A 120,652-nucleotide genomic window follows, 5' to 3' on the forward strand; every position below is an offset into this window, starting at 1 on the left:
TACACAACCACAAACACAGTGATAACAACCATTATACCCAACTATGAAAAGCTGCAACATACAATGACAAACCACCACAATTTATGAACCATCACACAGAATGACGGAACCACACTGATAACACACCACTAAAAAATAGGAATAAAAGCAAAATGAAACCACATTGATATGAAATTGCACAAAAGGATCCAAATAAACAACGCACAACAGTATCTGCAATGAAAAAATAATTAAAACAGCTAGAACGCTGCCCAATGGCACATGACCACAAAAGGCAATGGTTTTGAAAAAAAGCTGGACGTGTTGTAGGCTTTCCATAATTGTTTGGATTACTATGATCGATGCTGCTCCTGGGCTGTAGTGAGGAACCAGCATTTCCATAAACACACTCATATCCCTTCCTCTAGTGGCTGGGTCAAGCCCCAGGACCCATCCCACATCCCCTGGGAGGTCCCAGAGACTGTGCCCCACCTCAGCTCCAGAAGGAAACATGGAGAGAGCTGGAACACCATGGAGGGGCTATAGGGGCACTGGCAGTGCTGTGCATTCTGTGACTAGATTGTGCTGCCCAGCCCTGCTGAGCTAGAAATACGTGTGCCAAGATAACCCCAGCTCATGGTCACATCTCCCCAGGTCCCTTCTGCGTCCTAGTTTATTTCTGTCCCTCGACTCAACAGCGTGAGGCTGTGATTCTGGTGGAGTCTGTCAGACCCAATCTGCTCAGTTGCCCAGCATGACTCATCCTCCCTAAGGGCTGTGCAAGGCAGTGGTCCTGTTCCTCAGCACTGTCTCTTGTCCTTTTAATTTCTTCCTACATCCCTGAGGTCTGAGGGAAGGCACCCAACACCTCTTTTCATTTCTCTTTGTCTCACAGAGAAAATGTAATGTTTCCAGCTGTTGCTTTCCACTTTACTGGCTCATCAGCCAAGTTCAGCAGTGACAGAGGAGCAGCCTGCTGCTGCCCAGCTCTGGCCTCCACAGTAGTAGTGGGCACCATGAGACGGGAGCTCTGCACTGGCTATTTTCTTAAGGTTTACACCTATCATGGTGAATGTCTGCAAATGGGAATTTGCTAGGAAAAACCCCAGGTTGTACATGTGCTTGCATCCAACCCTCTCCCCATGATTATGGGAATCTGGAACAGCTGGGCTCCTCCACACAGTTTTCCATTGTCTGCTCCAGTACCTCTGCTCCCTTGGTGTGTTAGCATCGCCCAAACAGAGGGAGGGGAACAGGGCTCCCCAAAGCTTTGCAATTATCATTAGTGATGTTTCTTCTCTGGAACTCTAAGCCCCTCTCTAGAGGGGTGTAGGAGCCTGCCATTCTGAGTACCCCTAAATCCCCTTTGCGTATATTTTTCAAGGAATCTCTGCTCCAGAGCTCTCAGCCCTTCTCTATAGGATTGCCAGCTCTTCTGTAGATATGCCCCAGAGAGGCCTCTCTCTAGAGCATTCCGCTCACTCTTTTCTTGCTGTTCCTCTTCTTCACCATGAGGAAGTGCTCTGCTTTAAATCCCAGGGCAAGGGCTGGGCCTTGGATTGGAACAAATTTCTCAGTCATGACTGTTAACTTTGTACAAGCTCAGCTGAGCCTAGAGGCACTGAGTTCCAGAGATCCTCAAGATACGGGGGACAAGAGAACTGGGAGGGTAAGGTCTGGTGGCAGAGGTAGAGCTTGCCTCAGCAGTAAATCAAGAGGGGAAAGAGGAGGAATATCAGCTCCCTTACTCATCACCCATTGACCGACTGGTCTCCAATTTTCTTTGCGCTGGGGTCATGAGGTCCCTTCTCTGACCCCCACTTGTTAGAGGCCATGTTTAGATTGGGAGGATCCATTTTGTTCCTGTGCCCTAGTTTCACAGTCTACGGTGACCCTTGAAAGGCTGGCAAGGAACTGAATCATTCTCTGGCCAAGCCTGGGACACTCAGGGTGGGAACTCTTTGTGGCCTCAGAAGTGAATAAGAGTCGTGCGTGCATGGTGAGGGCTATGCCACTGAGGGGGTCTCTGCACTAAGTAGAATTGTGATGGGGGAAGGCCAGGACCAGAGTCCAGCCCTGGCTGGGATGGGTTTAGAGAACAGAGAGGAGTTGAGGGACCTTCACCCCTGCGGCAGGTTCTTTAGCGGGACAAAGGGCAAAGCTGTTGTCCTGGCAAAGGAGAAGGAAGGAGAATGGAGAGAGCAGGTTGTTCCCTGACATCTGCAGCTCCTGCTCCACTAGGAAAACACAAAAGAGCTTCATGAATTACTGAGCAATCTCAGTCTTGGGCCTTGCCTGTTCATTTACACCTGTGTAAAGTGGAGATAAAACACTACCCCATCAGAACACTCCACATGCTCATACCACCAACTTTGCATGTGCCAGAATGTCGTAAGCAGTGTTCCCAAAAGCTGAGTCACTTGAAACCTCCATCTCCCCCTCCCACCCACGGTGTTGCCGCTAGGACAACATAAGGCAGGTAGATTTCTGGACTGACAAATACAAGGATGCACATTGCAAGGAATAATCTGAACTCCCCCTACACCTTACTGGGTGCTACACTAACTGTAACCAATCAGGGAAAAGACCTCATTCAGTATAGAGGAGATGGATGCTAAATAATGGATAGCAAGAGAAGGTAAATCAAGGGCTCCTATTTACTCTTTTTCCTAATACAAGAACAAGAGGCTGTTCAATGAAATTGGAAGCAGAACACATTGAAAATTGCTAAAAGAAAATATTCTTTAACCATTACCTGACTTGTGGAACTCACTGCTCCAGGATATCATGGGGTCAAGAGCTACTAGATTTCAAAAAAGAATGAGAACATCCCTATCATTACATTAGACCAGGAGAAAAGCAGGAGGGAAGTACAGATCTGCCACATGTCATGTACACTCACGCATTTGGCAGGAATGTCGTACATTCCCCTATCTCAAGGAAAATGTCACACACATAATATGAGAAAAAGAGAGAGAAAGAGAAAATCTTTCTTTCCTAAGGTACCCAGTCGCCTAAGAAAATGTGTATTAGCCTATAACCAAGCATATGCAAGTTTTAATCCTAACTCTTCCACTACCTGCTGTTAGTATTTCTGTGCGGGTCATAATAACCCATATTAATCAAGGCCTTGTGTCCTCTTACCTTATGCAACTATCATTCATCCATTTTTTCAGATAAGAGAAATGAGTGGCTTCACTCAATCACTTCAGACAGAGCTGGGAATAGACTCTCAATCTTTAATACGACAGGCCCAAATTGTGTGCTTGTCTGTGCTATCTCTAACCATTACCCCACATTCTGCTCACAGAGGTAGAAAGAGAACCCAGGAATCCTGATATTCAGCATCCTAGTGCTGTCTCACAATAGTTGTGTAATCCATTGGCAGAGTGTATGTTGTAGGGAACTTCTGTGACCTGCTCCACAAAGAAGTTAATAGCTGCTTCTATTAGCAGTTGTTCAAATAGCTGGTAGCTGTGCTGCGGAGTGAAGAGTCATGGCTTCAAGGCCTATTGATGACTTTGGGCTATAGCTATACCTATGACCCTCTTTGAGTTAGTGTGGGAGCCCTGGATAATTATTAAAATTATTTTATTTAGCAAAAGATTATATTGAGAGGCGAATTTGGACGTTACATCAATATTTGTTGTATTTTTAATGTTTGTATAATTGTTAATAGGAGTTGTCCCTTTAAGAACAAGGTGGGGCATTTCATAGTAGCATGTGTTTGAAGGAGAATGAGAGCAGTGTGTGGAAGACTTTGCCTGTGGGTACACCTACACTGTGATACAAGACCTGTGGCACAGCCACAATTGGCCAGGTCACCTGACTCAGGCACACATGGCTCAAGTTGCAGGGCTCTAAAACTGCAGTGTAGATATTTGGGCTCTGTCTGCAGCCCAGGCTCTGAGATCCCACAAGGGGGAAGGGTTTCAGAACTTGGGCTCCAGCCTGAATCCAAACATCAACATTGCAATTTTTAGCCCTGAGCACCAGCCCTCCAAGCCTGAATCAGCTGACCTGGGCACTGAGACCCTCAGGTTTTTTATTACAGTGCAGACATACCCTGTGTGTCCCTGCGTGTGTCAGTTCCCAAAAAGTCAGAACTGAGACACTTCTTTTTCCAGAAAGCAAGCTTTATCCCTGAAAGCGTAACATGAACACTTACTGAGGGACTGGATGTCTCTAGGCATTCCTAATGAGCTACAGAGCCTTTGAATCTAAATCATCAACTTGAACCCAGCCCAGATCAGTAGGGATTAAGTTGTTCCTAACTAACAGATGTTTGGTGGCCCCTCTAGGAGATGAGTTTGCGGGAGCTGACTTCCAGCTCTCCTGTTACAAACTCAACTGGAGCTGCTTGGAAAAATGCAGATGAAATATTTTTTGTCAGAATTTGCCAATTCATTGAAATCAAAACATTTTGTGGAGATGATTCAATTTTGGCCATGTTCCTCTGGAATCCAGGCAGGGTTCCGGCCTGCCAGCCAGGTCCCATTAGAAACCTGCCTATTTCCTGCCAGCTCACCTGCCTAGCTCCTTGGCAGCTCAGCCATCAGGCTGCTATAGAGCTCAGGGTTCCAGGGCAGCCTGCCAGGCACACTGCCTTGGAGCTGGAACTCCCTTCCCTTTCACAGAGATTTTGAAATTGTGCAGATCCATTCCAAATGGGAACAAAATCGTACTTGGAAATATCAGAATCCTCCATGACCTTTCTCTGCCCAGTTCTCCTTACCACTACACTTTGCATTGATTAGCAGGCACAGCAGCAAGGCCAAAAGCTGCATGGACCATGAAATACTCATTACCCCTAGAGGATGTTACCCCAGATGAGAGTTGAGGTAGGCTGGCAAGGCAGTGTGGGTGGGAAGCTTCCCCTGCTGATATCCTGTAGATAAACAGGCTTTCATTCCACAGAACAGTCAAGCCAACACCTTTCACCAGCACTAAGCACACACATATTTTTTAAGATGAAGTATATGGTTATATGCAAATTATTTGAAATTATGCAAATTGTCTCATTAAAGAATGTTTTTAAATGTTACAAATAGATCTGTACACAAGTTGGCATCTATGGATACAGATCCTCCTAATACAAGGCATAAACCAACCACTAAGTGACAGCAACTGGGAAAAATTAATCCCAGGGGCAGGTTATTCCATAAAATTGTCCCCAGGGGGTTTCTTGACCCTTCCTTTGAAGCATCTGCTACAGAACATTGTCAGAGACAAGATACTGGACTAGATGGACCACTCTGGGCTAATCCAGTCTGGCAATTCCTATGTCCCTAGAAATAACCAGAGCACAGTGGCCTTGTGGTCACTCTCACCTTTTGGGAATGCCCCTAGCACATCCCTTTTGCCAATGCCAACCAAGAAAACCTGGTATCAAGCCAGGACCCAGAACCCTTTAGAGTAAAGGGTAGGAATGAAATGGGCCCTCTATCCCTGCTCACCTCACTCTGTCTATGTCTCTCTGCCTGACAAGAAGCCATTTTTACCTTGATACTGTCCTATATCTGCTCACGTCCTCTGAAATAGGCCACATTCCCAGGCGCTAATGAGATGCAAAAATGCCTTGATTGAGAGCGGATCTCTTTGGTTCTTATGAAATTACCAGCCCCACCTCCCCTCACTTGCTGTTTCATCACTCTACACCAGCAAGAGCCACAAGGTTCCACAGCACAGCAGATGGCTATGTCTGGGACCCAACCCTTCCCCACCCAGTCGAGCTCAGATGAAATTCCTTGGTGCCCTGGTCTCTTGTCAGGCATGAGCACTGCATTTTGAGTTAGCACAGCAAAGCTGGGAGGACCACAGGATCTCTATGTATCTTGAACTCTTGAGTCCCATCCCATCCTTAGCCCAGGTGGAGGAAGTATGTAGGCATATAGGCCCTCATTAGATATGGATGAATTATAGTTTTAAATTTAGTTGCAATATTAGCATGAGCATATAGACTTAAAGCATGGAACCAAAAAGAATGAGATCACGAGAAAGAAGAGTTGTGGGGACCTTTCAAAATACCAGTGTTATCTTTTTACGGTCAGGTCTAAAGTAACAGAAATAAAACATGGTTAACTGGGTACCAAGTGACAGCTTTCAGTGGTAGCCGTGTTAGTCTGTATCAGCAACAAAAAAAACTGAGGAGTCCTTGTGGCACCTTAGAGACCAACAAATTTATTTGGGCATAAGCTTTCATGGGCTAAAACCCACTTCATCAGATGTATGAAGTAAAAGATACAGGAGCAGGTATAAATACATGAAAGGATGTGGGGTGCTATACCAAGTGTTAAATCAGTCTAACAAGATAAATCAATTAACAGCAGGATACCAAAGGAAGATAAATAACTTTTGAAGTGGTAAGAGAGTGGCCCATTACAGACAGTTGACAAGATGTGAATAATAGTAGGGAGAAATTAATATTGGGAAAATTAAGTTTAGGTTTTTGTAATGACCCAACCACTCCCAGGTTTTATTTGGGCCTAATCTGATGGTATCTAGTTTGCAAATTAATTCCAGTTCTTCAGCTTTGCATTGGAGTCTGTTTTTGAAGTTTTTTTGTTGAAGAATTGCCACTTCTGGGTCTGTTATTGAGTGACCAGTGAGACTGAAGTGTTCTCCTGGTTTTTTAATATCATTTTTATTGGGGGAGGGATAGCTCAGTGGTTTGAGCATTGGCCTGTTAAACCCAAGGTTGTGAATTCAATCCTTGAGGAGGCCACTTAGGGATCTGGGGCAAAAATTGGTCCTACTAGTGAAGGCAGGGGGCTGGACTTGATGACCTTTCAAGGTCCCTTCCAGTTCTAGGAGATTGGTATATCTCCAATTATTACCTTTAATGTCATGATTCCTGATGTCAGATTTTTGTCCATTTATTCTTTTGCATAGAGACTGTCCAGTTTAGCCAATGTACATGGCAGAGGGGCATTGCTGGCACATGATGGCATATATCACATTGGTAGATGTGCAGGTGAATGAGCCCTGTATGGTGTGGCTGATGTGGTTGGGTCCTATGATGGTGTCCCTTAAATAGATATGTGGACAGAGTTAGCACTGGGGTTTGTAGCAGGGTTTGGTCCCTGGGTTGGTGTTTTTGTTGTGTGGTGTGTAGTTGCTGGTGAGTATTTGCTTTAGGTTGGGGGGCTGTCTGTAAGCGAAGACTGGGCTGTCTCCCAAGGTCTGTGAGAGTGAGGTATCGTCCTTCAGGATAGGTTGTAGATCCTTGATGATGCGCTGGAGAGGTTTTAGTTGGGGGCTGTAGGTGATGCTAGTGGTGTTCTGTTACTTTCTTTGTTGGGCCTTGTAGTAGGTGACTTCTGGGTACCCTTCTGGCTCTGTCAATCTGTTTCTTCACTTCACTAAGGTGGGTATTGCAGTTTTAAGAACGCTTGATAGAGATTCTGTAGGTGTTTGTCTCTGTCTGGTATTTGTAGGAGATTCTGTAGGTGTTTGTTTCTGTCTATCTACCAGGTGCAGTAAATAACTGGCTATATAAGACACTTCTTCATCTGGCCTTAGTTAAGGTCTGATAATTGGCAATGATTTCACTTGCTTGATAAAGGGTATAAAAAAGTAAACTCTTAAAAGGTTCATTGGTAATAGCTGCCTGGCCAAGTTGGAGCCGACCAATATGGGTCTAAACACCACTTGCTTTAGCCCATTTTTAAATACACCTCTGCCCTGATATAACGCGACCTGATATAACACGAATTCGGATATAACGCGGTAAAGCACAAAACTAAGTGATTTTCTCACAAAACTAAGTGATTGGGCAACAAAATGGCAAATGAAATTTAATGTGGATAAATGTAAAGTAATGCACATTGGAAAAAATAACCCCAACTATACATACAACATGATGGGGGCTAATTTAGCTACAACGAGTCAGGAAAAAGATCTTGGAGTTATCGTGGATAGTTCTCTGAAGATGTCCACACAGTGTGCAGAGGCGGTCAAAAAAGCAAACAGGATGTTAGGAATCATTAAAAAGGGGATAGAGAATAAGACTGAGAATATATTATTGCCCTTATATAAATCCATGGTACGCCCACATCTCGAATACTGTGTACAGATGTGGTCTCCTCACCTCAAAAAAGATATTCTAGCACTAGAAAAGGTTCAGAAAAGAGCAACTAAAATGATTAGGAGTTTAGAGAGGGTCCCATATGAGGAAAGATTAAAGAGGCTAGGACTCTTCAGTTTGGAAAAGAGAAGACTAAGGGGGGACATGATAGAGGTATATAAAATCATGAGTGATGTTGAGAAAGTGGATAAGGAAAAGTTATTTACTTATTCCCATAATACAAGTACTAGGGGTCACCAAATGAAATTAATAGGCAGCAGGTTTAAAACAAATAAAAGGAAGTTCTTCTTCACGCAGCGCACAGTCAACTTATGGAACTCCTTACCTGAGGAGGTTGTGAAGGCTAGGACTATAACAATGTTTAAAAGGGGACTGGATAAATTCATGGTGGCTAAGTCCATAAATGGCTATTAGCCAGGATGGGTAAGAATGGTGTCCCTAGCCTCTGTTTGTCAGAGGATGGAGATGGATGGCAGGAGAGAGTCACTTGATCATTGCCTGTTAGGTTCACTCCCTCAGGGGCACCTGGCATTGGCCACTGTCGGTAGACAGATACTGGGCTAGATGGACCTTGGTCTGACCCGGTACGGCCGTTCTTATGTTCTTATGGGGCCTGGAGCTTCGCACTTCTGGTCTGAGAGGTGATGTTGATTGGGCATTGCCCCAGTCCCCCTCTATCCCAGCCTTCCCCATCCCCCTGACCTGGGACCAGGCTGCTGAATGATGGTGGGGGAAAGCCCTAGACCAGATGACTGACCCCACCATCCAGACTGGGATGCTTTGGCTACACCTGGGAAATTACCTGCTGCTGACAGTGGGTGTCAGCAGTATTTGCAGCTGAATGAGTGCTGAACCCAGCCTGTCCTCAGCTACCCTTACAGCTGAACTGTGCCCAGAACCAGCTCAGAAACCAGGGCTGGACCCTGCTCTGTAGCTGTAACACATATACCCCAGCCTATACACACCCCAGCTTGCCCTCTCCTGCCCACATGCCCCACTCACACCCAGGATACCCTCTGCCTCACACACACACACCTGTCACCCACACAGGCCAGTCTTCTCTCTCCCTTACACACATGCACAGATCTCCCACCTGTAATACACACCCGCCTACTCTCTCCAAGTACACACGCAACTGCCACTTGTACCACATCAGCCGGTCTGCTCCGTAACCGAGCCATGCCCTCACACCTGCTGGGCACCCAGAGACCAGCCTGGCCTCTCCCAGGCTAACGCACACACACACAGCACCCTACACACACACTCCTCCTACTCCCAACAGGAAACAAATCGCTCGGAAGCCCAGCAGAACAACACCCGCCTGGGGGAGTGCGGAGGGGAGGGACACACACACACACACACACACACACACACACACACACACACACACACACACACACACTAATAGACGATCGATTCAGCCATTAAGCCTGAGCCCTTTATCTCCTCGCCCCGCCACCCGCCCCCTCCCCGCCGAGCACAGGAGATCCCAGCGCCATCGATCCGGAGCCCGCGCTCCGGGCTGCTCCCGGCTCGCTCCCCCCATCTGGCGCTCGCTTACCGTCACTCCGGCTGGCGGGGCCGATCCCGCTGCCTGCGGCGCCCTGTGGCTGGGGCATGTGGGCCGAGGCAGCGAGGCGGGCGGGCGGGCGGGCGGCGGCAGAGCCGCACGCACACACAAGGAGAGATGCTCCGGTCGCCATGGCAGCGCCAGCACCAGCGAGAGGTAAGATGGGTCCCTTCAGCTCCAGACGCCCGTGTGCGGCCGGGGGGGGGGGGGGCTGCCCCTTCGCTGCACTTCGCCTTGCCCCGGGGTTCGCCCCCCCCCCCCCCGCTTCTCTAGCGAGCACTAAGTGTCGCCCCCCCTCCCCCCGTCTGCTCTCAGCCCAGCGGGCTGCATCCCCTGCCCTGGAGGTGACTGTCACCTCCACACTCAGAGGCTCGTGCTCTAAGGCCTTATCACTCTTTCGCTCAGCATTCAGCTGGCCGTGGGGCCCTCTGCCCCTAGTCCCTGCCCCCTCTCTAGCCTTCTCTCCCTCGCTCTTATTCCATTCAGCCACCACTTTCGCCTTCTTTTCCTTAGTGCTCCCCCCTGCATCCCCCTGCCTGCGGCTTTGCCCCCTGCCCACACAGCAAGGTGAGGGGAAAGGGAAACCAGCTTGCCCTGGCCCCACACTGCTCCCTTCATCCCTTGCCCCCAGGACCCCTCCACTGCTTAGCAATAACCATTGCAACTTCTTTGGAACCCTTTCCAGTTTCTGTGCCTCGGACAGGAGACAAAAGAACAAGGTGGGTGGAAGAGGCCCTGCAGCTCTGGCCCCCACACCTTTGCTCCCCTAGCCCAGGCAGATACTCCCCCTTGCGCCATCTCTGTTAGGGTTTAGGGCTCTCTCACTCGCTCTCTCTCCTTTTGGGTCATCTTCATCTCAGACCTTTTCCTCTTCTGCCTTTCCCTGAGTCACGAGTCCATGAGCTGAACTTCCCAGCTGGCAGGATGGATGGTGGGAGGGTGGCCTTTTGACAGGAACCCCGGGTGGGCGAAGGGACAGGGGCAGGGATCTGCCAGCAGAAAGCTTCTGAGACCCAGACACAATGGATTCAGCGGCGTTTGTGCAGGAGGTCCGCCAGTGCTGCCAAAGGCTGCCTGACTGCTGCCCTCTCAGCGACCGGCAGGCCACCCCCCGCGGCTTGCCGCCCCAGGCATGCGCTTGCCGCGCTGGTGCCTGGAGCCGCCCCTGACTATGAGCCACTCACCCACTGCCTGGGAGCAGATTTGGACCCCACAGAAAACAGGAAGGGTCCTGGCTGGTTTAGTGACAGGTGTGAGTCGGCACATGAGACAGTAGGAGCTGGGAATTCCCCCTCAAATACAATACCGCCTCCTGGGATTACTAGGGGGTCTTTAGTTTCATAACTGTCTCCAAAGGCCACAGGCCTAACTGCAAGGGTGATGGTATGTTAAAAAAGCCCACAAAGTGGGGCAGAGCTGGGGCTCTTCAAATCCAGTCATGGAGGACAGGCGGTCCAGTTACATGCCTCAGCACCTTGGCAGCGTGAAAGGAGCTACAGAGCCTCAGATTGCAAGAGTGGAGGGTGAAACATGAGGCTGAGGATAAAAAGAGAGGCTGCAGGTCAGGAATTGAGGAGCATCAGCAGAACTAAGAACTGGAAAAGCAGATCTGAATAGGTCAGGATTGAGAGGCATTGGCAGAGCTGCGTGGGGAATCCAGCATTGCAATACCAGGGGGGTTGCAGGGCAGGACTGAGGGGCATTGGCAGGGCAATGTGAGAGGTCAGGCCTGGAATGGCATGGCAGGCTTTTGTGTGGGTCAGAATTGAGGGGCAGCGGCAGAGATGTGCAGATAATCCAAGATTGATAAAGCTGTGGGTGCTGCAGGTCAGGATTGTGGTGCATCAGTAGAGCTGTGTATCAGGAGTCTAGGACTCGCATAGCAAGTGGATGCAGGTCAGGATTGAGGTGCACTAGCTGAGCTGTGTATATTGTCTTAGGACTTGAATTTAAGATGTGTGGGTCAAGATTTAAATGCATCATCAGAACTCTGTTAGGTCACCAGAGATGGTACAGTGGACTGTGTATTAAGATTTGGGGATATTGGCAGAGAAATAATGCGACCTAAGGACTGAAATAACAGGGGGGTTGCAGGGCAGGACAGAGAGGCATTGGCAGGGCTTTGTGGGGAGCTCAGGGCTGGAATAGTATGAGGCTACTGCAGAGCAGGACCGGGGGCCACCATAAGAGATATGCAGGGAACTAAGGATAGGAATAGCGGTGGGTCCTCCAGGTCAGGATTGAGGGGCATGAGTAGAGCTTTGTGTGAGGGTCCAGGCCTGGAATAGCTAGTAATCAAAATTGAGGTGCCATGGCAGAAATGTGTTGGGCTAAGACTTGAACAGCAGGATGTCGGTGGGTCAGGAGGGCACTGGCATAGCTGGACCCAGAACTGGAATATTAGGGGTATGGGAGGATACATCTCAAATGAGGGGCATTAGCAAAGCTTTGGGTGGAGAACCCAAGTCTGAAATAGCATAGGTCCTGTGGATCACAACAGAAGTGCACCTGCAGAGATGTGAGGATCTGAGGCCTGAAATCCAGGAGGCAGAGGGTTTTTAAGACAGACTTGAGGTGCTTTACAGCTTTGTACAAAAGAGTTCACAACTGGAAGCACAGGGCAGGGGCTTAGGGATCAGGACTGAGGTGTGTCAGCAGAAGTGTTGTGTGTGGGGATCCCAGGACCAGGATGGCAGGGGCTGTGGGAGGCAGCAGGTCAGGAGTCAGCAGAACTGAGAGCGGGTGCAGGGGAGCCAAACCTGGATCTGCGGGGGCTGCAGGTCAGGACAGGCATGCATCTGGATAGTCTATTATCTAAAGTCACTGGGGAGAACCCTGCGTAGCCTAGATCAGAATGCTCTATTTGTGTGTGTGAGTGTTGAGAGAGTTGGAGAGATGGATATATATTACATTGGCTTTTCTCTTTTCTCCCCCTTCTGCAGTGAATCTTGATCCCTGAATCTCCAAGGGAGCCTGGGAAAAGGATCTTCCCTTCTCACTGTCCCCCAGTTGTTCACCGGTTGAGCCCTGCACCTCGTCCAGAGGAGGGGGACTTGTAGGAACAGCACAAGCTCCGGGGGTGGCAGAAAGGACACTGTGCAGGCCCGGTGGTTGGGGCATCCTGGACATATTAGATCATTGCCTCTCCTTCCCCTAACCCTCCATTGCCCCTCCTTCCCCTCACTCTTTTACAGCTTCAGCAGGGCTGGGGGGCAGAAATCATTAGCTCCCTGAGGCTGTGGTGTTTGGTGACTGGGGGATTGTGCACTGTGCATGTGCCAACCCCACCATTACACCCACAGGCTTTCTGAACCCCTCTGTTAGCCCCCTCACCAACCCTTAAGACACCAGAACTGAGATGCCAAGATCTGGCATATAGTTGCATCCAACTGAAATATCTGGACAGGTCTGAGCCCCAGAGACACCTGTTTGCCTGGGTGTAGCCCTCACAGGCCCCAGGAAAAAGCAGGTCTCACTCAGAGACGGGGCATATATGGATGGAGCATGAGGCAGGGGATCCATCTCAGAGGGAGTAAAGGGGGAGAGAGGATGAAACAGGGAGAAGAGATAAAAGAAAGCATGTGTGGGAGAGAGAGGGGAAGCTCTAACAAGTGGTAGTGAGAAAGACAGAGAAAAGGAGGGAGACAAAGAAAAGAAAGAGAAGGGAAAGAGAACAAGGGAGCAAATAAGAATTGGAAGTGATCAAAAGAGTAAAAGAAACATAACAAGAGCACAAAAGAGGGAAGGAGCGACGGATTGAAAGGGTTGCACAAAGAAAGGGATAGAGAAAAAGAGGGAGCTCTTCCCATATGCCCTGTAGCAATGTTTCTTGGTGACCCCTTCTGTGCATGCCATTCGCTTCCTATCCAGAGCAGATGAGGCGAGAGTTGTCTGCCCCTGTACGGGGTCCCTGTGCTTGATCCTCCTACCCTGTCTCCAGCTCCCAAGGTGGGAGGAATGATGCATCGTGGCGGGGGCAGCAGCGTGGGTGACCTGTCAGAGTCAACCCTGCACAACAATTCATTGTGGTGGCTGGCATGCGGGCTGCTAGCCCTGCTGGCCAACTCCTGGATTATCCTGAGCATCACAGCCAAGCAGCAGAAGCACAAACCCCTGGAGCTGCTGCTGTGCTTCCTAGCTGGGACCCACATCCTCATGGCGGCTGTACCTCTCACCACCTATGCCGTGGTGCAGCTGCGGCGCGAGTCCTCCGATTACGATTGGAATGAGAGCATCTGCAAGGTCTTTGTCTCCACATACTATACCCTCGCCCTTGCCACCTGCTTCACAGTGGCTTCCTTGTCCTATCACCGTATGTGGATGGTGAGGTGGCCAGTAAACTACCGGCTGAGTAATGCCAAGAAGCAGGCTCTGCACGCAGTGATGGGCATCTGGATGGTGTCATTCATCCTCTCCACTCTGCCCTCCATTGGTTGGCACAACAATGGTGAGCGCTATTATGCCCGTGGCTGCCAGTTCATCGTCAGCAAGATTGGGTTGGGATTTGGTGTCTGCTTCAGCCTCCTGCTCCTGGGAGGAATCGTCATGGGCTTGGTGTGTGTGGGGATCACCTTCTACCAGACCCTGTGGGCGCACCAAAGGCACCAGAGATGTCGTCACCGGCAGACAGAGGAAGCTTCCTCCTCCTTCCCTGCCTCAACACACAATACCTTCAATGTGCCGGCCATCGTTGTAGAGGATGTCAGGGGCAAGAGGAGGTCATCGCTGGATGGCTCGGAGTCAGCCAAGACCTCCATGCAGATGACCAACCTCATCAGCGCCATTGTCTTCCTGTATGACACACTCACCGGGGTGCCCATCTTGGTAAGGAGCAGGCTGCCCCTTCTCCACCCCAGTAGGCCACCAACTCACTCCCTAATCCCCTTCTCAAGGGATTGGCAGGTGTGGCCAAGAGAGGGTGGAGAATGTGGTAAAGAGGTCTCCAGCTCAGTGCAGTGCTCAGCTAGCCCCTTCAGTCTGCCCCACTGCAGGCTGCATTCTTTGGAGGGATTTAGCCCTAGCCTGAGTGCCACTGGAGAAGGGATGTGGAAGCCCCTTTCTGTGTCCCTTTAGCTCCACACTGAGATCAGTGTACAATTAATCCAGCTTCCTTATTGCTTGAGACTTTAGATAAGAGACTCTCTCACCTGCCTTCCCTCCCCAAACAAGAGGTCTCTATATTTGGTCCTGTGTAGTTTCTCAAGGCATTCAGGGTGCAGGAATTTGCTTCTTCTGCAGCAGGAATATGTTTGCCTTATTCTCAAAATGGTCAAGCTATTTTTGCTCAAACTTTTTTTAAAAAGTGCTAACCCCACAGCTGAAAGGCTTGCAAAGCTCTGAATTACCAAGAGCAGGGGGCTGGAATAGAAACTGTGCTGCAAACTTAAAGGTGACCTGCACAGGAATAAATACCAGGGTTTGTGTCCATTGTTTGCTCATGTATAGATGATACAAAAGGTCTGAAAGTTGCTAGGGGGGGTTGAAGGTTTGTTTTTGGGTTGGGTTGGTTTCTTCCATCTGAATGTATTTTCTTATTAGAAATTCAGTTCTGGTCTATCCTGGCAGATTCTATGGACAGGTGACAAACTGCTGAAATTCACAAAATTGAAAGGGAGCAATTAAGAGAGGGGAGAGTTTCAAATTCTGTGTTCTTTGTATTTAACTCCAGTGCATAATGAGCGCTGTTGAGAAAGGATGGCTGTTGTAGGTCTCACACCTTCAGTTAACATGTGAGAGTGCAGAATAGGTGCTCTCAGAGCCCCCATGTCCTCCTGCAAACCCAGGGCAGCCCAACCTTCACATTCATGATATCTGTAAGGGACAAAACAAGGAGACTTTGAAAAAACAAAAACCCCAAACCAATTATTTTAAGAACCCTTTGCCAATCAGTCATTTGATTGCACAGTTCACTCTCATGCCGTCTGTCTCTTCCCCCTCTCTCTTTCTGTGACCATGTACGTCTCTCTCCCACTCACTGTCTGTTTCCTTCCTACCCCCAAGGTGGTGAGCTTTTTCAGCCTGCGCTATGATACCGCCCCCACCTGGATGGTGCTGGCAGTGCTCTGGTGCTCCATGGTGCAGACCTTGCTGCTCCCCTCCTTCATCTGGTCCTGCGAGCGCTACCGAGCTGATGTCCGCACTGTGTGGGAGCAGTGTGTGGCCATCATGACAGAGGAAGAAGGGGATGATGGTGAGCTCCCCCCCCCCAATATTCCCACCATCTCCCTAATCACAAACCCTGCCCCTGGGACAGAGAGCAAAGTGGGGAGCCTGGCAACACTGGGTGTCGGGCCAGAGTACTTTTGGCAGGGCTAGGAAGCATTCAGGGTTGGAGCCGGGGTTCTACAACTGGGAAAGGGACAACACCTTTTGTGGGGGCTGGAGCAATACATGCACCCTCCCACACTTACCAAAGGATGAACAGAATTACTCAGACACCCAAATTCTGATGGTGGGGCAAGACACGGGATGTAAACCTCCAAACCACAGTGGGACCCTGTAGCAGGGTGGTTCCCCCACTCCTGCCCAGAAGGGCTTAAAACAGCCCTGGGAGAGGGCTGTGGCAGGGGAAAAGCTGAGCTGATTGGGAAAGCAGCCACAGCTGTAGCCAGTGCAATCAGGGCCCACCTGGCCCTTATAAGAGGGCGGTGGGCCAGAAGGAAAAACATTCTCTCTCTAGCTTTCAGAGAGAGAAGGACCTGGCTGCCTGGGGAGCTGAGCAGAGTACCTAGGGTGGAGCAGTGCTCAGGAAGGGCAGATGGAGCTGGGGAGCTCCAGCCTAGAAAAACCCCAGGCTGCAGGCCAAGTTAAGGGCCTATGAGAGGGTACTAGGGCTGCAGAGGGGCAGCCTGGAGATAGGCAAAGGCAGGTGGTCCAACCCCCCTTGCCGATGATAAGTGGTTAACAGACCAGGGCCGGCTCTACAGTTTTCGCTGCCCCAAGCAGTGCACCGAATTTCCGCCGCGGACGGCGGGGGTAGTCCCTGTGCCCTTAGGGCAGCAGGCACATTTCCGCAGTGGCGGCAATTCGGCAGCAGCTTCTATGTTTAGCTGTCCGCAGTGGCTTCAGCTAAACATAGAAGCTGCTGCTGCTGAATTGCCGCCACCGCGGAAACGCGCCTGCCACCCTAAGGGCACACGCACTGCCCCCACTGTCCGCGGCGGCAATTCGGCCCGCTGCTTGGGGGCAAAACAACAGTGACTGCCGCCCCTTGCAGATTGCTGCCCCAAGCACCAGCTTGGAATGCTGGTGCCTGGAGCTGGCCCTGAAACAGACAGCCATCTGCCCCAGTGAGTGGGGGCTAAATGGAGACTGGCAGTAGCCACTGAGGCAAGATGGGGATAGGGGATTGGAGGTTCCCTGGGGTGGGGAGACCCAGATTGTGGGTTGCTGCATTGGGCAGAACCCCTGGGCAAAGGGCACCGGCGTCTGGGAGGGACACGGGGGCCAGCGGCAGGTGAGACACCAGTCTGCAGAGGGTGCTCTGGGCTGGAAAAGAGCTAATTCCCTGGACAACCAGCAGGAGGTGCCATGCCAGTGAGTCTCTGCCCTGCCACGGACCCCTCTCCCCAACATTGTGATCCAAGCATCCATATTTCTCTCCGTTTTGGTTTGGTGGCAAGACATTTGGGGATGTGAGCTGGGACAGGGTAAACTCAATACTCCCTAGACCAACGAGGAGGGGGATAACTGGAAAGAGGGGTCTCTCATGTGGGAAGAGGGCAGACAGCAGGAGCTATGGGACACATTGAAAACAAGGGCATGTGAAAGGAGGGTATGCAGGCTCCCTGAACATGCGGTGACGAGATTCCCAGCTGACAGTGTTGTGAACCATTTCTCCCCATCACCACTAGATGGGGCCTGTGAGGATTACGGCGATGGGCGGATCTGTAAGGTGCGATTCGATGCCAATGGCGCTGCGGCTGTGAAACGGGATCCCAGGGACGTCAAGCTGCTGCCCATGAATCACATGCTGCTGCCCCACGACAGGGTGCACTATCTGCAGGTGAGTTGTAGAGACTGCAAGGGGCACCATACCCTCCAGTCCCATCTCCCTTGTGTGTGCACCCAGATATTCCCCTCCCTGGAACTCTATTGGAGTCTTAAGGGGTCACTAGCCTCTCATATGTGTATAACCCATGGATTCCCCTCTCTGAAACTCTTTCCTTCTTTCACTCTATCTCTGAGGCTTTCCCGAAGCCTTGCAGTATCTCCCTTCCCCCTACCTTCATCTCCTCTTACCTTCTTTCAGGTCCCCATCTCCCGGAGAATGTCCCATGATGAAACTAACATCTTCTCCTCCCACCGTTCCACTCCATCCTTTCTTCACAAGTGGTCATCATCTGATGACATCCGAGTTGCCACTCCCCGCAAGCCTGGGGGCCCTGGCTTCCTTCCTCCTGAACTGCGTGACTACCACCACCGCCGGCGGCCCCCTGAAAATGAGCTAACCACTCTCCGGCAGTTTCTCGAGGGGGGGCTGCTCCCCAGAGGATCCAGCTCCAGCGCCTGCTTCTTCAGGGATGAGATCACCACATTCATAGATGAGACACCTCTACCCTCCCCAGCCTGCAGTCCACGCCACTCCCGCCTCCCTCTCACATTGCGCCGGGACCGCCGCCTCTCCCTGGGGGGTGCTGAGGAGGAGGAAGAGGGCCCTGATCGGGCACGACGCTGCTCACTGTCTGGCAATGAAGACTGGCATCTGCAGGACAGACAGCAGGCACATGAAAGGACCCTTGAAGCCTGTGAAGCACATACCTTCAGGGAGCTCAACCTATGAGATTGCATCAAAGACATACACTGCCATTGGGATTCTTAAATAAAACTTTCAATGTCCCCCTGCTCCTGGGACCCAATGGATAATTTATGTTCTCATATTTCTCAACAGCTGGTAGAAACAAGGCACCCTCCATGTATGCTGCGGTGGTTGGGGGACAAGTGCAACAGGTCTGCACGAAGGAACCAGGAACATGAGCAGCCTGTGCCTACTCACAGGTTATAAATATGACTTGGAGGTTGCCCTCTGTTAGCTCCACCCCTTGTTAGGTCCATGCTCTCATTAGCTCCACCCATCACTGAAAATGCCCCTGAGAGCAGAGGTGGGGACAATAGTATTAAAATTCTATATTTGGAGTGTCAAATGTTTGTTTTTAAAATGCTGTATTAATAATAACCTCACTTCCATGGCAACAAAGTGATTGACAAAATGTTTAATGAAGTTTCCCAGGCTTCCGGGAAGGGACATAAGGAACAGGCAAAACTCCTACTGCCACCCATCTTAACAGTGCAGCAGATTAGAGTGGGAGGCAGCAGATATTTAACAGCAACAGTGCAGGGCAGGAAGTGAAGGAAAGTCCTGTACCAGGGAGGATTTTCAGGACAGAGGGTGGATAGTTCTGTTGTCAGTCTCAGGAGTGACTTGGACTGTACCTACACTAGACTTTGTTCCTAAAATTTCCACCCTTTCTACCACTGGTTCAGTTTCACTAGGGTACCAAGAATGGGAGTGTTCGTGTAAAAAGGCACTGGTGGCTGCTTGTGTTTTTACATCTCCAACTAGAATAAAAACCACCACCTGTACCAGCCCTGGTCCAGAGAGTGGTTAAATCTGCTGGAGATGATGAGAATGAAGACAAGGGAAAAAACGTTTTGCTTATGGAGCAGTGTTTCCTTGTTTACAGGCATTAGGATTAATCTTGGCTGCCTGGACTCACAGCCCCCGGGAATGAGTAAAGATACTGTCATGGCAGCATTAGGCGACATTAGGGAAGAAGGCCAGACAGATAAAGAGGTTCAAAGATGGGGGTTAACAACAGGAGCTGTCCTAGGTGTATAATGCAACCTGGCTTTATAATTGAACCCTGACACCAAAAGCCTGTCCATCCAGCTGACCCTCACCCACCGCCTGTAGAGCACCTGCTGCAGACCTTCCTGCTTCACAGAGTTGCCAATGCTTTTCTCCCAAATTCAGGAACAGAACCAGGGTATCCTGGAGAGGAGCACAAAGAAGCCTCTACTGTATGCAGACCCCAGGGACAGCACTTGCTGAGCTTCATCCATGATGGAAACCATAACACACCATGGCTGGTTTCCCCTTCATACTAAACTCTGAAAGGTGGACTAGTGTGTCTGTCAGTGGATCAAAGGGAATGAGTGACGGGATGGATCACTTGATGATTACCTGTTCTGTTCATTCCCTCTGAAGCACCTGGCATCGGCCACTGTCAGAAGACAGGATACGGGGCTAGATGGACTGTTGGTCTGCCCCAGTATGGCCGTGCTTAAGTTCATGGAGCCTTTCACCTGTAGGACACCATTCCAATTCTGCCCCAGGTTGAAGAGACTCGCTGGCCCAGGGGGACTGGGGAATAGGATACAGGGCCCTTTATCCCTGGGGCACTGCTTCCAGGGGTGGAATCCAAACAGTATGTTAACCAGTAACAGCTTAGACGGTCTCTCAGGTTTATTCTGAGAGAATGAGCATGGGGCATCAGCCTGAGAAGAGGTTGCATTACAGATCTGGTCTAGTTTATTCATGGGAAGTGGGTAGCATAGGCAGGGGAAGGCTGTGCCTCCCCAAACAGTCTTGCGTGGCCCCACCTACACTCTGCCCCCAGACCCACTCCTGTTTGCTTCCAATTCCCTTCCCATTTTTCTGTGGCCAAGAGGATGGGGCAGGTTCGCTGGAGCCAGTGCACAAAAAGCCTGGTGTTGGGGCCATGCCATGCTGCCCGCCCATCTGCCTGCCTGGCATTGAACCACTCTGCCCACCCAGGGCTCTGGAGCAGGGTGTGCTCTGGCCACACCGCCTGCCTGGGGCTGAGAGTGTGCGGAGGGGCTGGTGGCCATGGGAGTGTGTGCGCTCTGGGCTCCAGTGCGGGAGGGGTGCAGAAGTGGAGGGGCAAGGCCATGGGCAAATGGGGAGGGGCTAGGGGCCAGCCTCCCCCAAATGCTCATTCACCAGCTGCCCATGAGTTTATAGCTGCTAAGCCAAGCTGCACCATGGTAAATACAATATTGGGATGTGATCACGAGACACAATCAAGTTGGGGAAGGAGGGAGTGTTTTAGGTCTGTTGGTCCATGCAGAGTGGGGATTGGGTTGGCCTGAGCATCCACAAGAGCATCAGGTCATAGCAGATTGCTAACCCCAAGCATTAAAAAATCATGTTAGGACTCCAAAATATGAGTGTTTAAACAAATAATAAATGTCGGGGTTTGAGGCTTCAGGGTCATATTTTCAAGCTTTTCTCCATGCCTATGAAGGCTAGAAATTTACACATTTTTTAAAATGAAAGTTGTCTCCTGTTGTCACATGACTCAAGGAGATGGGGATTTGAGAAACGCCCCAAGCATCCCAAACTTAGAATAAAATTGAAGGGTGGCAACAGTATGGAGCCTGATTTTCAGAGGTGCTGAGCCAACCTTTACTGCAGTCAATGGTGCTGCAGACACTTGGTACCTTTGCAAACCAAGACATCAGTGTCCACCGTAATTGCTTGGCTGCCAGCCTTTTAACCACTGCTCCAGGCAGGGGATTTGCGAGTGGGGGGTTCGGGGGAGAGAGGGGCGGTGGTTTACACACTACAGTAGGTTGGGTGCGAACGCTAAAATGCCCCCTCTGCTTGACCCCGCTCGATCCCGATTTGCTTCCTGCCGGCCGGGTGTAAGGGACCAGCAGGGAGGGGACCCCTGACAGCAGCCGCGTTCACTGGGGTGTCTGGCTTTGTGCGTGTCTGGCTGCCTCCTCCTTCCAGCTGCCCCTGGCTACAGACTTCTTCCCCCCCAACCCGCCACGCACGCGGCCCAGGCCCGGCTCCGCTGCCTCGGCTCGCCACTGGGCAAGAATTTCTATCCCTTGGCGCCTCCCTGGTCTCCGCATCCAACTTCCCCTCTCCCATCCCAGCCAAACAGCATCGAGAGCCGCGCCTCCGCCTCCTTCTTCCCGCGAGCCCCGCGGCGGGGTCCCTCTGCCCCGAGCCCTTCCCGCTAGGTGCGGCTGCTCTCTCCGCGGCCCCCCGCCAGCCCTTGCAGCCCCCTCCCGCTGCTGTCATGGCCTCCCTCCTCCTCCTCCTCGCGCTCTCTGCCCCGGGCACGTCCCTCTTCCCCCCAGGCTCGGGGCGGCTGGTCCCCTACGATCTGCTCTACGCGGATGGGGTCCGGGCCTATTTCGCGCGGGACTGGCCGCGGGCGGCCGAGCTGCTGCAGCGCGCCCTGCACAGCTACTCGCAGCTGCTGGCGGCGCGGCGCGGCTGCCAGGGCAGATGCAGGGACGAGGCCGGCTTCGCGGGCCCGCCGGCCGCTCCCTCCTGGGAGACCCGCTTCTTCGACAGGGTCCTGCAGCGCGCCGAGTGCCTGGGGGAGTGCCTGGGGCGCCGGCTGGGCGCGGAGCCCTCCCTTCACAGGGCCAGCAGGGAGATCCAGGAGGACTTCGAGCAGAGGGAGCCCTACAACTACCTCCAGGTGGCCTTATTCCAGGTGAGGGGAGGGAGCGAGGTCTAGCCCCGCTGCTGATGTGGCTACACGACATCCTTCTGTCTCCCAGCTTCCTTCCCCCGCCTGCACCCCTCTGCTGGGGAGGGGCCCAGTGGGAGGGCTGCCGCTGTGGCAGGAAGGCTTGGGGAACGTCCCTGGGAGGAACCAGAGTCCCCATGCCTCCCAGATACAGTCAGGGTCTTGCAGGGATTTCCCTAGACACACACACTGAATTTCCCCAACACCCCCATCTCCCCCCCAGTTTGGGGAATTAGTTACATGCAGTGTTGCCAATTTAGGGATTGTTTGGAAACTGAATGGAAATTGAAACATTAGTACACACTTTAAAAGCACATAAAGTGTATGATAAAATATGTGGATCTGAAAAAGTGTAATAGATCTGAAAAGTATGAACATAGACTAGCTTCCATATATAGCTTTTGTTTTTATGACAATGTCAGTGCATTCATTTTGATGATGTTGGCCAAATTATGATTTTTAAGCAAAGTCTAAATGAGCTCTCCCCGACAGCTAGTAATGAGCTGGGGGTTGGGGGGAAAGGCTTCAGGACCAGATTGTATTTACAGTCACACCTAATCTACCTAGGTATCCAGCAAACAGAGCTGTGTTGCCCAAGTGATAGATTTTGGCTGGGGGTGGGTTACAAATCACTTGAATGTGGGGTATCAGAGGGGTAGCCGTGTTAGTCTGGATCTGTAAAAGCAACAAAGAATCCTGTGGCACCTTATAGACTAACAGACGTTTTGCAGCATGAGCTTTCATGGGTGAATACCCACTTCTTCGGATGCAAGTCATGTGGGGGGGAATGAAATGTTGTTATTCTTATTGTATGAGTAAAGGACAGTAGAACTGTACTTCACCTGTGCTGATTGAGGGCATCAAGGGGCGGGGGCAGGTGTTTTGTTTGATGGTTTGCCCAAGTCACAAGTACTGTTTGATCTGCCCCTCTCCACTGTTTAAAGACAGAGCTGATTAGGCTCCATAGATACTTTTGTTAAGTGACCATTACAGCTGAAATCACTGATAATCAGATCTAAGTGGAAGAGAGGGCCCAGTCTGCGCTAGCAGCAAGGTTCCCTCACTGAGAGCTCAGCTTAAATCACTGTGAGCTGGGTGAAACCTCAAGAGACATGTGAACAAACATGGGTGTGGCATCATACTTTCTATTTAAGCAAGAGATACCACACATTACAAACTGGAGGCCAACGTTTAGTGCATTGTCACTTGTTCATCCTGAAGTTGAACACTGGTTCTGAACAAGACCAGCAAATGTTTTCTTTCTGCAAGAAACTCAACTGACTGGCTAGAAACATATGGTGCAACAGTGAAAGACTCAACAGTTGAAAAACTAAAGACCTCGCTTACCACATTCAAAAAATTTGCATACATGGCTGATGAATGCACCGATGCAAATAGGCATCCAGTAGTAAGTCATTGTGTACGTTATCTTGATGTCAGGGATAGGCCAGTAGATGCATTTCTAGATGTTCAAGTTATAGAAGACACATCGGCTGCATCTATGACAACCCACATCTTAGAAGAGTTAAATGCTTGTCAATTGGACCCAAACAGATGGTTGCTTGTGCATTTGATGGAGCTGCAAACTTCTCTGGAAGACATGGTGCAGTACAAACTTTGCTCAGAGAAAAGTGTAACCCTAATCTCTCCTATACACAATGCAGAGGCCATCTACTCCAACTAGCGCTAGTTCGAGATGCAGACTCTTCAAAAGACATTTTAAAAGCTATAAATTTAATGTCTTCATTATATTATTTTTTCAGCAAGAGTCCAAAAAGACTGAATATCTTGGAAAATATAGAAGATACACTGGGACTGAAGTTCAAATTAGTTCAACCTGGGAAAACCCTCTGGCTTTCTCATGAGTGATCCTTGGCTGTTGTCTTAAAATTCTATTTTAAGTGCCATTAAAATGGTACTCCAGCCATTATTAGTGACTTTGAAAAGTATCTACCAAGATGGAATGGACCTAAGTAGTGAGGCTGGTGGATTACTTTTACTACTACATTCAGAGAAGACTATTGCCACTCTCTCTCTTGTAAGTCTACTGTTGAAACCACTTGGGTCATTAAACAATGCCATCCAGGCATCTGCTACAACAGTAGTAGATCTTTGTCCAGCAATAGAAGCTACATTTGGATCAAATGATCCAGTACTTGATAAAGTACTGGAAGAAGCAAAGACTTCAGTCCAGAAGTTGACTAATGAAGGCATTTATATTGAATCCTTAAGTGAAGAGGACAAGAAGTGTTTAAGACAACTGAAAAAGTACACAGACTTCATTCTTAAAAATCTACAACAGTGACTTTTAGAGTCTACTCAACCTCTACGTAGCTTTTACAGATCCCTGTCCTATAAAACACTGACAGTTGAGTGGAGTGAGGCACTACCAGCAATGGGGCTGCCATATGCTCATGACACAATAGAAAATTTGAACACAGAGTGGAATATCATACAACGAATGAATGAAGATTTGACTTCAACTTCTTTTTTATCATCACTAGTGGCTCGACCCGATCTTTATGCTATGTTTCTTGGGATGAAAGAAGTAGGAATTCATCTTTTGCTACTCCCAGTCACAACAACTACAGCTGAGTGTTCTTCTTCGTCATTGAATAGAATTTTGTGTTCTGAAAGAAGTCACCTTCTGCCTGATCATGTGAATGAACTAATGAACATATCAATTGAAGGAATGGAAGTACCGGACACACGAGAAGCCACCAAAGATGAACGTGTTGCATTCAAGAAGTTCATTAACAGAGTAGTGCAAAATTATAACAGGAAACCAGAAAAGATGTAGATATAGTGCTTCATAGAATACTTGAGTAGCCAACTTTAATTTGTGTGATGATTTCAAAACATGAGTTAAATCTAACAAAATGGTCATGAAACAGTTTTCAGTTTTTATTATGGTGCCATGCAGCCCACCTTCACCCTCATGGTCTCACCCCTCATCGGCCCTGACCTCCTCCCTGTAAATTCGAACACCCTCTCTAATTTCAATTCCTGGGGAAAACACTGGAGTCTTGGCTCTACTTCTCCAACTTCCAGACCTAGTGCCACTGTCAAGCTAGGGTTATGCATATGCACCGGTGTTAGTGACTCTTGTATTCTCGCACCTGCCACCTGTGATTTTTAGGCTACCCAGCAAAGAGACACCAATCTGATAATGGGAACAGCCTGTGTCTGGCCCACCACCACTCACCCAGCAAGCAGGATAGTGTATTGTTTGTGTGTTGATCCTCCAGAATTAGGCAATGAGCTGGGGAAGGGTGAAACAAAATCAGGAATGGGTGGGAACACCAGAGTAGAGGTTTCATCCCATCACTTCTAGCAAGGGACAGCATGACACTGTTTATAATTAGGTCCTACAATAATAACTACAATGCAAGACAGGGGAGATGGATGGGGCACAAAATAGGGTGGGAGGCTCAGGCAGGCAGATGGGGAAATGAGGGAAGCGTGTGGATGAGTTCGCATCTCATCATATCCAAAGGGTTCAGCATGGCACATTGATTTTAGGCCTATTCTACAAAAACAGTTCCAATGCAAGGACAGCTAAAGGCATGTGGGAAGGGGTTGGTGGGGTGGGTTTTTTAGACATGAGAAGCGTCTGCCCAGGATATGCCAATTGCTCTGTCTGGACTGTCTTGTCTTTGCAGCTGAAGAAGCTGGATGAAGCAGTGTCAGCAGCTCACACGTTTTTCGTGGCCAATCCCCAGCACCTACAGATGCGTGAGGACATGGAGAAATATCAGCGCATGGCAGGGGTGAAGCTAGAGAGTTTCCGAGACCTGCAGGCCACACTGTACTGGGTGAGATCCCCATGGAGATCTGTACACCTGGGAAACACCTCAGCAAAGCCTACCAACTTACTCCTAGTGGTCAGGGCCCAAGATAAAGCCTGGCTTCCCCACTCCTGCTCTATCTCCCCACAAGGGTCACAGCCTGAGACCTGGGGGTTTCCATAGCCAATACAAACAGCGCTGCCCTCTGAGTGATCCAAAGTCCTGGGTAACCCATTACCAACTGAGCAAGAAGGGTGGAGCCCAGACATTAACCAGGGGACACGGCACTGTTCCTTGCAGGAGGCATATGAGACTGGGGTGCAGCACTACAATGTGGACGAGTACCTGCAGGCTGCTGTGAAGCTGGAGGAGTCACTCGAAGAGGTACTATTGGCACTGGAGGATTGTCGAGCTCTGTGTGAGGGGCCCCAGGAGGATGGCACAGAGGAGGAGATGCAACCTGGCCTTTATGAAGCCATCGCAGGTAATGTAGAGGCACTGAGGGGTGCTGTGTTGCTGGACATGTCATTCTTCCTACTCTGGATGCATGCCATCTCCCAGCATCCTGGCCTGGCAGAAGGGGGAACTATTATACTGCTGGAGGTGCTGCCCTTCATTCCCTCTCTTTCCCTTTCAGCCCATTATATTCAGGTCCTGAAGTGCAGGCAGCACTGTGTCCTTGAAGTTGCCACCAAGCCCGGACGGGTTTCAGCCACCGACGATTTCATACCATCCCATTTGGATTTATTGCAGTTTGCTTATGATCAAGGTAAGCAGAGACGCAGGCCAGCAGGTGGTGCTGTGACATTAGCGAGTAGAGAGAGAGAACCCTGCAGCTGCCCAGTTCTGCTGTACCCAGCTGGGGCAGTGTGATACCAGGTGGATGGAGCAAGCCTAACTCAGCTCTTATTCTTCTCCTCCAAGGCCATCCCCATTGCTCCTTTTCTCCATCACCATGGACAGCCTCACCAGTCTCCCAGTCATTGAGGCCCATAAGCCAGGGTCCATCTTTGAATTACTGCTCTCACTGGACTCACATGTTCAGGTCATTTTTAATCTGGCCCCCTTTCTCTAAAATCTGGGCTTTCCTCTCTGTCCCCATGGCCAAAACTCTCGCCCCACCCCCCTCATTTCACATCCTGACTATGGTGACCTGTTCTCCAGCCCTTCCTCCTTTCAAGTCTGTTTAGAACGCTGCTGTTAAAATCACCTTCTCGGGGCTTTGACCATGTCAGCCTCCCCTGGGCATCCCTCTGCTGGCTCCCCCTGCATCTCCCCATCAGACACAAACCCCTTGGCTTTCCCAGTAAGGCCCTTTGTGAGTTAACTCTTCCCTGCCTGGCTGATCTAGAGAGACTGATCCCCACGGTCACTTTGCCAGTATTCCACGACCACCAGTCAGTTTCTCCCTTCAGCCCTGCATGCTCCCTCCCACACTGCCCCCTGTGCATGGAGAAAATACCTGGGTAAGATCCAAACAGCCACTGCCTCATCCTCCTCCAGTCCCCTCACCCCTGCCATGAGGCCTCCCGAACCCAGATTGCTGATCACGGCCATGCAGGTGACAAGCTGTGGCAGTCTCTTTTCCCATCCTTCCCTTCTCCTGTCCTCCCCCTCACCCCACAACCTTGTAGCCCCACTGAGAAAGCTCCTTGGAGCTAGCAAACTGAGCCAGTTCTTCCTCAGGCTCACTGCTGGTCTGTTGTATCCCCATCGCCCACCCTTCATCGGTTTCTGCCTTTAGATCATAAGCCTGTCAGGGCAGGGAGTGTCTTTCTGTGCATCTGCAGTGGCTGCCTCTGGATGCTGCCATTGTATAAAATATTTACTAATAATAGGGTCACCAGATGTCATGATTTTATAGGGACAGTCCTGATTTTTGGGTCTTTTTTCTTATATAGGCTCCTGTTACCTCCCACCCCCATCCTGATTTTTCACACTTGCTGTCTGGTCACCCTAACTAATAACAATAGCTTCATAGTCCCAGATCTTCAGAGATATGTAGGTACCTAATAGCCATTGATCTCAGTAGGAGTTAAATGCCTAAATACCTTTGAGGATCTGAGCCATAGTTGTAGAGCCTTACTATGCCCATCTCCTTCTCTGCCTCTGCCCCAGTTGGGAACCACACACTGGCTGCTGAATGTGCTGCTTCTTACTTGCTCTTTTATCCTTCGGATGAACTGATGCTGGAGAAGATGAAACGGTATCAGGCGGAGCTGGGAGAGGGAGCATCAATCACAGCCAGAGAGGTACCAGCAACACTCCTCCAATTCTGCCTTCTCTGGATTTCCTCTCACCCCCTATGGCTGGGCCATCATTGCGGTCATATTGGGGAGAGATGCCTCTATGTGTGGGTGTGCAGAGCCCAGGGCTGAATGAAGATGGAGAGTGACTCCCCCACATACAGATCATCAGGCCGGGGTCTCCCCAGGGCAAAATCCCCAGGGTAGGGTTGGATCCCCTTTGTGGGACAGTTGTTTGACAGTTGTGTGTATCTCCAGAATATTCAGCGCTATGTGCAGAGGTCTCTGATGGAGAAGAAATTGATTTACTATGCAGTGGAGCATCTGGGAGGAACTTTTGATGACCCTGTAAGTAGCTGCATCTTCTTTCAGAGGGCTGAGTTCTCCCTTACCTAGTCTCATGAGGGCAATTTATTGCTCATTAATCCATGGAACTCATTACAGCAGGATATTGTCCTGGCACTGTAAGGGTTAGACACTGATGTGAGTGAGAATGACCTCTGAGGTGAAAAGAAAACCCTCAAAGCCCTCCTTTCTCCTGCTCCTGGGACCCAAGATAAGCCCCAGCTGTGGGTGAAGGAGGAGAAAGGAATTCTCATGTGGGGCGTTATCGGGACTTTATGCATCCCTTTGAGCAGCATCAGAGCCAGGGACACAGATTAGACAGGCCCAGTGGTCTGATCTGTCCTGGGCAGAAATGGGGCACTGAACTGATCCAGCATGGGAGTGGTTTGCTGGGTGACTGAGCCCCTGGTTTTGTTTCTTTAGGACCCTTGGACCCCTGATGAGCTGATTCCTGAAAGTCTGAAGCAGAAACACAGGTAAGAGCCAAACCAGCCTATTGGGACTGAGTTGGAGGCGTGCTGAGTATGGGAGTGATGATGCCTGGAAGGGAAAGGGGTGAACTAGCAGAGATGGGGGTGTATTACTTGGGTTCTACAGGAGGTCTGACTAAACAATCACAATGGTCCCTTCTGGCCTTGGAATCTATGACCCTGTGACTCTAACTTATTGCTGAGTGTCTGACTGAGGAGGGAGCCAGGGACTATATCTCTGGATACTGACAGCCCCTGTCTGTGTCTCTCCTTTGCTCCCAAGGGAGAATCAGAAGAAGCAGAGGCTGGAGAATCTGGATGTGGGAGAGCAGGAGCAGAGGGGTGAGTAAAAGAGCCTGGAATGGGAGACAGAGACCACTGAAAGGCAGGGCTAAATACTGCTCCAGCCTCTACTGTTCCAGGCTCAGTGATTTTAATGCCAATGGGGATGCAGACTAACCGCCTCCCATCACTACCCACCAGTGCACAGGTTGCCAATCTCCAAGTATACACTCCTTCTGGGAACTGGGGGGTAGGAGCCCGGGGGGCATTGCAGCTGGAACAACTTAGCACAGTGTGAATGTAGCTGTAGAGCAAACCTGCCATGATTCAGCACAGCTAGTGTGGACCTGTTGAATCGTTTGGGCTTAAGCCACGTCAGTCCAACAGGCTCAGTCACAGATGGATCAGTTCTGCAGGGGGAGAGAAGAGGAGATAGAGGCTTTGCTAAGCTTGGAAATACATTATTACATTACTACAGCTGTAAGCTGCCCAGCACAGACTCCTGTATTCCCAGCTCCTACAGGGCTCAGTCTGGGCCAGGCCTGGCTACCGAGGATGCTCTGTGGTAACATACAGGAGATCTTGCCCAGGCCTGGGCATGTTTATAATTTCTTCTGTCCGGAGATCAGATATGGGGCGTGAAGGGGGCTGATAACTCTGAGCCCCCTCCCCCCCCGACCCTGCAGATTACTAACCGCAATCAGTAACACAGTGTTTCTAGGAGTAAGAGGTGGGGGCAAGGTCTGAGGGTGATTTAAGTGTTTTCTAGATTTTGTTCCTTGCGGTGTAGTCTAGGGACCTTATTGGATTTTCAGCTGCTTCTGCAGATCCAGGCAGAACCCACAAGAAGGCTGAGCCCATTCTCCCTCCCCCCTGCCCAGGTCCATTCACTTTTGAGGGCATCAGCGTCGCCATGGATTCTCATCAGCTGAATGGATCCCAGCGGGTCGTCTTTGACAGAGTCCTGACTGATTCTGAATGTAAGGACATTCTCCGGCTGGCAAAGGTGAGGACAGGAGCCTACAAGGGGCGGCAGGTTTGTATAATTTTTGGTGGTGCCCAGAACAAGACCAAGTCCCGCCCCCCAACCCTGCCTTGTAAGCAGATATATATATTTTTAAAATAATGTAAAAATGTGAGAGTTCTGGGGTGGGGATGGTGATGAGGCTTTTGGGGTGTGGGAGGAGGCTCAGGGCTAGGCCAGAGGGTTGGGGTGAGGGGGTGAGGGCTGTGAGGTGGAGCCGGGGATGAGGGGTTCACAGTGCAGGAGGGGGCACAGGGCTAGGGCAGAGGTTTGGGGTGTGGGGGCATGAGGATTCTGGCTGGGGGTGCGGGCTCTGGGGTGAGGAAGGGCTGGCGATGAGGCATTTGGGGTGCAGGCAGGCCAGAGAGGAGGACTCCCCCCAGCCCTCTCCCCGCCGGCAGCAGCAGGCTCCAGGGGAGGGCCCCCCTCTTCCTCCCGGCAGCACACTCACCTCGCACCACTGTCACTGCATGTGCTCCTAGGGCCCCTCTCAGGTCCAGGAAGCCCCCTCGCCTCCCCTGTGGTGGGTGTTGCAGGGGGCTGTCATCACATACACCTCCTCCCCTGCTGCTGCCCCTCACTGTAGCCTCACTGGGGGTGGGGCTGCCTCTTGCCCAGTGTGGGGCAGGAGCGGTGACTGCGGGCGGTGGGGCCCCCTGTGCAGGTGGAGGGTCCCAGGCGGAAAAGGGAAGAGTCTCAGGGAGAAGGACAGGGTTAGGATCAGCCTGCCCTGGCACTAGTGGATGGGGGGCACTAGGACCCTGCAGTGGCAGTTGATGCCGGGAGCTGCAGGGGGCAGCCACTGGCTTGAGGCAGGGACACCCTGGGACCGGGGGAGGTGTGTGGGGGCAGCAAGTGTGGGATGGGGGACACTTGGGGGAGGTGCGCAGGGGCGGCAGACGGGGCCGGATCTGGGCCCCAAACATTGGTGGAGCTGGGCCCCCAGGCTCTGAATATTGTTGGAGCCTGGGCACCACGGGCTCATATAACTCACCGCCCCTGGAGCCTACGGGGGCACTTTGACATGGGGGGAGCCTTCACTAGCCCAGTGCCTCCATCCTCAGCAGAGATGCTACAACATCAGGGTGGAGGGGAGAAGGGGGGGCACCAGGTGTGAAACTACCTTCCAATCTATTTCAGGCAGCTGGCGGCACGGGAGATGGTTACCGGGGCAGACAGTCCCCTCATACCCCCCATGAGAGATTTGAAGGGTTAACAGTGTTAAAGGCTTTGCAGGTAAACGGCTTAGTGCCTCTGCATGTGTTAGGGTCCCATCCCATGGGCTTGGCTTGTCTCAGGGAGTTCCTTGGGCTCCAGCGGCTTACTCGCTTGCCTGTTGGTGGGTGAGATTTCACAGGAGTGTTCTCCTCATTCTGGCACATGCCATGTGCTGTCTCACAGGCCTGCTCTCTTACACGTGGGGGTGAGGGGTTCCCAGGGCACATTTCTCTCACATGTACGCTCCCCTCCCACTGGTCCGTTTGGGGCCTCTCTCTCAGTCTCCTTACCCTCCCACAGCACAGTCAGGCTGTTTCTGTGGAGGCACTGTTTCACACAGGCACAGGTTGTGTGTATCTATCATGCTTCTGCAGGTGGCTGTCTCAGGGGCTTTGTTTCCTCTGTTTTCCAGAGTGCTTCTTTCCCTCTGGCAAACAGGAGGGTGTTTTTCATGGCCCTGTTTCTCCATTGTATACACCTGCATGGAGGTGATATTTCTCATGGCTTTTTTCCTCTCCTGCAAGTACACAGTCACAGGAGTTTTGCACCCATACCCTTGCTTATGCATGTGTATGAACACAGGATTTCTCACAGGCATGCTGCTCCCTTGCACACACATGTTGTTTCTCACAGATGTGTTCTTTACACTTGAGGTTTCTCACAAGCTTGTTTTTATCTTCCAGCTGGCACAGGATGGGACCGTGAACTGGAGAGATGCCACACTGCTCCTGCATGCCAGCGAGAAATCCCGGAAAATAGTAGAATCCTATTTCACCCCTGGGAAAAGGCTCCATTTCTCATTCACACACCTCGTGTGCCGCACGGCTGTAGAGGGTAAAGAAAGCCCAATCCCAGCCATATTCCCCCTAGAGAATCCCCTCCCCTCACATTCAGGGTCCCCCTGTCCCTGCTCACCCCTAATCCCAGCTGTGTCCCTTCCCCTCACACTCAGTCTCTGTGCTCCTGCTCACCCCTAATCCCAGCGGTGTCCCCTCCCCTCACGCTCAGGGTGCACTTTGCCTACTGTATCCTCCTAAGGTGCGAATGTTCCCCTGCAATGTCCTGTTTTAGGGGACCAGGATGGTCGCATGGATCTCAGTCACCCAGTTCATGCTGATAACTGTCTCTTGGATCCTGAGGGGAAAGAATGCTGGAGAGAACCACCTGCCTACATGTACAGGGACTACAGGTAAGACTAGAGGGGAACCCAGAGCTGAGAATGTGAGAATATCTCCCCAGCTCCAGAGAGCACTGCCACTGCAGGTTGAGAGGGACCCCAGAGTTACATAGGAACAGAGGGATTGCCAGACTGGAGCAGACCTGACGTCTGGTCCCTTCTGGCCTTGGAATCTATGAATCTGTCTAGTCCAGCATCCTGTCTGTGACCGTAGCCAGGACCAACTTCTTCAGAGGAAAGAGCGGAACACCCCATAGGCAGATGTGGGATAATCTGCCCCCCATGTTAGATCTCACCCTGGTCTCTAATTGTTAGGTATTGTTGTAAGCCCTGAAGCATGAGGTTTAACATCCCTTCCAAAATGTTTGTGGTCATTAACTATGACAACTCTGGGTAGCCTTGTTATCCATAGGAATATCCAGTCTCTTTCTGAATCTTGCTAAGTGCATGGCCTCACCAACTTCCTGGGGCAGTGATTTCCACGGTGTAATCCCAAATTGGGGAGGAAAGCATTTCCTCTTGTAGTTCTGAATTTCCCACCTTTCAGTGTCATTGAGTGTCCCTGTGACGGACAGTGCTTGTTGGAAGCATTGCCTAATGGTTACTGGGTCATGCTCTTCTTACTGTGGAGAGGGGTTGGTAGGGGAGCCCTGGCCTTCCACTCCATCGGGATCCAACCCAGAACCAGGAAAGGTTACCACAAACCCACCACCTTAAGGCTGCCCTCCCTGGGCCACTTCCTACCATCCACTATCTAGTCCGAGTTTTGCAGTCTGCTGTGAGCAGGTAACAGAGAAAGGTACTAACAGCACCTTCAGTCTGTCTGGGCCAAGCAGTTAGGCTCCTCTTTTCCAGTGAAAGGTGTGACGGGATACCCGGGGTGCAGCCTGGGACTGTGGGACCGCTGTGCCCCCTTAACTGTCTCCAGCCTGGGCTGTCTCTCACAATGCCTTGCTAGTGACCAGCAGCAAGTCCCTCCAGGTGCTGTGATCACTCAGCACAACCGCATATGAAGCCCCACACCCAGCTATATTGCATGAGTGCTCCCAGAGCCACTCATGAATCTCACAGAGAAAGGCACCAGAGTCAAATCCCCCCAGCTCCCAGCACTGTACCCTGGGAATATACCATCTTGCACTGCTCAAGATGGGCAGTGCACATTTATTAATTGGTTCACCACTTCAACAATGGAAAGTGGATATACACCAGCCTTTGCAAACCTGAGCAGCTTTGCCCCACACTTCAGGCAAACTCACAGGAAAAGATAAACAAACAAATTTATTGACTATAAAAGGTAGATTTTAAGTGATATTAAGTGATAGGCAAAAAGTCGAGAGTTAGTTACCAAAAGAAATAAAATATAAGCACGCAGTCTGAACTCTCAACCCTATTAGACTGGGCAGCAACTAGATTAAGCAGTTTTTCTCAGTCCCCCGCCCCCCCCCCCCGATATTGCAGTCCTTTATATACAAGTTTTTTCCTTAAACCTGGGCCAATCTCCTGTACTGGAGTCTTGCCTTCTTCTCAGTGTTTTGGTTGCTTGCAGCATAGGTGGGGGCAGGAGGCGGGCCCAGTATGTGTCCACTCTGTCTGTTTTATACCCTCAGTCCATGTGCTTGGGGAGCATAAGTCCAGGCATGTTTGGGGGCATTGCTGAATCTCTCCAAGCGGTTGAGCAATTCCCCTGGCGTGGCCTCATGCAGGTGAGTCATTGCATTGTAGCTCCCTTGCTGGACAATGGCCGTTGATGGGTTGTTTGACACCCCGCCTGGGCGTTGGTTACTTTCCTTGCTGTTGCCTCTGGGAAGCTAATATCTGGCTGATTCCCCCAACTTACAGCATGTTTTAGTGACCACCATACAACACAAATCTCATAACTTCATATGCATTAATGATACACATATATGGATAGAGAAATGACTTTCAGCAGATCATAACCTTTCCCCTGATACCTTACATGGCATGCTTTATATGCAAGATTGCGATTATATGAAAATGAGAAATATGGGGGTTGCAGGATGCTCCCCCAAGGTATAGAATGTCACAGAAGGCTTCTGTAGCACCCCTTCTCAGGGGTTCCCAAGGCAGGTCCTTCCCCCTGCCTGGTCAGCCCCCTTCTAAGCTGTCTGGCTTCCTTTTAAGCTCCCTCCTCCAACTGGAGCATGCTCTGCAGGTGTGCCAGCGTGGGGTCATTTGGGCTCTTGAAACTGAAGGAGTTATACATCCCATCACACACCTTCCCCGTCAAGTTTGGTGCTGGGGTACTCCCCAGTGGTTCTCATTCTCCCCGTGCCCATGAAAAAAAATCTTCATTCTTATGGACCCTCCCTCTCAGTGAAGTACTTGAAAACGATAGGGCTGAAAGCAAAGGTACAACCACATGATCATTTGGTTGATATCCTGCACTGAGTTCAGCCAGAGACGGGGAGCATGATCTGTCACTAAAAGGATTCCCCAACAAATAATATCATAATGTGTCTACAGCCCGTTTCATAGCCAGGGCTTCCTTCTCGATGATGAAGGTTTGAGCACTGGCCTGCTAAACCCAGGGTTGTAAATTCAATCCTTGAGGGGGCCATTTGGGGATTGGTCCTGCTTTGAGCAGGGGGTTGGACTAGATGATCTCTTGAGGTCCCTTCCAACCCTAATAATCTATGATTCTATGAAGTAGGATATTTTTCAATGAAATAGCTTCTGGCTGAGGTATAGGATGGGTTGTTCTCCTCCATCAATGCCTATGAAAATACTGCCCCAAGACCTACATCTGAGGCATCTGTCTGCAAAGTGAATCATCTGGAAAAGTCCAGGAGTGAGAGCACTGGTTCTCAGCTTAGCTGTTCTTTCATCTTAAATGCCTTGTCACAGGCTTCAGACCATCAAATTTTCGTAGGGCTCGTGTACTTTATCAGATCTATCCGGTGGTCTGCAATGGTGGCAAACCCTGGTACAAAGCATCTGTAGTACCCAGCAAGGCCCAGGAAGTGATGCACCTGCTTTTTTGTATGGGGCATTGCTCCAAGGCTTGTACTTTACCCACTAGCAGCTTCAGACGCCTGCCCCAGATAGCTGTGGAAGGTCACCTCTTGGCTGGCAGTCTGCACTTGGCTGGGTTGGTCATCAGCCCTGACTCTTTAAGGGATTGCAGTATCGTGGTGAGGTGTCTTCAGTGATCATTCCAGTCATATCTATAAATGACAATGTCGTTGATGTACGTCAAGCCACACTGCCTGTGTGGTCAAATATCAGAGGGGTAGCCGTGTTAGTCTGGTTCTGTAGAAGCAGCAAAGAGTCCTGTGGCACCTTATAGATTAACAGACGTTTTGCAGCTTGAGCTTTCATGGGTGAATACCCACTTCTTCGGATGCAAGACTTGCATCCGAAGAAGTGGGTATTCACCCACGAAAGCTCATGCTGCAAAACGTCTGTTAGTCTATAAGGTGCCACAGGACTCTTTGCTGCTTCTGTGTGGTCAAAGTACATGGTCCATCAGGTGTTGGAAGGTGGCCATGGCTCTATGAAGGATGAAGGGCATGATCTGAAATTGGTAGAGACCAAACGGTGTATAGAATGCTGTCTTCTCTTGTGCAATGGTTGTCAGAAGTATCTGCCAGTAACCCTTCATAAGGTCAAGAGTGGATATGTACTTGGCAGCCCCAGGCCTGTCTAGCAACTTATCTACTCTAGGCATAGGGTACACATTGAACATCGATATAGCATTTACCCTCTGGAAATTGATGCAGAATCAGGTTGACAAGTCAGATTTCAGCACCAACATGAGGGGGCTCCACCACTCTCTATGGGACTCCTCAACCACCCCTAAGTCTAACATGGCCTGTAGTTCTTTGGGAACCATCTCTCACATCTTCTGTGGCAGGGATTGGAGGCTCTCTCAGAACTTTTTTCCTTGTTGAGTGTCCATGTGATGTGTAGTCCCGGTGGGTGCATCCTGGCAGTGCTGAGAAGACTGGGGGAAAGCGTCCATCAGCCATAGTAACTGTTATTTTTGTTCAGACTGTAGTTCTTCACCATGGATACCAATCCAGCATCGTGGCCCAAGGATGCCTGTGGGCTGAACTCGGGCATAGGCGCCGACTCCATGGGTGCTCCGGGGTTGGAGCACCCACGGGGAAAAATTGATGGGTACTCTGCACCCACCGGCAGCTCCCTGCCCCAGCTCACCTCAGCCTCCACTCCGCCTCCTCCCCTGAGCACGCCACTTCTCCCCCTAGCTCCCAGTGCTTCCCACTGCAAAACAGCTGTTTCGCAGCGGCAAGCACTGGGGCAGGGGCGAAATGTGGTACACTCAGGGAAGAGGTGGGGCCGGGGCAGGGATTTGGGGAAGGAGTCCAACAAGGGCACAGAGGGGATGGAGTTGGGGTGGGTACTTTAGGGAAAGGGGTTGAAATGGAGGTGGGGCAGGGGTGGAGTTGGGGGGGGGGTGGCTCGAGCACCCATCATTGCTGGGAAAAGTTGTCGCCTATGAACTCGGGTGGAGCTGGTGCTATGAGAAGGCCGGCCTTCCTGTTCCTGCCAGGCCATTAGCAGGTTCACATGATAAATCTGCATTTCTTTTCTCTTCCCTGGCTGATGAATTTCAGAATTGACCATCCCTGCCTTCCTTAGCACTTCAAATGGATCTTGCCGCCTGGCCAGCAGCTTTGATTCCAAGGGTGATAGCAATAACAAGGCCCTATTTCCAGTTCCAGATTCTCGCACCCTGGCCCCTCAGCTGTAAGCTCACTGCTGGTTCTGCTGGGACTTAAAACAGGTTTTCTTTAGAGCAAAAGCAGTGTCACCAGCTTCTCCCTCAGGCAGTTCACATACTGCACCACACTGGTTTTTCAGGGGCTCTTCTCCTCCCATGTCTCGCAAAGGAGGTCTAGGATCCCATTTGATTGCCTCCCATGTAATAGTTCGAATGGGGAGAACCCAGCTGATGCTTGGGGCTCCTCACAGATGGCAAAAGGAGGGCTGGGAGTAGCTGAACCCAATGACAGGTGTCTGAGACCACAAATTTTCTAAACATCTCTTTCAATGTTTTATTGAAGCACTCCACCAGCCCATCAGTCTGAGAGTGATAGACAGACATCTTTAAGGCCTTGATCTTCAAAAGGTTGCATAATTCCCCCATTAGTCTTGACATAAAGTTAGCCCTCTGGTCAGTCAGTGTCTCTTTTGGTATCCCTACCTTTGCAAAAACCTTCATCAGTTTGGTAGCAATGTTACTGCAGTGGTTGAACAAAGGGGGATGGCCTCTGGATATCACATGGCATAGTCCATTATCACCAGAATGTACTGGTACTGGATACATCCTTTTCCAGGGATCCCAACAGGTCCATACCAATCTTCTCGACGGGTACTCCAGCCACCAGGAGGAGGACTAACGGAGCCTTTGAGGTCTTTTGGGATTTGGCATTCTGGGCACAATGTGCAGTAGTCCTTGACCTCACTATGTACTCCCAGTCAGTCAAATCTGAGGGTTACTCTTTCAAGGTTTTTTTTTACCTAAGTGTCTCCAACAACGTCCCGCATATGCCTGCTGTAATACGGTCCCTTGGATTTTCTTTGGGACTAAAAGTTGTACTCTTACTTCTCTGGTTTGATAATCTTTCGCCAGCCTGTGCAGTCTCTCTTCCATGAGATCAGACTGGGACTGTTGCAGATCTACCACCTCTCCATTGATGTTGGCAAGTTGACCATATGCCCTGCTCAGGGTCAGGTCATCTTTTTATTCATCTATGAAATCTACATCAGCCGTTAATAAGTCTGGAGATGGTGAAGTTGTCTTTTTCCCCTCTTTTTGCGCGGGGCATTGTTCCTGTCAGGAGGTCCATCCAAGAATATTAAAGGAACTGGCACAGGAAATTGCAACCCCAATAGCAAGGATTTTTAACAAATCTGTAAACTCAGGAGTCGTACCCTATGACTGGAGAATTGCTAATATAGTTCCTATTTTTAAGAAGGAGAAAAAGGTGATTCAGGAAACTACAGGCCTTTTAGTTTAACCTCTTTTGTATGCAAGATCTTGGAACAAATTTCGAAAGGGAAAGTAGTTAGGGACATAGAGATGAATTGGGATAAAATACAACATGGTTTTACAAAAGGTAGATCATGCCAGACCAACCTGTTCTCCTTCTTTGAGAACATAACTGATTTTTTTAGACAAAGGAAATACAGTAGATCTAATCTACCTGGATTTCAGTAAGACATTTGATTCAGTTCCACATGGGAAATTATTAGTTAAATTGGAGAAGATGGGGATTAATATGAGAATTGAAAGGTGGATAAGGAACTGGTTAAAGGAGGGACTACAATGGGTCATACTGAAAGGTGAACAGTCAAACTGGAGGGAGGTTACTAGTGGAGTTCCACAGGGATCAGTCTTTGACATTTTTATTACTGACCTTGGCACAAAAAGTGGGATAATAAATATCCCAGATAAAATTTGCAGACGATACAAAGTTGGGAGGTATTACCAGTATGGAGGAGAACCAGAATACCATATAAAATCTGGATGACCTTGTAAACTGGAGTAATAGAAATGGGATGAAATTTAATTGTGTGAAGTGCAAGGTTATTCCAGATGTGGCCTCACCAGTGCAAAATAGACGGGAATAATCACTTCCCTCGCTCTGCTGGCAGTGCTCCTACTCATGCAGCCCAATATGCTGTTAGCCTTCTTGGCAACAAGGGCATACTGTTGACTCATATCCAGCTTCTCATCTACTGTAATCCCCAGGTCTTTTTCTGCAGAACTGCTGCTTAGCCAGTCAGTCCCCACCCTGTAGCGGTGCATGGGATTTTTCTGTCCTAAGTGCAGGACTCTGCACTTGTCCGTGTTGAACCTCATCAGATTTCTTTTAGCCCAATCCTCCAATTTTTCTAGGTCACTCTGGACCCTATCCCTATCCTCCAGCATATCTACCTCTCCCCCCAGTGTAGTGTCATCTGTGAACTTGCTGAGGGTGCAATCCATCCCATCATCCAGATCATTAATGAAGATGTTGAACCAAACTGGCCCCAGGACAGACCCCTGGGTCACTCTGCTTGATATCGGCTGCTAACTAGACATCGAGCCATTGATCACTACCCATTGAGCCTGACAATCTAGCCAGCTTTCTATCCACCTTATAGTCCATTCATCCAATCCATACTTTTTAACTTGCTGGCAAGAATACTGTGGGAGACTGTATCAGAAGCTTTGCTAAAGTCAACATATATCACATCCACCACTTTCCCCATATCCACAGAGCCAGTTATCTCATCATAGAAGGCAATCAGGTCGGTCAAGCGTTACTTGCCCTTGGTGAATCCATGTTGACTGTTCCTGATCACCATCCTCCCCTTCAAGTGCTTCAGAATGGATTCCTTGAGGATTTGCTCCATGATTTTTTCCGGGGACTGAGGTGAGGCTGACCGGTCTTTTGTTCCCTGGATTCTCTTTCCCATTTTTAAAGATGGGCACTATATTTGCCTTTTTCCAATCGTCCAAGACCTCCCCCAATTGCCACGAGTTTTCAAAGATAATAGCCAGTTGCTCTGCAATCACATCAGCCAACTCCCTCAGCACTCTCGGATGCATTAGATTCGGCCCCATAGATTTGTGCATGTCCAGCTTTTCTAAATAGTCTGTAACCCTTTTTTTCACCACTGAGGGCTGCTCACCTCTTCCCCATACTGTGCTGCCCGGTGCAGCAGTCTGGGACCTAACCGTGTCTGTGAAGACTGAAGCAAAAAAAGCATTGAATACTTCAGCTTTTTCCACATCATCTGTTACTAGGTTGCCTCCCCCATTCAGTAAGAATCCCACACTTTCCCTGACCTTTTTCTTGTTGCTAACATACCTGTAGAAACCCTTCTTGTTACCCTTCACATCCCTTGCTAGCTGCAACTTCAGTTGTGCTTTGGCCTTCCTGATTACACCCCTGTCTGCTCGAGCAATAATTGTATACTCTTCCCTAGTCATCTGTCCAAATTTCCACTTCTTGTAAGCTTCCTTTTTGTGTTTAAGCTCTTCGAAGATTTCTCTGTTAAGCCAAGCTGGTTGCCTGCCATATTTGCTATTCTTTCTGCACTTTGGGATGGTTTGTTCCTGTGCCATCAATAAGGCTTCTTTAAAATACAGCCATTTCGCCTGGACTTCTTTCCCCCTCATATTAGCTTCCCAGGAGATCCTGCCCATCAGTTCCCTGAGGGAGTCAAAGTCTGCTTTTTGAAGTCCAGCATCTGTATGCTGCTGCTCTCCTTTCTTCCTTTTGTTAGGATCCTGAACTCGACCATCTCATGGTCATTGCTGTCCAGGTTGCCACCCACTTGCCCAGTGGGGTTGTAAAATGGCTGCCACCTGTTGAACCAAATGTTGTTGCTGTTCCTGATGTTATGCCACCAGCTCCCAGATGAGCTGATGTTGCTGGTGGTGGTGTTGGGCTCATAGGTGCCAACTCCATGGATGCTCCCATGATAAAAAATTAGTGGGAGCTTAGCATCCATGGATAGTCAAGTGTCCCTCTCCCTGCCCAGCTCCTCCCTCCTGCCTGCGGCTCCGCCAATTAGCACCTCCCCCTCCCTCCCATAGCCTGCTGCCCGCTGCGATCAGCTGTTTTGCGACATGCAGGAGGCTCTGCGAGGGAGGGGAAGGAGTGGGGATGAAGCATGCTTGGGGGAGGGGGCAGAACTGGACGGGAAGAAGTCAGGGTTTGGGGGAAGGGCTTGGGTGGGGGTGAGGCCTGGGGTGGAGCAGGGGATTGAGCATCCTCTGGGCCCAGAGGAAGCCGGCACCTATGCTTGGGTTGCCTGCTCTTGTTGTTGGGCAGCCGTTTGCTGGAACAGCTAGTTCTACTGCTGCTTTTGTTTGGCCACCCACTGTTGCTGGCTGTCCATCAGCACAACAATTTGTTGATGTCCGTTTTTTTTCCCCGAGGTCTTACAGCAGACCCAGAACAAATGCCTGCATTTTCCACCAAGTTTATATACACCGTCACAGTCCCCTTGTTCTTGTGTTCCGAGACAGGGAGAACAGGAGTTCTCAATCTCTCTTCACTAGACCAGTCACTATTGAATTGACTTTCATAATGTTCCTGTGAGGGGGTGAACTAGGCCCTGAGGCCCCCTGCTGGAGGCCTCGCAGCCCTGCCACACCTCGCCCTAAAAAAGAGCAATAGAAAGGACCTCCAAACTGACTAGTGTGGCTACTTCCACGCAGGAAAGGGGCTGCAGGGAGCTGCCAATGAGGGCCCCGCAGATACGTATAAAAGGAGCTGCAGGGCCATAATGAGTTCAGTCTGATTACAGGGACTGGGGGAGCATGAGGTGCTCCTGGCTGGCTGCAGAAGCCAAAGCAGGTAGTTACTGTCAGGAACCAGGATGGTGAGGCAGGAGCTTCTGGTTGGATGGTGGAACTCAACTAAGATGGGCTACAGGGAAGTGGCCCAGGGAAACAGAGCAGCAATTAGCAGCACAGGGCTGATATACTTAAAGGGTCCTTGGGTTGGGATCCAGAGCAGTGAGTAGGACTGGGTCCCCCCAACAGCCACTTGGGAGAAGTGGCTATGCCCCAAGGAAGGGAATTAGAACTATGGCACCCCAGGGAAGGGGGGATGCACTACTGGGACAGACTCAGCTGGGAGCTGTGGTCAGCGAACTGAGTCCAAGAGAGCTGGCTCAGCAGGAAGGCTGGGGTCACTGAAGACTCAAGTAGAGGCAAGGAGTCCCCAGGGAAGAAGCCCTCAGGATGCTGTTCTGTTCCAGAGTAGGAGCCTTTCAACCTGGCTGGACTGACCTAAGGTACCATGATGGACCCTGTTGGACTGGTTAAAGACTGAGCCCAGGAAGGGCTGCAGAGAAGGACACACCCAACTGAGGATACTGTTGATGGGCGATTCTGCCCAACTGAGAGTGCCCCCAATCAACCAGGCTGCTCAAACAGCACAGGCTGCCAGCCCCAGGCTGACCAAACCACCAAAAAACCAAACCACCAGGGACAAGGGTCTTTGTCACCACTCACACACACCACCACAACAAGTCTCCACAAGACACTCCAGTCTCCACTTATCACCACAGTCACACCATTTGGGGAAATAAACATGGAAAAAAAAAAACCCAATAAAAAAAAAAAAAAGAGTTCTCTCAATCCCCCCCCCCCAGACCCCAGACCCAGTCCACATCACACATCCATACCACACAACACACTGTTAAAAAATAATTTAGAATCTAAAAAAAAAGGTTTATTTACAAAAAAAAAAAGAGAGGAGGTAGAAGTGGTTAAATGGAAAATGGAATCAATTACAATGGCAAGTTCTTTAGTTCAGGCTTTGCAGTGTGCAGCAGCTAAAGCAGGTCTGCAGGTTTACATCCCAGTCCCTGGAACATCCCCGTCCCCAGTGTCCTCAGTCCCAGTGTAGAAGTCTTTTCAGGCAAAGTCAGAGCAGCAGGAGAGAGAGAGAGAGATTGAAGAGAAGATGGAGATATATAGATAGCTTATCCAGGTGTTCAGGTGTTTCCTTGTCTTGAAATTGGAAATGAAAAATGGAGCCTGGAGTCACATGGGCAGTCCCTGTCCCTGCTGCTGAGTGAGTAGGTCTGCGTGTCTGCCTTCTCTCCATGGGTCAGTGTGTAGCTGTGGCCTTGGCATGGGCCATCAAGCCAGCTAGGCAGGCTGACATCCAGCTGTCTGGGACACTCAGGCAGACAGAGCATAATACAGAAATCTAGACATTACAGAGCCAATACTATAAACTTAACTACAAAAAATGACACACAGACACAACAGCATAATATCATAAACAGCAACAGAACCTGGTCTTAGACACCTTATATGACCCCCTTTACTTAGGATTTGGTGCCACTACAGGACCTTGGTTGCAACCCATGTTCTATATGGTCCCCATTTATATCAATAACGTCACAACTGTGATGGGCCCTGTGGGACTGTTTTAGAAAACTGATCCCAGAGAGGGCTGCAGGACACTGGGGACATTTGGATTGTGTACCCCAGAAGGGGTTGGTTTGTTTCACACATGGACAGAGTGTGACTTGGCCAGAGGGCTGAGTCACCGAAGAACCGGCTGACAAGTGCAGTGGCTGACAGGGGACACTGTGAGCACAGGAAATTGAGAAGGAAGTGCAGGCACGCACACGCTCGACCAGGGGGCGCTCGCAATAGGTCAATGCACCCCATTCCCGTCCCCTTTTATTCTCCTCCTTTTCTAAGGCAACTCTCCCAAGTGATTCCAGTCTGTTCAGTCTCTCTTCATGCAATGGTTTTTCCAAGCCCTTGATCATTCTCATTGCTCTTCTCTGAACTACTTTAGTTCTGTAGTATCCTTTGGTGATGGGGTGATCAGTGCTGAGTATCCAGGTGAGGACGCACTAGTGGTGTATATAAAGGCATTATGGTATTCTCCATGTCATTACCCATCCCATTCCTTATGCATCCTAGCATCTTGGTTGCTTTTTTGACCACAGCTCCTCATTGAGGAAAGGTTGTCACTCAGCTGTGTAGTGACATCCTGACTTTCCTGAGCTGTGTTGCTTTGCATTCATCAATACTGAATTTCATTTGCCACCATGTTGCTCATTCCCCTAGCGTGTTTAGGTGTCTCTGACATTTCTCCCAGTCCCCTCTAGTACTCACTGGCCCAAATAACGCTGTGTCATCTGCAGATTTTGCTTCCTCATTGCTTACCCAGGGCCCTTTCCAGATCATTAATAAATATATTAAACCTAGTACAGACCCTTGAGGTCCCTGCTCTTAATCCTTAGACAGGATGAAAACTGACCATTTATTTCTACTCTTTATTTTCTATACTGGAGCCAATTTTTGCTCCATGATAACACTGCCTCTCATCCTGTGACTTCACTTCTTCAGTAGCTTCTTATGTAGAACTTTATCAACGTTTTTTGAAAGTCTAAATAAATTATGTCCATTGATTCTCCCTTATGTTTTAGTGACACATTCAAAGAGATCAGTGAGATAAAATTTTCCTGTGTAGAATCCATGCAAGTTGCACCCCATCAGATCATGAATTTCAAGGAGTTTTCTTATTGTTTTTAATTATTGTTTAAACCAGTTTTCCTTGGCAGAGCCATAAAGCTCACTGGGCTGTAATTCCACAATCACCCCAAGAGCCTTTTTGGAGAGTGGGAGGTTTGAGCCCAGCAGGGAGACCCTTGCCAGGTCAGGAGATTTGGGGAATGAGGACTCCACACTATCCAGCCGCTGTCTCCTCCTTTCCACAGTGGGATCCTCTACCTCAATGATGACTTCCACGGTGGGGACCTGTTCTTCACTGAACTGGATGCAGTGACTGTTACGGTAAGTCTGAGCCTGGCCCAGAGTAGGAGAGTGGCTGAAGGGATGCGAGTTGGCCCTGAAGGCAGACACTGGGGAGGGGGAGCCAGTTGTGTGCTAGGCCCCTCCACTCCAAAATAATCCCTATAAAGCCCTAGCAACTCTGCAGATTCAAATTGGGGCAGCCAAAGGCAAATTTAGGAAAATCTCAGGACACGGGAGAAGTTAACACCTTCCTGGCTGCCATGTCCCATTCTCTGCCAGCCTCTGTGTGTCTGTCTTTCTCTTTCTGTCCCAAACACTCTTTTCTTTCTTCCTTTTCCTCTTTCTCTCCCTTTCTACTCCTCCCTGCTACTCATCTTGTCCATGGGCAGCTTCTGGTTGAAGTTAGAGTCCCTGTCAAAGCCCACTTCCTTAATGCTACAGGAGCCATACCCCAGTTCAGCCTCCCAGGTGAATTGCTGATGGGGGGAGGGTCATTCACAGGACTAGGGAGGTAGCCTATCAGACCCCTGGATTTATCACTTCCTCCTCTCTGTGGCAGGCTCAGGTGCGCCCCAAATGTGGGAAGCTGGTGGCCTTCAGCTCTGGAGGGGAGAATCCCCATGGTGTATGGGCAGTGACCCGTGGGCGGCGCTGTGCCATTGCTCTCTGGTACACCCTTTCTCCGGAACATGCAGAGCAGGTAATGCTGCCCCTTGGGTAGTCAGGGGCCCATGGAGGGAGAAGCCTGGGGGGATTGCACCAGGACAGGGTCAGGTCCCATGGTGGAGAACGGCTTGTGAGTGCACCCCTCCTCCCGAGCAGGGCCTAGTGCTGGGAGCAGTGTGTGAGGGCTCCCACCAGGGCTGGGTGAGGTTCCACTGGGGAGAGCAGTAGAGAAGGTTTGCTCTGTCAAGCCCGGCTCAATCCCAGGGAAGGGAGCAGCAGGACAGGCCGGTGCCTCTCCCCCAACCCCCAAATAACCAGCCTTGGAAGGTGTAAGGGGGGTTGAAGAGCCTCCCCCCCCAGCCTGGGAAGGGGGAGGGGGACCCTGCTGCAGCCCCAGGCCTGGAAGGGGAAGTGAAGAACCCCAGGAGGAGCACAGGTGAGGCTGCGGGGACTGAACTGATGAGGACTAAGGAGACTAAACCGAGTGCGGTGGGGGACAGTGTTAATTGCTGAGAGGGGATGGGCCGATGTGTGGGTGAGAGCTCTTGCAGCAGGGGATAAAACCCAATCCGTGTAGGGAAGTGAGCAGCACGACTTGTGACACACGCACACAGAAATGGGCAAGCAGAGAACAAAAAGACCGAAAAAACACAATATAATAAATATTTTTAAAATATTATGATTTGGGTTTTTGTGAGGTTGGGTTTTTGTGTGTGTGCAAATCTCATGATTTTTAAGGGTCTGACTCATGATTTTTGATCTCTTGAGGGTGGCAATATGTGAGTCCCGCAGGATAGGGCTGGGGTCCTACTGGGGAGAACAGTGTACCTGGTCCCACTGCAGGGATGTGTGCTGAGGTGCGGGGTGGAGACCCCAACTGGAAAGGGGCTGTACCAAATCCCTCTCACTCTCTGGTTGCAGGAGCGGATGGAGGCTGAGGACTTGATGAGACAGAGAGACGTGGAGCAGGAACTGTCACACACAGATGTTGAGAAGCATATGGGCACTGACCACAGTGGTGGGGCCTCACCAGAGCCCCCCGTGCCCAAGGGAAGAGCCAGAGCCTCAAGCCAGAGACGTACGTCAAGCTCAGAGTCTGGGCAGCAACCCCAGAAGCTGCGAGCCAGGGATGAGTTCTGAGCCAGGTGTGACAGCAGGGCCACACACACCGGCCTGGTAGCTTCGGAACATGGGGTGGAGGTCTTTAGGGCAATTTATTAGTGCACTTGCCCCAAAAACAGGGGGAGGAGGCAACTTGCTTCTCAATGACGTGTCCAACGAAACGATGGCATCATGAGCAGAACAGGAAGGGCCCTGGCGCCCAGCTCCGTATTCACTCCCTTGACCTGAGAATTATTTAGTCACTCAGAAGTAACAAGCCAGGCTCCCCCCATGTCCTCTCTTTCAGTGGGACCATCCATATTCCTATAGGAGCAAAGCAGCAGAAGGAGGGTTCTTGGGACCTTTTTAGGTGGGGGATTTTCTTACTCCTCAGAGATCGGGTGAGAATGAGAGAAGCATCTGGAATTCCCAGGCCAAGCACCTGCCATCCCCCTCCCCCAGACCAGAGAGCCCTGAGATCAAGATGGGGAGAAGGAGGGTCAGGGGTGTGACTGCAGGAAATAAAGGATGAATGAACAACCAGAGACTGACAGGAGTTGTGAGCCTATTTGGAGAGAGAGAGAGAAGAGTCATCTGCCTGGTGGATGGGAAAGGAATGGAGATTTAATTAACAAATGATGGAGAGAGTCTGAGCCCTGGAAGAGGGAAAACAAACCAGGCTCCAAAGACTCACTCCCCTCCCAACAGTTGGGGAGGGGAGGGGAGGGGAAGGAGAGCCATGCTCTGCTTGGCCTGGGCCTGACCCTTGCGAGGTTGAGGATCTCCTCTAGGGAACTCGCTGCCCTGAAACAAGGTCTCCACCATCTCTCTCACATACACACAAATACTTATGGGAGGAGCAGGGCTGTTGTATCGTTTAGCATTGTCCAGACTGGGATAAGAACAATCTGCTGTCACTGCCCAAGGTATTAGCATTCAGAGATGGGATTATATGGAGCTGAGAGAGCGGGGGTCTTGAAAAGAGCAATAACCCCATTTCTGGGAGGGATTAGAACCAGAGAACAATCCAGGCTACATGAAATGCACAGGCCTAAGCCAGAGACAGCCTAATAGCAGGGGGCTGCAGGGCAGGACTGAGGGACATTGGCAGAGCTGTGTGGGGAGCCCAGGACAGAAATACAAGTGTAATGATTGGGTCATTGTTCCATACACACCCATTGGTTCCCAGATGCTGTTCAGTCAGAGCTGCTGTGTATGGTTAATCTCATCCCAGTGAGCTTTGGAGGATGAGAAGGTTGAGCAGATGCTACCACACCTTTTACACTCTAATGACGTTGAGGAATTGCTCTGATGCATATCTACTGAAACCAGTTGTTCATTCCCCACCACGCCTGGCAACATCCCATCTTGTTTTATCCATTACTCTCACTTGATGGCCAGGAGCTGAGAGAAAAAAAATCACTGTGTGTTTCAGGTTCCCGCTCCCCATCCATTGGCAGTGTCACATCTCTCCTCCTATATAATTTCTTCCCTGTATTCGGAGAGGACTTGGAAATTGATTATGAGATAGATTGTTCTCACCAGCCTCATAGTCCTGTCTGGGGTGACCAGGCACTGCAATGCTGTGGTGCCTAGCTCTGGCCCAGAGGTGGCCTGGGTAATTAGATTGATGCTTCCTGACGTCAGATGAGATCCATTAAAAGGTATTTATCTCAGGATTGGGCCAAAGCTGCAGGAGAGATTAAAAGCGATTGAGGCCAAGATAATCCCCCACAGCAGCATCCCGCAAAAGCAGCTGCCAAAAGGCCTTCAAGCAAATGCTTTTGCCAGCCCACCCAATACCATTCCCCATCCCACCTCTGCATCCCCCTGGGGCCAGATCCCAGCCCTGCCCCCATACACGAGGGTTTCTATCTGGGGGTGGCCAGGATACCACAAGGGGCACAGGCCTTTCTTCCCCTGCCTGTCGGGTTACGACCTGAGCCCTATCCCAATGAGGGGCTCTTTCTCAGGAGAGCGTGGGGATTCAGTGTCTGGCACAGCCCCCCACCCCCCATTTTATGATCCTAGCTCTTTCTGCCTAATCTTCCTCTGATTAGTTTGTTACTAACAAACAAAGGGAGTCAAATCTTTGTGTGGTGTTTTTCCCTTCAGAAGCAGCACACTCTCTCCTGTCCCTCCATCTCCTCCCATACCACCTGCTTTGCATTAAGTCCCAATCCGATTTCCCCAACTCTCTGGTGTCTGATTTAATTTGCCTGACGCTGCTCCTAGAATCAGCCCTCCCCAACCCACCTCTCCCCCCACCCCCACACACACAGCCTCCCAGCTCCCCATGGGGAGATCAGTCCTGGGAGAGGCTGACACACCAAGAGTGAGAGAGGGACACAGTGTGTGGATAGCTGGCGCCAGGACGGGAAGGATTGAGGGGGACCACAGCGTGACCAGGGGCTCCCATCCTGACGGGGGACTAAATCCCCAGGGGACCAAGGGAGTGCCAAACAGGAGGGGACAGCTGCCACCTCTCCCCACAGACCAGGTAAGGACATTCCTTTGCTGCTGCTTGCCCTGAGCCTACCTCCCTCTCCTTGGCATTTGGGGGGTTCTGTATGCCCAAGTGGGTCCTAGATGCCTTATGTGACCCTCTCTGCAGATCTGGGGGGGCCCTGGGTGTGGGTCTCACTTTGTACATAGATGTGTAGACTGTGGAAGGGGATATTTCTGTAGGAGGAAGGTTGGGGTTAAAATCCACTCGTCTCTATTGCACATGGGTCGCAGACATCCCTTCCCAGCAGTTTCCAGCATGTCACAGGGGTGTATAACCCCACTTGTAGGGAACTGGAAGTCAGACTTTCCAATAGGACCCCACACACTCATTGTGCTCCCCGCCCGGCTCTTTGCAACAAGCTCCTATCCCATTTGGAGAAAAAGAGCGAGATCAGGGTAATTTTATCCTTGCCCTTTGATCTCCGTAGCAGAGGAAGAGGATCATCTCTCTATCCAGCTCTGAAGATGCTCAGGGTTACCGGGGCAAGTACACAGCACCTGCCTAGGGATTACACAGGGACCATGACATCCCCTGTTAAGCCTAAACCCTTCTGTGCCTTTCGCTTTTCTATTTAAGGCTCCCCAGCCTCAGCTGAGCTGCAGCCCCCTTTCCAAGATGGGTGATGCCACATGGGCTGATATAAACCAGAGGGTTCAACCCCCACCCAACGATTTTCTCCATTTCTCATTCAAACAGGATGAGGTGATGTAGGTGACTCCCTAGGTGTTCTTACCGCCCCACTGTCCCAATGTGGTGCTGGGGGGCCGTGCTGCAGGGCTGGGGGGTGCTCTCCACTCAGCCATTACAGTTGGGTTATGAGATGTTTAATACGCCTGTTCCAGTGGCACCCAGATGCCCAGTCAGTGGTGCTAAGTGCTGTACTAACGCATACAAAGACACGGGCCCTGGCCGAAGAGCTTACAGGCCAGGAACATGAGTGATTCATGAAGGGGGCAGGGCATGAAGATAATTGAATAGACCCATTTTTTATAGACAAAGATACATTTGCTTAGTTTATTATAAATAGAGCAAATGGCTGCTGGGATTTGACTGTTTGCTTATAGGCAACACCGCAGAGGAAGATCAGTTGGAGGCAAAGGTGCTAGAACGGGGAGCGCTGCCGCAGCCCCGGGCTTGAAGTGGTTCCCATCACGTACAGGGGCTACAGTTGGTTCAAGGGCTCTCAGCTCCCCCACTATGCAAATTGTTCCAGCACCCATGGCTGGAGGCTTTTCATGGCTAAGGGGCAGCCTGGAAAGAGGCAAAGGAAAGTTAGTTGATTTCATTGGAGCCGCAGGGGTGAGGAGGGGAAACATGGTAGACAACAAGAGCTGTTAAACCAGAAGAGCAGAGCTATGGCAAAGATAAGAAACTTGAATATAATGAGGGAAGCCAATGGAGGGATTCAGCAAAGAGGGCAGACTAGCTCCAATACCCCAGCATGCTGCTAAGGGAGCTGTGCTGCAGTGGCCTGGGTGACTCAGTAGGGGGCATCTTCTCACCCAAGTCACTCCTGATCCCGATGCCCTAACACAGTGGTAGGGGTTGCTGTGCTGTTCGAGGTATCAGCTTCCAGCTGAGTCATTAATCAATAAGCTGACCTATATTGTCAAAAGGTACTAGTGGTTTGGGGTTCCTCAGTTTTTGGGAACCCAACTTGAGACACCATAAAGGGGCTTGATTTTTGGAAAGTGATGAGCACCTGCCCTCTGAAAACTAGGTCCCTTTAAGGTATCTGAGGTTGGGCACCCAAAAACGGAGGCACCCAGAATCACTAGCTGCTTCTGAGAATATAGGCCCTTCATCTATGCTAGGTTCGATAGATCCATGGGTATTTCCCCCAAAGTCAGGGTGTTAACTCCAATGTCCTGGGCCAATCTTCAGCTTGGGCAGGGGTTCTCAAACTGGAGAGGTTATTACGTAGGGATCACGAGCTGTCAGCCTCCATCCCAAACCCTGCTTCACCTCCAGCATTTATAATAGTGTTAAATATAAAAAAAGTTTTTAATTTATAAGGGGGGGTCGCACTCAGAGGCTTGCTATGTGAAAGGGAGTCACCAGTACAAAAGTTTGAGAACCACTGAGCTTGGAATAGTTCCATTCTGATTCCTTTAGTTTTCTTTGCTGATTCAATTCTGAGACTGGATTCTCCTCCACTTCCTGTCCTAAATTTTCATGCAGTATCACTCTTAAGCACCTGCCATGCCCTTCCCCAGAGGCAGCTGCATTTTAGAGCTGGGAGGTGACTCACTCTCTGCAAATCACTTTGGGATGAGGTGCAGTGGAGGCTACGGGGAAGGTAAAGTTATTCTTATCTCTCAGCTGTGGCTCTTTGTCCTTCTGAGGCTGGAAACAATTCCCAAACTTCATTTAGATTGTTTCCTCAAAGGGATTTAAGGGTTCTGATGAAGACCTGAGGCTGAGCCATAGCTTCTCTCACTCCCTCTATATTTAGCTTTTCTATCCCTCCTTAACAGTGTGCCTCTGTCCTTTTGATCCTCCTACCAGCTCTGTAAATCCCTCAACTTCTGCAGCTTCATTCCATGTAGCAGCTTCCTACAACTCTGGCCCCCCAAACCAATTCCAGAGTTTAAAAACTCAGCCAAGGAGAGAGAGAAAGAACTGAATAGGCTAAGGGAGGAAAGGCATGTGTGGGTGAGGCTGGAAATGGGATGGATAGTGGGTAAGGTGGAGCATCCAAGGAGGCTGCTCCAAATGTGGCAGGAGCTGGAGAGTAGCAGGACGTTCTCAGCTCCACATGGTGGAAAGGGAGGAGAGAGAAGTCCGTGAAGTCAACTTAAGCAAGCTTCTGGAGGGGTGTCGCAGCCAAACAGCTGTAGGGAGGCTGGATGCGAGGAAGCTTCAATTGTCCGGGCCAGAGGAGATGGAGCCTGAGATGAGGATTTCAGAAGAGGGGCCTGGATTTCAGGAGCAGAGGCTGGAGGAGATGAGCCAGAGAGAAACGCACTGCAAGATGGTAGGTGCAGCTTGAGGACTACCCAGAGGTGACAGTGAGGAGGTACAGAGAACTGATGGCAGGATTGTAGCACAGGGTCCATGCAAGGTGAGAGGGAAATTATCTGGTTTGATGAGAGCGGAGGCAGCTGAACAGAGCTGGGCACAAGTCTCCAGGACATTGCTGATGCACGGGAGGGTGGAAGCGGGGTGAAGGACAGAGTCCAGAAAGATTACCTCCCAGGCCTGAAAGGTAACTGATTCCTGATTATGGGGGACTCTTGTTCTTCAGCAGTCTGGCCTTAGGATTTGCAGGGCTGGGGATGGCTGTATGGAATACACCCTGAACTTAAGTTTCAGGAGGTAGCCATGTTAGTCTGTATCCACAAAAACAACAAGGAGTCCGGTGGCACCTTAAAGACTAACAGATTTATTTGGGCATAAGTTTTTGTGGGTAAAAAAACCCACTTCTTCAGAACTTAATGGACTATAAAAAGTGTGTCTGGTAGTATTGCCAACTCATGATTTTATCACATCTCATGATATTTGATGCTTTTCCTAAAGCCCCTGCTCCTGATTCTGTAACTACCTGAGAATCTCAGCTTTCATTTAAAAAAATACAGTTCTAGCCCTTGCTGCTGGGAAGAAGAGCTGGGAAATGGGACCTCAGTGCATCCAGAAGGCCCAGAAACCAGACAGCAAAGAAACAAGGAGGCACATATATTTTTGGTTTAAATATCATGATCTTGGGGCCTGACTCATGATTTTTGAACTAGTGGGGCTGGTGCTGGGAGGGATCTTTAGGTCCTGTCTCCACTCAGACAGCTGCTGCAGGAGAACAGGGAACATGTTGCCAACTTTTACTACAGGAACAATTCTCCAAGCAGGCTGGGAGCTGGGGGGAAGCAGCCAGTCCTCCCTGTGAATTCTGGGGGATTTTTGTGCCTCACCTTCCAAACATCAGCTGGTTGTCTCAGCCCCACCACATGGTGGGTCATGCTTATTAACCCCATTTCATAACAGGGGGACCTGGGGTACAGCCACAGAGGAAGCTGGGATCAGTGATGAGATTATTGATTTGCTGGCCATACTCCACTTAGTCCACTAGAATATGCTGCCTCTAATGCTACTGAGCTGCCCCTCTGGGTGGCCACAGGTGACCCTGACCACTCAGCCACAGGCAACTAGCAGAGAGGAGCCTTGGCTCACCCTACAAGCATCAGGGCCAGCCCAAGGGTCACTGACTCTCACAAATGCAGCCATGGGCCATCCCAAAAATCCAAGGGCTTGTGACCTTGGCTTTCCTGGACTCCTTGCATTGCATTTGTAAGGCTCTTTGCAAGAAAAAGAGCAAGAAACCAACCTGTGTGTAATGAAAGCTGAGATTCTGCATTGCCTCTCAAGGGGCCCCCGAACAGGGCTTTGAGAACCTTGAAGTGTGGCTCGGGTTGGGGGGACTCAAGGAAGAGCCACAGAAAGGCTCACGGGGTGGTGGAGTTGAGTTCTGGGGAGAGAGTCGAAGAGCTAAATCCAGCTGGCTTGGCAAAGCCAGGAATAAAAGGAGAGATTTGAGAATTGTCTGCATGTGCCTGAGGAGGGCCCCAGCAGGAGCAACCACAAGGAAGGGGCTGAGACTGAGCCAAGGGAAAGGAGCTCAGGAGCTATCCCCCCAGTGCTGAGGGGTCCGTGAGCCCAGGGAGCTGTCTCCCCAAGGGCAGGGAAACTGGAAGCTAGAGCTCAGACTGTGGCAAGAAAGGATTCCCTCAAACAGGGCTAAGGCAACCCCTGCCTACCTGGTGGGAATGGCCAAAGTAACCCCTCGGGGCTGGAAGGAGAAATCCTGCATGTACAGCCCATCGTGTTTCCTCACCTGGGAAGCTGTGGTCCTGGCGAAGGGTCTGTCACTAACCTCGGGGCTGGCTGGGCCTAAGGAAACTTCCAAACCTGGGAGCTGATCTCTGCCGACAAACAGGTGAGATGCAAATCACATGAGGCCCATCCGGGAATCTGACACCATCACCGGGGAAATGTTGAACTAACAAAGTGCAGGTGTGTGGGACAGGATGGGGACTGCAGGCTGGGGGAGGAGCTAGAATCACTGGGGAAAACTGGACATTTTAAGTAGATTTCAGAAAGCTGTGTAGCTGACTCACTCTCCGCTCCGAGTTAGCCCAGGTCCCAGAGTTGTGTGATGCTAGAGATGTTTTTAGAGAAAATATGAAACTAGAGTCCTGATTGCCTGAGATCTGTCACTCTCCCCATGAGTTGCGCAATGAACTGCATTTTCTTGGCCAAACCTCAACTGAGATGAGTCCATTCCTCCTCCCTACAGTCCTCACACAGGTTCAACCAGATACAGCACTCCACTTCCTGTCCCAAAATGCCCTGTAATGCAGCTGTTAAATGGCTGCCAAGTCCCACCCCAGAGATTGCTGCATCTCAGCAGTGGGTAAAGTGTTCCATGTGCACATGGAGTGTGTAAAGCCCTTTGGGATGCTGAGCAATGGGAGGTGTGAGGGAAAGGTGAGACCTTCTAACTAGTGGCCTCTGACAGCCCCCCCTTCCCCCTCATTTTGGTCTCTCCAGGACTCAGGCTATCCCGAGTGGAGGACCCATTACTAGCCGATCGAGATGGGGGAAATGGAACAGATGAGGCAGGAGGCCGAGCAGCTGAAGAAACAGATTGCGGTAACACTGGAGATGGAACCAGTCCATGCACCCCACTTTCTCCCTCCTCCCATCTGCTCAGGGGAATCCCAGCCCAAGGGAGCTGCTCCACTCTGCCCAAAATAACCCTATCCTGAAGGAGCCCCTCCCTCCACAGCAGGGAATTCCCAACCAGGGAGACCTCCGCTCTCTCCTGCCTTAATCCCAAGAGCCCCTACTAAGAAGGCAACTACTAAACCCCCCTCCCCGCCCACAATAAGAAATGTGTATGGCATGTGCTAGAGATGAGTGGCAGGTGGTGGGTGGTCTGTGAGACCAGGGAAGGAGTGTCACATCATAGAATTTGATTCCTTCCTCTCCTCCCCAGGATTTAATCTCCCTGTCCTTTGGGGTGTGCGTGGGGTGCACCCCAGTGGAGGGGCTTAGTGTGGAGAAAAGTAGCTGTATAGCCTGAGGCATAGGCGCCAACTGCATGGATGCTCCAGGGCTGGAGCACCCACGGGGAAAAAATTAGCGGGTGCTCAATACCCACCAGCAGCCAAGCTCCCCCTGCCTCTTCCCCACCTCCTCCCTTGAGCACGCCATGTTCCTGCTCCTCCCTCTCCCTCCCAGCACTTCTGCCCACTGCCAAAGAGCTGTTTGGTAGTGCTCAGGATGCTCTGGGAGGGAGGGGGAGGAGTGGGGACACAGCGCGCTTCGGGGGGAAGAGGTGGGGCGGGAACTTAGGGAAGGGGGTAGAATGGGGGCAGGGTGGAGGCGGAGCAGGGGTGAGAAGAGGCAGGGTGGGGTTGGGAACTTGGGGGAAGGTGTGGAGTGGGGGCAGTGCTGGGGGCAGAGGGGGGTCGAGCACTCACCAGTGGGAGCAGAAGTCGGCGCCTATGGCCTGGGGTGGGGGAAAGGTGGGAGTTGTGCCCCAACTTATTCTTTATAATTATTTGTGTTATTACCATAGTGCCCAGGAGCCCTAGCCCTGACCCAGGAGTCTGTTGCACTGGGTGCTGTACAAACAGAACAAAATGACGGTCCCTGGCCCAAGTTGCTTACAATGGAAGTAAATCTAAAGAGGTTTTCAAATCTTGTACCTGAGTCTCTCTTGCCCTTGCCTCCTGTCTCTCATGCTCGCTCTGTCTCTTGCTATTCCCTCTCTCCCTGCAGGATGCACGGAAAGCCTGTGCTGACACTACACTTGCTCAGGTAGGAGATGGTGTTAGCCAACCTCAACCAGGTGTGGCTGTGCAAATCAGCCACAACCCCCAGGCTGCGCTTCCCAGAACAGCCTGGAGAGGGAATGAGGGATGGAGCCATGTGGCAATGTGGGGGGTTGGAGAACCCCCTTCCCTGCTGGCTGAGGTTTAACTCTCTCTCTCCTTGGGGGAATCTCCCACCCCCCTAGATTGTGTCCGGGGTGGAGGTAGTTGGACGCATTCAGATGCGTACGCGGAGGACTCTGCGTGGGCACCTGGCCAAGATCTATGCAATGCACTGGTGCACGGACTCCAAGTGAGTGAAACGCTGGCTGCCCCTGCTTAGAGTGACCAGACAGCAAGTGTGAAAAATCGGGACGGGGGTAGAGGGTAATAGGAGCCTATATAAGAAAAAGACCCAAAAATCGGGACTGTCCCTATAAAATCGGGACATCTGGTCACCCTATCCCTGCTGCTTATTTAGGGAATGTGAGCTGGTGCAGTGAGAGGGAGGGGAGGGGGATGCTGGTGGGAGTGGCCCAGTGGGAGAGGTGACACTAACAGGGCCTGCTTCCTCTCTCGTAGACTCTTGGTCAGTGCCTCGCAAGATGGGAAACTGATCGTGTGGGACACTTACACAACCAATAAGGTAAGAGTTGGGAGCACACACCTGTAGCCAGAATCACCTGCTAGGGGAGGCCTGGAGTGGAATAACTGGGAGCATAGGCGGCGAGTTATACGGGCCTGTGGTGCCCGTGCTCAACCAATTTTTAGGAACGTGGGCCCGGCTACACCAATGTTTGGGGTCACCGTGCTTTGGGGGCCCCCGTACTTCAGGGGGACATGGGGTCCAGGGCATCCTGGGCGGGTTAGCAAGGGGCCTGGTGCAGACAGCAGCGAGCAACCTAGCCCACCCCACTCTGCTCCACCCCACCGGCTCCTGACATCGCTTGCGAGAGGAGGAGGAAGCCAGAAAGAGGCGGGGCTTGGAGGAAGGGGTGGAATGGGGACAGGGAGGGGACTGGGTCACTCACTGCTGCCAGCGTCAGGCCCCCAGCTAACCCTCCAGGCCACCCTGGACCCCACATCACCCAGAAGTGCAGGGCACCCCATAGCACGGGGCCAAGGGCGGTTGCCCCGGTCTGTCCTATGGACGGGACAGCTCTGGGTCCAGGACAGCTAGCGGGGGGGCCAGGCACCGGCAGGAGCAAGCGACCCGGTCCCAACCTTGTCCTGCTCTGCCCCCTCCCCACCCCCATTACACCCCTTCTCCCAAGCCCCCGCCCCGCCTCTTTCTGGCTTCCGCCCCTTCCCCCAAGCAATGCTGGGAGCCAGCAGGGCGGAGCAGAGCGGAGTGGGCTGGGGCCAGGTCGCTCGCTGCTGCTGGCGCCAGGCTCCCCGTTAACCAGCCCAGGCTACCCTGGGCCCCGTGTCCCCCTGAACCATGGTGGCCCCCAAAGTGTGGGGTCCAGGAAAGTTTCCCCGGTCCATCTTAAGACTGGGACAGCTCTGCCTGCACCCCACATCCCCCTGAAGCTCAGGGCCCCCCAAAGCATGGGGCCTGGGGTGGTTGCCCCAATCCGTCCCATGGACAGGACGGCTCTGCTTGGAGCCATTCTGTGCACAACCAAAAATTATATAAACCTGGCGCCCATGGCTGGGAGCTCCCCCTCAGCCAAACTTCGGCCATGCTCCCTGCCATACTGTGGTGTTCAGTGATCTGCTTCATTCAGTGGTTCAGTTCCCGCTGCCTCTGCATTACATAACATGAGCCTCTTAAAGGTACAGTTCCCACGTCTCCCTTTCCCAACCAGATTTAAAGATAACAATTTACAATCAATATTTACATAACATACAATTCCAAATACTTCCAGTCCATCTACTGACTGTATTTACTAACACTGTGCAAATAATCTCTGAGATAGAATCATAGAATATCAGGGTTGGAAGGGACCTCAGGAGGTCATCTAGTCCAACCCCCTGCTCAAAGCAGTACTAATCCCCAAATGGCCCCCTCAAGGATCGAACTCACAATCCTCGGCACCATTGTTTGGACTTGCAGGTCTACCTTGAAATATCAGTACTGCTATTGTCAGGAGGCTGCGTCCATTTATTCTGTCAGTGCTAAGTGCTCGGGCTCATCTGTCTTAACCTGCTGTGCTTGTTGCCTGTCTGAGACCTCCTTGGGCAACATGGCAAACTCAGTGCCCCTTATCTCCCTCTCTTGTGGAAGTTGGAGAAGGTGTTGCCTATTCCTCTTCAGTAAGTGTCTGTCTGGGGAGGCAACCTCAGGTGAAACCACTGCTATTTGCAGCTGTTGTTTCCCAGATAGATGTGCATGGTGTCATTTTCTTGAAGTGTTGGCAGCTCCTGGGACCCTAGATCATAATGATTTTTTTTTTTTGGTTTGGCCTTTTCTGTCTCTTTATACATCTGCAAGTCCCCGGTTTCTCTGACATCAGCTTCTATCATTACAGGCATTCTGGTTCTGTTTTCTGTGAAATAAATGTCAACAGGTAACAACTTGTGCTTCATTGGTGGCATTCTATAATTTAATAGTGTTAAATATGGATCAGAATCTGACTCCTCGGCGTTTTTCAGTAGATACTTTATTATTTTGACTGTTTCCCACCCACCCATTGGAATGAGGATGATGGGTACTAGCAGTTATGTCTAAATAAATACTTCACTGAAACTGCTTACTCTTATGCCCACTAATCTGTGGCCCATTGTCAGATATCAGGAGGTTAGGCACACCATGTGATTTAAGAATAGATTTGATATACTCAATCTAGTAAAACTATTTCAGGGAAGTGAGAATAACAGTCCTCTTTGCTACCTCCTGTCTTGATGGCTCTGGACAATACCACCATCCTGCCTGTCACTGAGGCCCGTAACCCAGGTGTCATCTCTGATTTGGAGCTTGTGACAGAGGGGGAATTTTTCATAATATTTTGGATAACTATTGTGTGTGCCTCAATTTCCCCTGTGTGGTGCATAGTTAACTAGGGGAAAGGTCCTTTACTCTTTGGAGTGACTCAGAGATACAGGTGAGTCCGACGCTTAGCTGCCTGGGGCTCGTGCCCGTGGAGAGTCCCAGAAGACAATGGTCACTCCAATTGCCTGGACATTTGACACCTAGCAACAAATGACCATGGATGGCCCATCCTCCTTAGGAAGCCAGAACAAAGGACTGGGGAGTGGGGAGCGGCAGGGCGGGGGTATTGTACTGTGTGGGCTGCTGGAAGCAGAGGAAAGCTTCTAGTCCGGGACTAAAGAGGAGGTCAGAGGGTCTTAGGACTGATCCAGGTGGACTTTGCTGTAACTTTCCTATGTTAACTAAGGACTTTCTATACTGCGTTCCAGACAGCTATTAAACCCTTCTGCTTTTACAACGTTGGCTGAGAGTCACTGCAGATCAGGAAGTCAAGGATGCATTGCTCCTTTTGGGTGTGCGAGTCTTCCTCAGCTGTCCAGTTCAGGTGGACTGACTGAGGGGCGCTCACGGTGAGAAGCAGGGGTGCTGAAGGCTCTGAGGTTGGGTCCCTGGAGGCAGTGAAGCTAAGAGGCCTACCGTAGTGACAGTGTGACCCTAAGGGGGCTGACACACAGACGGGGTCCTCGAAAGGACTGTTCCAGAGCCATTCAAGAGCATCGGACCTGTGGATTCATGACAGGTGGTAGCAGAGGATGGTTGGCGAATGCACCCAGTAGACAGTTGGCTGCTGAAGGCACCAGAAGTGCTGGCAGCAGTAAAACAAGAGAAGTTAAAGAAAACAGGGAGGAAATGGTGCATAACCATCTCCCTAAGAAGAATATTGCAAACCTGTGCAGGGAGAGCGGGCTAAGCGTTGGGAAGCTCAACAAGGCACAGCTGATTGCACGGCTGGAGAAGGATGACCAGTCTAAGAAGCAGGTTCCAGGCCCAAGTGGGGCTTCAGGAGGGTCTGGGAGCAGCAGCGGCAGCAGCAGGGTGCCCACCAGACCCAGTTCCCCATCCAGCAGGGGGGTCTTCACGACCTGGTTTCCCATCAGTAGATTTGAAGTAGTTGGAGCTGAGAGCAAAAGAGCTGCAGCTGGAGCAACAAAAGCTAGAGGACCGGGAGAAGCAGCAGAAGCATGAGGAAGAATAGCGCCACTGCCCAAATTACAGCCCTTCATGAAAGAGAGCTGGGAGAGGACTCAGACTTGGGTTGACCCTGGGATGGGAGATGAGCTCCTTGTATTTATACAGCGCTGGGGTTGGGACACAACTCCAGAGGGGACCTGCCAATGTGCAGAAGCATCCTGCATCCCTCACCAGACGCTGGTATACCAGAGCCGCAGAGTTGTGACTGGGTTAATAACCAATGTAAACAGGTTCCAACCAAGGGTAAGGACACCCCAGGCTGCGGCCAAGACAGCTGGCACACAGAGGAATGTGGGATCACCGCGATCCTCACTCCCTGGCAGATGAAGCGGGGGAGGCAGTGGCAGGATCCCAGCCCAGTTTCAAACCAAAAGGTTTTGGGGTGGCAAAAGGGCTGGGGGCTGCATGAGAGCTTCTCCCCCCACCCCGAGGAGGCCTGGGCCATGGGGAAGAGGGGGAGCAGGTGCTAGAGCAGCACGCAGCTGCGCGGGGCACCAGGAAATGTGGTGCCCCAAATCTCTAAGGCTGACTATACTACTGCGGTAAGTCAACCTACGTTACACGACTCCAGCTATGTGAATAACGTAGCTGGAGTCGACGTACCTTACATCGAGTTACCGCGGGGTCTCCACCGCAGGGGGTCGTCAACTTACCTTACTCCTCTCGTCAGGGGTAGAGTACAGGGGTCGACTGGAGAGCAATCTGCAGTCAATTTGGCAGGTCTTTACTAGACCCGCGACCGCTGGTGGAGCGATCTCATAGCGTCGATCCCCGCTGTAGTGTAGCCATGCCCTAAGATACAGCTTTTCCTATCCATCCACCCAACTCTCATAATCTTGTGCCTTGATTATTGCAACATCCTTCTCTCTGGCCTTGACAAATGCAATCTTGTCCCACCCACATCCAGCCAGAATGCTGCTGCATTGCTCATTTTCCTAACCCATCACTCTGATGTTACTCCTCTCTTTGAATCCCTCCACTTGCTCCCTCGTTCTTTAGCACATCAAACATAAGCTGCTTTCAAGGCCCTTCACCATCAATCCCCACCCTACCTATCACCTCTCATTCAGTGTCACTATGCCAACACTTGCCCATGATGCCAGCCTCCAGTGCCCACTTATTCAATGTTTACATTTTAAAATTGATAATAGGGGATCTGGGCATATGCTATCCCAGGCACCCTGTGCTAATAGCCTTAATCCCCTTCTGCAGGGGCTACATTTCATCCAGGCAAGTTTCTTTTTAATCAGTCATGCTCAAAATCTAGCTCCAGTTTAGCCAAATGTTCTAGAAAGTGTTTGCAAGCACCAAATCTCTCCCAAGTTTGTATTCCATTTGCAAATCAATTTGAAAAAATAATCTCTGTATTCTTGGAGGTCGGGCGAGAGGGTTGCCAGGCCCTTTTCACAATGTCAATAAATGGTTTAAGGTCAGTTTCAGCTAAAACTGGCCTCCCATAAATAGAGACATGAAACGTTTTACCCCCATAGACTCACGCCAAAGCCACCTCCTCTATCTGAGTGTACTGATAATAAGAGTGTCGGGCGGTCTGACTGCAGCACGTGTGTGCCTGAGCTAGCTTTGATCTCGTTTCTGACTTGGACTGTGGGTTCTGCATGCCTCTAGGCCTCAGGTATTTTTTCTTGCAGTATTTTGGATTCTCTATCATGTCTACAGTGTCAGAGCTTCAATCTGGACTGGGTGACATTTGTTGCTTGGCAAATTCTAATTGCTCAGTCTCCTAATAGTCTCTGTCTGTAAGTGTTTTGTTCCAGATCCCAAACACGACCTGGTCTCTTACAAGGGACTCAGGTAAGCTCCCAAAACTGCATGATTGACTCTAGCCTTAGATCAGACACAAAATCTTCTATAGCTTCACTTTCCTTTTGTTCCCATCTCTCTGATTAAAAACATCTCTCATGTGTCTCATTTTTAGGTGGAGTGCAGTACTCAAATACCACTGCCCGTACTATGATTTCATAGTTAGCCTCCTCTGCCTGAGTTAACTAAAAACTATTCAACACATCCAGTACTTCAGAACCAGCTATTGTCAGAAATGAGGTTTCTTTCTGATTGTTTCCCTTTCTACTGGCACCCATGGCTTGTAGATGTGGAGTGAAGGGCTGTGTGAACCTTCTCCAGCCGTCTTCCAAATTCCAGAGCATTTCAGCTCTGGTGGGGGCTTTTAACCACTCCATTCTTCCACTCAGGGTATTGTCTAAGTGCGTTTTCACTCCTAGTACCACGTGGTGTTCAGCGATCACTCAGACAAAGTGCTTTACAGAGATCTGCTTCATTCGCTATCTCAGTTCCAACTGCCTCCGAGTTACATAACATGAGCCTTTTAAAGGTACAATTAAAACTGGGAGCTTCCCCTACAGCCAGCTTACTCACCCTGACTCCTACAGTGCCTCCTGCTGGGACAGGTGTGACTGGAGTGGCTCCCCTAACAGGCAGCACTCTTGCCCTCTGCCCTTCAGTTTCTCTTGCTGGGAGAGTCCAGGACTGTTTCATTTCTCCCCAGGTTCATGCCATCCCTCTCCGCTCATCCTGGGTCATGACCTGTGCCTATGCGCCCTCAGGGAATTTTGTGGCCTGTGGGGGTCTCGACAACATGTGCTCTATCTACAATCTCAAGACTCGTGAAGGCAACGTCAAAGTGAGCAGGGAGCTCTCGGCCCACACAGGTGAGTACCTTCCCCACCTCTGCAGCCCAGGGCATCCCTACCCCTGAGCCTCACTCTCCTGCCCCCGCCATTATTCTCATCACCCATTATTCTTGCCCCTCAGGTTACCTCTCCTGCTGCCGATTCCTGGATGACAATAATATCGTGACAAGCTCCGGAGACACCACGTGGTGAGTGATTCCCTTCATCCTCTCACCAGACTTTGGTGTTACCAACTAATGATTTTATTGCAAGTCCCCAATATGCGGCATTTATCTTAAAGCTCCAACCCCAGGAATCATGGGATTAGGGCAGAATCTCAGTTTTTAGCCCTGATGGTTGCAGAGAAAACTGGAAAATGTGACCCCCCCCAAGTGCATCTTAAAGGCTCAAAAAGAAGATAACAAAAATAAACCCAACGTTTTTTACATTTGAAACTCGTGACTCATGGTTTTTGAATGTTTGGTGTGGCAATTCTGAGGCATAGAGAATTATGGGAGGGCTACAAAGAGAAGGCTGATTCCTCTCTCCTTCTGTATAATAAACTTGGTATTTTTCTTTCCAGCTGAGGCCAGGTCTACACTAGAAAGTTTGCTAGTATAGCTGGTACAGTTTACAGCACTTTAGTGAGCAAAATAAGCTACACAGCCCAACAGCACTTTTATGCCAGTAAAATTACAATAATCACCCCCTAGGCAACATTGCTGTGCTACCAAAAGTTTCTAACATAGACCTGGCCAGAGTTAGCTCAAGCCCTTAGTCCTAGGCTACAACACAACCAGTAGCCCGGTTGTATAGGCATTCAGCTGTATTGACACAATGTGATAAGAAGGCTCCAGTTGCGTTAAGCTGACTTGATTGGTAAAAACATCTTTTTTCGTCAGGTAGCCTGGGCCGTAGTTTCCACCCCTTCTTTTAAAATAGGGTAAACTTCCCAATGTAGCCTTAAGGCTGGTCCGTCTCCCGTGGCCACAAGACTCTAGCACTTCTGTTGCTGTAGCCCTGAGGACTCTTCTCTCCTCCCCTTACAGCGCACTCTGGGATATTGAAACGGGACAGCAGAAGACTGTGTTTATGGGTCACACTGGAGACTGCATGAGCCTGGCCGTCTCCCCAGACTTCAAACTCTTTATCTCCGGGGCCTGTGATGCCACTGCCAAGCTGTGGGACGTACGGGAGGGAACCTGCCGTCAGACATTCACAGGGCATGAGTCGGACATCAATGCCATCTGTGTACGTATCCTGTCCAGCCTGGGGGAGCAGCAAATGTGTTTTAGGCCCAGGACTGAAACAATCATAGGGGCACTGTCATAGTTGTGTGTGGGGAGCCACCCATCTGAGGAAGGGTGCTCACGTCATTTGATTGCTAATGTGGGACTTGGAAGATCTGGGTTTTGTTCCCTGCCCTAGGGCAAGCTCCTCAGTCTCTCTGTACCTCAGTCCACAACTGCAAAGGGGACAGTAGCATTTCCCTACCTTGCTGGGGTGTAGAACCACTCACATTTACAAGATGCTCAGACTCTATGGTAACTGGACCAGATAAGTACCTTATCTAGGGCCTGGGCTGGAATGGCAGGGGCGTTGACAGAGCTGGGGTGGGGGGTAGGCTGGTGTAGTAGGTGCTGTGGGGCAGGATTATGGTCCCTTGCATGAATGGTGCCGTCTCCCTCTTCAGTTCTTCCCCAACGGTGAGGCCATCTGCACCGGTTCAGATGATGCCACCTGCCGCCTCTTTGATCTGCGGGCGGACCAGGAGCTCATCGTCTATTCCCACGAGAGCATCATCTGCGGAATCACCTCAGTCGCCTTCTCCCGCAGTGGGCGTCTCATGCTGGCTGGATATGATGACTTCAACTGCAACATCTGGGACTCCCTGAAGGGGGAGCGTGTGGGTGAGTGGGCCCTGAAGTTGCCAGTTAAGACTGCGTACTGCAATGGAGGCCTGGGAACCCCAGCAAGTCACTCCATAGGAGACAAAGCTCCCTTTTCTAGGAGGGACAGGTTAGTAGCTGGGGAGTCAGTTCTCCCCGAGGCTCTCCGTTGTGGAACGTAAGTCACTCTTTTCCTAGGAAGGGCAGGTTACAGTCCTGCTGAGGGAAATGCCTTCTCTTGGCATTAAGGTATGCAGAAGATGCCTGCTAAGATGACGTGCACAGCTGGCGTGGTGCATAGTGGTGTACGGGCATGTAGGCCACATTCCCACAGACACTGTAGCATGTCTCCCCCAGCCCTTCTCTTTTGATGATGTCTGTTCTCTCTCCCCTTCAGGGATCCTCTCCGGTCATGACAACAGGGTGAGCTGCCTGGGGGTGACAGCAGATGGCATGGCTGTGGCTACTGGCTCCTGGGACAGCTTCCTCAAGATTTGGAACTGAAGAGGGTGATTGGGAGAGGGAGATTATTGGGAGGAGGGTGTCCACACCAAACATATTGTCAGTTGAACACAATTGGTATTTCTATCTGATAGTCACAGGCATGTCTCTCTCTGAGTCTCTTTTTGGGGCTCCCTAGTCTGCAAGAGGGGTCTAGGGGAAAGGAGCCCTCCATTAGCTGTTCCCCCCAACCCACTTCCTAAATATGCCATAAGGCTTTCAGCCTGGGACAGGTTGTAGGACCCCACATAAGCAAGACTGTTTCACAAGCTTTAGGATCTTGCACTGCACACCCAGTGACACCCATTCCTCCCACCTGACTCCACACCAGTTTATCCCTACGTTGTCCCCCCACCCCAATCACCCACCAGAAAGACAAACACCATTCCCTGAAAAAGGCCTCTACCTTGAGGCAGGGACACCCCCCCCCCCCATAACTACAACCATTTCTCCAGACACACCTCCCCTAATCCTCCCAAAGAGAGAGACCCTCCTCCTGGCACATGGAGGTAGAGAGAAGAGATTTTAGCCAGCTAGGACTCTGCATTGAGCTTTGCTAAGAGGGGCTAATTTCTGTGGGACTCCATCCTCACTGCCATTAGCCCAATTTTATCTATGCATCAAATGGGGGAGGGAAGTTCACTGCCCCATCTAGGGCATCAAGGACAAGGAAATGTTAATTTATTTTTATTTATATTCCTGTAGCTGTCCCCTTCCCCTCATCCACATGTGCTGTGTATTCCTCTTGCATTAGCTTGTAGACCACCTCAGCCCCTGCTTTCAAGATGTAACTATCATACAGGAGTTTCAGGCAAAATAAAAAGATCAAGTGAGATGCATGTGCTGCATCATTTGAGACAGACACTGGACTAGGCTACTGCAAATGATGCTTGGAACACAGGGGATAATCATCTGGGAACTCCTGTGTGTTTACTGCACTCAGCTCTAGCCCCTCACTCCCAGAAGCAGGCCCCAGAGGAGGGAGAAGTCATGGGCCTCCCCGTCTCTTGGTGCCCTGGGAGGACTATGCAGTCTCCCACCTACTTCCACCCGATACCAAACACTTGGCTGCCCCCTCTGGAGTACACAAGGGGTCAAGTTGGGAGCAGGAGATTGAGATTTGCTGTAGTCAGCCACTGAAAGCCTCTCAGGGAGCTGAGGATGTGGGAAGGCCCCTCCATCAAGCTCAGGAAATTCTGAGCCAGCAGACACCTTCCTGGGGTCCCAGTTTGTTGTAGCTAAGAAAGGGCCTAACCACATGAGATGCTAGAGGCAGCAACAAAGAGAACACTTACAACAGAAACTAGCATACTACAGAGACAACACCGAGCATGCAATGCTCAGGAGTGGCGGGGTACAACTCCCAGCATGCCATATTCTCATCCCAGAGTGAGGTACCCCCCAGCCCCAGAATAGCTCTTAACCTTTGACGACAGCTCCTCATATGCAATATTTCTTCTCACTTCAAAGTAGGTGCAGCTCCCACTAGTGACTTAGCACGTCACAGACCCTGGCTCAAATGGCATATGCCATTGAATGCTGGAGATCAGTCTCTGCTTCCCTTCAGGGTTGGTGGGAGATTCCTCCCATAAGAACCAAATTGAATCTTGGGCCCAAGATTCAGCAACAGCTGAACTGGACAGGCACCGGGCAAGGAGGCGACTGCTAGCACTGGCAGGATGCAGCAAGACACTGGTGCAGCCAGATGGTCTTTAAAATGTGTTTATTTACCACATGCATGGGCTTATAAATTGAGGCAGTGCAAGTGAGGTTTCAGAGACCAACAGCCACATAGCACAGAAGCCTGTACATGAAAAGTGATATGCATAAAATTAGGGGAGAGAAAAGGAAGTATGTTCATCCTCTCCCCCTGAAAAGATTGGGTGAGAAGAGACTACAGGCCCCGGGTGCCCCTACCCAAAAGAGCAGGATCCTTTGTCCTTAGAAAACTCCATTCTAGAAGCACAGATAGAAGAAAGGGTTATTGTCAGGAGTCCAAGGGAAAGGGGACCCCCCAAACCCTTTAATTCTCCACCAAACGACAGTGTTGATTCTCTTTGTTCAAGTCATTCCAGGCACGGCCCCCTGATTTGAGGCTGCACCCTGGATCTGCTGCCACCTCCTTCCACTCCCCCAGGTTCTCTGCCAGTGATGGGTGCCTCTTACCCTGGAGAGGAGAGAAAATTACTGAGTGCAAAGGCAAGTTAGTCTGAAGTGTTCCTCTCTGGGGCTCTGGTGAGACCCTACATGAGATACTGCAACCAGCTCTAGGCCCCCTCAGTCCTTTAAAGGTAGGCAGAGCTCAGAAATACACAGGGGTCATGCGGTAAACAAACATTTTAAAAAAACCCTGGCTGCACCTGCATCTTGATACATCCCACAGGGGCTAGCAATCACCTCCTTGCCAGGGTCTGGGGAGAGATTCAAAGAGGAAGGTATACCCAGCATGGTAAAGCCATGATATGGCGAGGGGATCATCTGCAAGTGTCCGAGGAGGCTCAAACCTGGGGGGTGAGGGATGGGGGCACAGCAGGTTATTTAGTGGGAGGTTAAGAGGATAAGACCGAAAAGGGGAAAGGAACTTAGAAACCAACCCTCAGCACTGAGGGGTTTGTGAGCCCGAGTCATCTCTCCAAAGGGCCTGAAGCCCCATTGTTTGGGAAAACAATTCTGAACTGAGCTCATGAGGTGTTTAGAACCTGAAGGGGCTCCACCCCCACTCTGCCCCTTATGGGGTCCTAATGCCTCATCCCGCAAGACTCCCACTAAGCGTCACCTGGCGAGGAGTGAGAGTACTCGGGGAATTGTCGTCCTGTAGGATGCTGAGGGGAGAGCGCCCGCTACCACCAGAGGCTGCCAAGACTTTACTGCTGGCCTTGCGTCTTGTGGGTTTGCCCCCTGGAGAGAGAGAGAGAGATGCAATCAAAAGCAGCTGCAATTCAGTTAGAGGGTCAGCAATTTTATAGTCCTTTCTGCCCTTTATGATAATCTAGTCTGACCTCCAGCATAGCACAGGCCAGAGAATTTCAGCTAGTGACTCCTGCACCACCCAATGACTTGTGAGTGAACTAGAGCATCTTATTTAGAAAGAGCTCAATCCTGTTTGAAAAGACTCAAATCCACCCCACACATCGGTAAATTGGTCCAAAGGTTAAATAATCTCTCACTGTCATCTCCCACATGTGCCAATCCTTTGCTACTCTCCCCTCCCTCTGCTCTGTCATTGCCACCTGCTAGAGCTTCTCCCCATGCTCAGAAACAAGGACACAGGTCCTGCCTCACATAGGAGAAACATCCTCTCCAAACTGCGCTCCCATATTACAGCCCCTTCACCTCTCACCCCATAAGCATTCCCTTGGGCAAACTGCCTTCTCTGGCTGAGGCACCCCACAAACTATGCCTCTCAGCCCAGTAGCAGTTGGTCAACCTTACCAGTTAAATGCCCTCCACTTAAACAAGCAATGCTTTTTATCATGCATCTTTCCCCTTTTCTCCAACATAACAGCCATACTGGGTCAGACCAAAGGCCCATCTAGCCCAGTGTTCTGCCTTCCAACAGTGGCCAATGCCAGATGCCACAGAGGAAATGAACAGAACAGATAATCATTGAGTGATCCATTCTCTGTTGCCCATTCCCAGCTTCTGGAAAACAGAGGCTAGGACCATCCTTGTCCATCCTCACTGGTAGCTACTGATGGACCTATCCTCCATGAACTTATCTAGTTCTTTTTTGAACCCTGTTATAGTCTTGGTCTTCACAACATCCTCTAGCAAAGGTAACAGCTAATTTAGACCCCATCACAATCCCAACTATACATATACAGTGTTTTCCAATGTCCATTACATTGCATTTATCAACATTGAATTTAATCTTCCATTTTGTTGCCCAGTCGCCCAGTTTTGTGAGTTCCCTTTGTAGCATTTCACAGTCTGCTTTGGACAGAAGTCTAGTATCTTGAGTAGTTTTGTATTGTCTGCAAATTTTGCCACCTCTCTGTTTACCCCTTTTCCCAGATTATTTATGAATATACTGAATAGTACTAATCCCAGTACAGATCTCTGGGGGACACCACTATTTACCTCTCTCCATTCTGAGAACTGACCATTTATTTCTACCCTTTGTTTCCTATCTTTTAACCAGTTACTAATCCATGAGAGACCCTTCCCTCTTATGTCATGACATCTTACTCTGCTTAAGAGCCTTTGGTGAGGGACCTTATCAAAGGCTTTCTGAAAATTTAAGAACACTATATCCACTGGATCCCCCTTGTCCACATGCTTGTTGATCCCCTCAAATAATTCTAGTAGATTGTTGACTCTTCCCCAACAAATTATGTTCATCTCTGTGTCTGACAATTTTGTTCTTTACTATAGTTTCAGCCAGTTTACCCGGCACTGAAGCCAGAGTTACTCCCCTGTAATTTCCAGGATCACCTCTGGAGCCCTTTTTAAAAATTGGCGTTATGTTAGCTATCCTCAAGTCATTTGGTACAAAAGCTGATTTAAATGATCGGTTACAAACCACAATTAGTAGTTCTGCAATTTCACATTTGAGTTCCCTTGGAACTCTTGGGTGAATACCATCTGGTCCTGGTGACTTAACAGCCAATTAAAACACAACAGAGAGGAGGGAGGCAGGGAATTAACAGCAGGGAGCTGGTGACAGGGAAATGAGACAGTGGGTGTGCTTCATCCGGAATATAAAGGGGTGGAAGGAAGCAGGGGTAGGGTGACGAAGACAGCAACTGGTGTCTGTAGGGCAGGGTGAGATGCACAAAACTGTTACGGAGAAGCAAGACAGAAAGGTTCTGGGGAGGTGGCTGGTGTGGGTGGGGGAGTTGGGTCCAGGACTAATCTGTCTGTCCACATGTTCTCCCCTTTCAGAACTAGACTAAGACCCTGGGGTTTTCCACTCTTACATTTCTGCAAGACTCCACTATTCAAGCTGAACCTTAAGCTCATTTCATTGCCCACATACTCCCTGTGCCCCTCACAGCCTGAAAGAGGGGACCAATGCTGCTTCTTTCTAAGATTAACTCACTTTTCCTGAGGACACATGCAAGCACACTCCTCTTTATGACCTTTGAGGGAGATCCCTCTCACTTGCTCTAGACCAGGGGTCGGCAACCTTTGGCACGCAAGCTGATTTTGCCTGGCACGCAGCTGCCAGCTGGGGTCCCGACCGCCGGCCCACTCAACCCACTGCTGGCTGAGTGAACAGAACCTCAGGCTGACAGAGGCTGAGCGAGGCCGGTGGCCGGGACCCCAGACCAGCAGCAGGCGCACCCCCCAGCTCCCCCCTCCCCGCACTGGGGTTCTGCGGCTCGCGGGACTGTGAGCCGCCAGGGCGCAGGGCCCTGAGCCTGCTGCAGGAGGGGCAGCAGCTCACACTCCCGGGAGCTGCAGAGCCCGAGCACAGCGAGGGAGGAGCCAGGGGGAGGGGCACGGGGACCACTGCCCGCATGCATCTGCTGCAGGCGCTCCCCCGTGTCTCCCATCACCGAGCTCAGGTTCTGCAGCTCCTGGAAGTGTGAGCCGCCGCTGCCCCTCCCGCAGCTCCCCCCTCCCGCTGCCTCAGCGCTCCACATGGACTTTTGCCTCCACGTGGCACCAGCGTCTGACTGGCATTGGCATGGTAAGGGGAGTCCCGGGGCGCAGTCAGGGAGCAGGGGGAGGGTTGGATGGGTCAGGAGTTCTAGGGGGTCCTGTCAAGGGGCAGGGAGTGGTTGGATGGGGCATAGGAGTCCCGGGGGTCTGTCTGGGGGCAGGGGTATGAATAATGGTTGGGGCAGTCAGGGGACAAGCAGCAGGAAGGCTTAGGTAGGGGGCAGTCAGGGAACAAGGAGCCGGGGAAGGTTGGGGGTTCTGACCAGGGCAATCGGGGTGGGAAGTGGGAGGGAGTGGACGGGGGCAGGGCTCTCCCCTCTTTTTTGATTGTTGAAATATAGTAACCCTAGGTGAGGGGGGAGCCACGGGGCACATGGGGGCTGGCGCCCGCATACATCCACTGCAGCCTGCAGGAGCCTCCGGGGGGTGCCAAGCCGCAGCCTGGGCAGGAGGGGCAGGGGGTGCAGCTGCTCCCCGCTAGCGGCGCCACCGCCTTTGCAGGGCTGCTGCCCCCCCTGCACCGCGCCGGCTCCTCCATGGCTGGGGCTTGCTGCAAAGCCAGTGAGTGGACTCGGGGCGGGGGCCACCTGGGTGGGGTGGGGAGGGCTCGTGGGGGGGCTGTGCACCCTCCAGGGGAGGTCAGGGTGCAGGGAGGGGGGAACCTGGTCTGGGGAGCAGCCCCTGGGCATGGCTGGCCCCTGGGCAGTCTGGCCCCTGGGGTCTATAAAATCTCATTGGGATTTGCCCCTCAGTGAACCGATGTGCAAGGGGGTGGAGGTGGAAGTTTTGCCTAGGGCGCAAAATATCCTTGCCCCGGCCCTGCCCCAGGGGGTGCGTGCACCCCAGGTTAAGAACCACTGCACTAAACTGATAAGATCTGCATTTTAATTTAATTTTAAAATGAAGCTTCTTAAAATTTTTAAAAAACTTGTTTACTTTATATACAACAATAGTTTATAGACTTATAGAGAGAGACCTTCTAAAAACGTTAAAATGTATTACCAGCACACGAAGACTTAAATTAGAGTGAATAAATGAAGACTCGGCACACCACTTCTGAAAGGTTGCTGACCCCTGCTCTAGACCGCCCTCACCCCACACTGAGCCCCTCTTCACATCCAGGCCCCTCTCACCTCCTTAATCATATTCCCTCATTGGGTGACCACAACAGAGGCCTCTGTCAGTTCCCCAGAACCTCCAATCCCCACACCAGGGGAGGCCCCAAACCCATACACTTACCGGAGGTGCGAGGTGGGTCAGTGAAGCGAGCTGGTCTCATTACAGGCTGAGCACAAGTGTTGGAAGGTGGCTGCTTCTCCTCATCCCGCATTGGGATCTTTTCCTGAGACGCATCCCTGGCAGAGCCTTCCCCCTGAGGGTTCTTTCCATTTGTCTCCTCCCCTGGAACGCAGGCAGCTCCAAGATTTGGCCCCTGGTCTAATGACTTTTCCAGCAGCGACTCCTGCTCCATGGTCTCTGCCCCAAAGGCCTCGCTGAGCTGCTTCACCAAACAATTTATGGTGTCTAGGGAGAAGGTGAGGATAAGACACTTTATCAGACCCTGGGGAGAGGGCGAGACTCCACCTGAGATACTGTACTCAGGTCTGGACCCTACAATGTCAGAAAGATAGTGACAAACTGAAGCGTGCTCAGAGAAGAATTAAGAAATGCTCAGGGAACCAGAGTGGTGAGATTCTGGCGAGAGACTTCAAGAGCTAAGTTCACCCAGCTCACCAGAGCCAAGAATAAAGAAGATAAAACAAGAATCATCTGTAAATATCTGAAGGACACAAAACCTGAGGGAATTGTGGTGGTTAGGCATCAGGGTGTGAACAGGGTACACTGAACCAGGGAAAGGAGCTCAGGAACCATCCCCAGTCCTGAGAGATCTGGGAGTCTGAGGAGTGGTTTCTATAAGGGAAAGGTCCAGATCCCCCCAAGAAATGGACTGACGAGTATGATTCTGCCCCAAAAACCCTGATCTGTCCATACAACAAGCCACATTCCAAGAGAAGACATCTACTTACCAGCCATCACAGCCTTCATAGGGGTGCGTGAGATGCCAAGGGTTGGCGAGCGAGGGTCCCAACTCTGGATCTGTTCAGTTGCCCTCACTGCTTCCTTGGGCTCAGCCAAGGGGCTTCTCTGAGGGGAGCTCTCCACCTGTGAGAGAGACGGAGCCAGGCACAAATGGACATCGCTCACAAACTGTGACCGGAGCAGGGAGACAGATGCACAGTGGGCAAAGCCAAAGCAGAACTGTGATGTTCGGACGAAGAGCAGAGGACTAGACAGGCCCACGGGTCTGGGTGAGACACACTGAGCGAGAGGGGCAGGGAGGGGACGGACACCACGCTGGACACTCCTGTTTCGGGTCTGACTGGGGCTGGGGGAGGCGGGATGAACCTGATCGCCTCTCACCTCAATGGGGGTCCTCAGGATCCCGGGTGTGGGGGAGCGGGGGTCGCTGACGTGTGCCAGGTGCTTGTTGAGGAAGGGTTTCGAAGTGGGTGTCGCAGGGAAGCTCTCAGCAGCCCCCATGGCTGCGGGCACCAGGAGTGGCGAGTCCTCCGCGCCCGGGTCCGCCTCCAGCAGGGAGCCCTGCGGGAAATGGAAACGCTGCGGAGTTACCCGCGGGCGCCCAGCCCCGCCGCTGCTGCTGCTGAGCAGGGAGCTGGAGGCGGCCCCGCGCCCGCTCGGCTGCCGGGCAGGGGCCGGGCCGGCTTCCCGCATCTCCCCTCCCGCCGCTGCCGGACCGCGCTCCGCCGGCAGCGCCCGCCCAGCCTCACCTGGGCCCAGTCTCCGCCGCGATTCAAATCTGCCGCGCCCGGCTCCGCGCCCCCATTGGCCCCAGCGGCTGCCGCTCGCTCCCGCCCCCAATATACAACAGGCTTCCTGTGACGCAGGCTCATTGGCCAATCGTAGTGCCAATCACTCCGTAATCCCACCTCTTAACCTCCCATTGGTGAGACAGCTAAAACCTTAGCGCAACATCATTCATAAAACGATACCTCCCCCCTCTCTGTTTCCTATTCGCTGGAATTTATTTGTTTTCCAATCTGATTGGCTATGTCCTGGCCTAGTACTTTATCATCTTCTATTGGTGGGGTCGTTAGGCTTCCGGGGCTCATTGGCTTTCCCTCCGTCAATCTCAAAGCGACTCCGCCCCAAGTGATTCTTGCGCTTGCATTGGCTGGAGGTTTAGACGTCTCTACCTAGATTGTCCCAGGTGGCTGTCCGTATACAAAGGGCAATTTTGATAGGGTGAGCGGGGTGGCCTTAGAACGAAGGGGGCGGAGCGGTTAACGGTAGCCCCACCTCTCTGCTTGTGCGCCTGCGTGGAATGGGATTGGCCCGCTAGTCTCTGACAACGAAGGTCTGTGATTGGTCAGGGTGGGGCTGCGGGCGGTGCTGCAGGGAGCCGCTGTCATGGCGGAGCTGAGTGAGGCGTTGCTGTCGGTGCTGCCGGCCATCCGCGTGCCCAAGGCCGGGGACCGGGTCCATAAGGAGGAATGCGCCTTTTCCTTCGATACACCGGTAAGCGCCCCCGGCAGCTGCTCCCCCCTTCACCCATGGGGCCGCCTGCTCTCCGGCCTGATCCTCAGCGCGCCCGGGCCCTAGGGACCGGCCCGCGTGGGGCATGCTGGGACATGGAGTCTTCCACGGGTGAGGGCTCCGTTCGGCTCCGCGGAGTGCGCGGCTGCGGGGACTACAACTCCCGGCAAGCCCCGGGTCCCGGCCCCGCTGGTGGGCGAAGTGTGCTGGGGGCTGTAGTTCTCCAGCGCTGCCCGCCGAGTTCTGCCTTTCCGCCGCCCCGGCAGCGGCTAGTCCTGCTGACTCACCGCGGGGCGGGGCGGCCCGGCTCCCTCGGCGCCCGCTGGGGTGGGGAGCGCAGCCCCGAGACGGGTCTCCTGAGCGGAGCATGCTGGGAACTGTAGTCCGCTGACCCCTCCCCCAGAGCGAGCCCGAGGGGCCGGCCCAGCCGCGCTGCAGCCCCCGAGACTAGAGTCGCTCCACGAGCGGCGCGGAGGGCTCCTCGCCCCGCTGGCATCTCTGGCGGGCCGCGCTGCTCGCGGTGCACGCTGGTGGGCGTAGCCCGGCTGGTCCGGCAGCACTGCCCGGCTGGTCCGGCAGCACTGCCCACCCCGCAGGCCCGGACACAGCCGCGGGGGGTGACCTCATCGCTGATCCCCTTGCCCACCCCCTGGAGGCCGGGTTTGAACGCGCACGCTCTCCTTCCTGGGATATTGCTGTTTCTTACCCCCACACCCCCGGCCCGGTCTGCGGGGGAGGTCTCCATCATCTCCGGGGGACACAGCCAGGCTCTGTCCCGGGCTGTGGAAAATACATCCAGGCAATTGAAGGGGTTGAACCAGCCCTAAGCTCCAAAATTAAAAGTCCCTCAGAACCTCCCTGGACTCACCTTGTCTTAGAGACCCTGTATCCTCTTAGGCTGGAACACAAAGTTCTCCCTGGCCCCAAAAGCTGGGGGATACCCCAGTACTGTGTCATTAAAAGAACATTGTCTCTTTTCTCCCTCCCTTTCCCTCCAGCCACGTTCACCCAATGGAATTACAGCCTCAGGCATTTTTTAAACACGGTTCCATTTTTTCATTGGGAAGTTAGTGTTGGTTAAAGTGCTTGATTGGCAGCCCCTGGGAATTGGAGGTCTCTATCCCTTGACTGGGAACAGCCCGAGTAGCAGTACAACAAGTTTCTCTCCCTGTACACCCCCTGATAAAGTGCTATACACTTCCTGGGGAGGGGAGTTCAGCCTCTGTGGTCCATTCAATCCTTACACTCACTGTTGAGGCTTCCAGCTATAAGGCTTACTTGTGCCCACTATCAGGGCTTCAAAAATTACTTGATACCACTGGTCTAGAGCTAAGCCTACTAACCAGGATGAAAAATACCTGCATTGCCACTGCCATTGCAGGTTCTATGGATGAGTACAGTTGTATGATATGTCTTCTTGTATCAAATTGTAACACTGTCAACCAAATTTGAACACTCTAAACATGTAACTTACTGCCAGTCGCTCACTTAGTTTTATCTTTTTTTCTTTCTCTTCCTGACTTCACTCCACTTTTTTTTTCATATAATTAGATCTTTTTATGTTGTCTTCAGTGTCTATTTTTCACTTCACTTCACTACAAGAATTAGACCTACTAATCAAAGACAGACATGAAAAGATTTTGGGTCCCACTGTCCAAGGCAATAGGAAATGAAAGACTCTTCTTTTCCTCCACAAGCCCTGCATCTGAATTCTGTTTGGAATCTCATTTTTTGTTTCTATCTCCATTTCAGCTTTCTGAATGCTGTGACACAGATTAGGTATTCTCTGGTATTCTGTCTCTTTCCTGGTCTCCACATTTAGGTGTCTCTCATGCTCTCCCCCACCACTTTTAAATAGCATCAGTGCTGTAGGTGCTGGGAGGTTGCCAAGCACAGCAGCATGAGACTGACCCGATTCTTGTCCTGGTCTGTTTCACAGCTGCCCTCAAGGTTCCGAAACAACACCAAAACCAAGTTTCTAGTTAACTTTCACTCTGCAACAATTTGGCAAAGCTCTGGGCAGCACCAGTAGCACTAGATCCGTCTATCTGCAGAGACAGGTTGATGTAGCTGCATCCGTTTTGCCTGGGTCATATTTTGCAACTATAAGTGCTAAAGTCTTTTTTAAATGAGGCTACGGCTCCTCAGAAGTTTATGGGTCTGGCCTGATTCAGCTTCCTACAATGGATAAACGGGCAAGTGAATTTTCAAATAATTCATAGTGGTGGGAGATACGTATCTTGCTGGCAACTAGAGTGAGACTTGACAACTCCTTTCAGACCAGCCACTGAATAGCTGACACATGGGCATGATTTGCAGTCATTGAATGGAGCTGGATTAGAACCAGCGTACTAAAGGTAAAAGTCTATTCTGTTCTGTTGAACACCTTCCTTTAGCCCCTCTGAGACGTGTCTCCCTATCAATCTGTCTTTCTCCCCTAGGAGTCAGATGGGGGCCTGTATATTTGTATGAACACGTTCCTGGGCTTCGGGAAGCAATATGTAGAGAAATACTATGGGAAAACAGGCCATCGGGTCTATCTGCACCTCAAGAGAACACGTAAGCTGGTAAGAATGGGGTGCTTGGAGCTGGGGGACACACTGCATTGCCAAACCTGCTGAGTCTGAGAAGAGGGATCCAACTCCATGTTCATTCAGACCTGAGGTTTTCCCTCATCTGAAACACAACCTGGTGTCCGTCCTTCCTCTCTCCCCCACCCATGGAACCCCAACTCAGAAGCTCTGACTCAATTAGTTATTGTATTGGCTGCCTGCCCCATCTCTGCCTCAGTTCCACAGGCTTTGGGCTACCCTCATACTGCTTGGCCTCCTTATTGACTGTCTCCTCTCTCTCCTTGCCTCTAAAACAGAAGGAGGAAGACAATAGCACCAGTGCTGGAGACCCCCCCAGGAAGAAACCCACCCGCTTGGCTATTGGTAAGAAAACAACTCCATCTAGCCCAGTTTCCCTGCTGTGCCAGATCAGACCTCTACGGCTGTCTAGCCCAGTGGCCATTCACTCTCGCCTTTAATGCCTCTGTGTTGGATGAGACCCAGTAGTCCTATCCAGTCCAATGTCCATGTATCCAGGAATGGCCAAGAAGGATAGCTGTTTAAAAACCTGCTGCAGTGATGAGAGTTGCTTTATGTTCAAGTCTATAACAATGGACTTATGTTGACAGATGGAATTTGCATCCTGTCTAAAATCTGCATACATAGATCAGCTTGAACACTGCTATGCAAGATTACAGGCTGGGGTAGAGTTTGGGGAAACTTCGAGGTCGCTTGATCAAAAGGTTTCTGAGAGTCCCCCATACAATTTTACATAGTTGAAAAACCTGACCCTTTTTAGTGAAGATAGGGGGAAAATTATGGGCAGGCTCCTCCTTAAACTTTTCTGTCTAGAACAGTGGTTCTCAGCCAGGGGTCTGGGGCCCCTGTGGAGCCATGAGCAGGTGTAAGGGAGGCCACCAAGCACGGCCAATGTTAGACTTGCTGGGGCCCAGGGCAGAAAGCCAAACCCCCACCGCCTGGGGCTGAAGCTCGGGGTCCTGAGTCCAGCCACCCGGGGCTGAAGCCGAAACTTGAGCAATGTAACTTCACGGGGCCCCTGTGGCATGGGGCCCCAAGCAATTGCACTGCTTGTTACCCCCTGAAGCCAGCCCTGGCTTTGATATGCAAAAACCCAATAGATACTGTGGCACAGGTGGGGATTTTGATAGCATGTTGGGGGGTCCTCAGAAAATAAAAGATGGAGAACCTCTGGTCTAGAATATTCTTTGAGATCTAGGGCATGGTACTGAAAAAGGCCTAAACACTGAAATATACAAATGATCCTTTTTGGAATGATAGAGTGAAATGCTGCAGTGCTGGTGCTCCACTGCTGATCAAAGAGATGTTGTGCACAACCTGGAAAGCGTTTTGGTCAGGAATTCAGGTCAGGACACTCAAAATGCTTCTTCCTCGTTTAGATCAGATTTGAACCCAGAACCTCCTGTACTACAGCCCAGACCTCCAATACTGCAGCTAAAAGTGGTAGGTTCTTGCCTCTTATGTAGGCCAGCCACTAGAGGGAAACGTATAACACATATTGAACCAGTGTGTTAGATCTGCTTATCACCTTAAAATTCCTTTTTTGTGTAGCAAAAGCTACTGAGTGCTTTGGGCCCTCTCAGCACTGCTGCAATAGAAATAATAACACTGAGTTCCTATCATTACCCCCCTTTTTACAGAGGGAGTATCTGGGTAACAGAGGTTCCCCAAGGTTACTTGTGTCAAAGCCAGGAATAGAAGAGAGGTTTCTTGGTAAGGCAGATGCTTTCACCCACTTAACTATGCTGCCTCTCGGCGAGATTAGGCCAAATCCATGTGTTTAGCTATGCTCTTTGTACAGTTGGGTTATTCCTGTGTACCCACTCTACAAAGCTCTGTGAGACATGCATCTGTATTGGCCTAGCAAATAGCTGCACTTGATGACATTTCAGTGTAATGAATGAGGCAGGGACTGTAAGAAGGAAAAGACTGGCCTTTTGGTTAAGGCAGTAGTTCTCACCTTCTCTCTGCGTCAGGTTTCCTGCATGATGTTGGATTAATTGCTTTGGGGAAGATTTTCAAAACTGACGAGAGGAATTTAAGTTTTCTGGTCTTAAATCCCTTTAAATCTCCACGTTAGGGCTTGTCTATGCTTACCGGGGGATTGACACGCAGTGATCGATGCATCAGCGGTCAATTTAGTGGGTCTGGACCTGCTAAATCGACCACAGATCGCTCTCCCGTCGACTCGTGTACTCCACCTGAACGAGAAGCGCAAGGGGAGTCGACGGGTGAGTGTCTCCCATCGACATAGCGTAGTATGGACCCCACAGTAAGCAGATCTAAGTACATTGACTTCAGGTACGTTATTCACATAGCTGAAGTTGGGTAAGTTAGATCGATCTCCCCCCCGTAGTGTAGACAAGGCCTTAGTCTCTGTGCCTCTATTCCCCATCTGTTATAGGGGGACAACAGGCTTTCTCTACTTCACTGAGTGGGGGTAGGATAGTTCCATCAGTGTTTGAGGTGTTCAGTACTGAAGTGGGGGCTTATAAGCACCTCAGTAGATCATTGGGATCCCTGTGGTACGCTGTTGGAGGGCCACTCCCACCTGTCAAGCCTGAGGCTCACAAGGGGTCCACCACCCCATCAGGGCTTTAAGAAGCTCTGAAGGGCCACCTTGAAACCCTAGTAGCCTATTTTGTTTTAGGGTTCAGGAACTTTTAATGCTCTGGGGATTCCCTATCCCCAATCACTCCTTGTTGTGGGGGAAGAGCATGGTGTTCTCTGTAGGGACTGGGAGCCCTGAGGATACATCAGGAGAGACGCTGAGAAGGCATGTTTGCGTATGTTGAGAGCCTGGGGATAGTGTGCTGACTTGTGTTTTTCAGTTGACTGTTTCTGGTATTTCTGACTCCACCAAGGTTTGTAGTTCTCTGTCACTGTGCTGGTGTAACAGCATCACCAGCTCATTGCACTCAAGGGGTATTTGGAGGACGCGGAGGGTGAGAAAGCATTGTGCTTGGTGTAATGTATATTTTTGATTGTCAGTAGCGATTAGGCTCTTCCATTTAATCAGGCGATGGCTCTTGGAAGCACTGTGGAATGGAGGCTCTTTTAGATAGTGGCTGTTTCTAGAACATTGGGTAAAAGGGCCTGCCAGACAGGGTGGGTAAAAATGGATGATTTAAAAAAAACAAACAAAATCAGATTTGTATTTAAATATTTTGTTGTTTTTAAAAATATGCCTATTACAAATTAAATTCGAAATTGGCAACCTATGTTAAGACTTAAATGTACTATAATCTTTTAAATGAATTCAAATTACAAAAATATTCAAGCACTATATATTTGCTGCTAAAGTTTTAAAGAAAGTTGTACCACTGAACTGGAGAAAGTCACTGGCTAAGCACCTAGACCAGAGTTTGCTGAAGTGCTAAACCAGTTTTTGACACAGTGGCCTCTTCTGCAGGTGCAGAGAGAATTTTTTCTTTTATTTCAATTTATTCAACTAGTCCAGTTCAATAACTACTTCATTTAAAAACCGATTGTGAGTTGAAAAAGCACGAACATTTGTTTCCTCTCTTCCACTCTATAAATAAAAATGTGGTGTGAGAGGACATTTGTGGTTGGGAAGGAATTTTCCCCCAGGTCTGATTGGCAGATGTCCTGGGGATTTTTCACCTGCATCTGCAGCATGGGGCACGGTGGGTCACTTGCTGGTTTGAATAAGAGCAAATGGTGGATTCTCTGTAACTTGAAGTCTTTGAATCAAGATATGAGGACTTCAGTATCTCTGTCAGAAGTTATGAGCCTATTGCAGGAGTGGATGGGTGAGGTTCTCTGGCCTGTGATGTGCAGGAGGTCAGACTAGATGATCATGATTGTCCCTTCTGGCCTTAAAATCTGAGATCTACTAGTTCTAAAACCTTATACATGGTGACCAAAACTGTCCATTCAATTAATTAACTACAGATAATACTTCCTTTCTTTAATCAGTTTTAAATGCAAAGTGTGTTGTGATAAACTTCCTATTTTTTCTTATATATCCATTTAAGGTAATTGTATTTAGCATAAAATAGTTTTAAAATGCTGATTTTTGTACCTATTAAATTAAATTCCAACTTCCATCCAAATGCAGCTTGACAGAAATCACAAGCAAAAAAGTAATCTACCAAAAAAGAGAGGCTAAAAATGGTGAATGATGCAAAATGTAAAAATTAAGACTCTGAATAACTGTTAAGCTATATAACTGCTTAAATAAAGATGTATAGATACAGTGTATTCTCTTGGTTAGCAAAAAGAAGTATCAAATTCAGAGTAAAGGTTATATTTAGTTACAAATGAACATATTTCTAATGGTTACGAATCAATGAGAATCAATCGTTCTTTAGGAAATGAACTAAAAAATACAAATGTAAAAACAAGATTAAAATGGATGGTTTTCAACCAAGGTTTTCTGCTTGCTGATTTAAATCACTTTGATTTTTTTGTATCAATCCATCCTGGTCAAGGATGATGCTAAGTTGAACCTGCTTGCAACCAAAGTAACAACTAGTATTAACTGCAAAGACTAGATGCTCCTGCCACAATAGAGTGAACCGTTGTGTTGAGACAGAGAGAGAGACATTAGAACCCTGACCAGCCTAGCTCATTTGCCTTTTTTTTTAAAAACAACAACAAAGGAAATTAATTTACAAAAAAAGGTCAGGTTAAGGTTGTTCCTGAACCAAGTGCTGTCTGCTCCCTGTACCCTTCAGGAGTGTAGGACTTTAGATCCCCAAACTCCAATGTTAGAAAACCAGGAAATGCTCAGTTAGGGTGACTTCTCCCTTATGCCACCCTTGTCCAAACTGTGCATTCCTCATGACAGTCCCATGGGGGCTGGGTTAAAAGTTAGGCTATCTGATCTTTCCATTATAAACTGTCACATTCCAGGGTGCAGTTCAGACCAGTAAGGAGTTGTCACAGTGTGCCCTGCAACCATGGGTGCCTCGTAATACTTTGCTGTTGTAGCTCCCAACCTGAGCTGCTCACAAACAGCCTAACTGCATGCAGGTCACACTCTGAGTGTCTGTGAATAGCTGCAGTCCTGATCCAGTGGGTCTGAGCCTAGCAGCCTGTTGGCACTCTGGCTTCCAGTCGCCCTCTGGCTTCCACCAGCCTTGGTTACTACGGTACCGTATTTTTCCGTGTATAAGACGCCCCCCACTTTTCTAACCCCAAATTCAGGTGTTTTGTTTTGTTTTTTTCCCCCTCCTGCTTTGCCGCTCCGGCCATGCCCCAGGTTTTTTTTGTTTTGTTTTGTTTTCTTTCCCTGCTTAGCCCCTCCGGCCACGCTGCAGGTCCCTCCCCCCCGCTGCTCCGGCTGCGCCGCAGGTTTTTTTGTTTGTTTTTTTTCCCTCCTGCTCTGCCGTTCCGACCATGCCACAAGTTTTTTTGTTTTGTTTTCTTTGCCCTCCAGCCGTGCTGCAGCTGTCCCCCCCTGACTTTGCCGCTCAGGCCCAGGAAGAGGACGCGGAGATAGGGGTAGAGGGGACGAGGAGGGCCATGCACCCCAGCTGGTCTCCAGCGGCAGTCCTGCCCGGCTCCTGCCGCGTCCCTCCCCGGCCGCCCGACTCCTGCCGGCTGTCCGGCTCCCCGCGTCCCCAGCCACCCGCTCCCCAGCTGCGCGACTCCTGCCCCGCATCCCTGGCCGCCCGCTCCCCGGCCGGCTCCTTGGTCCCGCTTCCCCGGTCCCGCTTCCCCGGCCGCCGGGCCCCGCTTCCCCGGCCGCCCGGCCCCGCTTCCCCGGCCGCCCGGCCCCGCTTCCCCGGCCGCCGGGCCCCGCGTCCCCGGCCGCCCGGCCCCGCGTCCCCGGAGCCGCCAGCCACGTGCATGCAGCGCGGTAAGGGGGCAGGGAGGGGGTGTTGGAGAGAGGGCAGGGGAGTGTGGGGGTGGGGGGGTGGATAGGGGTTGGGGGGGTCAGAAGGCAGGGAACAGGGGGGCTTACTTCCGTGTATAAGACTACCCTCAATTTTTAGTCTAAGGATTTTAGGAAAAAGTATAGTCTTATACACGGAAAAATACGGTAATTTCAGGTGACCCAAACACACTGCCAGTCCTGAATTTTCCCAAAAGTGTGTGTCCAGCCCTTTCTTGGGCAGTTCAGATATTGAAGGTCTGTTGCCCCTATAAAGGGTCAATATTCAACAGTTTGCTACTTTAACTGGTGTTACCAAACAGTTGAGTTTAAACACAGCACCGGATTGGTTTAGATTAGAAACATGTTTATTAAATTACAAGGAGAGAGATTTTAAGTGAATACAGCTATAAAGTATTAAAGTCAGAAATGGTTACAAGAGACACAGATAAAACGCTTCCTAGCTAAAACTTAAACTAGAATTGCTTCAAGGTAAAATCTGTACCACAGGTTCCCAGCAACACAGTTGACCAAATCCTCAAGTCAGGCTCTCCCCCCAAAGTCAAAGGGCTAGTTCCTTGGTCGTCTTGGGGAACGAGAGGGGAGAGAGAGAAAATGTGCACGCAGATGCAGGGTGTTTTTGCCCCTCACTTTTATAGTCCAGTCACTCTTTGAAAAATATTTTCCTGCAGTTACTCCTAGATAAAGTTCATTCCAGCTGTGTGGACAGAGACATGGAGTCTCGCGATGTAAGAGGTTCCATGTTGTTTGCTGTAATGCAGATCAATCTGTTCCTGGCCCCCTTTGTTGCCAAAGAACGTCCAGTTGACAAGTGATTGCCAGTCAACTTTGATGACAACAGGCTAGAAGCATCATCTTGTTCTTAGATAAACCAGTTTGCCCCCCTCCCCCAACTTGTCTGGTGAACACATTGCAGTCATCATTTCAGCTTACATGCATAACTCTTAACATGCATTTTGTACATACATTACATAAGAATATTGATGATCAGTGTGTTACTAGTTTTTAAATATCTCAAGGCATATTTTGGACAAAGATTATTACAGTAGCGTGTAACATTGTTCTTTGATATGTGGACAGTGACTGCTCGAAAGGGGACAGAGTAAAGGGGAGAGTGTGGGAAAGTACTTGAACTGTGCACTTCCTGGTTTCTCTAGGTCTGTGAGGTTTGTTCTTCTAACTCTAGCGTTTCTGGGGGAGACCTGAGCTAAGCACTTTCACACCCTGCCCTCAAACACCGGAACAGCAGGAAGCCTCCCTTTTGTGGAAGGTGCAAGGAGCAGTGAGCACCCTGCCTTAGCCAAGTGTTTTGGAAGTGGTAGTGAGTGCAGTGGCCCTTGGGTTTGGGAGGATTTCTTCCCATGTCCCCCAATTACAGTTAGTTGTCTTTACATCTGTGAATCAGGAGCAGGAATGCCCCCAGTGGTTCTGTCCTAGCTAATGTCACTATAGGCCAGTGGTTCCCAATTTTTAACAACCTGTAAACCCCTTTCACTAAAATGTCAAGTCATGTGAAACCCCTCCTAAAAATGAATATTTCCAGGGATTTTCTCTTTTACCTGAGTATAAATTATAAAAGCAGTGATCTTGGAAATAGTTTGTTTTTATGACATGCTTATTACACATTATTATTAATTATGATTTATCATTACAGTATTTTTATTACATTATGAAAATGGCAACACTCTTCCAAGATCTCACTTTTGTAGCTTGTATCACTTTGAATAAGCCTGTTGTAAGACAAGGCTCCTATGTTTCATCCAGGAGTATCAGATGTGAAACAGCATGAAGGTATTTAAGAAGCCAATTCAGAGAGTTCCCCCTATACAAGCATTCAGGTCTTGAGCAGTCCAGGCAAGCAACGCACGTAACAACAAAGCTTACACTTGTTCTTCATAATAATTTTAAAAACAACACTAGCTGCCTAGTTAATTTTAAAAACAGCAAAAAATATCCACCTCCCTTTCCATTTCTTATAAGGAGTCTTGAAGTTTAAATCTCCTCAGTGTGATAGATATGCTGGCTTTGATCTGTTTAGCTCTTGGAAATCCAGGGGCTCCGGGCTGCTGGCCCTGTGCTGCCCGGGGTCCCTAGGGACAGCTCTGTCTGCCATTAGGGAATTTTTTCCCGAGAACCCCCTGTAACATTTCATGAATCCCCAGGGGTTCACGAACCCCGGTTTGGGAACCACTGCTATAGACTTAGAGCTAGTCACAGCTCTGAGGTTCTCTAGTTCACATAATATCCAAGGCTGGATGTCATCCATAAAGCAAGAAAGCTGGCTGGGTTATATATTCTTTGCCTTTTCTCTTACTGAAGTGTTCCTTCTCTTGTAGGCATAGAAGGTGGGTTTGACATCCCAGAGGAGAAGTTTGAATATGATGAAGATGTAAAAATAGTTATTTTCCCAGAGCACCTGGAGATCCCACGGGATGGGCTGGAGGGGCTGCCAGACATGGTCCAAGACAGGGTAGGTCTTTATTTTCTGTCTGCAGGAAGCACACTTTTATGGATTAGAATTCTCCTACTTTGTAAATTGGATCCAGTAGTGTTGTGGGCTCAGGACTGGAATAGCAGGGGGGTGGCTGGGTGGAGTGGCATTAGCAGAGCCTTGTGGGGATCCCAAGTCTGGAATAGCAAGGGTAGGTGTTGTGGAGCTCTTATCTCCCTATTTCTCCCGCTCCCCAATTCCAGATTGCCAGTGCGGTTGAGGCTATCCTGACAGCAGATTCAGCCTCGCGAAAGCAGGAGGTGCAGGCATGGGATGGAGAAGTTCGACGTGTTTCCAAACATGCTTTTTCCCTGAACCAGCTACAGAACAGCATCCGCATCCCTCCGTGGTGAGTCTGGCATCAAGCCTGGCCATGTTCCCTCTCACCCTGGACACTTCACAACACAACTTTCCTCTCTGGGGCTGTGATGGGACTGTTGCTCTGTCAGTGGAAGGGGTTTCTCCTGTGGGCCTCTCCCTGATCAGTGTGTGACCCGTGTGTGACAAGCTGGTAAATTCCTGGAAACTCTGTGGGTGAGGGGTTGACTACAACTGACTCCTGCCCTATAGGTCTCCCCGGGTCCTCTGCTTCCTGGAGTAGGAGGGGAGTGGAATCCCAAAAGCCTTTGCTTGTGCCATGGTGGGTGAGTAATAGGGAATAGACGGCTCCTTTTCTCTCCCCCTACTGGCAGTGGCTGGAAGTGCAACAAGTGTGACATGCGTGAGAACTTGTGGCTCAACATGACTGATGGATCCATCCTGTGTGGCCGGCGCTACTTCGACGGCAGTGGCGGCAACAACCATGCAGTTGAGCATTATCGGGAGACAGGCTACCCGCTGGCTGTGAAACTGGGAACCATCACCCCCGATGGGGCTGGTGAGATGGGGGACTCAGTGGAGTTGCAGATGCCAGGCGTCTGAGTGGGCTGAATCTGGACACCATGGTCCCCTGACAGAACAAGTGAGGGGGATTTTGGGGTGTCACACTAATTGTGCCAATGCTGTGGCCTAGGATATGCACCAACTAGCTGCCACCACCACCAACTGGGCCTTCCTGTGTGGAGGGGGCAATGAGCTAATTGCTGAAACCCTGTGCTTCCCCTGCCCCCTTCCTTGGAATCTGAGGGCCTTTGAAAGGGCTCTCTGTATTCCCTCTTCCCTCCAGCCTGGGATGGGGGGTGCTCATTGTTTTAGTGGTCTGGGACAGGGAAGGGGGGTGGATGGCGCAACACCCTTCTGTTAGCCAGGCGCACAGGGCCTTTGTACTAGAATCCAAGGCAAAGTTGTTTGCTCCACTTCCTTACCCCACACCTCTGGGGAACTCGGGTCCCCCATTCTTTCCACCTTAGGACAGTACTGCTCAGACCAGTGGTTTTCAAACTTTTTTCCTGACGACCCAGTTGAAGAAAATTGTTAATGGCCGTGACTGAATGGAGCTGGGGATGAGGGGTTTGGGGTGTGGGAGGGGCTCAGGGCTGGGGCAGAGGGTTGGGATGAGGGCTGCGGGGTGGGGCCAGGAATGAGGGGTTCAGGGTGTGGGAGGGGGCTCTGGGCTGGGTGCAGGAGAGGGGTCAAGGCTCTGGTCTGGGGGTTCAGGCTCTGGGGTAGAGCCAGGGATGAGGGGCTTGGTGTGCAGGAAAGGCTCTGGGTTTGGGGGGGCGCTCAGGGCTAGGGCAGGGGGTTGGGGCACAGGGTTATCTCAGGCGGCTCCCAGTCAGCGGTGCAGCGGGGGTGCTAAGGCAGGCTTTCTGCCTGTCTTGGCACGGTGGACCACGCTGCATCCCAGAAATGGCCAGCAGGAGGTGTGGCTCCTAGGCAAAGGTGCACAAGCGGCTCCACACGGCTCTCGTTCGCAGGCACCACTCCCCATCCCCAGCTCCCATTGGCCAGTGCTCGGGGCGGGGGCAGCACGCAGAGCCCTGTGGTCCCCCTACCTAGGAGCCGGACCTGCTGCTGGCCGCTTCCAGGGCTCAGCACAGTGTCAGAATAGGTAGGAACTAGCCTACCTTAGCAGGGCAGCATCGCCGACTGGATCTTTTAACGGCCCGGTCGGCGGTGCTGACCAGAACCACTGTGACCCAGTACTGGGTTGTGACCTGCAGTTTGAAAATCACTGGCTCGGACAATCTGTTAGACCCTAAAGCTCTGAGCACTTTATGTTGCACCCTCCCCCTAGCCGCAGGTTGGTTGAGGAAGAAGGGGCGGGTGTTAATGGGATCTGGGATTGGTTGGAGTATAAGCTAGTTTCTTTCCGCTTCCTGTCTGTTTTCCTGCAGACGTTTACTCGTATGATGAGGATGATATGGTGCTGGATCCCAGCCTGGCTGAACACCTGGCTCACTTTGGGATTGACATGCTCAAGATGCAGAAGGTGAGAGGGAAACTCCCAATCAAAACAAGGGGTCTGAGTGTCACAATTGCACCTGTATTTCCCCTCAAGGGTTCAGCAAGGGCACCACTCTCAGGGTTCCAGCTCCACAGCTGTCACCTCTCTTGGGTGGTGATGCATGTCTCTCTCCCTGCTAACTGGAGTATCTCCAGGCTAATAAGCTTACCAGAGATCACCCCAACTCTGACATGGGTTCTGGCAGTGATTAGCCCTTCAGACCCAGCAGAGGGGTCTCGTCTGTGGTCACAAGTTCTTAACAACCTCAGAACTAGCACACTCATGAAAAATTTAGTCCAGCCTTTATACAGTTCAGAGGTCTCTGAGTTTCCAGGAGCAGGTAATCAGCAGACAATGGGTTTTTTTCTCCCTAGGGAGGTGTTTTGAAGCTACACCCAAGTACCTCCTAGGAAACCCACTTCTCACATATTGTCCAAAACAGTTCTTTGAAGTTCCTAATGTTTCCCCACGCTACAGACAATCCTACAATAACACACTATCAATTACGTTTTTAATACAATGGACCCCCCCCCCCCCCCCCAAAAAACATATTAAACCTAATTCAGTAAGGTTTGTTTAGGGTATTGTAAGCATTTGTCCTCTATCACACTGAGTCCTCAGCTGGATCTGAGTCTCCGGTCACCAACCAGGGTGGGGGCCGTAACTCAGTTACTATGCAGTGGTCAGAGAGCTGACTTGTTTCCCTCTCTTCTCCTTCTCCCCCCCAAGATTCATTCCCTTGTGGCTTCTATTCATACTCCAAGCAACGGGGCCTCCCTTGGGGAGCTGGTTCCTCAGACTCTGACAACTCAGTGCTGGGGGATGGTTCCTGAGCTCCTTTTCCTTGGCTCAGACTTGCCCTGTTCCCCTTCTCTACCCCCCCGGCCCCCCAAAAAATATTTCTCCCCTTGGCATCTCTTAGACATTTGCACACCCTTACATATCTTTCTCCCCCTCCTCCCCCAAATCATAGTTTTCACCAAACAGGATGGCCCAGAATGTATCTGTGGCTCTTGTTTGAGCTCCCCTGGTCCATCTCTTCTCTCCACAGACAGACAAGACAATGACCGAGCTGGAGATTGACATGAATCAGCGCATTGGGGAGTGGGAGCTGATCCAGGAGTCTGGGGTGCAGCTCAAACCCCTCTATGGCCCTGGTTACACTGGCATCCGAAACCTGGGCAATAGTTGCTACCTCAATTCTGTGGTGCAGGTGCTGTTCAGCATCCCCGACTTCCAGAGAAAGTAAGTGAGCTAAGGGAAGGCCCCCTCCCCTCACCACTGCTCCAGGATTGTGGGTTACTTAGGCCATTTAGTCCTGGTCTCCATCCCAATTGCCCCAGTCCTACCTGAGCTCTGAGAGGAATTAATTCACTCCATCCTTTGAGGGGTGCCAGGGATCAGCATGAAAGATCCCTAATGCTGGGATCTTACCCTGCTGGATGCAGTCTGGTGCTCTGTCTGCAGCTATCTTTGCCTCTCTGGTTTGCTTTGCAGGTATGTGGACAAGCTGGAGAAGATATTCCAAAGTGCTCCCGCAGACCCCACACAGGACTTCAGCACCCAAGTGTATGTAGTGCTCTGAAGAAAGGGGGATGTGGTATGGATTTGGGGTGTTCCAGTAGGGGGCCTCATGTCCAACCCCATTCTTAAATTGCATTGTGTTGCAAGTAGGTCCCACTTCTTCTGAGATGCTAACCCCTTGAAGTCATTAAATATCTCTGGAACTTTCCAAGAGTTGAGGTTTGACCAGGAGATTGGGCTTGATGGGCTAAAGCAGGGGTAGGCAACCTATGGCACGGGTCTAAGCCCCAGCCTCAATCTCACAACTGTATAGAGTGGCAAATGTCCTGCAGGGTGCAGTAACCCATGCTGCCACTGAGAAACTCCTGGTAGGTGTAGTACCCCTAGCTGTCAGCAGAGGGTGTCTGGCTCTGCAGCACAGAGAGAGGTGTCTGAGAGAAGAGTAGACCGGTTTAGGTGGAGGTAGTCCAGGGGTTCTCATAACAAAAATTGTGGTGGCCTGAGAGTGCAGCCACCAACTGGCAAATTTTTCTGAAATACTTAACTAACTTTAGGAAAAACAAATAAATAAGCATATACGCACCTCCAAATCCTTGTCATTGATTTATGTAGGGTGCTTTTTGCAGGTTCAGTAATAAAAATCATGTACAGTTGTATTTTGGCGCATCTGGCCCCTGCTGCCTCCCCCCATTGCCTGTAGCCCCTGCTGCCTTTCCTAGCCCCCCACTGTCCCTGGGCCCTGCTGCTCCCCCGCCATTGCTCTAAGCTCCCTTTTGCAGCCTCGCACCCAAGGCTCATCCCGCTCCTTGCCTCATGACCACTGCACCCAGCAAAGCCAGCCCTCCTGAAGCCCCGCCACCCTGGACTGAAGCCCGCCACCGGAGGCAGAGGGCTGCAGGGAACGGCTGCTGCTTTGCCCCCTCCCCAATCTCTGCCCAGGAAGCTGTCGTGGCTGCAGGAAAACCCCTTGGTGGCTGCATTTGAGAAATGCTGGGCTGGTCCTACAGAGGCTGCATACTATGTGAGGAGCAGGGAATACAGACTTATCTGGGAATATTTTAATTGCATGCACGTGTCCTCTGCTTTTCCGGAGCCAGCAACAATTAAAGGTGGTTCTTGGATAGGAGTCTCAAAGGCTGTGGGGGGCAGGGGAGGGGGTGACTGAGCTCTGGAGAGGTTCTCAGTCTAGAGTTGAGGAGGAATAGGTATGTGGATGTTTCTGAGCCGGTGAGGATTGGGTGAAATGCTAAAATGAGAGGGGGATGGGCTGGCTTGGGTTGGCAGGGTTGTGTGCAAGGGAATGAGAGTGAATTGGTGATTGAGGCTGTGTGAATGTGAGTGTGGAGAAGATGGGAGTAGAGGAAGGTGGTAGGGGGAGAAGTTGGGCCCAAGAGAGCACAGTGAAGGGTTGATAGTGGGTATCTCATGTTATCTCCTGCCCGCCCTGGGCAGTAAAGTGTCTCTCTCTCACTTTAGAAAATCTGTTCAACCTGCTGGTGGGAATGGGGTGTAGTCTGCTTCCAGCTATCCCATGACATGGGCCGCAGCCATCGCTGATTTGAGGGATTGCATTCTGCCTCCCTCAGCCTCCTGTACAGAGTCACTTGTGGGGCTTCACTTCCTGTGCCAAGCTGCTGCGAGATGTGGCTGGTAAACGACTGTCACAGCCCAGTGCTGGCTGCATTTCTGTGAATGGCTGAGGCTGTCCCTCCACAGTCCTGACCCGTTGGCCATGGAGGAGCTGAGGCTCAGTTCTAAAGTTCTGTGAGGTGTTCAGATGGAAGATATCAGACAGGGCTGGGGGCAGCAGAGCAGGATGAGACAGAGGAGTCGGGGCTAGGTAGGAAGAGGGAGCTGAGGTCAGCCGAGGCAAGTCAACTTGAGTTTCAAAGTGATTGAACTGGCTCCTGGAGTGACAGGAGTGTTTGAGTTGGAAGCAGCTTGGTACAGCTTTGATGGTGAATCCTCTGCTATTCCAGAGCCAAGCTGGGCCATGGGCTACTCTCTGGGGAATATTCAAAGCCAGCCTCTGGAGACGGGGAACAGCAACCAGACCAGAACCAAAAGGTGAGGACTGGGGCCCCGCTACCCTCATGGGGAGGGAATTCACTAAAGCATATCTGTGATGGTATGGGGGATCTTCTATGGAGACACTGTCCAGGGTGTTGACCCTAAATAGAGGCAGGGTTTGGAAAGATGTACCCCAGGGCAGAGTTGTTGGGAGGCCATGCTCACTCCTTCCTCTCCTCCCCACTTTCTTCTAGGGCATGCAGGATGGCATTGCTCCACGCATGTTTAAATCTCTCATTGGCAAAGGGCACCCGGAATTCTCCACCAATAGGCAGCAAGACGCCCAGGAGTTCTTCCTGCATTTCATCAACATGGTGGAGGTAATGACTGAGCCACACTTTCTGAAATCTTAGGAAGGGGGAAGCTCCTGTTCTGAGCTCCAGCAAGTGAGGGGTTGGCACCTAGGCTGGATGGAAATGCAGGGAGGGGGCCAGCATACAGGTGTTTTGAAACACCAGGTTCACCAGAACTAACGGTTCAGGATACCAGTGAGTGACCGCTTTGGGAGAAGGGGATGAGGGTGCCCAACGGCAGGGCCTTTTGTTCGGGGCTCACCCCCAGCCCCTGTGAAATTGCTGTGTGTAGACTTTGGGGGAGTTTGGAGTACCCAGAGCTCCCCCTAAAAATGGAACCCTCTCCTTTGGGGTGGGAATGGGATTGGTTTCTGGAGACTGGTGGTGCTGATTGAAGGGCTCCAGCTTCTACACTTGGACCAGGGACAGTGGAGACAGTTCGTTGTCTGTGTCCCACGTGGGGCCGCTGCTCCTGTGATTGGTTGATCTGGCCACCTTTATATGACACATCTTCACCATGTTGCCCTTCCCAGAGGAACTGCCGCAGCTCAGAGAATCCCAATGAGGTCTTCCGTTTCCTGGTGGAGGAGAAGCTCAAGTGCCTAGCCACAGAGAAGGTGAAATACACCCAGCGTGTGGACTACATTATGCAGCTGCCCGTGCCCATGGATGCTGCACTCAACAAAGGTCAGTGGCCTGATGGTGACTGAGGAAGGGACAGCAGGCACTGGGATCAGTGAGGAAACTCTACCTACTGGGGTTGAGGGGATCCCTCAAGGACCTGAAGAAGCAAGGTGTTCTGGAGCCAAATACTTCTCCTTCATCACCCCATGGAGTTGGGCAGGGTGGATTTCCTCAGAGATTCTGTGGACAGGTATCAGTCACTTGAGTTAGGGATCAAACCTTTCCCCTGCCCTCACCCAAGGCAAGGGTTGTGACTTAGCCTGTGGCACTTCAGCATAATGAAATCATCCTGATGGCTGGAGGAGATTGTGTGCGCTATGCACCACTCTAGGGAACATGTCCTGATGGGCCCATCTAGCCTGGTGTCCTGCCTCTGGAGGTAGCCTACAGCAGGTGCCTGGAATCTGGACCTGACTCCTCTGCCTTGTCCCCAGATGAGCTGCTGGAATATGAGGAGAGGAAGCGCCAGGCGGAAGAGGAGAAGCAACCGCTTCCTGAGCTGGTCCGAGCCAAGGTGCCTTTCAGCTCCTGTCTAGAGGCCTACGGGGCTCCAGAGCAGGTGGATGACTTCTGGAGCACAGCCTTGCAGGCCAAGTCTGTGGCTCTCAAGTGAGTGTGGTTTGGAGGCGCTATCTAGGATAGAGATCAGAGTGTGAAAAGCCCTCTTGGGAACCCCTTTCCTACAGTACCGTGGGCAGGGATGTTTCCTAGGGCTGCCAGTTCCCCTCTTAGAAATCCATGACTTGTCAGCCCTGGGGGATGGTTCCTGAGCCTCTAGCCTCAGTCTTGTCCCATTTTGCATGGGGATTACCGTGGGCAGAGTTAAGGTGGCTGTGGGGTCCGCAACACTGCATTCTGTGGTGGTACAGAAAACAAAGCAATGGAAAGCCAGAAAAATTGGCAGTGGTATTGATGCCCTTTTGTCAGTGTTCTGACATTCTTAATTTGAGTTATGCTTTAAAGTGTGTCTAGCCTAGAAGGGAGATGTGGACAGCACTCTGTTGTTCTCGCCAGCCCTAACTTTCGTTTTAAAAGAAGTCTCTAGTTCAGGGGTTGGCAACCTTTCAGAAGTGGTGTGCCGAGTCTTCATTTATTCACTCTAATTTAAGGTTTCACATGCCAGTAATACATGTTAATGTTTTTAGAAGGTCTCTTTCTATGAGTCTATAATACATAACTAAACTATTGTTGTATGTAAAGTAAATAAGGTTTTTAAAATGTTTAAGAAGCTTCATTTAAAATTAAATTAAAGTGCAGAGCCCCCCGGACCAGTGGCCAGGACCCGGGCAGTGTGAGTGCCACTGAAAATCAGCTCGCGTGCCACCTTCAGCACCCGTGCCATAGGTTGCCTATCCCTGCTCTAGTTATTAAAGTTGAACAAAACTTTCAAAACATGAAATGAGCTCAACCGGTGCACCAAAGTTTCCTTGAGTTTACAGAAAGACTGAAACAATAGCTGTGAAGGATGAGTTGTCCCTGTCACTTCAGCAGGGCTAACTCGAATGCCAGTGATGATACTTTGAATGTCAGATTTATTAACTGTTTTGCTGTCCAAAACACAGATCATAGTAACTCAAGGCAGTAATGAAGAGCTACAGTGTCTGCTGAGTGGCTGTTTGTTCTGCTGCCACTGGCATTCCTTTCCCAGTCAAGAAGGACTCGAGCCCAAGGAGCCTAGCAGAGCCCATGGGGGGAGATATTTTGTTACAGAAAAACTGAAAGATACCCCTTAGCAATAACAGGTCTAAAGAAATGTTGCTTTTCAAGTTGACATTATTAACATTCTACTGCAGTTTGGAGTAATGACTTGCAGAGTGGGGAGCAGGCTGCTGGCATGAGGAGGGGGAGGCATTGACAATAAATACAGAGAAGCAGTGCATATTCTTTCACCTTTCCTTACATCCAGTGCTGAATATACCTCATTCCTTCAACTATAGTTTAAAATGCATCCATATGTGTTTGTTTTACCTGTATTTAATTAGAATTCTAAAATCTCCAGTGGTCTGTACCACATGGCAGGGTTTGCAGGGGAGGGAGGAGTGTTTGATTTTCCTGGAGGTGGTCTTCACCCTTAAAAGTTTGGGAAATGCTAGGTTAAGCTCTCCTCCAGTCAGAGCACTTCCTCTGGGAATTGTTCAGGGTTTGGCAGGCTCAGTGCTGAGTACAGTGGGGAGACCCAGAGCCATACAGACCATTCCCTCTGTATTCCAGCAGTAGCTCTGGAATGTGCAAGACTCCACACCCCCTTCCTTAATTTCTCCCCAAGCCAGCCAGTCTCCCCTAGCCCTCCTCCTCCCTCTCCCCCTCCCCCATTAACAAAGTAACAGGGTAACCTGCCCAGACATGACATATCACTCTCTTTCAGGACAACCCGGTTTGCCTCCTTCCCAGACTATCTGGTGATCCAGATCAAGAAATTCACTTTTGGCCTGGATTGGGTACCCAAAAAGCTCGGTAAGGAGAGTGAGGTGAAGCACAAAGCATCGGGATCAATGAGTCCCCAGTGCTGCTCTGTGTAGCACCGCCCCCATGCTTAGGCATTGGGGTCACTACTGACAAGGGAGAGCATTCCATACTGTGTTGCTATACTGCTGCTGCAGAACATCCCATGTGCATTCTTTACCCCAAATGGCTTATCTTTGAGGGCCGCTCATCCACGTTCTTTGAGCTCACTGAACACATCCCTGAGGGTCTGATCCAGACTCTTTTACAGATGTCTCTATCGAAATGCCAGAGGAGCTGGACATCTCTGCACTGCAGGGGACAGGGCTGCAAGCTGGTGAGGAGGAGATGCCAGACATTGCGCCTCCACTGGTGACGCCAGACGAGCCCAAAGGTAGCCTGGGGTTCTATGGCAACGAGGACGACGACTCCTTCTGCTCCCCTCACTTCTCCTCTCCAACATGTTAGTGACTCTTCTCCTCTCCTCCTCCTAGTGCCTGACTCACTCCCTCGCTCTCCTCATGACTTGTCTCCTCCTTTAGTCTCTCTTCCTGTCCCTCTGCCAGTGACTGTGCCCTCTTGCATGCTCATTGTGCGAGGATGTTGCTGACCCCAGAAGCTCTTTCAGCTGTAGGTTTGTGTGGGCCCATATTAGGAAGGAGTGGGAAGTGGGGTATGCACAATGCATCCAGAAGGTCTAGCTGAGAGATAGGTTTGGTTGCACAAAGATTGGCGGTGTGGTGAGAGGTGAAGAGGAGACAAAGCTCCTGAGCCATTGCTAGGGAGTGCCTGGCTCATGACTTTCATCTCTCCACCCCTTGCATGAGGCCTGCGTGCTGTGGGGGTAAGGACTTAGCCAAGACTCACATGAGACTCAGCCAGGGAGGGAGGCTTGAGGTTTGCATAAGGTTGTGTGGGAGGGAGGGGACAGAACTCACACTATAAAGGGGTGGGTGGGAGCAGGGCTGCCAAGGCTCCTCTAATCTCTGTCCCCCCACAGCCCCCATGTTGGATGAATCGGTAATTATCCAGCTGGTGGAGATGGGCTTTCCCATGGATGCCTGCCGCAAAGCTGTGTACTACACAGGGAACAGCGGGGCTGAGGCTGCCATGAACTGGATCATGTCGCACATGGATGATCCAGGTATGAGAACACATGACCATGACGAAGCCCTCCCACCCAGATCAATGTGCTATATGCTACAGCACTGCCTGCTGGAGAGGCCAGGGCTGAGACCTTAAAATGTTTCTCCACCACCAGAGCTAGTCCCTCTGAACTATGTTCTGTTTTCTGCTACAGATTTTGCCAACCCTCTGGTTCTTTCTGGATCTAGTGGGCCAGGTTCCACCATCATCTGTCCAGACCCCCCTTCAGAAGACAGCGTGGCCACCATTGTCTCCATGGGCTTCTCCCGAGATCAGGCTATGAAAGCCCTAAGAGCCACGGTGAGGAGCAAGGATGAGATTACTGTTGGATTGCAACCTTATAGGGCTGTGGCTGGGAATGGCATCCTCAGGGGAGGGAGGTGCTTAGATTGAGGGGTTCCTCACCTGACAGTTTCCCCCTCTCCCTGCAGAGTAACAGTCTGGAGCGGGCTGTGGACTGGATCTTCAGTCATATTGATGACCTGGATGCAGAGGCTGCCATGGACATCTCAGAGGGGCGCTCTGCGGCTGAGTCCATCTCTGAATCTGTCCCTGTGGGTCCCAAAGTGCGCGATGGGCCTGGAAGTGAGTCCTAGACACTGGAGGGCATGAGTTCTGCCCTCCTCTGGGTTCTGTGGGGGCAGGTTAGTTCCCGGGGATGGTGGTGGTGGTTTCTAACCAATGGGGCCCCAGCCTTCCCCAGAGCTTTAGCCTCCCTAAACTCTCAGGTCTCTCACTGATCCCTGGGATTCTAGCACCTCCCAAGAGTTGATCTGGCTGCTGAGGCAATGTAACAGAGAGGAAGGGGAAAGGGTCTGTGCCCACTGGGAATCATCAGAGGGATGAATGGGATGTGGTGTCTAGTCAAATGGAGGAGAAGGAATAGGGGTGTCCTGCCAGGGAGGTAAGAAGGGCTCTGCTCCCATTCTTCAGAACCCCATCTCTGTGTTGCCTCGGAGACTGTTCTTTTCTGGTCTCCCTATCAAAACACCTGGGCTCTAGCCAGCTAAATCTTTGTGGGAATTCATGCCCAAGCTGCTACACTACTTGCTGTAATGTGGAAAGCCCCACACAGTAGATGTGTGAGCCAGGGCCTTCTCTCTCATCTACTTCCCCCATCAAGCTCTGGGAGGTAGGCAGTAGGTAGGGCCGGGACACCTTGAAGGAGCTGTCATCTCTCCTCCTGTTTGCTTCACCAGTATCTCCACAGAGCTTGGATCTAAAATTCTCTTGGCCTTGTGATCAGGCAGCTGCCTTGTTCCACCTACTCCATCATGAAACGTGTTCTCAGCCATTATTGGGGCCCAGACCTCTGAAGGCCTCTCTAGGGAGTCATGGGACAATAGCTCCTCTCTAGAGAGCTCTTCAGGGCGATGAGGGTATCCAAGGGTATGTAACCCTCCCTACCTCTGTCTCTCTCTGACCACTTCTTTTTTTCCTCTCTCCCTCAGAGTATCAGCTCTTTGCCTTCATCAGCCACATGGGCACTTCCACCATGTGTGGCCATTATGTCTGCCATATCAAGAAGGATGGCAGGTAAGAAGGGCTTGAGGGGACAAGAAGTAGCCTAAAGGCAGCAGCTTCTAAGGATAAACCAGTATAATTCCCCCTTTACTTCAGTGGTCTAGTGTCATTCTCCCTCTGGACACACTGTCATGGGAGGAGGGAAAAGAGAGGAACAGGCCACTGTGCCACATGGTGGGGACAGACTTGCAGGTCAGCTGCAAGCTGGTGGCCCTCATCTCTCTATCTCTGTTTCAGGTGGGTGATTTACAATGACCAGAAAGTATGCGCATCTGAGAAGCCACCCAAGGATCTCGGTTACATCTACTTCTATCAGCGGATTCCCAGCTAGAACCCCCTCCTACTGTGTGCGGAGGGGGGAGCAGGCTGCTGGCATGAGGAGGGGGAGGCAGTGACAATAAATACAGAGAAGCAGTGCATATTCTTTCACCCCACTCTCCACTGTCTCTCCACCTGTGCCACTGCTGTAACTCTGGGGGCAGGCGTTCCTTGGTTAATAAAACTGGGGGCTGGGGCCCCCATGGACATGAGTGAAGAGGGGTGGGCAGATGGATTTGTTTCAGTATAAAATCTCTCATTACTCCCTACTCCAAGACACAGCCTCTAGTGCTTTGCTGCTTGGTGTAATTATGCCATCCCCTTTCAGGCTGAAAGGGGGAGGAGGGGGGCGTGTGTATGTATGTATGTGTGTGTGGCTTTGTGTATCATGGGTGGGTGGCTTCTCTCCCTTGTGCCCCCTCCCACACGAGGGTGCTGTGCAGGAAATAATGTGGGCCATAAATAGCACCACTTCCTCCTTGTGTGCCCCTTAAATGCCAAAATACACAAAGGATAAAATAAAAATCTAAATACCCCCTGGCTTCTGTCTGTCCCATATGTTAGTGGGGGGCCCTGTCAGCTGGGGTATCTGAACTCCTTCCTCATCTAATGCAGTGCTCAGTGTAACCCTGCCACTGGCAGTTCTCTGCTTTGGCATATGAGCCCTTGTGCTAAGAATCTTGAATGGGAGACCTCACTGTAAAGCTAGATGCCCTCCTGTCTTTGTCAGCACCTGTTGTCCTAGCCTGTGGACAATGATGTTGATGCAGGAGAAGTATCTGTTAAAGCAGAGGTTAAAGATGGCTGTGCTACCTGTGCCTAATAAATATCCCATCAACTGGAGGTATCTGCCCCTGGCTTGTTCGGTGAGTTTGCAACTCTTAGGGTTGTTCATGCCTAAATACCTGTGCCTCTGGCTATGATGATCCACTCACTTATGTTTTCCACACTTGATTATTGGTGTAATAATGCATTCCCTTAAGAAATTACTGGATGCACAGTGCAGCAGCCTTTCTGGTGAACACAGCTCTGGTTTTGTTTTCTGTGGTGGTGTGGTAGTGAAAAGGATGCAGGTCAACATCCGTTCTCATTTAAAGCCCTACATGTGATGGGCCTGAACAATTCCCTTTCCCTTCCTTGCCCAGTTGCTGGGGCTGGTACATGATTGTTTTGTTCCTCCTTTTACAGGATGAAAGCACTATCCGTGTGCTGGTGCGTGCACGTAATAAAGTACAAAACATGTCAGGTTACTTTTTTGGACATGAGGTCTAGGCGCTTGGAGCTGGGAACTTGTTCTGGACTCCTGCGTTCTAAGTATCCATAATGGCATGGGTCTGTTGGCGTAGTACATACTGAATGGTTTCTTGTCCTTGTGGAAGTCCCATGAGGCTATCCTCTCCTTCCTGGCATTGTGCCCTCTTGTATTTGCCCTACTGAGCAGGGACAGAGGCTGTTTATCTCCTGCAGATTGGGACCTGTCTTCTGAGTTGCAGGCAAATGGCTGGGATCAGAGTTGGGATTAATTCCACTCTCTGGATTCTAATCATGGCATCAAGGAAAAGACCAGTTTTCCAGCAGGAATTGCCAAGGCAGCTGACCATAAATCTCAGTCTCTTAATCTGCTTTAAGATGCCCTCCTTGCTCTTCTATCCTTAGGGAACATGAGCTCTATTGGAGGTGATGGTGCTCCAGGGCCTGTAGAACATAGCAGCTCAAATATTTTTAATTCTGAAATAATTAAGCCTTTCTAGCTGGGGTGATAAGCTTGACAGTGACAATGTCCTTGTCCTCCTTCACAGTGGTGGAAACAGACTCAGACCAGTACAAGGCAGTAGTAGAGCTAAGTGCAGAATGCAAGCCTGGATGCTGGGTTCCCTGCCATAACCTCTTAGTCCCCTGCTCCTGCCCTGAAGGGCTTGAAACAGTCCAGGAGAGGGCTGTGGCTGGGGCAAGAAGCCTGGGCTCATTGGGGCCATGCTCCAATCAGGCCCAGCTGGCCCCTATAAGAGGCTGTGAGCCAGAAGCCCAGTCAGTCTCCCTCTGCTTGTAAGGAGCTAGAGACAGGGTACCTGAGTGAAGCAGGGCTGGGGACAGGCTGAGGAGCTCCAGCCTGGAAAGCCCCAGGCTGTGGCATAGGAGAAGGCAACAGGTACTGGGGGTTGCGGAAGGCAGCCCAGGGGTAGGCAAAGGCAGCAGGTCCTGACCCAACCTTGCCAGTGATGAGTAGGCTGATACTGCAGTCTGCCCTATGGCGTGGGGGCTAAACGATGACTGGCAGTAGCCTGATACTGAGGCAAGGTGGGAATAGTGGTTGGGGGTTCCCCAGGGAGGGGAGAGCCAGATTGGTGGGGGACTGCCAGGGCGCAGCACCCCAGTTAAAAGGGTACCAGGTCCAGGGAGGGATGTGGGGCCAAAGAGGACAGGCAGATCACTGGCCTGCAGAGGGCATTCCTGGCTGGGAAAAGAGCTAATTCCCAGAAGGCACCAGCAGGAGGTGCCGCAGGGGTAAGTCTGCTTGTCTACACCCCTGCTAACTCCCCAATATCCATGGTTGCTTTAATGATGGAAGTTAAGGAGCCCCCTTTCTTGTCCCTCACCTCTCTCAATTCATGGGAGGCTCCTTTACGAAGGGAGGGATGGGGAAGGCTGGCCTTTCCTACTCAGCCCCTTCACCATGCCCACCTGGGGAACAGCAGGTGGCCCCATGGCAAGTTCTGTTTGGCAGCTGTGACCCTTGCTGGTGCCAGGTATTGAAGATAATTCGGTAGCTGTGGAATTTATGTGCCCTCCCTACTAGCGTCATGGAGGCTAGTGACAATTGTGGCCTTGCTCTGCCCCTTCCGCCCTGTCGGTGCGAGGGTAAAGGTAGCGCAGCTGCCGCTTCGACCTCCCCCCTTTGAGGCGCTACCAACGGAACGGTGACACATGGAGGGGTGGAGCTAGTTGTCACTCCACGAGGTGGAGCAAGTGCAAGGCGGAGACGCTTCTAGGGGCGGAGCATGTGGAACGTTCAGACCGATGTGGGCGTGTCTCCGGCGCGCTTCTCTATAAAGAGGCTTGAGCTGGGGGCTGCGCGCACGGACGCACTGACCTTTCAGTCTCCTTCGGGTCCGCGCCTAGAGAGCAGCACCCGTCCCCATCATGGCACCAAGGAAGTTCTGCGTGGGGGGGAACTGGAAGATGAACGGGGATAAGAAGAGCCTAGGCGAGCTGATCCACACCCTAAACAGCGGCAAGATCCCGGCGGACACTGGTGAGGGGAGGGGGTGGAGTGGGAGGTGGGCTGGGAGGAGAGTGGCCCCATGGGGTGGTTCCGGGGTCTGTAGACGTTGCTATTGGCTGCCCTAGTGGGTAGCTGTGAGGGAGGTTGCGGGAGCCTGGCTCAGCCCTGAGCATAGCGCCCACCTGCCCGACCCCTCCGATACCCCGGACTCTGAGGTGCTGAGGCTGTAGGAGCGGGGACAAGCGGCTGCTGAGTTAACCCGCTAACCGCAGTGGGGGGAGCTAGGGGACCGGGGTAACCAGGGGCTGTTCTGTAGCAGCCCCACGGTGCAGTGGGTGGCCCTGCAGGCCGCCCAGGGACGCGGAGTCGCATGTGGAGCCGTCTGAGCTGTTACCGGCGGAGGGGGGAGGGTAGAAGCCGACGCACGCCTAGGGCAGGGCTGGGGGAGCCCCCGGCGGGTCTCGTTTGCCCGCAGTCCCCGCTCATTCCCCTCCCCCCGAGTTGTGCCCGCCCGCACGTACCTAATGACTCGTTTCCTCCTGCTGCTGCCGCCTGCGCTTGCCGAGCGGGGAAGCGTCATGTGGATGCGGCGGCTGCTGCCGCCTGGGATCCCCGCCTCGCTGGAAGGAGGGGGAGAGGTGGCTGCTCGCGGGGGGAGGCCATGGGGTGCAGATTGCTTCCCGGGGCACAAGGGAAGGAGGGAGGCCGCTCAGGAAGGGGACAAGAGTTTGTTTGGGGAGCCCAGACAGTGGGGTGGGGGCCTTGTTAGAGCCCTTTCATCTCTTCCCCGAGTCAGGGCCCCATCAGATGTACTCTGCCCTCCGGAGTATCATGGGCCACCAGCGCCACAATGAGATCAAAACGTTACAGCGCTCAGGAGACGGGACTATTGCATGCCACATGCCGAGAATGGGAGGGACGGGTGTGCCAGTGCCCCGAGGCCCCCGCCATGGCGGGGAAGTGACTAAGTGAGGTATACTCAGGTAATCCTGGCAAGTGACCCCCCACCCACATGCTGCCTCCATCTAGTCTCCCAAGCTTCACTTGTCCCTTTGTGCTCCCCACTGCTTGGTCTGTCACCATTTCTAATCTATGGAGATAGACCCGTCTCATAGAGCTGGAAGGGACCCCGAAGGGTCATCAAGTCCAGCCCCCTGCCTCCACTAGCAGGACCAAGTACTGATTTTGCCCCAGATCCTAAGTTGCCCCCTCAAGGATTGAACTCTCAACCCTGGGTTTAGCAGGCCAATGCTCAAACCACTGGGCTATCCCTCCCCCCATGCTTCTTCTCTCAGCTCTGCTCCCCACCGGTGAGTATTAAAGGTCAAGTTTGTGTGCATTATGGCTACTCCCTAACTGGGGGGGCTGAGCAAGTGACAAGCCCTGAGATCCTTCCTCCTGAGATTCCCAGCTGGAACCTGGAGGGGGGTAACCTGAGGTCTTCCACCCCACTGAGCCAGACAGCAGAGGAAGACACCTCTATCCATTCCCTGGAGCTCCTAGCTGGCAATGTTCCAAGTAGTAGGCCTCCAAGTCAGCCATTGGGTGAGATGACTTCTAGGCATCTCTGAACCTAGGTACTAGGAGATGGACCCTGAGCTCCTTTCTGGTGGCTTAGTCTCCCATTGGGCTTGTCTAAACACACAAGTTGCACTGGTTTAACTTGTAGGTTTAAAAACTGGTGAAAAAGAAAGGGCACTGCACAAGTTGAGTTAAACTAGGCTTAACATGACTCCTTAAATTGTAACTGAAACTGACATGAGATACACACTCGTTTAACTAAAAATCAGTGTAAAATCACACCTTTATTTTAGCTGGTGTAACTTTTTGTTTGGACAGACCAGGCCCTTGTTATCTCTCCTTGCCCCAGAGTTTGTACTTCTGCAGCTGGAGCTCCTGTTCACCAACTTCCCTTTGTGGCAGCTTCAGCTGGTATCTGTGTCCTCCAGCAGCAGCATAGCTGGTCTCTTCCACCATCATCTCCTTGCTGTTCTTTGGCCACCGCCACCATTGAAATATCCTCTGCCTCTGGATCTTCTGCTGCCCATCTCCTCAGAAAGGGCTAGGAGCCTCCTGCAGGGGGGAGGGGGAACTGCTATTTTGGGGGAAGTGCTCTGAAGAAATGTCAAAGGTCTCTCAGGAGGCTGAGACCTAAATATATCCGTTGGTGACTGGGATAAAAATACCAGCTACTGTACTTGGTTTTGGAAACCAGATCTCCCTTGGCTACTAAAGATCAAGGGGTTGGCCTTGGAGAGGAGAGGTGCTGGTGGCAGCCCCTCTGTGCCCCTCCTCCCACACACATCATCCTTGCTTAGCTCCAGGTCATGGGATAATTATTATGTGCAGGGGAGAGTACCAGTAGCTACAACAGTGGCCCCTTCTGGGGAGGCAAGACTAGGCAGCTGCAGGCTTCCTCCCCGTTGCTGTCACAATGCTCCCTGCTGCAGAGAGGGTAAAGCTTCAGTAACACACACATACCAAGTATGCAACAATTCTTCCCACGTAATCATTAACCAGCTAAATGAACAAACTAAATAAACCTCTTGACTTAAAAATGTTCTGTATGCTTCCAAATGGAGGCCACTAGTTAGACTGCAAAGTCTCCCTCCAGGAGGGGGTCTCTCATCTAGTCCCAATGCACAGATAGAATGGCAGGACCCTAGAGTGTGTTTATAAAGGCTCTTATGATGTGGTCACTGCATCCAGGTCCCTAGGGCTTTAGAGATTAAGCTGCCTGAAATGGGGCTTGGAAGCCTGTACATTTAGTGGACGTGACCAGACCTGCTCAATGGAAGCAGTAGCCTTGGTTTGCACCTGATCTCTGCATGTTTTTCCTTCACTTGGCAGCATCACTTTTGTCTCCTCCCTTCCTTATCTCGGCCATGCCCAAGGCAGGCAAGCTGCGTAGGATGGGTGCAGACGATGCCCAGAACTGAGTGTGTCTGAGGGTTACACTTAGAATTAAATTGACCTAGCTACGGTTGCTCAGCAGTGTAATACCACTGGGAACTGTAGCTATGAGGACCTAACCCCCTAGTGTAGCTGTAGGTCAACAGAAGAATGCTTCTTTTGACATAGCTACTGCTGCTCAGGGAGGTGGATTAACTACAGCGATGGGAGAAACTCTTCCATCACTTTAAGAAGCATCTAAGCTATGGAGCCACAGCAGCACTGTAGCCCCTGTAGTGTAGACAAGCCCTCAGTTGATGCCTAGGGAGCTCCCAGGCTGATTTCCTCATAACTTGTCACATGACCATGGTGGATACCTCCTATAATTATAAGTGGTGAAGCAGCCTAACAAGGTTCCCTCTAATCTATTCCCTAGGGGCCAATATGCTGGGGCCCTAGTTCTTGGTGACCTTAGTGGCATTCCAAGCCCTTTTGATGGGGAGATTACCCCCAGGCTCCCAGACCCCTCAGTGCTAGGGAATAGCTCCTGAGCAACTGTCCCTTGTCCCCCTAGTTGGTCTCTATCAGGGCTCCTCCTGAACAATCCCCCTCTTCACTGTGTCTCTTGCCTTCTCAGATACTCTGTGCATTTCTCATGTGCACACACAACCCAGTAGTGGGTTTTATGAGCTTGGTAGATTTAGCTCTTTGAATCTACCCCAAGGCAGAGGTCCCCAGACTGTGGCGCGTGCCCCCCTAGGGAGTCACAGAGGAACGTTTGGGGGTAGGGGGCAGCAGGGCTTGGGTAAGCCCCCATGGGGGGTGGGGAAGGAGTGCCACCCTGCTGCACTCTGCTCTCAGCGCCAACCATGGCCCAGCTGTGGCCCTGGCCTCAGTTCCCTTACCCCTGCCCACATTCCTCCTGTCCCCCCATGAGCCCTGGCTCTGGGGCACAGAGAATGCAGGCAGGGTAAGGAGGGGGGCATGACCCTGAAAAGTTTGGTGACTGCTGCCCTAAGGCTTTGTCTAAACTAGCACGCTTGTTGCAAAAACTTGTCAGTCGGTGGTGTGAAAAAAACCTCACTCCTGATTGACACAATTTTCACCAACAGAAGCAATAGAGCGGCTACACAGGAGACCTTACAGTGGCGCAGCTGTGCTGCTATAACGTCTGCAGTGTAGACACAGCCTAAGGCTTAATCTTTGCAGCCCCCTGAGCATTTCTGTGGCTCTTCTCTGGGAGTGAGGAGCCCAGAGCTGAGTAGATCATGTGAGGTGGAATTGGCCTCTGGGTCTGCAGTCCACAGAATTGTATTGGCCTACCCTGCGCCCTACTCAGTTACAATCTCAGTTAACTTGCTGCTCCGCTCTAACTCCCAGATAGTCTAAATTCGCTCCAAGAACAGAATCCATGTCCAGTTTCTCAGTCTGAAAGTTCCATGGGGTCCTTGCTCTGCTTTTGTGCTGTGGTGTAGAACCCCAGAGCTGTGCCCTCCCCTCTAGTCTATACCAACAATGAACTGAGTTTCCTCTGATGATACTCACCATGGGTCCCTTAAGAGAAGCTTAAACTAGAGTGGAAATGTCCCTGCTCTATCGGTGGGTCCCCAAGTTTCAGGAAGGTGATTTTTTTTGGAAGGGTTCCTACCGCTTGGCAGAGCACTTGGGATGGATCGGGGATGGAGTGGGGGGAAGAGAGGATTCAGCAGTTGGGAGAGGATCAGGTGTGACATCTGCTCCACCCCCATGAGGTTAATGCCCTTTCTTGCCCTCCAGAGGTTATTTGCGGAGCCCCCTCCATTTACCTTGATTTCACCCGTCAGAAGCTTGATGCAAAGATTGCGGTTGCAGCACAAAACTGTTATAAGGTGCCAAAGGGAGCTTTCACGGGAGAGATCAGGTGAGCCCACCATGGGGTGATGGAGCTGAATGAACCTAGAGTCCTTAGGGGCTCTTCCCAGGACAGGCACAAGGCCCTAATCTCGCTCTTTTCTCCCCTTCCAGCCCAGCGATGATAAAGGACATCGGAGCCACCTGGGTGATCCTGGGCCACTCAGAGCGAAGACATGTTTTTGGGGAGTCTGATGAGGTGGGCCGCTTTGGGATTTAGGGAAAAACCAGCTTTAACATTCCCATGGTGGGGGACTGAGCTCCAGGGTGGGCCTGTGAGTGTCTGGCTAACTCGTCCCCTCCCTCCTTCCAGCTGATTGGGCAGAAGGTGGCCCATGCCCTGGCTGAGGGTCTTGGTGTCATCGCCTGCATTGGAGAGAAACTGGATGAGAGAGAAGCTGGCATCACAGAGAAGGTGGTTTTTGAACAGACCAAAGTGATTGCTGGTAAGAGTGGTGGGGGTTTTCCCTTTGGTTCCCAGGGGAAGAATATTTTTTTTCCTGTCGCTTTTCCCTCTGCTTTGGAGGGACCCCACACGTAAGATCCTGGGAAGTATATTATTCTTCCTTGGTAACTTATTCCAGGAGGACAACAGAGCTGGCTTTGTGTGCGCTTGTTTGGGAGCCTGTGTGAACAGCATCATGTGTCTGAACACCCAACTGCTTCTCCAACAACAGACAGCTCTGTATGTGCTGGATAGCCTCCCTGCTCTGCCCTCCCCAGTAGGTGGGGCAGTGTCTCCTCTCCCAAATAACACTTGCTTCCTTCTCCCCACCCCAGATAACGTGAAGGACTGGAGCAAGGTGGTTCTTGCCTATGAGCCAGTTTGGGCTATTGGAACTGGTAAAACTGCAACTCCCCAGCAGGTACGAACAGGGTTAAGGAGCCAGGTGTCCATCTCTCTCATCCCCTTTCAGAGGTCTCTGACCAAAAACCACTCTTCCCTCGATTGGGTTGGTGTTCCAGTAATGCAGCTCTGGTTTCATTACAGGCTCAGGAAATTCATGAGAAGCTGAGGGGGTGGCTAAAAAGTCATGTGTCTGAAGCTGTTGCTCAGTCCACTCGGATTATCTATGGAGGTAAACAGCCCCGGCACCTTTTGAGGGCATAACATTGGTCATTCCCCCCTCTTCCCCTGCTCGCTTCTGCCTTTTGTCCTTTCACTTGTACAGCTATTCTCTTGTTCTCTGCCAGGCCAGTGGGGCCACTGTGCTGCTTGAGGTAGTGTGGCCTAGTAGAAAGAGGGTCTGGGACTCAGGAGACCTGGGTTCAGTTCCTCGCTCTGCCACTGGCCTGTTGGGTCACCTTGGGCAGGTCACTTCACCCCATGCCTCAGCTTCCCCATGTGCACAATGGGGGTAATGAAAATGTGTTGCCTCTGAAAGCGCTTGAGATCTATGGATGAAAAGTGCAGTCAAGCTTGGTGGGGATAGGTAATAAGGTAATAACTGGAGATATACCACTCTCCTAGAACTGGAAGGGACCTTGGAAGGTCATCAAGTCCAGCCCCCTGCCTTCACTAGCAGGACCAATTTTTGCCCCAGATCCCTAAGTGGCCCCCTCAAGGATTGAACTCACAACCCTGGGTTTAGCAGGCCAATGCTCAAACCACTGAGCTATCCCTCCCCCCTATTATATTATTACATATAAGTGCACACCGAGTCCTGCTAATATCATTAACTGCCCCCTCTCCCCCCCATTCTTTGAGGGACTCCTCAATATCCCAACCAGCTTTCCATTGAATTGTAATATAGGGAAATGCTTCCCTTCCCCACTCCCTGCCCCCCCCATTCTTGTTCTGATCTGCAGGACCCCTCTTTTGGGTAAAGCGGGGGGGGCAGCAGTGAACTAGCCACTCAGCCTGGTGCCTATAGATAGGATACCAGAGCTTTTACCTATAACCAGTCCCTTTCCCCATCCCACCCACAGTGTTGACCATGAGTGTCTAACCCTTGTTTGGAATCGTGCCCATCTTTGTAGGTTCAGTCACTGGTGGCACCTGCAAGGAACTGGCCTCCCAGCATGACATAGACGGCTTCCTCGTTGGTGGCGCCTCCCTCAAGCCTGAATTCCTGGACATTATCAACGCAAAACACTGAACCGATCCCTAGATCCCAAAAGGGAAAACCATCATGGAGGGGAAGGAAGGAGAAATAAAGAAACTATAAGAGAGCTCACCCCTCGCCCCTTCACCCATGACTCCTCTCCCCCATTCACTGTTCCTGCTGCTAACTGCTGCCACCCTGCTGGATTCTGATTGGCATAGAGCCTTTTTCCAGAGGCAGGGTTTTATTAGTCTCCACCTCTTGCCTGCCCTCCCACCCTCATAAGTGGGCAAAACTCAGTGTGAGCTTGTGGGTGGGTCTGGCTGGCTGTGCCCATGTGCCTGGTAGGCCAATCAGAGTCCATGGCCTGTCTGTCCCTCCCTTCCACCCATCTTCCTTTGCAGTGCTGCAATAGGGAGGTCACTTGGCCTGGGGAGAGGAGAGGGAAGGCCGCTTCTTGCACCAGGCAGCCTGTGGCTTGACCAGATGGGAGGGAGTTCCTGGCAGCTGACATCCCTGTGAGACATTGTAGCTTTTCCATGTCCCTTAACAAACACTGAATAGAAATAAACATGTGGCAGCGGATTGTGTCCCAGTGCCGTCATTACTGGAGGGGGAGGGGGGTGTGTGTGAGTAAGTAGCGTGTGGCAGAAATGGAGTGCCTCCCTCAGGCAGGCCACAGCTCAGGGGGTGGGCTTCCTGCAGGATGAATGTGGTAGGGACAGTGTGCCGAGCTCTTTAATACTCCCTTGCGTTCCTTCCCCAGTGAGCTAGGCACTGCTGTGAGAAGTGTCCAGTGCTGGAGCTGCCACTGAGTGAGACACAACTGTTGGGGAAGCTCAGGCATCCGTCTCTGAGTCCAGCCCCTCTGTGCATCATCATTGCAGGATTTTCTGCAGCATTTTCCAGCATGTAAGCTCTCTTCTCTGAAAGAACCCAGCCTGTGTCTCCTGACTGGGAAGGAACAAGTCATTTCACAGTGTAATGGCTGGCAGCCTCAGTAGTGTCCACTCCAGCTGGCAGTAAGCCAGAAACAATAGAGCTGGCATGTGAATTGCTCCTATTCATCTCACTGGGGTCTGACTTGTAAGGATGGATGGCAGTGTGGTTATCTCACTGACTGGCTCAGCACTGCCCTGATCCAGACAGGCTCCACTGCCTTGCCATGGGGAGAAAGCAGCTGTGGCCGATGCCTGCCTACTCCTGCAACGCTTGTAATGTGCTGCAGAAGCTAGTATTGACATTTGTGGGCTGAGGGGCTTATCTACTTTCCTATCTAATGGGAGAAACAGTTCACTTGCCCTCCCTGGCATTTGGGGGAGGGAGGGGGTAGCTCACAGCAGCCTGAAGCTGTGCTATCCAGGGCCCTCCGTACAAACTGGGTCCTGTTTGCTGATGGTAGTGGGAGCCTTCACTCTCTGTCTCCATCTATGGCAGTAACTATTTCAACCCCCCTGACTTTCCAATGTGCTCTAATTGCTTAAACTGGCAGAGTGAGGCCAAGGGTGGGGGCAGTGAGTATGGGAGGGACCTGTGGTTCTCCCCACCCTTCCACCACCAACTATAAACCAGGCTAAACCCTCCTTGTCATATCCTCCCCCATCCATCTGACAGCTGTTAGTCTAGGTGCTGGCTTGGAGTGGGGAGTTTGCCAAGAGAAAGCAGCACCCCTTGTCAAACTCAGAACTAGGGGAGGTGGTGGTGGTGGTGGAACCATCTCAGGAGAAGGTGCTGGCCTCAGGGACCTGCCCCCTTTGGGAAGCCCTTGCGATTGCACTGTTGGTATGGTATGGCCTGCACCCCTACCTCACTCATGCAGCAGGTGTTGCTTCACAGGCAGGGCAGAGGAAGTTGAGGGTGGGAGATTGAGCAGGGCTCTACTGGGGGAGAAATGGAGGCAGATTCAGGTTCACTGTCTCCATCTCAGTTGGAGATCCCCTCTTGTATCTCAGCACTCCATCCCATAAAGGTTTCCCTCATTTCACAAGCACTATCCCTTCTCACTAACTCTACCTGTATGCCCTCATTTAGTTCTCCAGTGGTGAGAGTAGCAGCCGTTTTAGTCTGTATCTGCAAAAAGAACAGGAGTACTTGTGGCACCTTAGAGACTAACAAATTTATTTGAGCATAAGCTTTCGTGGGCTACAGCCCACTTCATCGGATGCATAGACTGGAACATATAGTAGGGAGCTATGTATACATACAGTGAACATGAAAAGGTGGAAGTAGCCATATCAATTCTATGGGCTAATTAAGATGAGCAATTATCAGTACATAAGAACATAAGAAAGGCCGTACCGGGTCAGATCAAAGGTCCATCTAGCCCAGTATCTGTCTACCGACAATGGCTAATGCCAGGTGCCCCTGAGGGAGTGAACCTAACAGGCAATGATCAAGTGATCTCTCTCCTGCCATCCATCTCCATCCTCTGACGAACGGAGGCTAGGGACACCATTCTTACCCATCCTGGCTAATAGCCATTTATGGACTTAGCCACCATGAATTTATCCAGTCCCCTTTTAAACATTGTTATAGTCCTAGCCTTCACAACCTCAGGTAAGGAGTTCCACAAGTTGACTGTGCGCTGCGTGAAGAAGAACTTCCTTTTATTTGTTTTAAACCTGCTGCCTATTAATTTCATTTGGTGACCCCTAGTTCTTGTATTATGGGAATAAGTAAATAACTTTTCCTTATCCACTTTCTCAACATCACTCATGATTTTATATACCTCTATCATGTCCCCCCTTAGTCTCCTCTTTTCCAAACTGAAGAGTCCTAGCCTCTTTAATCTTTCCTCATATGGGACCCTCTCTAAACCCCTAATCATTTTAGTTGCTCTTTTCTGAACCTTTTCTAGTGCTAGAATATCTTTTTTGAGGTGAGGAGACCACATCTGTACACAGTATTCGAGATGTGGGCGTACCATGGATTTATATAAGGGCAATAATATATTCTCAGTCTTATTCTCTATCCCCTTTTTAATGATTACTAACATCCTGTTTGCTTTTTTGACCGCCTCTGCACACTGCGTGGACATCTTCAGAGAACTATCCACGATAACTCCAAGATCTTTTTCCTGACTCGTTGTAGCTAAATTAGCCCCCAAGTAGGAGGAAAAAAAACTTGTGATAATTGCACCTCTTGTCATCTGTCTGAAATGGGCCATCTTGATTATCACTATACCTTTTCACAACCCCTGCAAGTCTGCTTCTAGATGGGTCCTGTCTGTGCCATAGCTCGGTGTACCTGCCTCCCTGGATAGCGCCCCTACCTCTGCTTGGACCCCTTGGATGGGTAATGGGGGCAGCTGGTCTCTTAGTTCCATAACATTCCATTGTTAGCCAGCAGGGCCACATACTAGTTAGCCAGAAGGAGGCCTTCAGCAGTGGCCCCTTTTATCAGGGTAAGTCCTCAGCTCCTGGGCCCACCAGATCTCCCAAGCATGCAGTGCCCCACTGTAGCCTTGTGTTTCCTGTACCCCATTCGTGCTCTGGGCTACAGGCAGGCACTTGGGGCCCAACGCTTTTTGTTCACTTTAGTGTTTTCAGCACAAATATTGGGCTTCCAGCTGTGTTTGCCCTGTGTCCCAGCTGTCTGTGGGAGCCTTAGTTCCAGTCAGGGCCATCCCTAGAGGGCTGTGGGGCCTGGCACAAATCAGCCTCTATGGGTCCCTTAACATTTTTTATACAGGTGAAATCTGGTTACAGTGAACTTCAAGGGCAGCTGCAGGTTAAATATTGATAGTGCCCAGCTGTACAATTATAATGTTGTTATATTGTAGTTCTGATGTATAATTATAATGAAGTTAATATAATTTAAAAAAAACCTCACCGTAAGGCAGCCGTGCTCCAGGACTGAGCTGTGCATGGACCCTCTAGGTGGGGGCCAGTTCCCGAGCCATTCTGTACCCCTGCGGGGAGCTCATGGGCCAGGGCCTGGTGGGCCAGACCAGCCCCCTGCCTCACACAGAAATAACCAGCCATGAAGGGGCCTCTCACAGGCTCCCTGAGCTGGGGCCTTCCTGTGACCCTGCAGCCTGGGCTGGGGACCCCAGGAAGGCAGCACTGACCCCTGTGAGATGCAGCTGGGAGGTCCCAGCTGTGCTTCCCCCACCCCTGCACTCACCCCTCGCTCCTCTGGCGCCACCTCCTGTCTCTGATCCCACCCACCACATCCCTCCCCCTCCCGCCCCCGCCCCCCTGCAATCTCCCAGACAACTGGCCCTAGGGCCCATGCAGGGACAATTGCTGCTGGCTCCAGTGCTGTGGGGCGAACCCAAGAACCACTGCCATGATCTCCCCCATGGATGGCCCCTGGGATCCCCAACCCCCCTGAGCAACACACACACACTCTGCTGGGTGTGTGCGAAGTGTTGCATCTGACACCATGATGTCAAAGTACGGAGCCCCCCAAAGTGCAAAGCCCAGAGCGGTTGCCCCAATTCACCCTACCCAAGAGATGGCTCTGATTCCAGTCTCTCAGAGTGAGCGGGGGGCTTTCCCCACCAACTGCCATCTGACCCAGCTCTGCCTGCACTGGAGCCTGAGTCAAATGTAGGGTTCCTCTTACCCCCACCAATATTTAGGCCCAGCTGGCCCAGTTCCGTTCAACTGAGTGGTGCTATCTAAGGTGAAGATGAGGAAGAGTCCAGGGAAATCCTAGAAAACAGGCAAAAGTGCACACCTAGTGTTTAAGACCTTTCAGCACCCACACTATGATGGGCAGAAGGGACTTGCTCTGTGCTCTGACATCTTAGGCCATATTTGTGCACTTTACTCAGGGGTCTGGGGAGAGAAACAGGAGGCAGCGCACCTGCAGGTGAACGCCGAGACGTTCTCTCTAAGAGGTGCTGTAGAGTAAAGCAGGAGCTCCTCATCTGGTCCATGGGTGTTACCCTGCTAGACCTCCCCTTGTCCTGGGTCAGCTGTAGTTGGGGGTTGACTGCTGTGTCCTCAGTTGGGCGAGAGAGGCAACTGCTTCGTTCCCTTTCTCCATCCTCCCCTCACTGTTTGTGATGCTACCAATTCTAGCTGGAGCAGGGGCCGTGCTCTCAGGTGGGGCAGGATCTAGTACCAAAGGAGGGGAGAGGAAGGTGTTGATCCTTAGCATACCAGCCTTTTCCTCAGGGCTAGTCTGCACTAGACGTACTACAGCGGCACAGCTGCACTGATGCAGTTGTGCTGCTGCAGCAAGTCTGCTGAAGATGCTCTCTGCCAATGGGCGAATGCTCCCCTTGGCATAATAAAACCACGTCCGTGAGAGTTGGTAGCTACGTCAGCAAGAGAAGCTCTCCCACCAACATAGTGCTGTCCGCACTGGCACTTAGGTCAGTATAACTTACTTCACACCCCTGAGTGACATACGTTATACTGCTATAACCTGTAGTATAGCCAAGCCCTCAGTGAAAGGCTTGGACTTGTCTCTGAATTTGGAAGACACAGCCCCATTATGTTAAGAGGAGTCACTAGCTGCATCTGGGGCTGCAGGGCAGGGCTGAGAGCTTTAGCAGAGCTGGGAGGAAGGCCAGGCCTGGAATAGGAGGCAGTTCTGTGGGTCAGGATTGATGTGAAACCTCGGTATGCGCCTTCACCCTCTTCTGATTCTCTTCTCGCTGCCACCTGCATTTCCACAAGGGGTGTCTACTTAAATCTTTAAGGTTTTGACACGATTCAACAAGATGTCCCCCTTCCCTTTTCGAAAGAGGGTATTTATGCTCAGAAGCATGCAAGAAAACCCAGTTCCATTCCTTGTCCCAGGCTCTTGCTAGCTGGGGGCTGGGAGTGCTGCAGTGGTTTGACCCAGCACTCTCTGAAGCTGGTATTCTGCTCTGCTATGCAGAACACCCAGGTTCCATTCCCTGTCCTGGTCTCTTACTCCCAAGAAGCTGGATCTTCCACCGGGGGGTAAGGAGCCTGTGCTGCCATGTCGGAGACATACGTTCCATTCCCCAGCCCACTCACGAGGGGCTGCGAATGCTGTACATACACAGGCTGCATCTTCACATTCACTCCCCATTTTATGGGCTCTCCAGTCTGGACCTAAACTGGCTGATGATTGCCTGTCTTGGAGCGCCCTCGGCTGGCCAATAAGTAGACAAAGCAAATTTCATATATTCTATACCCATCACCCTCTGCCACAAAGCAGGTAGTGTCTGATTCGTACCCACTTGTGACCCAGTGCTGGGCTCCCTGCATGCAGTTCTTCAGCTTCCCCTTGGTCATGAGCCAACAATGAGGCAGTAACTGAGACTGTGACATCTACCGAAGAGGTTTTGTGCCCTTTGCCTTTCTTTCCACATGGATGCGTAGGGCCTGAACACGCATCTCAGTGTAAAGCTCTAATTCAATCCAAAAATGTGATTCCAGAAGCAACGGAGCTTCACAGGGAGTAACACTGCATTAGACAGAGGCTTGGTCTACACTACGAGTTTAGGTTGAATTTAGCAGCATTAGATCGATTTTACCCTGCACCCATCCACAGGATGCAGCCATTTTTGTCAACTTAAAGGGCTCTTAAAATCAATTTTGGTACTCCTACTCGACAAGGGGACTAGCACTGAAATCGACCCTGCTGGGTTGAATTTGGACGCAATTCAACGGTATTGGCCTCCGGGAGCTATCCCAGAGTGCTCCATTGTGACCGCTCTGGACAGCGCTCTCAACTCAGATGCACTGGCCAGGTAGACAGGAAAAGCCCTGCAAACCTTTGAATTTCATTTCCTGTTTGCCCAGCATGGGGAGCTGATCAGCACAAGTGACCATGCGAAGCTCATCAGCACAGGCAACCATGGAGTCCCAGAATTGCAAAAGAGCTCCAGCATGGCCCGAACAGGCGGTACTGGAGCTGATTGCTGTATGGGGAGATGAATCCGTGCTATCCGAACTCTGTTCCAAAAGATGAAATGCCAGAATATTTGAAAAAAATCTCAAAGGGCATGAAGGACAAAGGCCTTAACAGGGACCCGCAGCAGTGGCATGTGAAACTTAAGGAGCTCAGGCAAGCCTACCAAAAAAACAGAGAGGCAAACGGCCGCTCCGGGGCAGAGCCCCAGACATGCCGCTTCTATGATGAGTTGCATGCCATTCTAGGGGGTGCCCCTACAACTACTCCACCCCTGTGCTTTGACTCTGTCAATGGACTCTCATGCAACAGGGATGCAGATTTAGGGAATGAGGAAGAGGAGGATGTTGAAGTTAGCGAACAGCAAGGAAACGGAGAAAACGTTTTCCCGAACAGCCAGGAACTGTTTATCACCCTGAAGCCAGGACCCTCCCAACCCTCTCAAGGCGGGCTCACGGACCTTGAAGGCAGAGAAGGCCCCTCTGGTGAATGTACCTTTGTAAATATTGTACATGGTTTAAAAGCAAGCGTGTTTAATGATTAATTTGCCCTGAAAACTTGGGATGCATTTGCAGCCAGTACAGCTACTGGAAAAGTCTGTTAACGTGTCTGGGGATGGAGCAGAAATCCTCCAGGGACATCTCAGTGAAGCTCTCCTGGATCTACTCCCAAAGCCTTTGCAAAAGGTTTCTGGGGAGGACAGCCTTATTCCGTCCTCCATTACAACACCAGGCCAGTAGCACGTAGTCTGGAATAATTGAATAACCCAGGGCCACCCTGGGGGCGGGGGGCAAGAGGGACAATTTGCCCCAGGCCCCAGACCCCACAGGGGCTCCCACGAGAGTTTTTCGGGGTCCATGGAGCAGGGTCCTTCACTCGTTCCAGGGGCCCTGGAAAACTCTTGCGGGGTCCGGGCCCCCAGAGCTTCTTCCGCTCCGGGTCGTCGTTGGCAATTTGGCAGCAGGGTGTCCTTTCCACTCTGGAACCCAACGCTGAAGTGTCCCAAAGACCCGTGGCAGGGGGTCCTTCGGGCACTTTGGCAGCGGGTCCCGGGGCGGGTCTTTGGTGGCAATTCGGCAGTGGGGGGTCCTTCCGCCCAGGACCCGTTGCCAAAGTGCCGGGTCTTCGGCGGCAATTGGGAAGCGGGGGCCCCCCGCTGCCAAGGACCCCATGCCCTCTGAATCCTCTGGGCAGCCCTGGAATAACCAAGCATGGCAGCGTATGGTCCCAGTGTTTGCTGGCATTCAAGCAACATCCGTTCTTTCTCTCTCTGTGTTATCCTCAGGAGAGTGATATCATTCATGGTCACCTGATTGAAATAGGGGAATTTTATTAAGGGGACATTCAGAGGTGACTGTTCCTGCTGGGCTGTTTGCCTGTGGCTGAACAGAAATCATCCCCAATGTTAGCCACACGGTGGGGGGATGGGTGAAGCGATCATCCCAGAGAATAGGGTGGGGTGGAGGGCTTTAGTTGGGTTTGTGCTTCACGTTAACCCAAAAACCGCAGCCCCTCCTTTTAAATGGCCAACCCATTTTAAATGGCCAATCCAACTGGTGCTTCCTATGGGACATGAAAGCGCTGCTGCTTGAAACCATTCCCACATGTTATGAAGGTTAAAGAAGCCAAAAGACTATGGCTTATCATGTCTGCCTGCAAGCCGAATTCTGTTGCCCGCCAGGCCTGCGTGTGTGATCTCTCACACCAAACTGGCAGGCCATCAATATAAGAGTCAAAATGCGACCTTATACCGAAAGCGCGTGTGTTATGTAATGGTAACAGCTTGGTTCACTGTGGAAGAGTCTACCCATTGTTCTCTAAAATGTGTCTTTTTTAAATACTACTCTCCCTTTTTTTCTCCCGCAGCTGCCAATGTTTCAACGCTCCCCCTATCATCTCCATCCCAGAAGCTAGCGAAGATTAGAAGGTGAAAAAAAATGCACTCGCGATGACATATTCTCTGAACTCATGCAGTCCTCCCTCACTGAAAGAACCCAGCAGAATGCGTGGAGGCAGACAATGTCAGAGTGCAAGAAAGCACAAAATGAACCCGAGGACAGGAGGGACGTGCGAGAGGAGATGTGGCGTCAGCATGATGAAAGGAGGCATGAAGCAATGCTCAGGGCTACTCGAGGATCAAACTCATATTCTCCGGCATATTGTTAAGCAGGAAAGGCAGCAGGAGGAACACAGACCACCGCTGCAGCCCCTGTGTGACCAACTGCTCTCCTCCCCAGTTTCCATATCCTCCTTACTCAGATGCCCAAGAACGTGGTGTGGTGTGGGGGGCCTCCAGCCACCCAACCACTCCACCCCAGAGGACTGCCCAAGCAACAGAAAGCTGGCATTCAACAAGTTTTGAAGTGCAGTGTGGCCTTGTCCTTCCCTCCTCCACCACCCCACCCGGTACTTCCCTTCTCCCCCACCCCTCCCGGGATACCTTGACAGTTATCGGGGAGGGGAGGGCGGTTTATTTACAGGGAAGTGGAGTGAACCAAGGGGGCAGGTTTTTATCAAGGAGAAACAAACAGAACTTTCACACTGTAGCCCCCTGACCAGTCATGAAACTGGTTTTCAAAGCTTCTCTGATGTGCAGCGCACCCTGCTGTGCTCTTCTAATTGCCTTGGTGTCTGGCTGCATGTAATCAGTGGCCAGGCAATTTACCTCAACCTCCCGCCCCGTCCTCTCCCATCTCCCCCTTACTCTTACAGATATTGTGGAGCACACATCAAGCAGTAATAATGATGGGAATATTGATTTTGCTGACGTCTAAGCGAGTCAGTAAACTGTGCCAGCGAGCTTTAAAACGGCCAAATGCACATTCTACCACCATTCTGCACTTGCTCAGCGTATAGTTGAACAGCTCCTGACTACTGTCCAGGCTGCCTGTGTATGGCTTCATGAGCCATGGCATTAAGGGGTAGGCTGGGTCCCCAAGGATAACTATAGGCATTTCAACATCCCCAACAGTTATTTTCTGGTCTGGAAAATAAGTCCTTTGCTGCAGCTATTCAGACAGACCAGAGTTCCTGAAGATGCGAGCGTCATGTACCTTTCCTGGCCAACACACATTGATGTTGGTGAAACGTCCCTTGTGATCCACCAGTGCTTGCAGCACCATTGAAAAGTACCCCTTGCAGTTTATGTACTGGCTGCCGAGGTGGTCCAGTCCCAAGATAAGGATATGTGTTCTGTCTATCGCCCCACCACAGTTAGGGAATCCCATTGCAGCAAAGCCATCCAATATGATCTGTGCATGTCCCAGAGTCACTACCCTTGATAGCAGCAGCTCAATGATTGCACTGGCTACTTGGATCACAGCAGCCCCCACAGTAGATTTGCCAACTCCAAATTGATTCCTAACTGACCGGTAGCTGTCTGGCATTGCAAGCTTCCACAGGGCTATTGCCACTCGCTTGTGAACTATGAAGGCTGCTCTCATATCGGTATTCTTGCGTTTCAGGGCAGGGGAAAGCAAGTCACAAAGTTCCATGAAAGTGCCCTTCCGCATGTGAAAGTTTTGCAGCCACTGGGAATCATCACAGACCTGCAACACTATGCGGTCCCACCAGTCTGTGCTTGTTTTCCGGGCCCAGAATCAGCGTTCCATGGCATTTCAGTCTTTTAGACGTTTATGCCGGGGTGGGAGGTTGAGGCAAATCACCTGGCCGCTGATTACGCGCAGCCAGACACCAGGGCAGTTAGAAGAGCACAGCAGGGTGCGCTGTGCATCAGAGAAGCTTTGAAAACCAGTTTCATGACTGGCCAGGCTATGGTGTGACAGTTCTGTTTGTTTCTCCTTGATGAAAACCCTCTCCCTTGGTTCACTCTACTTCCCTGTAAGCCAACCGAGACCTCCCCTCTTCGATCACCGCTTGCAGAGGCAATAAAATCATTGTTGTTTCAAATTCATGCATTCTTTATTAATTCATCACACAAATAGGGGGGTAACTTCCAAAGTAGCCCGGGAGGGGTGGGGGAGGAGGGAAGGACAAGGCCACACCGCACTTCAAAACTTATTGAATGCCAGCCTTCTGTTGCTTGGGCAGTCCTCTGGGGTGGAGTCGTTAGGTGCCCGAAGGCCCCCCCCCACACACACATTCTTGGGCATCTGGGTGAAGAGGATATGGAACTTGGGCAGGAGGGTGGTCGGTTACACAGGGGATGCAGCGATGGTCTGTGCTCCTGCTGCCTTTCCTGCAGCTCCACCATACTCATAGACTCAAGGTCAGAAGGGACCATTATGGTCATCTAGTCTGACCTCCTGCACAATGCAGGCCACAGAATCTCACCCACCCACTCCTGTAACAAACCCCTGACCTATGTCTGAGTTATTGAAGTCCTCAAATCGTGGTTTAAAGACCTCGAGGTGCAGCAAATCCTCCAGCAAGTGACTCGTGCCCCACACTGCAGAGGAAGGCAAAAAACCTCCAGGGCCTCTGCCAATCTGCCCTGGAGGAAAATTCCTTCCTGACTCCAAATATGGCAATCAGTCAAACCCTGAGCATGTGGGTAGGACTCACCAGCCAGCACCCAGGAAAGAATTATCTTTAGTAACTCAGATCCCACCCCATCTAACATCCCATCACAGACCATCGGGCTATTTACCTGCTAATAATCAAAGATCAATTAATTGCCAAAATTAGGCTATCCCATTATACCATTCCCTCCATACACTTATCAAGTTTAGTCTTGAAGCCAGATATGTCTTTTGCCCCCACTGCTCCCCTTGGAAGGCTGTTCCAGAACTTCACTCCTCTGATGGTTAGAAACCTTCATCTAATTTCAAGTCTAAACTTCCTAGTGTCCAGTTTATATCCATTTGTTCTTGTGTCCACATTGGTACTGAGCTTAAATAATTCCTCTCCCTCCCTGATATTTATCCCTCTGATATATTTATAGCGAGCATTTATATCTCCCCTCAGCCTTCTTTTGGTTAGGCTAAACAAGCCAAGCTCTTTCAGTCTCCTTTCATAAGACAGGAGCATATCAGTTTGATCCTCCAGTAGCCTCAGCATTGCATCCTGCCTCCGCTCATCATGCTGCCGCCACCTATCATCTTGCTCCCACCACCACCTCGCCTCTCACGCATCCCTCCTGTCCTCGCGTTTATTTTGTGCTTTCCTGACTTTGACATTGTCTGCCTCCACGCATTTTGCTGAGCTCTTTCTGTGCAGGAGGACTGAATGACATTTCATCGCAAGTGTGGGTTTTTTTTTGCCTTCTTATCTGCATTAGCCTGTGGGATGGAGATGATAGGGGGAGCACTGAAACATTTGCAACTGTGGGAGGGAAAAAAAAGGGAGAGTAGTATTTAAAAAGACACATTTTAGCAAACAATGGGTAGACTCTTTCACGGTGAACCAAGCTGTTAACATTACATAGCACATGTGTTTTCAGCACAAGGTAAAATTTTGCCTCTGAATGTCCCCTTAATAAAATTCCCCTATTTCAGCCAGGTGACCATGAATGATATCACTTTCCTAAGGATAACACAGGAGATAAAGAACGGATGTTGCTTGAATGCATTCCAGTAGCTGTACTGGCTGCGAATGCATCCCAAGTCTTCAGAGCAAATTAATCATTAAACACGCTTGCTTTTAAACCATGCATTATATTTACAAAGGTACACTCACCAGAGGTGCCTTCTCCGTCTTTAAGGTCCGGGAGCCTGCCTTGGGAGGGTTGGGAGGGTATTAGCTCCAGGGTGATAAACAGTTCCTGGCTGTCGGAGAGAATGCTTTCTCCGCTTGCCTGCTGTGCACTACCCTCCTCCTCCTCATCATCATCTTCCTCATCCCCAAAATCCTCATCCCTGTTGCATACGACTCCCCCCTTGCAGGAGTCCACGAACAGGGGTGGGGTAGTGGTGGGGGCACCCCCTAGAATTGCATGCAGCTCATCATAGAAGCAGCATGTCCAGGGGTCTGACCCAGAGCAGCCATTTGCCTCTTTGGTTTTTTGGTAGGCTTGCTTGAGCTCCTTATGTTTCACATGGCACTGCTGCGCGTCCCTGTTATAGCCTCTGTCCTTCATGCCCTTGG

At 51.0% G+C, this 120,652-nt stretch overlaps 6 protein-coding genes across 15 annotated transcripts; 5 read left to right on the forward strand and 1 right to left on the reverse strand.

The window, feature by feature from the left end:
- The first annotated feature begins 9,652 nt into the window (after nt 1–9,652).
- On the forward strand, nt 9,653–18,857 carry GPR162 (G protein-coupled receptor 162). Of its 2 annotated transcripts, none has more exons than XM_039532024.1 (5): nt 9,653–9,791; nt 12,578–14,459; nt 15,636–15,825; nt 17,489–17,640; nt 17,887–18,857. In XM_039532024.1, the coding sequence occupies exons 2-5, from the start codon at nt 13,593–13,595 to the stop codon at nt 18,415–18,417; spliced, it is 1,740 nt and encodes a 579-aa protein (XP_039387958.1). In that variant the 5' UTR covers nt 9,653–9,791; nt 12,578–13,592; the 3' UTR covers nt 18,418–18,857. The 2 variants fall into 2 exon arrangements, with proteins under 2 accessions (XP_039387958.1, XP_039387967.1); XM_039532033.1 differs by lacking the exon at nt 9,653–9,791 and adding an exon at nt 10,327–10,354.
- A 2,455-nt stretch (nt 18,858–21,312) lies between these two features.
- On the forward strand, nt 21,313–47,288 carry P3H3 (prolyl 3-hydroxylase 3). 4 transcript variants are annotated; one of them, XM_039531997.1, is made up of 16 exons: nt 21,313–22,114; nt 25,813–25,965; nt 26,239–26,422; nt 26,576–26,707; nt 28,057–28,190; nt 28,443–28,532; nt 28,953–29,005; nt 29,283–29,341; nt 30,163–30,317; nt 31,446–31,541; nt 32,207–32,357; nt 32,595–32,712; nt 44,938–45,013; nt 45,534–45,674; nt 46,562–46,785; nt 47,136–47,288. In XM_039531997.1, the coding sequence occupies exons 1-15, from the start codon at nt 21,689–21,691 to the stop codon at nt 46,778–46,780; spliced, it is 2,187 nt and encodes a 728-aa protein (XP_039387931.1). In that variant the 5' UTR covers nt 21,313–21,688; the 3' UTR covers nt 46,781–46,785; nt 47,136–47,288. The 4 variants fall into 4 exon arrangements, with proteins under 4 accessions (XP_039387931.1, XP_039387950.1, XP_039387926.1 ...); XM_039532016.1 differs by having other exon boundaries at nt 46,562–46,718; XM_039531992.1 differs by having other exon boundaries at nt 21,315–22,114; nt 46,562–47,288.
- A 1,461-nt stretch (nt 47,289–48,749) lies between these two features.
- Nucleotides 48,750–66,280, forward strand: GNB3 (G protein subunit beta 3). 2 transcript variants are annotated; one of them, XM_039532036.1, is made up of 10 exons: nt 48,750–49,241; nt 54,792–54,893; nt 56,028–56,066; nt 56,266–56,372; nt 56,642–56,705; nt 62,710–62,872; nt 62,976–63,042; nt 63,883–64,084; nt 64,527–64,743; nt 65,120–66,280. In XM_039532036.1, exons 2-10 carry the CDS (start codon nt 54,837–54,839, stop codon nt 65,224–65,226), a joined length of 1,023 nt encoding a protein of 340 aa, XP_039387970.1. In that variant the 5' UTR covers nt 48,750–49,241; nt 54,792–54,836; the 3' UTR covers nt 65,227–66,280. The 2 variants fall into 2 exon arrangements, with proteins under 2 accessions (XP_039387970.1, XP_039387974.1); XM_039532040.1 differs by lacking the exon at nt 48,750–49,241 and adding an exon at nt 51,809–52,227.
- A 649-nt stretch (nt 66,281–66,929) lies between these two features.
- Nucleotides 66,930–73,988, reverse strand: CDCA3 (cell division cycle associated 3). Of its 3 annotated transcripts, none has more exons than XM_039532053.1 (6): nt 73,842–73,988; nt 73,252–73,431; nt 72,858–72,993; nt 72,070–72,354; nt 68,000–68,121; nt 66,930–67,390 (listed from the first exon to the last, which is right to left on the reverse strand). In XM_039532053.1, the coding sequence occupies exons 2-6, from the start codon at nt 73,369–73,371 to the stop codon at nt 67,247–67,249; spliced, it is 807 nt and encodes a 268-aa protein (XP_039387987.1). In that variant the 5' UTR covers nt 73,372–73,431; nt 73,842–73,988; the 3' UTR covers nt 66,930–67,246. The 3 variants fall into 3 exon arrangements, with proteins under 3 accessions (XP_039387987.1, XP_039387984.1, XP_039387979.1); XM_039532050.1 differs by lacking the exon at nt 73,842–73,988 and adding an exon at nt 73,620–73,772; XM_039532045.1 differs by lacking the exon at nt 73,842–73,988 and having other exon boundaries at nt 73,252–73,574.
- A 108-nt stretch (nt 73,989–74,096) lies between these two features.
- On the forward strand, nt 74,097–99,075 carry USP5 (ubiquitin specific peptidase 5). Of its 3 annotated transcripts, XM_039531985.1 has the most exons (21): nt 74,097–74,367; nt 76,665–76,742; nt 76,827–76,952; nt 77,255–77,321; nt 85,176–85,309; nt 85,534–85,679; nt 86,023–86,207; nt 87,607–87,701; nt 88,768–88,961; nt 89,214–89,285; nt 91,220–91,307; nt 91,505–91,630; nt 92,137–92,290; nt 92,722–92,896; nt 94,653–94,741; nt 95,001–95,192; nt 95,730–95,873; nt 96,030–96,175; nt 96,307–96,460; nt 97,327–97,411; nt 97,637–99,075. In XM_039531985.1, exons 3-21 carry the CDS (start codon nt 76,854–76,856, stop codon nt 97,728–97,730), a joined length of 2,439 nt encoding a protein of 812 aa, XP_039387919.1. In that variant the 5' UTR covers nt 74,097–74,367; nt 76,665–76,742; nt 76,827–76,853; the 3' UTR covers nt 97,731–99,075. The 3 variants fall into 3 exon arrangements, with proteins under 3 accessions (XP_039387919.1, XP_039387906.1, XP_039387914.1); XM_039531972.1 differs by lacking the exon at nt 76,665–76,742 and having other exon boundaries at nt 97,637–98,763; XM_039531980.1 differs by lacking the exon at nt 76,665–76,742 and having other exon boundaries at nt 95,001–95,123; nt 97,637–98,763.
- A 1,688-nt stretch (nt 99,076–100,763) lies between these two features.
- Nucleotides 100,764–108,352, forward strand: TPI1 (triosephosphate isomerase 1). The gene is made up of 7 exons (XM_039519419.1): nt 100,764–100,970; nt 105,609–105,732; nt 105,837–105,921; nt 106,036–106,168; nt 106,503–106,588; nt 106,714–106,801; nt 107,703–108,352. The coding sequence occupies exons 1-7, from the start codon at nt 100,859–100,861 to the stop codon at nt 107,819–107,821; spliced, it is 747 nt and encodes a 248-aa protein (XP_039375353.1). The 5' UTR covers nt 100,764–100,858; the 3' UTR covers nt 107,822–108,352.
- The last annotated feature ends 12,300 nt before the right edge of the window (nt 108,353–120,652 follow it).

Source organism: Mauremys reevesii, linkage group 1 (assembly GCF_016161935.1).
Source record: "Mauremys reevesii isolate NIE-2019 linkage group 1, ASM1616193v1, whole genome shotgun sequence".
NCBI classification, from domain to species: domain Eukaryota; kingdom Metazoa; phylum Chordata; order Testudines; family Geoemydidae; genus Mauremys; species Mauremys reevesii.

What these genes read in the sequence shown, in the direction of transcription:
- GPR162 (XM_039532024.1), top strand. Translation starts at nt 13,593, where the DNA reads ATGATGCATCGTGGCGGGGGCAGCAGCGTGGGTGACCTGTCAGAGTCA. An exon ending in TCACCGGGGTGCCCATCTTG is followed by an intron (nt 14,460 to 15,635) that starts GTAAGGAGCAGG and finishes CCTACCCCCAAG; the next exon opens with GTGGTGAGCTTTTTCAGCCT. An exon ending in ACAGGGTGCACTATCTGCAG is followed by an intron (nt 17,641 to 17,886) that starts GTGAGTTGTAGA and finishes ACCTTCTTTCAG; the next exon opens with GTCCCCATCTCCCGGAGAAT.
- P3H3 (XM_039531997.1), top strand. Translation starts at nt 21,689, where the DNA reads ATGGCCTCCCTCCTCCTCCTCCTCGCGCTCTCTGCCCCGGGCACGTCC. An exon ending in CCTTTATGAAGCCATCGCAG is followed by an intron (nt 26,423 to 26,575) that starts GTAATGTAGAGG and finishes TTTCCCTTTCAG; the next exon opens with CCCATTATATTCAGGTCCTG. An exon ending in TACATGTACAGGGACTACAG is followed by an intron (nt 32,713 to 44,937) that starts GTAAGACTAGAG and finishes TCCTTTCCACAG; the next exon opens with TGGGATCCTCTACCTCAATG.
- GNB3 (XM_039532036.1), top strand. Translation starts at nt 54,837, where the DNA reads ATGGGGGAAATGGAACAGATGAGGCAGGAGGCCGAGCAGCTGAAGAAA. An exon ending in CACTGGTGCACGGACTCCAA is followed by an intron (nt 56,373 to 56,641) that starts GTGAGTGAAACG and finishes CCTCTCTCGTAG; the next exon opens with ACTCTTGGTCAGTGCCTCGC. An exon ending in CGGACATCAATGCCATCTGT is followed by an intron (nt 64,085 to 64,526) that starts GTACGTATCCTG and finishes CTCCCTCTTCAG; the next exon opens with TTCTTCCCCAACGGTGAGGC.
- CDCA3 (XM_039532045.1), bottom strand. Translation starts at nt 73,563, where the DNA reads ATGCGGGAAGCCGGCCCGGCCCCTGCCCGGCAGCCGAGCGGGCGCGGG. An exon ending in TCCTGAGGACCCCCATTGAG is followed by an intron (nt 72,994 to 73,251) that starts GTGAGAGGCGAT and finishes TCTCTCTCACAG; the next exon opens with GTGGAGAGCTCCCCTCAGAG. An exon ending in TATGAAGGCTGTGATGGCTG is followed by an intron (nt 72,355 to 72,857) that starts GTAAGTAGATGT and finishes CCTTCTCCCTAG; the next exon opens with ACACCATAAATTGTTTGGTG.
- USP5 (XM_039531972.1), top strand. Translation starts at nt 74,260, where the DNA reads ATGGCGGAGCTGAGTGAGGCGTTGCTGTCGGTGCTGCCGGCCATCCGC. An exon ending in ACCCACCCGCTTGGCTATTG is followed by an intron (nt 77,322 to 85,175) that starts GTAAGAAAACAA and finishes CTTCTCTTGTAG; the next exon opens with GCATAGAAGGTGGGTTTGAC. An exon ending in TGAAAGCCCTAAGAGCCACG is followed by an intron (nt 96,176 to 96,306) that starts GTGAGGAGCAAG and finishes CTCTCCCTGCAG; the next exon opens with AGTAACAGTCTGGAGCGGGC.
- TPI1 (XM_039519419.1), top strand. Translation starts at nt 100,859, where the DNA reads ATGGCACCAAGGAAGTTCTGCGTGGGGGGGAACTGGAAGATGAACGGG. An exon ending in TTTTTGGGGAGTCTGATGAG is followed by an intron (nt 105,922 to 106,035) that starts GTGGGCCGCTTT and finishes CCCTCCTTCCAG; the next exon opens with CTGATTGGGCAGAAGGTGGC. An exon ending in ACAGACCAAAGTGATTGCTG is followed by an intron (nt 106,169 to 106,502) that starts GTAAGAGTGGTG and finishes TCCCCACCCCAG; the next exon opens with ATAACGTGAAGGACTGGAGC.